Below are 143,514 nucleotides of genomic sequence, written 5' to 3'. Positions count from 1 at the left end.
CTAGTGCTCATCAAGCCTTTCATCCCCTGGGGTCGGTAAATTGGTACCAGACTTGTCTGGGAGGATAAAAAAACACTGACTTGACACATCGGCTAGCCATCGCAAGTCATTGTGTGGGCCAGTAATACGTTCGTGAACCTCAAACGATTCCGAATTGTAGTAAACGTGGGTGCGCATCCCAAGCGGATGGATTAACGCCAGAAACTGCATCCTTTATCATTTATCTTTCATCGGTTTTTGTTCTTCTTTTCATGTCATTAAAGTGCTTGTAAAGATGACAAAAGCTTCCTTTTTTGCGATTAATCGAGCTGGTAAGGCCATTGAAGCTGCTTGTAAGTTTGTGTTCTTACATGAAGAGAAGCAAGAGGAAAAGAAACAAATAAAAACATGGAGAAAATATCAATAGTTAGCATCGAGAGACTACTGGTCGATGGGGGAAATTGTTGAAAATGATGGAAAGTGCACGAGCGAAGAGTATGTTGTTAATCAATTTCACCATCACCCGCGAGAATTGAGTCGACCCGGGGGGTAGTTTGCTTTCCAGGTGAAAATTCTCAATTCCGAAGCTCAAAGACGAACAGCGAGCGTTATTTTCAACCATTTCTCCTTCTCCATAAACGTCAGCATTCTCTGCTTCTGCAGCTCTATCATCTCGATCAAATGCAAAAAACAAATGGCGTTGAAAATGCCCGTTTTGCCCACTTGAGAATACGCATTAATGATCTAAGAAAACAAGAATCGACAAAATCTAAAGCTCATTAGTATGCTGTCCTTGTACACAGTAGGAAATTCTTTTTCGAATAGATCGTGAGCATTCCAGGAACACTTTTTAATTCTTTATATATGTCCACTTTGAAAAAGAGTATGTGTAGCGCAGTCGGTAAGTGGTTCGCAGGATCGATCGATGGTTTGAAACTCCGTAAGTTAGGGAGTCCAACCCTCTGAGGTCTCCCTCTGGGTCTGGTACCAGACTTCTCTTGGAGCACAAAAAGACTGATTTGACACATTGTCCTAATCCCGCTAGTCATTTCACAAGCTAGACACGCGTTTGGAAACCTCAAAAGATTCTGGAGATTGATTACATCAGACACTCTATTCCTTACTTCTACTCAAAAAATTTCTTTTAAAAAGTTTTTTATCCCTCATCCCAGCAACTTGAAGAGAAAATTGTCACCTTGAATCTCGAACAGTTTCAGAAATATTTCCTAAACTATTTTCCATAGGCTTGTGCCAAATTTCACAATGTTTTATATTTAATAAAAAAAATATCCATATTTTAATGTCACATATCAGTGTTAGGCTCACTAGCGGGACCCTCTTCTTCTTTTTTTATGAAGGCGATCTCAGTATCCTATCTTCGTTTTTTATTTCCCATTTCCTGCACTTGGAATTTGTTTCGCTGGAAGACAAATTGAGAAATTTTCATATTTCGAGGAGATCGTTTACGTTTGGCAAACACGTCTAATCTGTGTTCCCACAGTTTTAGTAGATATTGATCGAGCGGTCGACCTTCGGAGCATCTAATGCATTCGACTCCCTGTTCGGAGCGCTTTTTGTCGAAAACAGCTGTTGTTTGTGGGGAAACCTCTACGCCCACCTATTCTCCAAGCCGTTTTAGTAGATTACTTCAATGACAGTCACTCAAGCGTTGCGAATAACCGTTGGAGCCAAAAGTAGGAATCAAGAAGGGAGACCTGGATTGACATTTAATGTATCGTTGTTGCTGTATGTTCGAGATCCGTTCGTAGTAGAAAGTTCGTTGATCGAGAAGACAATCCAAACCCATTCAACCATCAAACTCTTGCTTTTTTCCATGAAAGCCACGAAGATTATTACTCCTACACATCATGTGTAAGTAGATCTTGTCCAGCCGCATCATGTTCTTTTAAAACTTCTCGTAACCACAGTGAAATATTAGCTTTTCTCAGCGTATCCGCAGTACCCGAGGAAATCCGTTTTTATAGGAAAAAAACAGGAAATAAATTTTTTTTAGAAAAATCACAAGGAGGGTTTTTGTTCATTACATTCAAAGTCATCGACAAATACTCTCTTTTTCCAGAACTCATTTTTATCAAAGCACTCACCGTTGTCTCTGAGGTTCTGTTTAAGTTTGAACTTAGCAGTTATGTCTTTTAATTTAATCTAACCTAGAAAAAGAGGAGATGTATTAATGGTTGAAAAAGTTAGCAGGAAACGAGTGGATGTAATTGTTTTTTTTCTCGCATAAACCCGCAATATTGTGAACAATTAAACCAATCTTCAAATTTCTGAGTAAATTGTGGGTCCCGATTTTGTCTTCCACTCCTACTCCACCTCCTCTTCCACGCTCTCTCCCCGCCTCCCCGTTTTTCTCTTATTAGGTTTCTTCTGATCTCTCTCACCGAAGCATAACAGTGCGAACAACTGTCCGAAACCACCTTCTTGACAATCAAGCTCTACACCCTTCCTGAGTCGACAAAATCGTGCCAGACTTGAGCAGGAAGGTAGAAAGAATGGCTTGCACATCGAGTCTCTCCACATGTCGTTGTAGTGCTGCGCACACATTCATAAACCTCGAACGATTCTGAAATGAAGTCGAACGCGTAGGCTCATCTCGAGAGAATTGACCGACGCTGTGCACTCTATCGTTAATCCTTTTGTCGACCCATACCTCCTTTCCCCAATCTTCGCCTAAATCTTAGCGGTTCTTCGTGTCTGATTTCTTACTTGTAGTGCCCTTATAGTTCCTACTGCTACTGTAACCACTTTAACATTTTGCGGAAGAACGAAAAAACCGGACTCATGTTTTTTTCGCTTTTCTCTGTAGCTTAGTTAATTCTGCTCTACATTATCATTACGTTAATCATTACATATGGACATCAGTCAGTTCGCAATGTTGAGATGATATCTATCTAGTTTATACCATTCCTGAAAACCTTTTGCTTCTGAATTCTAGAAATTAGTGGTCCAGACTCAGAGGTAACTGCGCGTTGAAGATGTATGACAATTGATGCGAACAAAATGAGAAAAAGTGAAGTGATAATGAGATATTTTTATTTAAAACTTTTTATTTATTTGAACTTCCAGTGCTCAATATAAATTAGTTAGACCTCATCATCGCACATCGACTGATGTCCACATTTAATGATCTGGAACAAAAATGAACCAAATTACAAAGGAAAAAGGAGGAAAATGCGCTTGCACGCTAAGAATTACTGTGGCTACTTGACTCAATTTAATGAAGTTATATTCTGATTTCTTTCTGCCAACCTCTTTCTCTTCCTCTCTCTTTCTCGTTATGTTTTGTTTGTATTATGTGCTGGTGTTATAAGCGCCTGTATTGTTATAATTGCATTATGTAATCATCTTCTGATCTGAGCGTTGAGCTTTGTTGTTTTTGTCAACGTTATTTAATTCGTTTCTTATTTCTTGTTTCCTGACCGTCCTGTATCTTATCCTTTTATAGAAACCACATGTTTCTAGTATAACCTCATAGTAAAGAAAACCTCATGACGGTGACCGCAAACGCCAAATAATCAACATTTCTTCACGAAAAAGTAATTTCATAGATCTCATCCGGTTAGAGCGCAAGCTGGCGGAAGGCTGGCTTGTGCTGACTTCATCTATTCGCCGATGACTCTTTACTGGAGTTCATTTCATTTGTTGTAGCGATGACTGCTCACAGTATTCGTTTCTTCATTGAGGGCGAGTAGCAGGGTTTGCAATTTGCAAAATTTGCAAAAATTTGGTTTGCAAAATTTAAAATTGATTGAAAATTAAAACAGTTCGCAAATCAACCACAGTAGAAAGAGTCGTGTAGAAATCAGAAAAATAAAAATAAAAATGATTGGAGTCATATTTTTTGCTTATGTTAACTTTTAAACAGTTGGAACTTCCATTTATTTCTCAAGTAGGTCCCTCAATGGACATCTTAGATTAGTCGATCTAAGATCACCATCCAGAACAAAGTCGTTTTGAATCAATCATTTCCTTAGTACTCACTCCACACTCCACTTATCTTTGCCGAATGGTAAATTTTGCAATTTTGTTTATTTTTATCGGTTCATCTTGCAGCTTCCAGTGTATGGGTGCCACTCAATCCACAAATAAAGCTGCGAAATTCAGTGGAGCACGTAGAAGCATTCGTACCTGTCACAGTGGTATCACTTCAGTCGTAAAAGCTCACGTAACGCTGCAGATGCATTCTGCTAAGCTAGTCTTTTCAGCTCCGCCTACAGCACCCACTGTTCGCCGCCAACTCTCGCAACGAAACACAAACAGAAATGTTAAGGAGTTTTCGAAATTCTGGTCTGGCGGTAGGAATCTCTGAAGTAACTTTCCGCAACGACTCCGCCCAACAGCTTGCTTTCCAGGAGGTTCATTTCGTCCCAAAGGCAATAGTACCCGGCGTTGTGACTCGGTGAAAAGAAGTAGTAGCGTACGTCGACACAGAGCACAATGTAAGTACAGGAAATGCTTGTGTTTGCTTAGTTCCCTTTATCCAAGACATTCTCACACAACTTCGCACCCTTTTAGACCTGCAGTGGTGCATAGTAAACGGAAAGCTTCACTTTTTAGCTACAGAACATTTACGAAGACCGTCAAGAACACCTACACCGTACATATCGCCTCGGTCACCGCATACCTCGTACACGCCCGACATGCTCGCACCTCAACCGATTTCGCAGCGCGGCAGCTATACGCCATCATCGCGGTCACGTTATGAAAATTACGTCGTAGAAGACGTCTTCTTTGATCCTGATCGTGCTCGAGTCTATGAAAGTAGTCCAGAGCATCTCCATGCAGTGCAATTCCCACATGAAACCGCCATTTATTGATTTATTGATTGCTATCGATAGTTTTTTTTTGCTTGATGTGTGGATAGATGCGCTTTGCTGAATGGTTGATGTATTTAGGGATCAACAAGATGTCACGGTATCAATCGATAATTTGTTAGACGATCTGAAGCGCCGCAAAGTGACTATAGCCTTTTTCTTCCAAGCAACGATGAGTTGAAACTCCGCAACAACCTATTTGTCCTCATACCACAAAAGCTCAGATTTATCCAGAATTATCGATTGATATACACATTTGTGGTCATTCCAATCGCAAGCACCGGTCCTTGATCTCTCCGCTACTTCGCTTTGTATCAAAGTGGGCGTGGCTAGGCAAATTCATGAGCGATTACGTCCTTTTTTTGCAGCTTTTTAACCTTTCCAGGTAATGAGCGCAAAGTTGTACATATCATTGAGCATCTCCATATGTTATGCAGCTGCGGCTTAAAAGTGCAGATACTACATTTCTGGTTGATCGATTGATTTTATTGCTACCAATGTAACAAATGAAGCATAACCTTAGCAACCGTGAGATTTCAGTTTTCATTATAATAAATTAATCGCCACCCTAAGCACAACATGAGGGATTTTTCTGATTCTGATTTTTCTTATCTGATGAGGATTTTTGTACGGATGTCGTGAGCACTATTGAGAAATTGCACCTGGACCAGGTGAAGGTGTAAATGTACCTTTACGTCATGATAATTATTTATACTAAAAAAATTTGACATATATGAAATTTATTTGCAAAATGTATAGCAAAGAAAATTCATCACAGAACAGAATACCCGGAAAATCAATCAACTGATCGTGACTAAAAACTAAAAAGCGTAGAGAAATAGGGTCGTTTACAGAGGTGTAACTGGAAGTAACGGAGGCCTGGAATAGGTCACCTTGAAAAGTATCAATGACTCATGTTTCATCAGGTAGCAGATCGACAAACAAATCCTGGAAACGCAGGTCGAAATTCGGGCAACAAATGGACAGAGTATGCAATTACTTAACTAAATAGTGGGGGCACAGCCAAATGTAAGCAGATGGGCAGTTTAAAAAATCTGTGTTGTTTCTTACCGGGCAGCAGAGTACTCGTAATAGATCAACTACGAAGGCAACTAAACGACTAGAATCATTCGACGAGGTGGGTACGGTAGCTGAGCGGCTACCAGGCGAACGAACGATTAATCTGCTGGAAGAACTTCCGATTCTCTGGCTCGAAGAATCGATAGAGTCGTCGTAAGACCTCCGATCGAACGGCCGGATGCTTTCTTCCTTTAGTTTTTCCTAAGCAATGCAGGGTGGCATCCGGACGGCGAACGCAAGGAAACTTCTTAATCGGATCGACACCAAAGTTTTCCGGCTTCACTACTGAAATTATCGGTTCCTGGGATGGAAATGCACAAGAGGATCGAAGTCGCCTACCTGGCACGAGTCCAAGAAATCGTTCCGTTCTGCTGACTTCCAGGGCTGGTTGTGCAACAAGACGTTCTCCATCAACAATGTGGATCTGCTCCAATGGAAAGTTGTCCAGCCATCTTTTCATATGTTTGTGGTAAACTCCTATGCGAATCGCTCCCCATCCCACATTAACTCCGCCCACTTTGGAGGAACAGTTTGTCTTCAACCATGGAGCGCAGTCCCCCACAGCCATGTCCTCGAACGTTGGCATCATTCCCAGTGTTCTCCTCTTTGAAGAGGCTTGCGTATAGTCTGACAAAGAGAATACAGTAGTTCGGGATGGTAGCCTAGCCTGTGAGCTGACACAACAACTAATGATCACCTGATATCGCTCGCATCACTGGATCTCGTACCACTATGACGATTTTCATAGTCGGATTCAGTGCTCTAATTCGTTCGGCTGCAGTTTTACTATGAAAGTAAGCTGGACTTTTCTCGATTGTCAGCTGATTTCGGGTGGTTAACGGCATTTTCTCTCTGAAACATTAATGCTGATTGATATTTGGTGTTAGAGGACGAAAAGTACTAGTTTATGGTAAAATAAAAACGCCATAAACATAAATAGTCGTGACACAGAAAGAGACTTTGTTAGTTTAAAAATGTTGTGCTTGTTTAAAAGCTGATTCAATCACTAGAACATAAGAATAATAGTTTGAGGAAACAGTTTTTTCCTTGTTTATCATTATGAATACTAGTAGTATAACACTGCACGGCAGCTATTGAAAATTCCATGCGCTATAATGAATGTGACAGTCCAATTATCTCCCACGATCCTTGTGATAAGCAGGTAAGTGATACATGATCATAATTTAAAAGGAATATCATGGAAGGAAGTAAGTATAAGCGTTGTAGAGAGCTCAATTTTATTCGCAATGCATAGTTTTCTGTTTAAAACCGAGCAACAAATCTTTTGATTGCATTTGCTTCAACTACCAATGTTAATGATGTTGTATTAAAGTGCTTGGCAACAGCTGGTATCCATGACCCAATTATCTCCTTGGATTGGTACGCGCTTCGTTGAGGTGAAAAATGAGTGGAGAAAAAGGATGAGAAATTCTGACAGATATTAGTTACATCTATCTTTATTTGCTATAAAATAATGGTTTAAAAATAAGAAATACAGGTGCGAACGCAACCAATTTTTCCTCTAAAGCAATTTCGAATTACCATAATCCTCGCATTACACTTCCACTTTTATGGACAAGCATTTGTTTCGTTCATGTTATCCTGGAGCATATTGCCCCATATGGTCACCGTATCCCTTGTTAGCGTAAGAGAAAGAGCCAGTCTCTTCTTCGGACCACGTGTGTTGATACCCGCGGCATTCACACAACGGCCTTTCGCCCGTCTGTGTGCCGCTATCTGAAGGCGACGATGACGTAAACTCATCACGAGGCCGCCAGACCAGACATCATCGCTCAGTTTCTTGATGAACCGACACTCACGAATACAGTATACTTGTGCGTAGCTACTAAGTAAATACTAAACACTATTTAAGGGGTTTCACGTTAAGAATTTGTTTTGTGATTAAAATGTGCTTCCCGACTTGATAGCGGATTTGAAAGCACTTTGATAAGATAAGTATTATTTATAGGTTGTATGAAAGAAACAAAATGAAATTTATGACAAACGAAACAAATTGTTTAGAGCACCTAAAATGACTTCTAAACAAGCAGCTCTTCACAGTTGCCACCTAGCAAGGAGGAAAAGATCTCCTCCAGTGTCATTTACCTCTAACTCATTTCCCCTTCAGTAATTTCCAAGGAAGTTATGAAGTAGTGGTCATTTCGAGTTATAGTCCATCAACGAGTAATTATACCCTAGAAAAAGCCTAATTAAACCACCATTATCTCAGCTAGAGCTGATAAACTCTAATAAACTTTTTTTTTAAATGGAAGTTGTTTTATTTCTCCAATCCCTCTTTTCCTCCTCGTGATAAGGGGGTGCATGATTGCGCTGTGGTGAAGAGGTAAAGAGAAGGGGGTAAGCCTACGGCAATCTAGTTGTAGGTATTGAATTTTACAATTACAATTTACGAAACATAGAAATATTTGGAAAATGACATTGGAAAAAAATCAAATAACAAAGTATATCCACAGCCAGTTGTTTTTTTTCCTTTGACTTTCAAAGAGTTACTTTTTTCTTTCGAACTCGACAACAAAATTCTTTTTTTCATCAGCTTTATTACCAAAAGCAAAAACATCTACAGTAAAGGTTCTACAGTGAATCTACAATTCAACGAAGCAGGTGCTCTCAATTCATGAAACTCAAGAACCTGGGAACTTTTAGCTTCAAAACTCTCTGAACTGGAAATATTTAATATGGTTGAGAGAAAGAAGGTCAACTATAACATTTTGAGGAGTCACGTGACCGCTTATTCCGTTATTGACGTAATAATTTATCCCATTATCGGGTAGGGGTCGTTTTTCCTTCAACGCAGTGACCAAACGTTATTATTAGGGGCCGAAAATTTGCTTCAAAACTATTTATAAACGTTTATAAACGCGCCAATGTGCCTTTCTTCTGTGAATATGAATAGCCGAATCAGAAGATGTTGTTTCAGATTCCAGAGTGGTCATACATTGCATCACGTTTTTTTATGACCAAACACTTTAAAAAAATGATACAGAGCTGGTAGCTGACTGTGTGGACTCATCCTCATTTATCGAAAACTCATCGAGATGTCTTCGATGAACTCAGTGACACCTGATGCTCGTTATGTGAGAGCTTTTGTAGCTAAGCTAGCACCTTGGCGCGTCATAAAAACGTGAATGTAAAGGGAAGCCGACCGACGAGTGTCTGCTGTGTCGCGCGCAGGTGGTACACGAAACAATTTGTCGGCTACTCGACAACTGCTACGAATACAACAGCTTTTGAAGAGCATCTTAGTACGGTAAGCGGTAACATGACGTCATTCAAAGAGTAGTGGTGCATATGTGGAAACTAAAGTTTTCATAACCATATTTGTAAAACCTCAAGTGAACACAGCCGTACTACGGACATATAGGTCTCTTCCAAAAAGTTCCCCTTCTCATCACCGTCGTATGTTCCTTCAAAATTCACATTTACTTCAATTTTACTGGAATCACCGACCCTAAGGACTACAATCCGAGAACTCCAGCTGCCGTGCTTCCCACATCTTCGCACAACTAATCGACTGGAACACGAATCCGTACTGATCTAATAAACACCACAGCCTGGTTGTATGGCTAGGAACAACAACAGCCAAACACAGCCGTAATTATACGGACTCAATCATATTATGGGAACTGCAACGAGCCGTCTGTGGTCGTCCGGCTACTAACCGAAAGTGTGCATTATCATTATGTCATGAACATAAGGCAGTCCATTATTACATTGTAAAACCAAATTAACTTCTTCATAAACAGACATGTTCTAGAAAAAACAATTTTTAGGCCACTTGCGGAGTTCTAGACCAGACTGAACAAAAAGAAGTTACGCGACACTTATCTAATTATTACTCAAACTAAAAAAATCCATACAAGCGGATTTTCAACGCTGGAGAGAGTGTTTATCGTTTTAGTAACACAATGGCTATAGAAATGCATTTTATATAATTGTATTACAACAGATTACAGAGCTTGAGAGAGGAAATTTTGTCATGAGGGTCCAAACTCATCTAATGTAGGCACTTTGGGCCAACCTCAGTCCTCTTTTGCAGACGTTTTGTATGCGCAAAGTTTTTAAGCAAGTTTTTTTTCCGCGTTCCTGAACATGTGCAGGAAGACTTGTCTAAATATCTCATCCAGTGAAAAGAAGTTAAATTCAAGAAATGAGAGTCCATCAAAAAATGAGGATGGGAAGAGTCAGCAAAACATGTTGATTACATAACACAGAAACTCTGAGAAGGATATCTTCGACAACTTCAGAGGCTCTGACCTCTAACATGTTTACCCAGATGCGTTGAAGTTACGCATGGGTGTTTACCAACTACTGGTAATCTACCCCCCTGCTGATATGTTTTCCTTTTACTCAAAGCCCTTAGCCGCTCGACTAATAATCTTCAGAGCAAATATATCGTAGTACTACCACAAGAAAACATAAAGGTGAGCACAGGATCCTTGTAGTCTATCAATGGAATCCATAATGAAGTCGCTTGATTTTGTGATTGACAGATAGGAATCACCTACAAAAAACCTTTGCTTCGAATGATATTCTACGAAAAAAGCTCCCTGTGTCTTTTCCACACCCTTTCTCGTCCTCTTCATCCTCATATAAATCTTTAAAAAGGAAGAATACGTATGAATAATGCAAACAATGTAGAAACTTTCCTCGGAATTACTACATACGTGCAAATAGTGAAATTCAAAAATCCGGTGTAATGTACGTTTATTTTGGAAAAAAAAACTCACTCATGAGCATAAGAACCTTCAAAGCGGCCACTTCTTCAGGCGTAGGTCTGAGTTTTCGTAAGATTTTCTTGGAACCATTATTTTCTATTCTACGAGATTTCAAAACGCAGGGTGGTCAAAAAAAACTAGGCATTTTCTCACGCATTATTGTTAAATATCCACAAATAATCTCTTCTCTGATCATGCGATATGCAGGGATGAAGCTCCAAGCTTCTTCCGACTTAACCTCTACTCTCTACTCCGGCATTAGTGAATGTTCTCTGGAAAAATGTTATACGATATCAGTTTTAATGTATGCTGCTTGCTTGAAAACTGATAATTGAAGGCTTGGATATAGGAATATATATATATATATATATATATAATAGATATATTTTATTATATTTTTTATATTTTTGTTTTTTTTACTTGTAAATATTTCAGCACATTACCAACGGAAAAATTTCTGAGCTTAACAGAACTACATGTAAACAAAATCCCACAATCAATTTATTCAAAGCGAGACTGAAACCAATCAATTAGAGTAACTAAACATATATGTACTAGAGTATATGTACATACTAGATCCCTTTTTTTCGTATAATCTCTTCAATCTCCACGCTAGTTAACATCTAACACCACATTTAGAATATTATACATACATATTAGTTGTACATTTCCGTTATGAGTGTAAGAAAAGTTTTGCTTGAATTCTGACTTTTAAAACTCGCAGAAATTTTCTGCACTTTCTTGAAGAACTTTTCTTTAAAATTATTTCTAGGTAAATTTTATTTGACCGCAATGTCTCAGAACCAATCATGACCTATGGTTCAAATTTTCTACGTGTTAATTTTACAGGAGATAATTAATCCATCATCATTTCTGAAGTAATCACACATATATTTCCAAGGTCATGTTTGAAGCTACAGTTTGACAAGACGGATAGATGGGGTACCCGAAAATTTGTCCAACGTGTCTTCGACATCGAAAGAAGTCTTCAATCTTCACATCCTTCTGGATAAATGCTACTAATATCTAGGAGGTTTGCATCAGTGCCGATGGGACCGCTTCTGCCGCTAAGCTGCTAATCATTGCTGTTTACTCTGTGCTTGATTATCCGGCAAAGAGACGTTTTCGGCTCTTCGGCCGAAAAAGCGTCTCTTTTCCCAGTTACGTCGACCAACAGTTCTTAGCGATCAATATTCCCTGTCACCCTTCCAAGCACCATCTGTTAGTTCTTAAATGAGGGAAATCTGAGAGGAATACAAGCCGCCATGACGTAATTATAATATTGTCGGAGGGGCTTTTTTTCTCAGCTCAGCGGGGTTTCTTTGCCATTCACGTGGGCAGATCATCTGATTTCCGGATGACAATTAAGGCTGTAATGAGAAAAACCCAGATAGAGAGAATGCTAATGAGATGAGGAAACAGGGTTTTTGTAGGGAATCTTGGAGATTCTAGTTTCTTAGAAGGTCATACTGAGACTGTTCAACACGAGCCCTTTCAAATGAAGATTCAAATCGAAAATCAAAATTCAAATTCAAATTCCCTTGCCTTCGAGCAGAAATCCCCAAACTCCGACTGCTTATGACAACCACACCTAATCGCTCATCTCGAATAACGAGCAAGGGCGAAGCCACAAATCCTCCGGAGCTCTAATGAGATACCGATTAGGATCTCAATGCGTCCACAATACTTTTGCCTCCTTCCTAAGCGTTCGCAAGGCGATTTACGAGCGCTGAGGACATTACAGTGCGCGAGCGCACTAACGACCTGCTCGTAAAACCATCACTAACTCATCTATGGGCTGACACGGTGAAAGGAGCCCCGGGGTTGGTGACCTGAATTTGGGCGGTTCTGCATTAAATAGATAGTCGCACTGAATTAATTTACAGCCTATTCTTAGCCTTTTGATATTGTATTTTGCTGTTTCAATGGAATTTTCCGAAGAACTACAACCAAGAATGTCTCGTTCTTTGCTTCCAATTAATGACAGTTGTCCGTTGGCTGTTACTCACTGGCCGCTTTTTAATATTGCCTCAAAGCTAATTATCCTAACAGCGTTGTGTACGGGTATTGTGGAAGATTAACGGTTGGTGCAGTTGGTGCGTATGTGCTGACAAATTGCTCCACCAAGCAAAAGGTCAATTTGCGGCACTTGTTGGCATCGCGCCAAATGTCAGGAGACATTTTGAAATTCGACCACCCTCATAAACCTTACGACCTCAATCTTACCGGTCCACATATATGTTTGCTACTGATGTGTACTATATGTACCTGCATGTTTGATCATACTTGTGAGCATCACCTGCTCATGTGGGTGAACGGCACAGCACCTGCGGCTCACAGGCGAAACACGATCCAAAAATGTTGTGGACGTTGACCACATCATTGGAAATGAGTAAACAAACAATGATATCCAATGCTCACTGACCCAACGTGCTACAAAGTCGTAGAAACAAGTAGTTAAGGCAATGCGTAAAACCGCTTGAATTCTCTAAAATCGTGCTTTTGTGATTTATTGTTAAAGACAACAATTTCTCTGAAACATTGGTATCAGTTCTGATCAATTGAACTTACTTTTCTAATTTTGTTTCCTTGTGTGAACTTCGTTCGGGACAAACTAACCTCAAACTCCCCCTAGATTCCCTCTGTTCGACCGACGATGTGGTAGGGCGTCGCTCCGTCTACCAGGGCGCACTTCCACACCTGTCAGTCTACAGAAACCAATTAATTGCAGGAAAATTCACTTCACGATCGTCGGCAGAAAAACTGCTGAACAATGTGGCGCTTGATGACAGATTTGAACGGATGTCGAGGTCGTGGACCACCCAGGTAGTAGGCACGTGTGAAAAAGGTGGGGAAGGAACTCAGAGCAGTTCATTGTTTTTCTTGTCAAAGCATCAGGAATGTAGCTCTGACACTTTGAGGAACACCAGCAAGTTTTCTCATGGTCGTCCACAACGATGAAAATTCTTCAATTATTAATAGTTATTTATCCCTCATGGCAGCACCTACTAAGATGACTCTCGGTCTCCTCAAAGATGCATGCGCTCAGCTGACTTCCAGGGACATGAGAATCAACATACGGTCACTTGCAAGATAAAGAAGTCATTGGCCTCCGCCCAGAAAAGCCCACTTTTGCGTCAACGGTCGGTTATTTCCACAAAATCACCATCACCAAGAGTAGCACTTTTAGCTCAGCCAGGAAAACCTCGATCAATCTCAATCGGTATGCCAGCGTTACCTAGCTGATTCAAGGCCTTCGAGTAATCACAGCGCTCTCGACGCTGCGTTTATTGTCGTGAATAAATCAGCCGAAGAAAACGAAATTTAATTGAGTTCGAAGAAATGAGTGGAAAATCCCTTGCACTCCTCTCGGCTAAAGGGAAGAAGATGGTTGCGATGAGGTACCTATGGAGGGAAGGAGAATGCCAGAGAAGCAAAATAGGCACAATCAAGAACTGCAATGCTGATTAGATAGCACATTTAGTTGCGAATAGAAAAAATTGGGAAAAAGAAAATCAAAGGAATCCACGAAAACTACACGGCAAAATGTAACGTGCTTGAGATTTTCTCAATATGTCGTCACTACACAGTTCGCTGCAAATTGTGTACTGAACCTTTGGAGAAAGCAGAAGCAGCCAGGACCGAGATGTAACAAGAAAGGTCGTAACTACGTACACGAGAAGGTCCCGAATTCTATTTATTCTCCTTTTGTTGTTCCCACCAGTGTTTTTTCTTCCATATATCCAGAAGAGAATCAATGAGATGGTAATTATTAACAAATTAACCTTATATTACTCATTATAATGGTGATGGATGTAACACACACGCTAGCGTCACTTTAGAAAAAAAAATGTCTTCTTAGATATGATTAGTTTCCGAATAACCACAACAACTGTATTATCTGAGGAAAATAAAATCCAGCAAAGCTACCAGGAAATTATTTGAAATTTTCGGAATGTCTTTGAGCGAGTAAAAATCCTCAAAAAAAAGAGACTCTAAACAAGTTCGCCGGAAAAGTATGAAGACTCTGAGACAAGGTTCCATGTATGTCGGTTTCAATCACTAAACTCAATGAAGACCAAATTTAAGAATAACTACAGAAAACCGCTCCTCCGATCATCAACCTCTTTCGCAAGAGAGAGGAATTAAACTACTGTATCTTTGTAGTACGGTAGTTCGTGGCACTATCTATGGTTCGCAAAACTCATTATCAGTCCTAATTTAACACTGAAACTACTGATGTTGATCTCGCGGACGAAGTGAGGGTACGTCAGATGGTTGAATCAAACCGCTTGCAGACTACTTACAGCGATTGTCATCCGTCAAAGCCTCATCTGGTATTTAAAATTTCTAAAAATGTTAAGAAAACGTTTAGTAAACAGTATATTTTCTAAGTAGCATCAAAATCGAAAAGCATTCCAGAAGGCGCTCCAAAAATGCAGCGTTTTGCATCGGGACGGATACGGATAATGCCTACATATAGCCTACAAAAGTTACTGTAATAAACACCACCAATTAGTGCTACGCCATTGGCAAATGGGCCAGTAATGCTATCAGTTTGATAAGCATCTCATAACTAGCAGCTACAAGAACGACTAATCCTCTTCGAACATGACAACTGATCCAAAATTGTGAGACTTTGCACCCAGAGCTATGACCTTGACAGTGAGTCTGCCAGATAAGCACCTACCACATGGGAAAACTGCACTAGCGCCAAAATTCTCATTCCCAACAATCTCAATATCTGAAAAATACAATTGACGAACCTATACCAGTCCAATCCTTTGTGGTAGTTCTTGTCGAAAAAATGTACTTCTGGTCCCGGTGCTCGAATATTCGGGTTTAATCGCAGGAATTCAAGAAGTGCTCTGGTGCCAGCTTTCTTCACACCGACAATTATTGCCGATGGAAATTTCTTCTTTGGCAGATCCGACGCAGGGGCTGTGAGGGAACATGACGTCATCACCATTATTTGCAAAAGTAATCGTAACAACATTCTGGAAAGAACCGTTTTTACCTGCGACACGCATCACGCACGTGCAACATAACAGACGAAGAATAAATTGGAAAGGAGTTAATGATGAACCACTGAGAAGCGTAGCCAAAATCGAATATAAAGAATCGTGAGGAGGCAGAAGTGCACAGAAAATGCAGAGTACTGAGAAACAAAACTGCTGGTTACTAAAAAAACTGGTTACTAAAAAATACTTTTCTGACATCTAGCACTCCACTTTTAGAAGTGACATTGGACTAAGAGACGTTAGACAGAAGGAAAAATGTAACAATTCGAAAAATCAACACACAGTAACATATTCAAATGTATATTTGCTAATTACGACCTCAAAAACAGATGATTGGCAGAATCTGTTCAATACGATGTGCATAATGACGAAGGTGTAAGCAAACATGTGCAAATCCCCATACCTATCCTAGACTTTTTCTTTACGCAACTTATCTTCCAATCCGAAATCCTAATGAAAAATTGCTTTCCCGGATATTAAAACATTAACAATATGGTAGAGAATGAGTGAGATGAGAAATAATTAAGGAAATATGAGAAAAGAAGAAACAATTATTACGAATCCCTGGTATTTTGGAGTTTTGAAATTCGAGAATATAAAGGATTCATTAGAAGCGTTAATGCGATTTTCATAGCAGTTATAGCGAATTACGAATTGCCACAGTGTGAAAATAAACACGTCAACACGGCCGAAATTTCTTCAAACTACCACTTTTCTACTTAGTAAATAGATGATTATTCCGTACGATTCAAATTTTTCGTTTCCTTGCGATCTATAACTTATCACTTCGGAATCCATAACTTAACAAGCAGCTTCCTATTCGAAAAGATCATTAACAAGTTAATATACTACCAAAATACGTCCCATAAGCACCAGCGATGAAACTGACGATATCCACCAAGAAAGGGCGGAGCAGAGATGGAAAAATGGGCGGAGCAAATGCGGGAGTGGTGGAATCAAAGCAGTTCATCGGTCAGACTGCCTGCCACCTTTGCCACCAAATAAATTTTGGAACGGAAAAACTAGTGGACATTCGAAACAGTTCCAATGGCCACGAAGAAATTGCGAACATGTCAATTTTCCTCTGCGGACTGCGGCAATTTCCCCTGAGGATATGCGGCCGGAATTTGAAACCGCGAAGAAAAAAGATGATGTACTTTTGGAGCAACAAAGCTTTTATGTGAAGAAAAACAACGTAGAGCATGTCAGCGCATGAATTGGTGTAATTTTACGTCGAATTCGATTACAGAGTCATAGAAGACGACGCTACTGCAAGACGAAAGGGCAATCTCTAGCTGCAAAGGACAACGATAGACTTATTAATAGGTTTTTTGTAATGATTACGTGCCGTCTTTCTATGAATATTTTAGGAGTGGCGAACTTGTGCAATTTCGCGTGAAGCATGATCGGAAAGTTACATCGTTATCGATCTGGAGGCCAAGCTTAGGTGCCTCACGCAATTAGAGGAAGCGTTTAGGCGAGAAAGTGCTTATTAGAGGTAAGAGAGCCGGGGTCATACGCTGCTGTTGACAGCTCATCACACCTAACACATCTACACAGCATGTTCCAGTAAGAGCTTCACGGCAATCGAATGACCGAATATTCGAACGCTTGGAGGTTTTACAATATCAGAGGAAATGTAATTTCCAACATTTTGAAAGAAATCGAACTTCAAACAGCATTATTTCTTCTTTAAATACTAATAAATTCTACTTACGTTGAAATTCACTGCAAATTACTTAATCGAATACAAATGCAAGGTCCAAGAGAGCTTTTTCAGCACGGATATTGTGGTTCTGGACAAGAGCAATTTCCAGGTACCACATCTAGCTGAGACTTGTAAAGTAAATGTTTTCGTGGTTTGGAAATTTCGAAAAACGCACCACAAAAAAGCATAGAATGGATATAAATGCAGGAAGAGCTAGTAGTATTGTAAGTGAGATTATGAAGAAAAATTGAAGAATGACGTTGGATGATATTTGGTGTGCACAGTCCCCACTCACTTCTGTGCATAGATATCCAACCTACTATTAACCTCCGGTTTACTGTTAATTGTATGTGTCATTTCTTTCATCTAATAAAGACTTGGAAAATTTTTACAGTAAAAATTCTATTTTTTGTTTTCTTTTCTTCTTCTCATTTTCTCTACACATCGCTTCATTCCTGAGATCCTCTACAAAACTCTAGCGGAGAAAGTAGGATTAAGGAAAATGTAGAATGGACGTAGCATTTAGAAGCTCATTAAGACTACAAATTCATTGCAAAGCAAGAAAAGTTTACTCATTTCCAGACAGAAGACTGTTTTTATAACTACCATTAGTATGGTTATATCACGTAATACATATTTCTATTGCAAAGTGACCGACAAAGTGATAGTTTCTGGAGAAATAATGAAAATGCCTAAATGTCAGAATTTTGTACAGTTGCGTGGATTGAGAATTCAACGACGAAGAGAATGAGAACGGAGAACGCACAAGGATGGACACAATGAATACGGAGCAAAATTGTGAACATCTCTTTAGACACTAAAAAAAGTGTGTGGCGTGATTGCAAACACGATGAACGCAAGGGGCGGCACAGTTTTTCGAACTAACAATGTCAATGAACTCGATTGTAAATAGTGCAAAAATCTCAACATTGCGTTTCATTCTACGGTCTGGTAGAAAAAAGATTATTGAACACAAAAAATGACTGTTTTCTAATTTGGAACAGTATTTTCTCATCCTACATGAGTCCTAAAATGGCAGCAGTGAGGTAGTAAAAGTCAAGTAACCCTATTTAATTGGTAGGATCAACAACGTATTTTCTAGAAATCCCGAACTTCTTAGTAACCTCAAGTTTCATCAGACTACTGGAGGAAGCCGCACGAGAGTTGGCCCAAATCGAGTCCTCTGGCCAGTGGTCGATGCCATTTCCATTAAGTAATGTGGCCTGAAGACAGGAATTGCTTGGAGCATCTCAATTACTTCACCGAGAAGCAGCGACGGGCAAAGCGCTAGCAACGGAGCGATTTGGTAGGGATACCGGAAGGATGCCCGTCCAGCGTTCCGCCCATCATCCTGATCATCCTTCTTTTCCTCTATCGTCACATATGTCCACCACTGTCCAATATGGCGCAGTTTTTTCGTCCAATCTTCTCCAACACTCGAGTACACTTGTGAAACGCGCACAATTTGTGCGCAGCTGGACTCCGTACGGAGAAAAAACTTGAGCAGTTTACCGGAAATTTCTTGGAAACCAACCAAACGAGGACGTACGATGTGTAGCTTGAGAGCATTCGAGTAGTTCCTGAAGGCACTGGAGTGGTACGTACTTTGGTTATTGAAGACCTGAAAGTCTTCTTTTTAAGTACTCCGCTAGGAAATAACAACCATATATGTACGTTTGTTTGTTGGTTTGTTAGTCAGTTCTTCGTGTCAATTGTAGATAAAATTTGTGGAGACCTCCGACATTCGTTGTTTGAGTAAGTCGAGTTTGAGAAACTCAATAGGAATATTAAACGGTGAAGAATGTGTGCATACACAAAGCACGCATACACCACAGAAGGGCGAATATATTCAGGAAAAAACTGTGTAAGTACAAATGAAATTCCGCTAACTACATTTCCTTTCCTCCTACAAATCCGTCCAAGAAATGCACTCTGAATGAATCCATTCCGACTTCCAAGCAAAAACTGTTTCTAGAAAAGAATCTTTCAAACGTTAGCTCACTCGTCAGCGAAAAATCTCTGCATCAGTTAAAATGAACACACTGTGCTTGCTTATGGTCATCATGATGTGTGCACGATGCTATTTTCAATCAAGACTATGACTACGAGTGAAACGCAGATGAAATGAAGAAGTGGCGATACTTGGTCACATTAGTCTTAAATGCAGCATATCGCGAAAGTAAATTTGTTGAGATCTCTCCACGATTAGATAGGGGTAGCCGTGTAGTCCATCATTATGAGCGTGATCGCGCCCAATTCTGCTTAGTACCTCAAGAAAAGACTTGAAAAACAAGCGTGGTTACACCGTTCCACCTTACGATGCAACTTGGAACGCGAACGAAGAGCCCAAGCAATCCCATCGTCATCTAACCTCCACAATCAAACTAATATAACTCAAATTAGCAGCAGGCGCTGTCTCATCTGCACCATCGCAAACGATCTGCGGGTTGGGGTCGTTACCGTAATAAGTTGTATCGTTGGGTACAATTGTGCAACCAAAGTCGTTTCAGGCACCTATTTGGGGCTCAGTAGAGGAAGTGAGCGAAATCACACCCACACTTACGAGCTACACCCCTGCCAACTGCGGTTCGCAAAAGAACAGTAAGTATTTTGTTGCATTTCTAAAGAAGATCAATAGTTTCGAGCAAAGAAGTAGGTGATAACTAGATCGGACCCTTAAAATGAGTTGCTCTGATTCCTGGAAACCACTCTTGTTCCATAACTACACACTTTGCAGAGATTGTAGCGACCATATTACGTCTACTTATGTCATTATTAATTATATTAATGTCAATGAAAAACTAAGAACGTGGTACTAACCCTCGTTTCTTGCAATTTTTATCCAGAGGATTAGTGCATAACGGTTTTGCTGGGATTTTAATCCAAAATGATTACGGTAAATATTTAACAAAAATAAAAAAAACCATACATTTCAGTCAAGCATAAAAGCACCATCCGAACATCGTCATACTGAAAATCCTCATTCTTCTTACTATTCTTTTGTGCCTAGCCAATGGTGAGCTTTTATTTCTGTGCGAGGTCGTCCTTTAAGCAAGTTCTTCTTTGCACCAGCCAATGCGGACCGTGCTGCAAGAAGTAAAGAGCCCATTGAGGCAGGAATGTGCCCAGCGTTGTTCTACAGGTAAATATGTCTTCTAGAAGAAGTAACTGTACAGAAAAAAAATGAGCAGCTACTGCATAGGGGTCCATGTGTAAGTGAAGAGCGTTAACTTTGAAAAGAAACGTTACTGAGAAATGGCCACGAGTCCAAGGGTTCAAGGCAAAGACTACATGGATTGGCTACGCGTTTGTAGTGGAATTCCCTGAATACTGTTTTGATGGCTTACTTCCCACTAGCTCCTATTTCAGAAAGAGTTGTTTGGCAAGAAGTTAATAAGTACAGGTCTGGATCAGATCCTAGTTGGGAAAGGAAGGAGACGGACCCCCTTGAGGTGAAGGGGTCTAGCTCAAGGGGGTGAAGCGCAAATGAGGAGCCGTTCGGCGATCGTCCAAAAGTAAAAGAGGTCGGAGCATCGGCTCCGATCAGCGCATGTATGGGAAGACAATGAAGCGTAGGGAGATTGAGAGCGTAGCGTTGATTTGACATTGACGAGATCAGCAACGTATTCACGACGGAATTCTTTTCGTTGCTTTTGCTTGCTTTATATCACCACAGTGACATATCTAGGGTACTATCCGCACTCCCAATGGTCCAAAACAGCTGAGTAGTTTAGTAGTATTCCAAGACTTCTCAGCAAGCTTTTCGTTTCACGAACTAGGAGAGGCAGTTTGCACATCAGTAAATCACATACATCCCTAAAACAGGTGGGATTCTACCATTTTCTTACCATTTCACTGGACTTGCATATGAAAGACAGTGCGATTTCAATACTAACGTAGACGAGGTACAATGTGATTACGTATGGTGGGGTCAAAAGACCTGAAGCTTGGTGCAGCTGCGTAAGCAGCCGCGCTCGAAGCGGGGCTGTCGAAGCGGTTGGAAGCGAGAGGGGAACATCGCAAACTTGAGCCAAGAATGGTGTCAGTAATGGTCCTCCCACGATCCTGACCGCTACGCTCTACCGCAGCACTTCGAACGCTGCCGCTCACGTAACTGCACCGTATCTCTTATCGTTTATACCCTATTATATGCACTCACATATACAGTTGTAGGCTTACTTGTTTCATGAGAATACTAGTCCTGAAGTTTCTATCACAGGTGATGCTGAGATAATACGAAAAACAGATCTTTAGTGTTTACATATAGAGGAAGTGGCAAGAATGGAAACAACTTCGATACCTTCGAAGACTGCCAAAAACATCGTGGTTGCTAATATTTCCTTAGTTTTCAAGAAGAACCTGTCCGCAAATGTCTTATAGTGAATTTTAAAACTTTGTCTAGAGAAAGAAAACGGAAGGCTCATTCATGATCAATCGCCTAAGACATCCCTCATTTATTCACAGATACAGAAAATTGGGAACAATTGTCTCCCTTCATAGTCCTTTAAAGCAGTGTATAACGAAATTGGAAGGTTAGGATCTCACTGCGAGTAGATAGGAGTAGGATTGTAGTTCACAACTACGAACGTTATAAATGATCGACACTTTTCGTAACTTCCTGCCCCATAGCCATTCCTTGCGGTATTTCTGGTTAGCTCCAAACTCATTCATACCAGTGTCTCCTTCTTGTTGTAATATCCGCAATCCGATTGTAGAACTAGTACTACAATACTAGTACTGTACGGTAAAATAACTCAAATAAGCAGCTTAAAATGTCCCACCTACACAATCGCAGACATATGCGGATTTCCGTCAACTACTCGTAAGAAAATTGCATGGTTGAGGACATCGGTGCAACCAAGACTGTTTCGCTTTTTCTGGATCACAAATGGGAGATCGGAGTTGATCATGCTCATATTCGTGAACAACCCCGCTACTACGCTATCTATTCGCGGTCAGATCTCTACATCGTCTCAATAATGGATTTAAATACACGCGAAAGTTGATATTTAAATGTTGGGACGGCAAACGGGTGAGGTTTTCTGATCATTTTGCTCTTGCTAATTTATTAAAAGGTCTTATTTAATTCAATTTGCATTAAACATCATCACCAGATATTCCAAACAATTTGCATAGAAACCGATTTGCGTATTCTAATTGACTGTTGCGGATCTACGGATTATTTTCTCGCTGTGTTATCCAGCTGAGAGAAGGGCAGGTGGTACGTCTGTAGAACTGATTTGGACAGGGTTGATTAAACTCAAGCAGGCGTGAGATACGATTTGGCCACTCAATTATGGTTTAAAGGGTCGACGAGGATTACTTAGGCAGCAGATTTGAGGCAGCAGCAAAACATATGTGCAATCTATAAGCCATTAGACAAAATTTGGAAGGATATCTGGAGATCCTCGAACACAAAACTAGGAGGAAGGGGTATTCGTTGGAAAAAAAATCTAAGTTAAACTCACAATGGGAAAGTAGGCAGTATATCCCAAAAGGAATCTTAACAGCTAGATAATACTTTTGACATTGTTTCAGTGATGTCGCTAGTAGCCGAACAGACTACTACCGAACAAGAAATAAGAGTAGGTCATTGAGGAACATTGAGAAAACTGTTGGGAGATTCAATCTGAGCTGTTGGTGCTTCCATACATTGTTCTATTGTTGTCATGACTCGTGGGTAAATTACTTTGGGTTAGGCTGGCAGTACCCATGGGTTTTTTAGATAAATCAGTCATCCGCTCAGGATGAACAAAGTTAAGACTATCAATACAGGTACATATATTCCGAGCAACACGTCAAAATTCCAGGGGAACATGGAAAACTGTTCAGAATTTCTGATAAGATTTGCTAAAGTGACAATTGAAGGACGTACGCCTGCACTGTCGACCTCCTACAGTAATGAAAGTTCCTAAAAAAGCCCGGTTCTACTCATATTAATGCACGAGTACACTGGTCTAAAGGTGTCGCAATATCTGCGCCTTCGACTGCGAAAGTGATCGTAAACTCACGCGACGAGATGGTGGTGGAGATGATAGTGATGACGTGTGTGATGACCTCGCTGACTAACGCGACTTATTCCGGATTCTCTTGCCGCGGCCCTTTAATTAACTTTTATGGGACATATCGTCACCATTGCGACAGTGCTCGCATAATGGTGTCATTATCAAGACGAGTTCTCTACTAATCTATCAATCAACAGTCAATGCCTCAATTAGTTTTTTCACTGCGCGGAAAAAAAATCCCGAAGAATAGGGCCAGGACGTGCTGGTGACGCAACTTCTACGGATAAGGACGGCGGCTTGCCCTAAGATCAGAGCACAGGCTTATCCTAGTTCTATGATATCCCAAAGGAGCTGCTGAGCCGCCCAGATCAGGTCTACGTTGACATCATAATTATAGAGAGCCCATATGAGGCCATATGTCATTTTTGAAAGGGTGCACGACTAGAATGACATGACTGTAAATCATGAGGCGACGTAATGAAATGAGCTTTGTGATGTTTAGTTTGAAAAAAAGACGTGAACTGAAAAGCTTCTTTCATTGCACATCGGGGACTGAAGAAGAAGGTAGTTCTTGCATAAATTATGGCTAAACGAAGCTAAGCTAGAAAATTACCACAGTCTTTTGGGGTGAGCTATTCAACAAAAAAAAGTCGAGAAAGCGCTAATGTCGATAACGTCCATACGTAGCCGGAATTTGCAGAACTCTTTCAAGAATTTGTACTCCTACACAATTCATTCCCAGAAGGTACTATCCTCCTCGTAAAAACGACTCAGTTAGAACACACTTTGACTTAAATTACGGTTAATTTGGCAGCGTAGTAGTTGTTGTTGTGTCTTACTGCGCCTGTCATCTAACTATTTGATAGAAAATTATTACTGCAACTGAACACTGTGTCTATGAATAAATAAACAAATACATATAAGAACGCCACTAACAGATTATTTTGAGTACTATTATGCAGGTATATTTGTGGATTTATGAAATGAAATAATTACAAATGTGCTGTACAGGTCCATCGAGCACATCGCGTACAAATTTGGCATCTGTCTGTCATTTCCCTTTATTACATATGTATTGTACTGTCATGCACAGTCATTTCCCTTTATTTTCTCCCTGAGAAAAACAAAGAGAAACAACGACATACATAGAGCAAAATAACTCAAAAAATGCTGCATAAAATAAGGATAGACAGTGATTGCTCGGCAATGGTTATGGATGTGGGTGGAAATATATAGTTTTTATTTAAAAAATAATTCTATTGTTAGCTACTGACAGCAAAGTGCCCTTTTCAGACAGGTTCCCTCCGCCAGAAAATCCGCATTTTCCGACAATCCGGGATTTCGTCCATACGTCAGCATGAAACTCCCAAGAGGACGAGTTTCACTCAACACATGGAGGACAAGCATTAGCCCACAACGAATGTGATTGATCGGGTATGTAGTCCTGGAGTAGCTAAACGAAGCGAAGTCTTTTTTTTGGATTTTGAGAAAGCAGAACTCGTGCAAAACGCGGTCCATGGAGCAAATAGAACTGGATAACCAAGCGTCTCGTATGGAAATAAAATAATAAAAATTGGATACGGAAGCTAGGAGAAAATTCTTATGTAAAGTAGTATGTTTAAGATGTGGAATTGTGAGTTCTCTGAGTGTGGAAGATAGGACACTTCGTTACTGAAGCAAAATTTGTTGCTTTGTATGTTAAACCAGACACAGGTCTTTGCGTGCTTTCGCCATGAATGGTACTATGCGAAAAAAGGAATCATCAAGGCCACATAAGACTCAGCTGCTCAAATCCTGCGGTGTCGTTGTTGCTGTAGATAGCTAATAGCTCCGCTGCATCCTGCTCATTTTAACCGAATTTCTTAATGGATTCGTTAATACACAGTGAGCATAAAACACACAGATCTACTCATAATGTTAGTAGTAGTACAAAAATCCACACCGAAACATTAAAAAAAAAGACGATGGAGAAATTCTACCGAGGATGGATAAAGTCGCAGGCAAGAACGGAGGGAAAAAAACAAAGGGAATGGATAAGGATCGGGACAACAATGTAAGTTGTAATCTAATGGAAGCAATAAAGAGGACTGAAAACAGAATCTGACGCGAAAGATGCGCTAGGAAAGAGGCATGTTGTGAATTGAGCCGCACCACAAACATACTGTATTCGATCCTGACAGAAAATTACGTCGTCAGTGATTTACGATCTGTCTGTCTGCACTTTTTCGACGATAATCTCCTCGTCGCTAGGAAAAAAAACTTGCACGAAAGTTGTTTTCATCGGAAGTACATTTTGAGACGGTGCCAATTCGTTCTTTATCTCCGATACCATCTGCACTTGACTGATTGGGACGTCAGGCGCTGTAATACATAGAACACTTCTCGAAATAATTGTATAAATAATAAAGCCGCCAATAAGAGGACAGGTGAGTCCTGCGACAAAACAACGGACACCATTTGCTCATTCAAAAGGTGCAATAAAGAAAGCAGTTGCTTTTTTGTTGAAAAGGTGACGATTAGAGCTTGTGGCGCGGCAGATTTCTAGCACAGTACCCTATATTTAAGTGTTTTGTGCACACTGCCCTCATTTCCATATTGTATGGATATGTTTGTGGTCAGCGTTGATGAGTTTGATTGAGGGGTTGAGGTCGGGGTTAGTGGAGGTGTGAACAGGTGCTCAGGTCGTTTCCGGAGGACAGCACTGTGCCACCTTTAGACTTCACTGAGGGTCCTAGGGGCAAATTGTTGAGGTAAAGAGAGGATCCAAGGAGATAATGATGACCATAGATTTGTTGTACCCTCGTCCAGATGCCGTGCTCCACTGCGAATTTATTGGGTTGCAAACGAAAAATGTTGGTGGCAGCAATTAAAATAACCGGAGGGTCGTCGACACAACTTTCAGAATTCCATGCAAGAGTGAGTAACAGACGAGTCTTCAAACCACAAGCAAGACCGCAAATGAATAGCGATCACTCACGCCACAATGTCATTAGCCGGTTTTGAGTGACATGGCCGAGTTTTTACACTATGCCGAACTGACGAATTAACATGGGATCCGTAAGTACTCGAGGTTTGAACGGCAGTAGAAGGTGCAGCTGTGGAAAAGGACACTACGACATATTCTAGAACGTGGTATAGAAGACAGATGTACCAGTCTTAGATAGGCTCGTTCAATTAAAAATTGACAACAGAAGCTTTAATAGAGGGGGGCAAAAAAGGTAGAGTGAAAAAAGAGAATCGCAGCGACGAAAAGTGAATTGGACGTCCTATCCATCGTTGGATCTTCTCTAATAATTGGCAAAAAAATAAATTGAAAGCTGAAAATGAAGTCTCAAACTGTTTCTAGAGAAGAAAGCTCGTAAATCATCACAGTTCGTGCGGAAAATAAGGTGCTCTTTGTACCGCACGGAGAACAACTTCCAGTACAGTTTAAATCAGACGTCAATCTCTTCACTGCCTAATGGAAGCCAAATCTTCACTAAGACACTTTATATGAAACGATAATCCTAGCTAGATACACAAACCAGTACCTGTAAAGTTATTTCCTTAGCAATCTCCTGAAAGCATTGCGTTTATAACCGTGCAGAAAATTCCAGCTTAAAGGCAGCATATCAGAGATCGGCGATATTGGGGCTTCTCCACGAATAAGTAGTGTTAGAAGTGTAGATCATGATTATGCACGTGATCACTCTCAATTCCTCCTAGTAACCCAGAAAAACACGTGTAAACAGTTGTGTGGTCCCATGTCCCCAACGATGCAACTTATTACAGGTGTTGGGGCAAGGGCAAAACACATCCTCTCTAGGACTGTGCGCGTGAGGCGACTTCTGCTGCTTCTTTGAGTTATATCCATTGGATGGCGGATGTTGGAAGACGGCGGAGTTGCCTGGGTTCTGTTGCGTAGTAAGTTACATCGTTGTGGAGACAGGATCACGTAAGGTTCCTGATAACTGTAGTGTGATGTCTCCTAAGTCCAAACACCGTCCATTTTGTGATACGCTACATCTGAAATGAGCTGCGACGGAAGAAGACTTCCAATTTTCGAAATAGCCGTCATTCAATTGGGTTAATCCTACAAAAAAAAAACCAAAATGAAATAGCCATAAGCAAATGCAGAAAGGACCTAGAAGTGTCTTCTGGACTTGAACGCACTCAAACTGCTCAGAATTCAACGAAATGCATGTAAAAAAGTTAAGACGTTCTTCACAGATTAGTGAAGCGACAGATTATCGATATGTTAGAGTGGGGAGTTTCCTGAGGATTGACTGGTCGAATTAGCTGCACTTTCTCGGTGTGACTCATCAAGGGACCAGCTTATCAGCTGATATCTGCCTGTTGTTTGAATTTTGCCGTTTTCTTTCAGATGCTCTCGGCTGTTTTCCGAAAGGGCATCATTCGAATTTTTCTATTTTCTTTCTAAAACTGTACTGGAAAGCTACGAGTAGAAAAATCGATTATGTATTTCATGCGGGGGTATATGTACTATTAGTACCCTAATGACACAAATAGACAAGTTGAGAGCGAAGGTGAAAATAGGATGAATTGAGTCATCACGTCATCGTCGACGACAGCGACGATGATGACGCGATGCTATCAGCGCGCGATGTGCCATTCGACGTCTCGTATGGCACACGCGAGATCGTGTTGAAGATAGGGGCGTCTGCGGAGATTTATTCCCAAAGTGAATTTGAGTCAAACACACTAAATACACCTTCACATTCCCAAACGCTCATTCTTCTTCACTTCCTTACTAAATGCCGATCTCCAGTTCAGACTGCTTTCGTGAGATCTTTGTGAATTCTTATGGATTATCCACGAACTCTTGATAACTGCAGTAAATTAAAGAACTTAAAAATGTCAAAAAAGCTCTGTGAACGATCGAATCCTGAAAGGTGCAGTACTTTTTAAGCAGAGGACCAAGAGTGTTACCGATCATTATGCCAGTAGAAGGTTGAACTGGGGATTTCTGAGTAATTTTTATCTCCTTCACATTCAGATGGAATGAAAATCAAAAGCGAGGCGAAGCGTCGCTTAAATTTGATTTTATAACGTTTTGCAGCAAATACTATAATATTCTGCTACAGTACTCCAGTGGTGAGTAGTTACGAAAAAAAATCTGTTTCAGTGCCAGTCCATATATGGAAGATAGGGAGTCTGCGATCTCGGTAGACTTTCGATGAGCTTGGAGTCGTTCGGGTAGGTGTGGTGGGTATCAGAGGTGCTGCTGTTGTGCCGCTGTTGTACCGCCGGGATCCCCCTGCGGCAGCAACCGATCGCGTATAAGATCTGTTAATTTCCCGTGAAAATTAGAGTAGCTTAAGTGACGCCACAGTGCAGAACGTTTCATATTGAAGTGAGCGGCGTATTCACGTCCTTCCAAACGTTAATCCCAAGTGATGGTGTAACTAACGAGGTGCTTGACCGTTCGTTTGTTATGCCGCCGGGCGGTGAAGTGGATTATCCACGACACGCCATTGCCACCCGCTGCGAATACAACGCATGTGACGCGGGTACCGTAATCACGGCTGAGGATGTGCGATGGCGATATGGGGACACGGGGAAGTAACCTTATTGCTGGTAGAACTGAATAGAAGTAAATTATTGAATTCGTTGCTACTCTCCTCCTTACTCCCACGCAACCAGTGTAAGTTTAAATTCTTACAGAACACCTCAATGAATAAACGTTAGGAGTTTAGAGGCATTATAAGTAGTTCAAAAAGGAACCAAGATGAACAATATTCTATCACGAGGTCGGAACAATTTCCAAAAAAAAAAACATTTCTACTGAATTCATTTCAAACCCAAACAGTTAACCTCCAGGGATTTTGGCACTTGCCCTATTCATTCAACATGCGTAACCATTCCTAACCCGCTCCACATCAATCACTTTCACAAATTGAATGTCCTAATGGGAACCGACAATGTGCTGACTGAATCAAAACCCTGGGGAGGCCAAAGAGAACGTAGCGGAGAACTTGAAGGATGCATGTCCTTGTCATTACTAGGTAGTTGTACGAGTTCTCTACAGCTCCACACCACAATTATGATGTCAATAACGACGTGACATGATGGAAAGCAGCTATTTGGGATTATACGTATAGGATTGTAGCAGTTCTTACAGCAGTACATTTCTGGAAGTCATGACTTTTTGCTTATTTGTTCGTTTGATGTTGAACGTTGGGAACTCAGAATCGAATAATATATAACTATTGAAAAAAATTTGGCATAAATAAAATTGGCTCAAGGATATCAAGAAGAACTTGCGCTTTGTGCTGACTTTGCTCCGCACTTTTGCTGTCTTTAAATTTATGACGTTTTCTAACTTTCACTTTCTCTTATTCAAAGTATTTTTGCCTTATTTTTCTGTCCAACATGGAGCTTTTTTATGTGCTGTGTTTATGTCAAGACGCATACTATGTATACTCATTTTTGGCAACGAAAAAACCAATTCTTACTATCGTTCTTAAAAAACAGAAAACCAACACAAATTCCCATTTTCTGACCTGGATTTCTGCACACAGATTCCCACACAATATTCCATTCCTTATTGACTCTTCTGAGTGAAGCACAACACCACGATTTAGATTTTAGCGCGTCATTTTTGGAATTTGCAAAGATAATCTGCTATGTGCTAAGTGGGGGCGGATAAATTTTTCTAAATTCCACTTCATTGTATGCAAGTGCTTTGTTATAATAAAGTTAGCACTCCCGTCATATGATAAGGACCGGAGTCCTTAAATTATGGGGTGCTTAGACGAGGTCATCCACGGGCACTTACCCGGTCCGTATTTACGATCCTATCGGTCTCGCCAAAGTATTATCCGTGGTTTTCAAAGAAAGATACGGTCAATATTCTATGTAGTGGAGGGGGCGAAGTGAACAAAAAAGAATGAATGCATGATTTAAGCTAGAAATTTTCAAGAATTCTTGAGCATTCAGGGATAGGAAAGTGGTGTAGTGGGATACAGGACTAGGCAGAACTGTACACAACAGCCAGGGGACACTACGGAATGAGCCGTTCTCGCCACGTAAATCGCCGTAATCTGCTTGCGTGGAATGAGTAACCAGGCGCTAATCAAACGTATTTGTAACGTGTTGTGGAAGAGGATTCGGCGAATGAGTGGTTCAGATCAGTCACTATGGGACACATCGATGTATACTCTTGTAAACAAGACATGTTACAAAGCAGTAGAGTAGATAAAGAGCATCAAAAATTTTGCATTTCTTTTAAGGAGGTGCAAGGGATTGGAAATATCGTTAGTAAAAATTAGGAGTGGCAGGGGAAGTTCCTACGTATCAGAGAGACTATACATTCATGTATGCAGCTCGGCAACTTCTGATAAGTCGATGTTGTGATGGATAAAACCTTTACGTTCAGTAGCAGCATTTTACAAAATTGACGGTGCAGCCTAGATGAATAGTTGGATATTGACAAAGCTGTACATATGTAAATAATCACATTCAGTTCTCACTGGTACCTTCTCACCTTCTTTTCATGGAGAAAAAGTTCTGAGAAACAGCCTCGGAGGTGTACCTGTGCCTGCAGTTGATAACGAAATAGAACGCAGGCAATTCTGTCGTCGTCCAACGTCCGCAATCTGGCGATAGAACTCAAGTCAGCACTAGGAGCTATGCAAGCTGCTCCTTCGCTAACGCGTTGATATTTTTCTACTAACCCCAATATGTTGCATCGTTAAGGACATCGGTGCAGTTAAGGGCTTATTACATTCTTTTTTCGGGATTGTTAGCTGGAATTTATCACGGTCATATTCGCGAAATATGTATACCACTTCCCTTATCTGAACGTGGTGGGATTCTAGCATCGTCATTTTTCCGGATGCGCTGCCTCTGAGCAATTTCATGTATGTGCCGTGAGTAAAAAGGAGAAAACTTTTCAATTTAATTAGACACTATAACTAGAGAAAAAATATCCTTATTGTTAGAAAGCTGAAGCTCAGAGCAATAAGCGAACAGTCAAGAGTTGGTACGCAATCACGTATTTCTGATTTTACAGTAGCAACCACTACTATTCTATAATAGAATCATATGCCTGTGTGAGTACGACTCGGTCGGTGGCATCTGTACTAAGTCAGATGGTAGGACATCCACTGGGAGGGGAGAGTGTGTGAAGAAGCAGACATTCCCACCTGTTGCTGGCTTTCACAGTTCTATAAGAGAGGTGGATTCTGTAAAAGTAACCATAGCCATTGCCAAAGGTTTATCTGTGTTAGAAGACGTTGAATATAAAATGAAGTGATTATTTTCGGTGAATTTTAAAGAAACAATTATTTGCATAGTAAAAGCTGTAACAAACACTGTATAACATTGTACAATTGTATAACAGCGTTTGCCTTTTTTTCGACGTTTATGCATCCCCGTTTCAAATCAATATCTACTGATGTTATGTGGTATTTCAGGTGGAGTATTCGTATACTGGATCGTAGGTTAAGGAGAGGGAGGTGATTCCGTCCATTTCTTCCTAATTGTCCTTCCGTAAAAAGCGGCCCGGAAGATACGGCTTCGAGCGTTCCGGCGCGCTATTTTCTACAACGAGTTCGGTTGGAGCACGCCAGCCGTGTGCACACGCGACGTCTTCTGGGCCGTTTTTTACGCCAATTAGCAAGAAATGGACCGTACCACCTCGGATTCGTGGGGTGATGCCTTTAAGGTAGTTTTTTAAGGTTACCTGCCAGCACATAGTCTTCCACGTTGCCTAATATGTTTCAAAGACTTGTGTATACTTTTATATAAAAAAAATCGCAAGTAAAGTACACAAATTATTACTATTAAGTGTTACGATAATTCATGAAAGATTAATATCGTATGATTTTGAACACATTTGAACATTACAAAATCTCTGGTACCCTTGTCTTTGACCGGGTAATGGTAATGTAAGATTATTCGCATAATTTAAGTGAAAACGTCCGGTAACCTGCTCCTGTTAGTGTCCATTCTTCGTTTTTTGCGTCTCTCGCCTGCTCCGCCGTAATTCTGTCCCAACGCACAACTCATTGTCTTCGTACCCGTTCTTCCACATTCTTACATCTGTGAGTTTCTCCTATGTGTATTTCTCTGCATTTGTGCATGTCTGTCCTTTTGCATAACTGTCTGTCTGTCCGTCTGCATGTCTCGTATCCTGCCATCCTGTGCATCAACCTAAACATCTGTCCATCTTTCGGAATGCGTGCTCGCTTTCTTCTTGCAACAAGCAGAAATTAGTTCTCTGAGGATTTGGTTTCAATTTACCTCTAAATTTGCTCATGCTGTACTTATGATGCGTTTTCGTTATAAATCAAAAGAAAAGCGCTTAGACGAATAATTAGGAATCAGAGAAATATGGTGGGTATACCGTCATTCATCTGGATCTTGCTCAAATTACCATATACAAAACTGAGACCAGCCTCCACCAACTCCATTAACAATGATGCCTCTTAATTACATGAGATGGTGTGAATAAGAGCTGCCAGTATGTACATATGTTCTCTCGGCCAATATGTCACAGTTTTTGGCACCGAACGGCGGTGATGCTCCCGAAAAGGACGCCAAAACATCGAAGATGGTGTTATCACACCCATGCCGAGACCGTGGGTCATTTCTGGATTCCCAGTATTTGGAGCGTGTGTAAGAAATTGGAAAGAGTATGTGTGAGACGGCGTTTCCCAAGGTGAATGGCGGCAATCATGAAGATCTAAAGTGCCGACTATGAGCTGTCCATGGCTGGGTGAGATTGGCTCGATGGAGCATAGAATAGAAAATTGGAATTGCTGATTACTGCAGTGTTTCAAGCAAGTGCACGTATATAAAGGTAAATCTACATTAATCTCACGTCGAACCCGCAAAAATCCCCTTACCAGCACACCATTTTCATATTCTCGTCTTCGGATGCTATGAGTTAATGAGGTCGACGAGTGCAGTTACGCATGACTTCAGCTTCAGTCGTGTCCATGCACATTTCAATATGTCCATCGGCTAATTGCGCTAAATTGCAGTGAAACAGAGCCTCCAGCAGCCAACTACGAAATATGCTCGAATCGAATATCATCGAAGAGATCCGAATAGAAGAAAAATCAGACACACTAACTTCGAATACTACAACGTTCAGCTATCCTTTTCATTGTGGATAGATGGCTTTTTTTTCGCATTTTTACGACCTACATACATATGTACTCGGAAAAATGCTAAAGCCCAATTCATTTTGAGGCGAACATCGAAAAAAAAGTCACGCTTGCTATGCATTTGCTTTGCAGTAAGTGTTACCTTTTCAATGTTGAAGTGGTCTCATGTACTATTCAACTAAAAAATGTATTTGCAGCACGAAATAACAGTAACAAAAGCACGCAAATTACATTCGAGTGTTATTTTATTAATGAATTGAAAAAATCCTTAGTACGTTACTAAAATTTCTTCCGTTCACTATACATTGACGAAGATACTATAGCGTAAAATTACGTCTAATAACCGTGTAAGTTCAGCCACTTTCCCGAAGAGGAGAGCAACTCTTCTTTTTTCCGCGACATTCACGGTTTGTCGCGAGAAACTGCTTGGTGCAACTGTAAGCAGAAGCAAGGGAAAGACGTGAAGAAGCGAGCACTAGCTCAAAATTTCCTTACTCTCTTATATTCTATAACTTCTGACTAGTTTCGATTCATAGTTTCACCTACTAACCAGGAAATAACATCTCTTCATTAAATCGACTCGTGGAAAATTTTGCGATTATAAGTTCGTTTTTTTTTGTGAGAAATCATTACTGGTTTTTTTTTCTGAAACTGATAGCTCTCAAATAATAGTTTAGCGCGATTGGAAGTAGCTCTGCATTAGCGAAACGCTTCCCACTGCAGCCAGTTCTCCCACGGCGATCTCATTTTCTGCACGGATCATGATGTATTTATCCAGGGGATTGTTTTAATGAAAACCAAACTTCCACGCATTTCATTGTTTTCACTTTGAAACCAATGCCGTTTTATCACTTTAGATTTCTAGGCTAGACGTAAGCGTTCCTCATTTTTATTACAGTTTTCTTTATCGCTTATTTGCAACGGCAAGAAGTTCATGGAAATATTTCGGTTTCAACGGACTTTTTCTTTCTCTGGATTTGTGTAGGTCCCCTTCAATCACTATATTCCTCTAATTAGTAGTGTGTCCAGTCGCTTTTTTCTCAGAAATGCAACCACTACATTTAGCTGAGTGAACTCGAAAAAAATGTTGACCCTAATTAAAACACTATCTCCTGTCCGGCTCCACCGCAACCCTACGACAGGGCCACGCCCACGTTGGACAGCGGGAAGACAGCGGAAGCGCTCACCGGGTGGTCTCTACCCGTTTTCACATTCCTTACTTTCACGAGCTCAAGAGGTTTTTTTCGGTTTCTTGAGTATCGATCGATCTCTGTTTGGTGCATGGTCTACTGTAGGTGTTAGGAGCGCCGTGATCAAGATTTTTATCGCATCTTATTTAACATCTATTATTTAATTTTACTTACCCTTCTCAAAGTCTTCAAACGCTGCTGATTTTAAATTTGTGAATCATTGCTAGCCAGATACGCATGTTGGGCTTCCGTGAAGTTTTGTTCGACAGCATTTGAAAACTCTGGGAAAGCCGTGTATTTTATGACGCCAAACAAATTGCGCCATTCATCGTTTTCATAGCGGAATCACATCATCTGCAACAACAAGGTCATATCTGCAGAAAAAAATCCTTCTTAAACCAATGATCCAGTGATCTAATCCGTGAATATTCAATTTTGTTGGGAGAATAAAACCGTTCCCTTTATTCGTGCCTACTCATGTGATTGTATTTTATTACTTTCAATTTTCTGCACGTAGCTGCTTTCGGGACTCTGACTATGGTCATGTTTCAGATCCGGAATGCTGCGATATTTCCTATCAATCTCAGTGTCTATAGCTTTCGCTCATTCTGCGGTCGATCCACTACAGAAGTTTCCTATAGCGATTATAGTCGGCGTGAAAAAGGCCGGTACAAGGGCTCTATTGGAGTTTCTGAGGTTGAATCCACGAATTCGAGCACCTGGACCAGAAGTGCACTTTTTTGATAAGAACTATCATAAAGGACTGGAATGGTATAGGTAAGTGAGCGACGACTTGAAGAACTTTTCCCACTTTTTTACCTTTCACAAATTGGCGTGATTCGTTGCATTTTCCATGTCGAGTTTTCTCGTCTTTTCTCAGTTGCGCTTCGAGTCTATTAGCTTTTACGCTAATGACATTATGCGTTCGCCATTAGAGTGCTATCATTATACTCAAGGAACCGGAGCTCATTAGGACTCTTTGGATATTCGTCTGCCACTTGGGATCACACGGAATAACATGAAGAAGACACGCAATAAGTAGACAAACAAATCAGCCAGCGTTGGTGTAGAGTACGTAATTGCGTAATATCCGAAAAAAATTCTCATGGAGAACACTAGTTTTCTATTCATCTTTTTTGTCTGTTTTTGTAAAATGTCTAAAAGGCTGAAACTAATTTCTTTGAAGGACTTCAAAAAAGCTTATTCGTCTTCTATTACAGAATTTTCATTTAAAAGTGGTTTATGTTTTGTCGTTGTGGCAATAAGTACGCGAATCTTACCTACGTATTTGTGTTTGTAGGGAAACGATAAGTTTCCGTTTAATCGTGAGCAGTTGTCTTCCAGCTTCAATAATTTTTTGTTAACCAAAAAACCGCAACTAGTCTGAAAAGCCTTTTTGTGAAACATTTAAAAATTTGGGAAATTTTTTTAAATGGTTAATTCAATCCACTACAGATTTTTCATCGAAGAAAACAAGTACTTACAATAAAAACGTAGTTACATAGTTTAGTCAAATTAGTACTATCAAAAAAAGATTAACTAAAAATAAAAATATGAATAAAAAAGAATTCTGATGTTAAAATATAAACTTCTCTAAAAGTATTCTATAACTGTTTTATGCATTCCATTGATGACGTCATTGAAACCAAAAAATTTCTTTTGTTAAATGGCGGATTTGTGCATCCATTCATTGACAATGTCGCATTCATCTCTTAGTCATGTCCGCCTTGAGTGCAAAAATATTGAAAGGGGGGATCCATTCAGAAACCGTCGTCCCTTCTCGAAAATATTCCTGTTGAAAATATCGTTTTAAGAAAGATCAAAGGCTCGAATTGTGGAAACTGCAAGTAGATGACATGGAAATATTTAACATCGCACTGCAAGAACCTTCAGCTAAAGGACATGGAAATGTTCGCGCATAAAACATAAGAAAGGAGTATTGTTTTGGTCACACGTTAGGCTAGGGATTCTAACCAGTTTTTGGAGCACCTGATTCGCTGGGTAGTTGCGAAAAGGAGGAGGAAAAAGGACCTACTAGGGCAACAAAATAAACAAAATGCGGGGGAATAGCTAGATAAAGAATACGTAGAATTGACCAAGCGAAATGTTTTAAAATCTTCATGATGAATTTTTTCTTCATTCTTTCATTTTGAGAATAGAGGACCGTGACTGAGTCACGTATGTATGTGACAGCTTTCTGGCTCATTTGCAAAAAAAAAAAAAAAGTCAAGAAAAAATTTTCGCTTTCTGGGATCACCCCAGGTAACTTTTTGACATTCTCCAGGGTTGTGTTCCCAGTTGCTAAGTGGAGGTGACTAGTACGTTTGGAATTAGTGTTGACTTCCATTAACTCACTCTACGCCAAAATCATAAGGCGTTTCCTGCACGAGCTGTCTTGAAATATCATCCACTCGGCTCTCCTCTATTTATCTTGTGCTGCTGCTGCACTGGTTTCCTCGGATGAACTATAAAGGTAAGTTCACCTCATATGGGTTGACTGACTGCACGGTAAGCGAGTTTTCAGAGCTTAGAGATCATTGTTTGAAATTAATCTTCAAGTTTGTATATGGAATCGTTGGCGTTGCAAAGTAGCGGACCTGCAATTCTTTTGTTTTTTGACGAAGAATTACTGCGGTTCTGCACAGATCATCAAAAGGAACTTCATCATATCATGACGAGGTTTATCGAACTTTTAGTGTTATACTTTCAAGGCGGAGGGTTCGTCATTTCAATGGAGGACTCATATTTCGTGACCTCATGGGGTGCAGCTGCATGCAAAAGCGTTAAACGATCCTCAGCTTGACGATATTTCGCACGCTCCATCACGAACACATAGCATGCATAGTTGAGTAGGATCCTCATCGTAAAAGGTTATAGCAGTGCAGTGGGCCATCGGAAATGTTGCCATTCCCGATCGATATGTATCTTTTGCGTGTGCATGGTAGTTTGGGATTCACCGTTTTAACGACTACTGTTGGTTCGTGAATTTTAAGCATAGAATCAAGGGGACGTTTCTCTTCTTTCGCTCTGCTCTCTTCGTTATCCTCAACAGTCCTATTCATCCCGGATCTGAAACGTCTTTGTGCGAGCGCGCGACGCGTTTATTTAATCCTATGAGAAGGAGGTCTGAAACGCACAAAGGAGTAGTAGTAGGTGGCCGTCTGGCAAAATCCCCTAACGCTTAGCGCCTGGGGAAACGGGGAATGAAGAGAAATTCTGGAAAAAGAACTGGCATTCTCCTCCTTAGTAGTACGATCTCAACTGTCACAACAAATAGCGATGTTGGTGTCAGGTCGGATCGATTGCAATTGACAGCAACCTTGATGGCGGCTACTAGTGAATGTTTATCAGTAATTGGCAATAGATTCAGAGTTCTAAGTGATTCCGAGAGGTTCTCGTAGCAAACGGTGAGGTCTTCTTGACACACAAACACATAACCATATATATACATGCGGCAATGAAGGATGCTATGTACGTTCGACGCGCATCCAGAATATCTGGAAAAATCGCCATCGAGTTAGATTTAACAGCGATAAAGTTAAATATGGTAAAATCAGAGTGGCCAAATCCGTATTTTCCTCTTATTGGAAGTCTGACCAAAGTTTAAATTATGGTTAGCCAGTGTCTACGGTCAGTTACTACATATGTGCTGAAAGAAGTTGTTGCTGATTGGTCGACAGTAACAGTAGGCATGTCACGGACATCGCGGCCATATTTCCTTAAAGTTACCTAATTCCCTAAAAAGTTGCCCAATCAACAGATTGGCACTGTTCAGTGGCAGCGCACTGAACAACTGTTCCCTCAGCCACTGTAAATGAATGATGATATGTTTGCTATTACGGTAGCCTAGGGTCTGGTGACCAGTGTAAATAAGTTGAGCAACCCATTAGTCATCGAGACCAGGGAACGTATCCAAAAGGTCTATCCTTGAGAGGATGAATACGATGGTAACGAAACCATCAGGGATTTCGGAACGGTTCACGAAAATTCTGAACCGTTCTGAATTTTTGTTGGGGGCGGATGTAGCGCAATTGGTAAGAGGTCCGCTGCGGTTACACGGTCGGTGTTTCAAAACCGTCCTGGTGGCAACCAAGTCCTTTCTCCCTTCGCGGTCGATAAATTGGTAGTAGACTTATTCTTTTTTTTTGAAGGGTTCCAGCGCTAAACCAATTAGAAATATATTTCCACTGCGTTTGGCGTTTGTCCTCGGACAGACTTTTATTGGATGGCTGATAATCAAACCAACGCATGTTTCTTTAGTTGGGGCTTCCGCTTTACCGTTTATCCAGCTGGAAGAAATTTATTGGATACAGGCTTTTTGTTTCGATTTTTTATCCGAGGTTCAGGCTAATGCATTGAAACAGGAAAAATTATTGGGTTGTCACCATGGTAGCAGTACATCCAGACGGGTGATTGTCATTTGTCACACGTCATCCGCCGGCCGGATCGAAAACAAGATCAAATGCAAATGCAGCCGGTCATTTGCCGGCTGCAGATTAGAGCGTTGATTAGATGTGGCACACGGCGGTCACGCGGGCAAACCGTTGCCTTGCAGGACTCGACAGTAATTAAGAAGTCGATTTAGCATATATCTTATTAGACGTGAAATGAGTGGAGCTGACAATTTCTCTTAAGCCATGTCTCATCTAAGAGCTGTTCGGAAGTGCCTAACTGGTGGTACGGTCAAATTCTATGGTACCGAAGCGCGCTGTTTGTCTAAGAACAGAGCCACGTTCATTTTGAATGCAATCTTCTATTTCATTCTGTTCATGAAGCAGTTTGACTCATTGAGCAACTTTTTCAATTGCGCTCCAATTCTACTTCTAGGTTTCTTGTCAAAATTTTGAAAATTTTATCACTCTATCAAATTTTAAGGAATGTGATCCGTTCCAGGGATTCACTTTCATCAAAACATGTTACAGCAAAAAATGCTTTGTGAAGTTTAAGAAAGAACCCCTGAGTAGAATCAGTGAAATTGTAAAATTACAATGTTCAATACAGTCTACGGCGTCGTCTGACGTCTGGTGCAAAAACGTGGAAGAAAGTGGAATAAATTTTATGAGACAGACCGGTACAATAAAATTAAACGCCATTTTCTTTATGGGGCACGTTTTGTTAGCATCGCTAGAAACCTACATATATTAAGTTTTTCTAGACTGCTAACCTTTTTTTTCTCTCGACAGTTTACCAGGACATAGTCGTGATTTCTCAACGTCTTTGTCAAATTTCTCCTCATCTACTTTGAATGTATTGCGGACAGGTCAATGTACAAAGTGGGATTTGTTCTCCTTTGAAGGCATCACTCCACGAATCTGGGGTGGTGCGGGTTCCAGGTGAGTTATGCCTATACGGGGTTGTAGATCATGGGGAAGAGGGTAATTCGGTCCATTTCTTCCTAATTGCCGTGAAAAACGGCCCGGGAGAAGTGGCTTCGAGCGTACCGGGGCGCTCTTTTCTAATTTAAGTTCTGTTGGAGCGCGCCAGCATTGTGCACGCGTCGCACCTTTCGGGCCGTTTTTCTACTGTAATCAGAAAGAAATGGACGGAATCACCCTTCTCTCCATAATCTACGACCCTGTAACCCACCTGGAACCCGCACCACCCCAGATTCGCGTGGTGGTGTCTTTAAGTTTTGAGGAAATCACTTGACGAGGGTGTACGTACCTAAGGAGTTCCTCTGTCAAAGATTTCGGATCTGAGTAAGATTTCTTTCGCTCATTTGGCCTGAAGGAAAAATTTCTCCGATGGTTTTCTAACTATTCAATTAGTGTGGATTAGCATTGGCATCAGAAAATCTAAGATGGCAGTTGTGTTGCCACCGGACCGAAAGTGACGTGTTATCGAACTTTGAGAGTAAGTAGTTTTACCAGTGAAAATGTATGCGGTAGGGAGAAATTTCTACAGGATGTACTGCAATAAACCATATTAACGAAAGCACAAGCATATACAACTTATAAATGATGAATAGCAGAAATTGGATAAACACGAAATGTAGTAACTCGTTAGCGCTTGCGTTGGTCTGAAAACTTTTACATTGCTTTTTTTTCCTCGACTCCCCATTCCCGATCTTTTCTTTAAAATTTAATTTCCTTCCACACATCACACGCCTAATAAAAGTATGGTGCTCATATGACTTGGCAATGGTAAGTCACCCCATTCGTCGCGATGGTGAATCAGATGTAGGAGTTCGTCCAGCTACGTCTACACGTCCATACCTCAGCACATACGTCGTTAGAATTTTTGTTCAACAAGGTTTGCATGTACTCGTTAATATAAAACAGACAATGGATTATTTTGCCATGCCTCATGAGGTTGAGAACTTGGAAATTGTTTCTGGAATTCTTGTATATGTATTATAGAATACACGTGATCGTTGAAAAAGCAAACACAGGAAATGAGTCTACAAGTCATTTTTATGTCCGCTGTTTTGTTTTCCAGACATTTTTAAGAAGAAACTTAACACTAAAAAAACTTAACCATATTTAAACTTCGTAGACTTTGCGACCAGGAATTTGTTTTTTTTTTCAGAGAGAAAATGCCCTTCACGTTCGATGATCAGTTGACGATCGAGAAAAGCCCTGCATATTTTCACAGTAAAGCTGCTGCCGAACGAATCCGCGCGCTCAATCCAGCCATGAAAATCATCATAGTGGTGCGAGATCCGGTAATGAGAGCGATATCTGGTACGCTTAGGTTTCTGAGGTCACATTGTTGAGGCATTTTTCTCTTTTTGTCAGACTACACGCAAGCTTCTTCAAAGAGGAGAACACTGGGAATGATGCCAACGTTCGAAGACATGGCTGTGGGGGACTGCGCTCCATGGTTGAAGACAAACTGTTCCTCCAAAGTGGGCGGAGTTAATGTGGGATGGGGAGCGATTCGCATAGGAGTTTACCACAAACATATGAAAAGATGGCTGGACAATTTTCCATTGGACCAGATCCACATTGTTGATGGAGAACGTCTTGTTGCACAACCAGCCCTGGAAGTCAGCAGAACGGAACGATTTCTTGGACTCGTGCCAGGTAAGAGCGGAATTAATTTCCCATGTTCACTTAAGGGAAGAGAGATGATTGCAGTGGTCAAACCTGACAATTTCGGCGTCGACCCGGCTAAAAAGTTTCCGTGCGTTCGCCGTTCTGGCGGCAGTTTGCGCTGTCTCGGGAAGACCAAAGGAAGAAAACATCCAGTGGTTCGTGCAGAAGTGCTACAACAATTGCGACAATTTTATAAACCAGAAAATTTCAAGTTCTTCCGAATGATCAATCGATCATTCGAATGGTAGTTGTGTAGCTATTTTGCTAGTTTAATTGCTTGGTTACTTCTTTATCAGTTGTGGTCCCATGGTTGCCTTACTCACCGGTGAATGCGTACGTGTAACTTTTTTCCCTGTTGGTGTCCTACAATGCTGTTACCTACCATACCTCCCATTTCTCATCTTGCCGATGATCTCAGCTCTATACTGTGATTTCAGGAATATTTTTTAGTATTCAGGGAAGTCTTGCCCTTAATACACACATCGTCATAAGAATAAACTATCTTTTCCAAAAAAAAAAAACAGATCTTAAAAGATATGCTCCAGAAAATCTGCACCTGAGTGCATTTCAGAGAGTCCGAATTACCATCATCTCGTTATCGGATCCATGTCCACAAGAACTCTGGAACTTAAACTCGAGGTTTCACGGAAACTCTTAAAATGGTTCTCAATCATTCAAGTTCTAGAATAGTCCTATGTCACTAATTGCCAATAAGCTATACCTGCTACTTAATCACAGGCTCTGTTTCCACCAAACAAAAATTTTGTTTTCGGATGAAAGGTGTTGGTTGATATTCCAGAGAAAACGACAGTAATGAACAGTTTTGTAGATTCGACAAATACTAAAGCGGTCATCTCACAGAATGAACTGCTCGGGATAAAATAAGAATCTAGGCATGTGTAATTTACCAGATACGGTACATGCAACGTAATACACGTAAGTATATCCAAGAATATTAAAGGTCTACTTATACAAATAAACCTGTGAAAACGAAACTCACATCAAGAAAGATGGCAGTAGCGGACCTCACCTCTCCTGATGTTCTGTCATCTACTCACTTTGCTAACCTTCTTAAATATGGAATTTTAGTTAGCCAGAGCAACTAGAGATAAATATTGGCGTATTGACTGAAAAGACCTTTTCATTTATTTTCATTTGTGCCTGTTTTGAAAACTCCCCAGACAATTAATGTATGATCAGTTGCGAGTAATTGCGCCACTGATGTCTGCACACCATGCGAGGAGCAGGGCTTTTCAACTCAATGCAGCAAAGCGCAATGTGGCCGTTCCAACTCAATTCCAATTTTCTGTCCCATTTCTTTCATTTTATTAGAGAATAAAAAAAAGTTGGTCCGACATACCGTGGATTGAAGGAAACGGGCAGTCAAACGAAGTAAATAAAAGAGAGAAAAAGTGGCAGTGATTTGAGGTCCAGTTGTTATCCATTAGATTTAATATTATGTTTGGCAGTGACATATTTCTGCTACAGTAGTCTCTGAATTTCCGGACAATACTGTTCCTATTGTAATACGACAACCGCAGGAAAAGAAAAAATTACTTTTCAGCAGCCAGGATATAGCGTACCCACGGATGACACATGGAAAACATCAAAATTGACAGGCGGCCACAATACACCCTACAGTAGAATTGCTAATTCTTCGAAAGAAGAAAAGACGCGGATCCGCGTCTTTTTCGTCTCTTTTCATAACACACCCCATTTTGATTTCTATTATAGAATCTATACATGATTAGATTTGTGAGCACGGGCTCTATCGACTGTATATAATTAGAGCTCTTGAAACTTATCACTAAAATACCTTTTGAAAGAATTACCTGCGGCTACACATTAACAAAGCTAAGTCCGAGACAACTGCGCCGCAAGGATATATGATTTTTGGCATGAATATATTTCTCGAAAAGTAATATGAAGTTACATATTCGTGATCTACTTACTATTGCGAACAATTTGATATTGCTCACAGCTTTAATATCATAACTTTAAAAATGTTGAAAAATTGAGTAAAGTCACATGTTTCAACTTCAGAAATGTTCGATATTAGTAGCTTAGAAATTATTCTTTTACAAAATCTGCAAGGAAACTATTTGCTGTAAGATGCACTTTTATCTCTAGCTCAACGCAGCTCTAGAGTTTTCAGTTTTTTTTTCCGCAGCTAAGGCTTTAACAACTGTGTTTTACATTATTTATTGTGATTTCTGGCCGTTCGTAATTCGCTAATAAGTGAAGTTTGCCTTCTGGCACAATACAATAAAGAACACTATTTGTCCTATTAACTGTTTCAATTTCTTCCATAATATTTCTCAGCTGCGGTCAATTTTAAACCTGAAAGATGAAAACTTTTCACGTCATTTTGCAAATAACTCATTTTACAGCGATTTATCGGAGAATCTTTAAAATATAAAGTGTATGCAATATATACGTTTTGTCAGGAGGAAGAGATCTATTGAACGATGTTGATTTCAAAAAAAATTCTGTGTCATTCAAATTTTCATCACATTCTCCTTCCGCATCTATGGGGGATTATTGGCATCCAGGGACGCCGGTGCACCAGATACCTTAGGTCTGCTTTATTTTTTTAAAGTCTTAAAGATCCTTGGAAATAGTTGAAAGTGGAAATTCTGATGATGAATGTGAGGCTTTACATTACTAAGCTGCCGTTCCTTGACTTAATTCTAAATCCATATTTTGGTAGTTCTATTCAGATTTATACTTCAAGGATTCTTCATTTTCCTACATCAATTGTTTGCTCCATTCCAGAAATTCTAGAAGAATCAATTAATCATAATTATTTCTCTGACTTGATGACTTTACCTTAATTTCGAAAAGAGAAGATTGGAGAAAAAACACAGACCCAAAAAAGACAATAAGAAATAAGCAGACAGTTCTGAAGAATTGCTCTGTAGTTATTCTACTCTTTTCAAATGTAGTAATCAATGTGGTAAGGGATCCATAGCTCGATGTGTGGCCTAAGGTACCTGGTGGATCGCGGTGCCTAGATTTTCTGAACTGCGGAGGAAAAGTTGAGAAGTATTAACTTTAAAAATTGGTCGCCTCTGTAGAAAATGGTGACCACCACCATCAAGATATTTTGATCCTTCTTGAACACCATGCACTGAGGTTTCTTGTCTTGAACTCATTAAAAATTAACTCACGCATCATTAGAAACTTTGGCTTGTCTCATTTCATGCTTTTCAAGCATATTCTGTCTATTTGGAATACATTCTCCCATTTTCGCCCTTAGGAAACTTCTGCCTCCCACCTGCATGTTTAGCATGAAGTATAAACTCTCCAACTGCGAGTACTAACCAACTCAATCGGTGAAGTCAGTGGCTCCTGATAAAAAAAAAAAACGAAGAGCTCAATGGATCAAACTATCTGTTTGCTTCTTGTTTTTAGGAAACTAGGGGACTTTAGGAGAACAAATGGCGTTTAATCCTTGACGAAATCATTCCAATCAGTTGATTGTTAGCGACCTATCGAAGCAGTGAGACCTCACTGTTGCAAGCCACAAAAAGAGAATGCGTGTAGTTGGCACAAGTGGATTTCACATACAACTAGAATTTAAAAAAAATAACGTGCGCGGTTTTTGCTTGGTCCAGATAAGCTTGAGTATGCGTCCCTAACATTCGCACGCTAAAACGCAGCCTTTTTATGAACAATTCTCGGACAGTACTAGTACAGGACATTAGATCATGTAAATAAGTGAAAAAGGTCATAAGGCGATAGAGAGAATCACGTACATAACGAAATTTGATGCACAAGAACTGGTCTTGGCCGCCAACCATGCTAGTTTTTTTCTTTTCATGTGGTTACCAGGTTATTATTTTTGAAAAAAACATAATCTAAAACCTAACAGACTGCTGTTGTAGCAATCTCTCATTCGTGAACACAGTACTTCATCTCACAGATCTACAATTTTATATGCACATCGAATAACTGCATCTTTTTTCTCTCTCTACTCTATTTTTCGTTTGAGCATCAGCTTTCTTCAATCCACAGTAGTAATCAATTGTCGGACGAAACTTTTTCTTCGCTTTCTTATAAAATATGAGGAGTGGGTGAGGGGAATGACAAACATTTTGTTCTTTGCTGCTTTCAGTTGAGAAGCCGTGGACTTCACGAGGTAGACAGATATTAGTTACACAATTAGTCGCAACTGATTATACATTAGTTGCCTGCGGAATTTTCAAAACAGAGGCTGATGAAAGATGAAAATGAATGAAATGGTTTATTTACACAACACACTAATATATACCATCTGGATTGAAGTTTTCTAATATTGTTGCGCAGAAATGACATCTGTTTCATCGGTGGCTCTGACGGTGAGTTCGGTCATCATCTCAGCTTGTACGTAAGTACGAAGAGTACGTAGTAGTATGTGCGCATCTCAAGGTGTGTCGCACTAGCGGAGAAACGTATTCTCTTTTTTTCTTCCAGATCCTGAGCTTGCTTTCCATAGCAGCGTTGATATGTGGCGGAGAAACCCTGCCATCAGCTTGCCCAGACAGCAAACTTGACGCGAAGGTCCGCCGGCGCATCACTGAAGAGGTTCACAAGCGGATGCGCGACGGGGTTTGTCATATAGGGACTGCTCTAATTGACTGAATATTTTAACGATAGAGTTCTACTGAATGAGATTATGCGCGTCTATTCTTTCGTTATCTACTGGTTAGCCTGATTCAGCCGCACTTAACCGTTTTTCATTTCTAGCAATACGATTGTGAATTGGAAAAATTGGCTTTGAAGTACTTCGACAATAAAGGACACCGGAACACACTTTTCCATGGCAGAAATATCACAAAAAGGTCGTTTAGAAGGTAACGTGGCACTAGCGATGCGCAATGTTCGACTTAAATGATAGCTATGATAAGCTTTTAAGTAAGCATACAAATAGATTTCCATATCTAAGGGAAAAATCTTTCCCTTAGATATGGAAATCTATTTGTATGCTTACTTCCTGAGCAAAAAAAACCTAATAAAATTCAAAGAGTTCACTCTAGGGACTTGAAGAGTTACAACAGAGCCCTCTGGTTCTTCCAAGATGCTGCAGGCGAATGGTGGAAAGAATTTCCGGAAGTAAGCGTTAGTTGGACGATTTTCTTGTGATGTCTGATTTTAAGAGAGAATCCATCTTCGTTTTTTGAAATAACGTTGAAATTTAGTGGTACCACAGAGACAACTACGGTTGCTATTTTGTCAAGAGGGACACCGTAATCAAAGTTGTTTGTCTTTTTGCTTAAACTTTCCAGTTAAACTTCGTTAAGGCATAAATGTCATCAATTGGTTGTTCTTGTATATTTGACGGGAAAAACACAGAATGTCCCACCGGTTCCTCTCAAAATTCAAGTTCAGAGGAAGGACGAGCTCTGGAGTTTCGCTAAGCCTATTTACAGATGGGTTGCTTGTCTAGTGGTCATTGCCTCACGCAATGCCGGTTATTCATACGATAGACAATTAATGACCAATAAATAGAGAACCAGGTACTTATACTCAATGAACTTAGAAGCTCTGGTAATATTTTGAAAAAAAAAATTCCTCGCTTTTATTAAAATTAGAGGAAAAAGGGGCTATCAAAATCGCACTTTTATTCCTTCGAAATAAAAAAAAGTAACCTTCATTCGCACTGTTCGAAAAATGTTCTGGCTCTCATTTAAAGCAGAAAACAATGCATGTAGAAACGCAATACTCTTTCTACTACACTAAATTAACCTTCACAGCTGAAATGGAAAGTGTTCACAAGCGCGCATACTCGTTAAATGTCTTCGTGATGCACGTTATTGTGAAGTTGGAATCATAACGACCAAGAGTTCTTTGTAAACACTCTTAGCACTAGCATCCATACCCAAAGAACACATGGCACACATTCACAGCATCGCTTTCAATATAGAGGAATTCTCGAAATGAAAAAAGACAACTGTCAACCTCCTTGGTAACCACTCCATTAGGTTTCCCGGCGGAGACGAATGGATGGATCCTGTGTATGCTCTTGCTGTAGACCAAGAAGGTTGGGCAGAGTTGTGATTAGGATACGCCTCGACGAAGAGACGAAGACAAAGAACCTCGACCCCAATGATCGCTGATCCAGGTCCTCGTGTATACCTCTCAGCAATGCCTTAGGCTGTCATGACCAGGAGCTCCTCCTTCGCTGACCCGTCATCAGTGTTTCAGCGTAAATTTTGTTTGAAAGTAGCTTACTTTGCTTCAATATCATGTATTGTCGAGCAGCTGTATAAAAATTGCTTCGTAATATGGGCAGATCGCATTAAAAAGTTGTTTTGGTCTGCCATTCCATCTGATAAAATGAGGCCTATACCTAATTTTCAGAAGAATTCTCTTCTACATTATTTGGTGTGGTTTTTGGAGGTTCCAAAATAGTTGACAAAAGAGACGTGCCTTCTCCCGGCACAATGTTTTATGGAGCAGTTCGCAGACTTTGAATTGGGTCGAATTTTTTCATATCATATCCCAGCTGTGCTAAATTTTGAACACGATTTATTGGACATTTTCAATTAAAAAGTGGGTTTTTCAGGAGCAAGAGAGCTGTTGAATAATGTATTTTCCGATAAATTCAAATTTTCATCATGGACTTCGTCAATCTTTCTCTAGAAGGCTCTTATCGGCTATGCATGCTAGGCCCCCACATACATTGAGATGTGCATTGCTTGGCACCGCACAGTTTAGTGTATCTGAAAAGAACACAGTAAGTATAGAGAGGGTTGCTAAATTTGTACAGCAGTATTCTTCGGTAAGATTTTTTTCCAAAATAGGATAGCCATTTTTTCCTAGAAATTGAAACTCTTGAAATTTTCATTGTATGCAGCGACGTAAAGACTGGCAACAATATTTTTGGGAATAAGAATTTTATGTGGTGTTGGCCAAAATGTATAGTTAGGCTTTTCTAGTTATTGGTAAATGATCATTGCGGATTAAAGTCGCAGCGAAGCACTAATTCTCTAGAAAAAGAATTGCAGAGAACGAGACCAGGTATTGCGTTTTTTCTTTGTTTTTCATTGACAATCGTAATATGACCAATGCCCACTACGGTCGCTAGAAGGTAGTTAATTTCAAAAAAAGTTGTTTACATGGATAAATAGAAGTTTCGTGGTTTTCAAAAATAAAAGCATCCACTTTAGAACTCTAATCTGGTTTTTAAAGAATGGTTTTCTATTTCCAAACTAAAGTGGAACTTGCGCCGCTTTGATGACAAAAGTCGAAATTGTTTTCAGATGTTTAAAATCAGTTAGCTAACCTTTCTAAGAAATGGTTCGAAATATACAATTAACATATTGGATAACATTGGATAATACAATACTATACATACCGACAATATTGGATAATACGCATTATTGCTTCTTCACTTACGAGCATTTGTAGAACTAAAAATTTGAATCTTTAGCCTCAAATAATTTCTGATCAGTTTTGACATGTTTGACGTTGAGCAACCTTTAAACTCCAATGTATATTCTACAGCACTCAGAGTACGCCGTGTGACTTTCTCCCTTTTTTTCATGGGAACTTTGGGAGAAAAAACTTATGCATCAATTTGAAAGTTACATTAATGTGGGCACCTGAGAGCGGATTTCAAACCGTTCTCGAAAAAAAAAAGAGAGATCAATGTAAAAAAAAAAGCGATTGTCTGCACGAATAACTATATAGCTAACTATTCAACCCTCCAGAAATGGGACTATCAGTGATCAGCAACTAGTATCTGATGTAAAAGTTAATGGCTCAGTGGAACACTGTGAGCAGCGACCATAGAGCAATTTAATGACCGCGATGGACATGATTTGCATTAGAGCGGTTTTGAACCATCGATCGACCGCGAAGCCGCAGTCGAACCTCTTACGGCCTGCCCCCACCCACATACATATATAATGATCTGCAAAAATTTCCAGCTTAGAGTGATTTTTTATTCTGAGCAGATCCTACTTTGGTTTAGAAAAACAAAAAAAACAGTCGTTGAAGACTGGATCAGACCTGTAAAGTGGATCACGTAATTCCAGGTTGCAAGACTGTTGAAAACTACTTCCATAGGAACTGTAGGTAGTGACACTGGTGCACTACGAATATCAAAGAAAAACAGATAGTCGGCATTAACCACTGTTCTCTACAATTTTCTCTTGGTGAATCAGAGCATGACGGCTTTGCGGAGATTTCGCAATAATTGCGGTAATCCCTTAGTATGTATTAATAAAAAAAGCTCACATAGAATGTGAGTCAAGCCTGCATAAAAGCGTTTTCGAAAATATCACTATCGGTACACCACCGCATAGAATGAGATCCATAATTCTTCTTACTATATGTTTGGCCCTACTCTCTGGTGAACTTTTTTTTCTATGCAAGCTCTTCCTTTGAGAAAACGTTTCATTGCAGACGCCATCACGAATAACCCTGCTGCAATATGCAATGAACCCATCAAGAAAGGACACTGTAAAGCGAAAATTACCAAGTAAATAGAGTTAGCTTCTCGAAGTGATTGTTCTAGAAGTCAGTAACTTCTGCATAGGAGGGCATGCAGAAAGTGAGCTGAACCTGCTCCCACTTCTGTATTGGGCGGTTCTCAGAGTTTTTTTTTTCGTTTGAAAGACACTAAAGAGATTGTATCAGAAGCAGTTCTAGTCAGTGAATTACATGAATGGGTAACAGGGATAAAGTAAACTTTTTACGGTGATTTCTAATTGCATCCAAAAATTACGTGTTATGAAAGACTAGCGCAAAAAATTTCCTATCCAGTCACGTGTTTGCATTAACTGTTGGATTTTTGTAATATTTTTTTCACCCTTGAAAAAACAGCTTTTTTAGTCTGAGTACAAATCTATGATCAACAATTTAATCTGTTCTCTGATTACCCTTCAACAGTCTTCAGAACAGAACACCTTGCGAATTCTAGAATGAGAAAAATCAAAAGTGGGAGTAAAAGATATGCACAGACTCAATAATATACATCTACTTAGTGCTAATAAATAGATCCTAAATTTTGCTTTCACAGATATGGTTTTGACAGTAGCAAGCAAAGGTGTGTGCGGTTTTTCTATGGAGGATGCGGCGGGAACAAAAACAACTTCGAGAGCTTGGAGAAATGCATGCGTGCGTGCAAATAACAATGTGATTGTTGGTATTCTTTTAGAATAAACTCCGCGCAGATGTGTTAATTGTGAGCATTCAAAACTTGAAGGAAAAGTCTGAAGGAGAAGAGAAATGGATAGAACGTTCTCGCTTCCTTTAACTCAGGCTTTTGACTTGAAAAAAGAAGGTAGTCTGATTTACTACGGATCTTCCTCACCAGAGGGATCACAGCCAGTTAGACGCGAGGCTACGTGGCGCGTCCCCTGGTGGCGGATAGGGGGCTAATCGAGGACCAAAAAAGACCTTGGAACTGCCCTGAGCGGTTTGGAGTCGCCTCAACAAATAAGCTCCACATGTCCACTTCGGGAGAATGCAACGTTGTCCCAAAATCTCATGGGACCAGGTGCTTGCAACCTGCCCATGGGCATGAAATTTTACCCATGTCTCAGCAATAGACAAGAGTCTCCTGACTCCGGAGAAAAGTTTGGTACGGTAGCGCCAGGAAAGACGCAGTTGCAGGAGTCACATAGGTTACTGAAACGGAAGAGGACTAGGATGACGGTCGGTACTTGTAACGCATGTACGTTTGCATCAGAAGCGGCCATAGAAGATCTGATGATGCAAGAAAAGAAGATTAAGTACGACGTCATCGGAATGACCGAGACGAGACGACGTCACCCTCTCAACGCCGTATATGAAACTGGAGAAGAATTGTTCTTAGGAACATGTGACAGAAGTGGGGTTGGTGGAGTTGGCGTCCTCGTTATCACGAGTATGGTAAAGAACATCGACGCTTTCGAACGACTAGACCCGAATCGGATGTCTGCGGATGGGAAGATGTGGTCCAACTCTAGCTTTGACTACTTCTTCGCTTACGCCATAAGGATAGCACCAAGTTAAATTGACATTAAATTGGGTGCCAGTTTTTGTAAAATTTCCTACAAAATATGATTCTTTCTTCCTTTTTTTTCTTGGTGCACCGTGGGTGTATGTGATCAATTCAAATAAATGAATAATATATAAAATAAATATAGGTTTGCAGAAGTCTGGTGCACAACGAATCTCAGTGTTGTTCGAGCATTTCTTTCATACAGCTTACTTGTTCTTGATTTGGCATTATCATTAGACGATATTTTTCGCACCTTCATCCGTGTGTACTGCTCCAAAAAAGGCTCAACTCAACTTTCCCAATCTACACCGAGACTTCGCACGGAATCCATCCATTCGCCCGCTGTTCCATTTTCTTTGAGATGTGGAGTTCACCTGAACTGCTACCAATGTCGACACTGTTTTTCCCACTTTTCAGCGTAAGAAAGCCTAAAGTTTTCGCCAAAAATTCTGCGTTTCTCCTAGGCACCTAGAGTACACACTCGAACGCTGATTGCGTTTAGTTTGGTCATGGCCACCGCAGGCAAGTAGCGGCCGAAAATAGGCACAGAAAATCTGAAATTTTATGAAAATTTCGTAAAACTGTGCTCTGGAAAACGTTCCTTTCAATATAACACTTCTTTAAACGATATGTTGAAAGAGTGGGCTCAAAGTGAGGTGCTGCAGAAGCTCTTAAATCTCTACAAGTACTAGTGAAATTTTCTACTGAGAAGTGCAAGCATAGAAGTATTTATTTGGTATTATACTTCTAACGTGTTGGAATTTGCAAACGAGCCGATCTTTCCTGTCTTTTTCCTTTACGTAACAACCCAGGTACGTTACGGGTTTTATCTGAATATGTATTGCTTTCCCAACATAAATGTAATTCAAGATTGAAGCTAAGTAAAGGGTTGCACAATTATATGCATGACAGAATTTCGACTATTTCCAACCTTTTGAACGGTCAACTCAATAGTCTTTACGCCCCTCCAGGGCTTCAAAAACGAAGGGCTGGCTGTACAATGAACACCACCTTGAATAGGACGATCTAATAATTAAGAGTTCAAATGTTAATAAACAAATTTTTTTCTTTCATTTCTTTCATAATACATAAATGTGAGTATATCTAGTAAAGGCCTTTCGTATTGGTTCCAGATGAAATTGTCAAAGTCGTCATGGATATCATATCGTGTTCGACTTGGCATCTAATAATAACGAGGGAGAGTTAAGTGCTCCATATTGTTCCGGTGTAATATTTTTCAGAGAAGGCGCAAGTTATTTAGAAACTTTTGTGTTTGAGAAAGTTTTAGAATTCTTAAGATAACAGTAAGATAGCTAATTCTTCATAACTATCTTAGAATTAGCTATCTTAATTTTCTTCATAACTCGCTTCATTTTGATCTTTATTACAAGAACTATACACCAATGAATTCGTGAGCGCAAGCTCTACCCACCGAATGTAATTTGAACTTTCAAAACCTATCAAGGAACCACTTAATGGAAAAATTACCTGCGGCTACACATTAACAAGGCTAATTCCGAGATAATTGCGCCCCAAGGATATATGATTTTTGATGTGAACATAGTTTTTGAAACGTGAAATGATATTTACATATTCGTAATCTACATAATATTGCGAACAATTTGACGTGTCTCACAGCTATAAGCCCACGACTCTGAAGATTTTCTAGATTTGACTAAAGCGACATCTTTCAACTCCAGGAACGACCGACGTTACCAGCTTATAAATTGTTTTCTTACAAAATCTGCAAGAAAACTATTTGTTGTGGGATGACAAGACAAGTTACAACTTCGGCATTTTGCATTTCTTACCCTAATTTTTGGCAGTTCGTAAATCGCTAAAAAAGGTTAGGTTTGCCACCTGTCGGCACAACACAATAGAAAACAGTCTTTGTCCTATGATTTGTTTTGATTTTTTCTATAATATGTCTCGGCTGCGGTCAGTTTTGAACCTGCAAAGATATAAAACTTCTCATGTATTTTTACTCAAAGCTTATTTTTTGCGATTTATTTGAAGTTTCTTCAAATATCAAGTGGATATGTTTCTTCAAGAGGAGGAGATGTGTTGAATGGTGTCGATTTTAAGAAATTCAATATCTTTCAAAATTTCATCACAAACTACTTCAGCCTCTATGGAAGGTTATTGTCATCTAGGCACGCCGACCCACCAGATACCATGCTTCAGAATTGTCTGTTTTATTCCTTTTTTATCCACTTTATTTTTTGTTCTACCTGCATTTTTTGCTCTTTAAAATTAAGGTAAAGTCGTCTCGTCAAAGGAGCAATTATGCTTAAACGAATCCTTCTACGATTACTGGAATGGAGCAACGAATGACGAAGAAAAACGAAGAATCGCTGGAGTACAAATCTAAATAGAAGTACCAAAGCGTGGATTCAGAATTAAGTCAAGGATAAGCAGCTCAGTAAAACGGCCCATGTTCATTACCAGAATCTCCAATTTCAAGGATTTGCAAGGATTTTTCTACAATTTCCGGGAATAAAGCAGACTATCTCGAAAAATTTCGTTTTGTAAAAAGAACATTCTTCTCTGTAGTCATTCTATTCTTTTCAAATGTAGTAATCAGTGCGGTAACACAGCCGTAGCTCGATGTCCTAAGGTATCTGGTGGCTCGGCGTGCCTAGTGACAGTAACCTTCCACACAGGCTGAAATAGTTCGTGATGAAAATTGGAAAGATAGAGAATTTTGAAATCGACACCATTCAACAAATCTCGTCCTGTTGAAAAAACGATGATTTACATTACTTACTGTGATTTTTTGGCACTTCGTAATTCGCTAATAAATTAAGTTTGCCTTCTCGCACAACACAATATAGAACAGTGTTTGTCCTATTAACTGTTTCGATTTTTTTTCCATATTATTAGTCAGCTGCGGTCAATTTTGGACCTGTAAAGATGAAAACTTTTCATATGATGTTAGCAGAACCCTTTAACAATTTCACATTCCTTGCAGATAACCTTCCTTATTTTGCTGACAACGCCAGTCTCGGGAGATACTCGAAATGAACGCAGTTGTATCTTCCCAAATGTTCTCGGTAATGATCTGCGAGAGGCTTAATTCTACGGCCTTTTTTTCCAGAAACGCTGGGAAAAGGATCCGGTTTGTTGTTCTAAAACGTTTTCAAACACAAAAGTTTCTAGTCAACTTGCGCCTTCTCTGAAAAATGTTACATAGAAACAATGTGGAGCACTTAACTCTTCCTTGCTATTATTAGAAATACACATGCCAAGTCGAACAGGATATCAACGACAGTTTCGACAAATTCGACTGGAACCAATTTGAAGGGAATGCACTGAGTATACTCACATTTATGTATCATGAAAAGAATTCGTAAGTCTTTGTAATAACATTTGAACTCTTTACCATTAGATCGTCATGCTCAGAATGCTTTTCGTAAGCTAGCCAAATGTAACGTAGACCGTAGGAAATTTGTAAGTAAAAAATTATGTGGTTGCGTGTACAACTCCGTCATTACAGTACAGAGAACACGGAAAGAGGAACTTTGTCTTCGAAACCCTGAAGGAGCGGAAAGACTACATTGAAAAGGTTGGAAATAATCAAAATTCTGTCATGTATTTGTGCATACAAAACATCGATGCTTGCAGTCTTCGGAATAAACTTTCACTAGTACTTGTAGAGATTTAGCAGTTTCTACTCACCTCACTTCAAATTCACTCTCTGAACATAGCGTCTAAATTAATGACGTGTTGACAAGATCGTTCCTCAGAATGTGTTTTTTTTCTGGAATTTATGGGTATTTGAGATTTTCTGTTACAACTTTTCCATAAGGATTAGATTTTCCAATTTTCGGAATTTGTTGCGCTCTTGTTTTCAAAATTTCTGAAAGAATCTGGGTAGAAAGATCCAGTAATCATAGTCGATATTTTTAAAAAGCCTGATGAGGATCCTAATGAAAACATGTTATAAAATCAATAAATGAACCGATGAAGGAAATTTGACCGTGTTTGGTGAGCCAGACGGTTGCCAGGTGTTCATGATCATAGTAAACGCAGTCTGACCTTCGAGTGTACGCTCTGGATGCCTAGCAGAAACGCAAAATTTTCGGCGATAACGTTAGGCTTCACTACGCTGTTATGTCGGACAAACATTGTCGACCAGAGCACATTTACTGTTGATAGAGTTCAGGCGAGAACTCACATCTCATAGGCTAAATGATTTGAATTTCGTACGAACTTTCGCTGTGGACCGAAACGATTAAAAAGAGCTGTTTTCAATGACAGCGCATCCCGACGAAGATGTAGGAGATTTTCTCAGGTGTTCATGTAAAATCGAGTCAAATGAGTTATATCAAAGAAATCCGTGAACAACATCAACGTGTCTGCGTTCCTTCCTCTATTCCACTTCTGCAAAGTATCATGAAAGGAAGCGAAGTTAAGAAGTTCTTATGATTTGAGGCTTAACAACAACAACAACAACAAGTATATAATGTCATGATGCACAAAAAGAAAGCTTTTTTTAGTGTTGTGTTAATGAGGGCGGGTTTAGTGTTGCGCTTAGAGGTTTCGCTACCTGCACGATCTATTGGAGGTTCGAATCCGCCCTAGTGCTCGCCAAGCCTTTCACCCCTCCGGGATCGGTAATTTGGTACCAGACTTGTCTGGGCGGATAAAAACACTGACTTGACACATCAACTAGCCACAGCAAGTCATTGCATAGGCAAGTTACACGTTCGTTAACCTCAAACGTTTCTGAATTGAATTGCGCACATCTTAAGCGGGTTGATTAACGCCAGACACTTTATCTTTTATCCTCTATCGTGGTAAGTGGGAAGCAATAGCAGCAAGTGAGTTGCTAGGCGATTCTATCTTTTTCAAAGCAGAGGAGGAAATATTGAAAGCCTACTTTCTGGAAGGAAAAAAGAGACACCCACAATTTTTTCTACCCCACTCTGTCCTCATGGATAGGGTGCTCGGGGTTATAATACTCTCGTGACAGACGCATTTACTGACTAAAGCCGTTTCAGGAGTTACTGACAATTACATTCAACTTGTTTCTGATAAAGTTGTTCAATCAAACGATAGTGTTTGTTCACAGCTAATCAAATAATGCTTCTTCCGCCCATTCCAAGAAACTAGGTACCCAAACTGTTCGTCGACATTCGTCATCGCTTACTTTTGTCAAGAAAGATTTTTCAACTGAAATAGGCTTTTTTCTCGAAAAAAAAACTATTATTTCTTTTCTTCTCAGTTCTGTGCACTAGCTCAAGTTGCCCTTACGTTTAACGTTCTGATTGGAACAGTTCTGTTTGAGACGATTCTTTGAAAGATAGCGGAAGGCAAGACGTAGACATTTCCTGGCAGTGCAAGATCTTTCAATCACAGTTTGAATTCTGTACAATACATATAAAAAACAAAACAAACTTAAAACGAATTGGAATGAGTAATTGATCACGCCTTTTCTAAACATAATAGATCTTTTAAGAGTGTTTGAGGTATGCGATAGACCTCATTCTTACTTGGTCCATACACAATGCTAGATTCTACTCAGTTCAGTTCGGTAGTGCTACACCTTGTGCGTCTATCTGTTATAGATACAAAAATTGAGTAAAGTACGTCACTGTTAGGCAGACACAATTCCTTTGCCTTAAATGGCAGTACTTGTTTCCGCTGTGCTTCCTTTTTCCATCGATGTGCTCGAGCAGGCACTAGTAATACTTCCATTTGTCCGATCGCGCGCAAAGGTCCCTCAATGGCTTCTGTTTTTGAGATTCACCCGAAGAGCATCACATCTTTTGAAGAACTTCATAAAGAGGTCTGACTATCGGGTGCAGAGGACTTCCTACGGTGCGTTTGATGTCGCTCGGTATCAAGTCGCTTACGACTCTGGTTCAGTGATGGTCGTTGAAACAAATCACATGTCCGAGCCACTTAATTTTACTTTCCTTTTCATATGCGAGAGCGTCTGTAATCATGGATCGGTGACGTGAGAGTGAACTTCGAATTCTTTCTTTGACTCGCAGTTTGAAGGGTGATACTAGGAGTGTTCCGATAAGCGAAATACTCCTACCATCATTCTTCAAATTGTTCTATGACGCTGATCCCATTTTCCTCCTGATTCCGAAGCAATTACGTTTCTGAATCAAATCGTGTTGTCCAAGTTCAGCCGAAGAACGTTTTATACGTTTCTTCAAAATCGACCTGCATTCGTTCCAAATACTTAACGTTATCAGAACGATGTCATCAACGAGGATAGCGGAGAAGAAACACTCATCAACTTTCACTCTAATCTTATCCCATACCAATCCTTGGATCGCATGCTTTAGAGTGGCAGTGGATATTCTGGGTAGAATTCACCCCGACGAACCCCTCTCTTCACCTCGATTGTGACATTATCGTAGAATGGGGAGATTTCGTTGTAAATTTTCTATATAACTTAAGAAGTAACTTTATGAATGGAGTAGGGAAGCTTTGATTGTCCTAGGCTTCCATGACTGCTTCAGTCTCAATCGGATCGAATCTTCTTCATGTGAATGAAAATGGAACACAGCAGTATTTTGTACTCTCGCGACAGTTCTATGAGTTTTGAAATGTAAACGGATCGTATGTAGTAAATCGTACTGAATCATTCTCAAAACCTTTGTTGCTCTTATGGCCGTCCTTCAGCTAATGCTTCTTTTATCTATTTTGGGATCACTCTTGTGAAGAGTTAGTATTATAGATGACAGAGAGTAGACAGATTCGGCAATGGTTGCCGATGTTATGTGGGTCTCCATTGTTATACAACAACCCCGTCTTGCTGGCTTTCCACTGCTTAAGAACCTTGCATAGCAACAGGTAACAAGTAAAAAGCCCAGTGTGCCGACAAGGACTGACGGCAGCCTCATCAGATGTTCTGACTTGATTCTGTCGGGAACGGGTGATTTTTCGCCGACATAATTGCAGGTCGGGCTTTAGAAGGGAGTGACTTTGGGATGACATGTCCATCTCCCCTCAGATGGTGAAGAGATAAGGGAACGAGGCTGTCAAGAAAATCAAAGTAAAAGTCGTACAATTAATTTTAGCTCTTTGTGAAAAGAAAATCTTCTTCAAAGGAGGCGCTAATCCGATCCCGTATGGAACTTTGGTACAACAGCGATACCCGTCAGGTAAAACTCTTTACTGACGATCGTTCTTTGAAATACAGATCGTCATCCTAGTTCTTTTTCGTTTCGATAGCCTTCATGACCCCTGCAACCCCATTGTTACTGACCCCGTGTACTAAACTTTCCTCCGTAATAAGGAGATTCTTTCCTATCACTGTGTTTTGGATATAATTTTAAAGCCCATCTCGCTGGCATCTAGTCCCATGAGCTTTCGGAGAACCCTGCTCCCTGTGAAGACAAGTGAAGCTTATTCGTTAGAGGGGACTCCAAACCGCCTCTCTTGCACCCTCCAGTCACTTGGCAGAACTTTTGGTGGATCGATGTGCGGAATATAGGAGTATTAGGAGCCATTGCTGGTACAGCAAAAGCAGAAAGTTCATCTCCTGAATCGTCATGCGATTCAAGACAGGGCAAGATAGCTTTTTATCGCGATTAGCCTGCTATCAGCAATCTGGGAACGTGTCGTGTAGCCTCGTGACTGATCGGCTGCGATCCCTCTAATAAAGGAGATCTGTGGGACCGTAGTACAAACAACAAAAATTTCTGAAGTCTAGAACCAAATTCGCAAAAGAAAAGTAAGATTTACATCCTAAATAAAAACGTTAAGGAGCGGCAGCTATGTTGACATTGGAGGATTGTTTATAGTTGTTTCAGCGTAAAGCTAAGTTTGAATCCGATCATTCACCTAAGTTCCTCTGGCATTTTAAAACACGACATTCCGGGTTTTCCGTAATTCAGCTCTTTTAAAAAGTCCTATTTTAGATGGAGTTATGCTCTGGACGGTGGTATTTGTTCTGAAGCGGACAAGACCAGTACATTTACGCTCACTCTTCCTCTCCGACTACAAATCTACTTTCGCCGTACTATGGCTCAACATTGTTCGATTAGCTGTCGACTGTCGAAATCGACGCATTATACAGCAACGTCATCTGTGCATTATCATAATGTTGAGCCATTTTTGAAAAGTTTGTGATGGGTGGAGGTGAATACCATATCAGCTGCAGCGAAAGTACCACTTCTCAAAATGAACTAATTAAATCATATTCGTGAAGGCCAACAGGTGAACAGCGACTGAAACATAAATTTTATAGAAATTGAAAATTTAGCGCAATTGACCCCCAAATCAATAGAAACAACGTTCAGTTTCACGGTGAGTTGATCTAATGACTGAGATCTGATTTCTTTGCTTTTTCCGGTTTCGCAGAAATGCGATCTGCACAAATCTGAAAAAAAGAAAACATTCGAAATTTGGTTAAGGAAGAAATGAGAAATGCTGAAAAGAACCTCTCACATTCTTGACGATGATATCTTGACTAAACGCATTGAGAATAAGGAGTAATGTCAGAAAATAAAGAAGCATAAGCGAGAAAAACAATACGATCTAATTTCAACGGTGTATATTGAGGAATTTAAACCATATCAATGCATGGTAACACGACCTGTGCAAATAATTAGCAAGTCTTTTTCTAACTTATTGATATTCGAATACATTTTTCATAATCATCAGATTGGATTTCTCTTTGTGTCGCAATGGCTGAAATTTTCCTGAGATCTTCGTACGTTGTAGTTCATATCGCTCTTCACTGACAACAGATGATTGTATTGTAAGAGAAAGTTCGTGACAGCGCCTTGATATCATAGAGACCACGCGACTTACGAGGTCGATTTTTGAACACGCCAAATGCATGTTCTGTCCTGCTATAATTTTCACTTGACCAACTGGTGCTATTACGGCTGCAGCAATCGTTTAATTTTTCATCATTTGCTGGTGTATTTTCCTCTGCATACCATTAGTGACTGAACAAAGAAAGAAAAGCTTACAGCAAGAATTGTGCGGATCTAGTTGTGGATTCTTTCCTATTGGCTCTTCTTCACGCTTTAAAACCTCAGAAGACCGCAGAGTAGCGATGGTATGGCTGCATCACCGGCTAGGATATAATTCACGAGCTGCTGAAGTGTTCTATAGGATTAGGCGCATCCACTGGAATTTTGTGATGTGAGGTGATCTCAAATTTGTAACCGTACCAGAAACAAAAGAAATCCTCACGTAAAGTGAGAAAGAAAGGTGCAACTAATAGCTCTAAATTACGTACGTGGAAGTTTTCGTTAAAACAGAACATTCCAACTTTCAAAAGTAAGGGCAACTGAGGATTATCGTTAACTTGTAAGTCTAAGCTTTTTTGTAGCCCAACTTATTTCTCCGAACAAAGGGACATTCTGTACCTCTGACTTCTTGGAAGAAAAGGTGTTCATTCGATGAGATTTATGGACTTCCTGAAAGTAAGATCTAGACACAACTTGCTCCGTCTTCTTATTAAATACCACACAAGATGACATGATGAACTTTTAACTACATTGTTCTTTAATTTATTCGGTAATTCCGACCACCCCCCTCACACCGTTCTTCTTTACATATTTCCTTATAGCTGTGTAGCTCTTTGTGTCTCTATGACCGGAAAAGCATCTAAGACTCTTGACGTCTCCAGAAAATATGACCTCGTTCAGGTATGTTCGGGTAACCCCCGGCATATCTGGACAGGCAATGTCTAGTGTCGCAGAATCCGCCGAGACCTTCTTCACTGTTCCTCTTGCTCCGCAGGGTCAAACTGTCAAAAGTGTTTAAAACTAACCCGTTTGAAGGTGGGAAGCGTGCTGCAAGCTGTACAGAAATTGTACATTTATCCATGAAATGTACGTGTCGTAAAGACCACTAGAATTTTGCGAACCCAAATCTGCAATGTTTACCAGGCGCAAGAGATATCCTCACACAACATTATGTGCACGGACTAAAAGTATCCTAATCGTGTATTACATCAAATTTGATGCTTGATTGCGGAGTTCAACAGTGAAGCAAGGTTGGAAGAGAAGAGCGGAAGAGAAGAGGGAGAGAGAAAGATCCTCGGTTTGATTCAGTCTCACCGTCGTCGCGTCCAAATTGGAATATTCCGCCTCATGTGGCGAAAATTCCATACATCTTTCACCTTTTTATATGCCTTCAATAGAGATGGGTGGTAGGTGGCACAAGAAATGGCAACAACAACATTATTCCAGAGACAATAGAAACTGATCAGTTGCCAATAATTTCGAGTGTATCTTTGTGAAAACTTTTCTATACTTGACAACTCATCATTAAATGTGAAATTCCTCGCATGTGTATTCATGTTTTCTTGTTAAACCCTATTATTGGGCTTATGTATCGACAAGTTCATCTTTATCAAAGGCCTGAGAATGGTTGGAGGTCTTTGATGCTATGCATATCCTATCGATCTTCTCTTGTCTCCTAACCAAGCCTAAATTCCGGAAAACTAATGTTCATCTTATTCTTTGTGCATGAGAAAGATAGCTAACACATTCAACTCGAAGTATCCGAAATTCAAAGTCTTAAATGTTTTCGGAGAAGAGGATGATATTGGTTCTACAGACCTCGGAAATGTCCGAATTTGACTTTTTAAAGTTCGAACGGTGATATGAAAAACATTGAGACTTTCCCGTTGTTTATTCGAATACCGATTTTAGTATGCGCAATATTGATTATTTGAAGGTAGATCAAATGCAGAGCCTGACGAGCACTCGTCTTTGTGAGCAAACGAATGAAGAAGGCACTCAAACTGTCGACTATTCCAAGAGTCAGATCCTTTCAAATATTTGTTTGAAGATTGACTGACATTCTCTGTAAAGTCAAAGAATAATAGAGGGTAAAAAAAGTGTGAGGAAAGATTGACACTCGCTTGAACAAACGATAGGAGTTTTGTGTTGTGTGTTTGTGTTTGTGTTTTGTGCTGTTGAACCGGTTATCATAATCAGTCCTACCTTTCCTTGATTTTTGAGTTCTTACATAAATTAGAACAATAATTGCATCACTATGAGAGCACTGACTATTTTGACCCTCTCCTTAGGTTTACGATAACGATATGTGGCATATTTGAGATAATTCTTGTTCATCTTAGTAGCAAAGAAGAAGGAACAGTTCAAGCCCTACACAGACGATTTATCGGTGCCCTCTGTGTGAAAAATCTGTGTGCTGGACGGATTGAAGTACTCCGCCTGGCACTTGTGTATCAGGATGACCTTCGGAGTACTGGCAGCAAAATGGGATGGAACAAGTGATGAGTGCTCTGTTGGAAATCTACAACTTCGCATGTTTTGTGTGCTAATGTTTCTTGTTCGCAGGTTATTCCGCGACTCTGCACATTGCACCTGCTAGAAATGCGGTGGTTCCGTCACATCCGAATTCCACATGGTAGTACTTATATCTTCTACTGCAGATAAATATTTTCCATCCAATAAAAATACAAGTAAGCAAATGTTGGATATATTGTTACATTGTTTGATACGAAACAGTGTTTTAAATAAGAAAACGGTTTTATTTTGGAAAGTAGATGACATGGATATAGGTATCCTAACAAACATAGCTTCAATGATTGAAAAATTTACATTTATTTAGTTATAGTTCATTTATCCCGTTATCCATATCTTTTTTTTCCATATCTTTGCTTCGCCTCTCATTTCGAAATTATTAGATTACCAGTGTGAGCGTCCGGCTAAAGCCGGACTTCAGACTTTCTGTGGTGTTTGCTTCGCTCGCCTTCACTGATCAAAGAAAATTATTATTAGTCTTATTAGTTCTATGAAATTGGACTTGTGTATCTCCAACAATCTTTCTTTCTTTTTTATATTATATTTAAAAGCAGAAGATTTCATAGTCTTCTTTCTGACCGCGCCAGTTCTACATTTGGAGATTATTCAAGCTTCAGCTTCAAACACTCTTTATCAATATGTTATAGACAAAATTTGGAAGTATCGCGCGAAGTATGGGTTTTCCTGCTGTTTTCTATAGACAGTTATCAAAGAATTACGTTTTGGCATAAAATGACGTGAAAGACATCATCCTACTGATAAAGATAATGTTCCACGTCAGATCACGTAAACAACTTGCTACTATTTAAGCAGCCGTTTGCATGCGTGTTTCCACTTTCTGAGAACGGCATACTACAAACTTGAGGCGAACGAAGAAGGAAATAGATACGCGGAGGAGTCATAAAGGTGAAGAGCAAAGCGCCCTGTAGTCACGGCTATAAAACAGCTGCAACCATTTATCCTTTACGTCATGCACACAGAGTTATTGCGCACCAATGACCGGGTCCACCGACGCCGGTGGATCCGTCGCACCCCCTTTCATAGATATCTGGTGCCGGCGCACCAATCTGACGCCGGTGGACCCGTCGCACCCGCTTCTATAGGTATCTGGTGCCGATGGACCCGTCCCACCCCCTTTCATAGGTATCTGGCGCCGGTGGACCCGTCGCACCTCCTTCTACAGGTATCTGGCGCCAGCGCACCAATCTGGCGCCGGTGGACCCGTCGCACCCCCTTCTATAGGTGTCTGGCGCCGGTGGACCCGTCGCACCCCCTTCTATAGGTATCTGGCGTCGAGGCACTAACTTGACGCCGGTGGACCCGTCGCACCCCCCTTTTTGAATTTCGCGACTGACACACACACATACACAAACAGACACACGTGACAGAATAAGCCCGTTATTATATACCAGTCTGAGCGTCCGGCTAAAGCCGGACTTCAGACTTTCTGTGTTGTTTGCTTCGCTCGCCTTCACTAATCAACGAAAATTAATATTAGTGTTATTAGTTCTATGAAATTGGACTCCAGCAATCTTTCTTCCTTTTTTCTATTACAACTATAAGCGAAATATTTCATAGTCTTCTTTCTAAACGCGTCAGTTCTACATTTGTAGTACATTCGAACTTCAGCTTCAAACACTCCTTATCAATATATTATAGACAAAATTTAAAAGTATCACGCGAAATATGGGTTTTTCTCCTGTTCTCTATAAACAGTTATCAAAGAATGATGTTTGGGCATAAAATGACATGAAGGACATCATCTTACTGATAAAGATAACGTTCCACGTCCGACCACATAAACATCTTGCTACTATTTAAGCACCCGTTCGCATGCGTGATTCCACTTTCTGAGAGCGGCATGCTACCAACTTGAGGCGAACGAAGAAGGAAATGAACACACGGAGGAGTCATATAGGGTGTAAAGCAAAGCGCCCGTGGCCACGGCTTTGAAACGGCTGCAACCATCTATCTTTTGCGTCATGCACACGATTCGGCTGAAAACCGTAGCATGCTCAGCATTCGTTTCGCTTGGCTGTTGGTGAATGTTATCAGAACGATATAATCTCAAAAGAGCAGATGATGTATTCGCCGATCTCCTATGATCCGGCCTTCACTCCCATGCGGTCCCATTGCAACTTTCACATTGTTTTCTTGAAAGTGGCCGTGAATTTTTTTAGGTTGAATTGTCCCACCCTACCAGACTCGTTTCTTTACGTCGAATATGATTTTCTTGTAGAAGTTATTGCGCACTATTTCGACGCCGGTGGACCTGTCGCACCTCCTTCCATAGGTGTCTGGCGCCGGCGCGCCAGTGTAACCCTGTGGACTGGATCCGTCGCACTCCTTCTACAGGTATCCGGCGCCGGTGGACCCGTCGCACCCCTTCTATGGGTATCTGGCGCGGTGGACCCATCGCACCCCATATTATGGCTATCTGGTGCCGGTGGACCCGTCGCACCCCCTTCCATAGGTATCTGCCGCCGGTGGACCCGTCGCACTCCTTCTACAGGTATCTGGCGCCGGTGGACCCGTCGCACCCCTTCTATGGGTATCTGGCGCCGGTGGACCCGTCGCACCCCATATTATGGCTATCTGGTGCCGGTGGACCCGTCGCACCCCCTTCCATAGGTATCTGCCGCCGGTGGACCCGTCGCACCCCTTCTACAGGTATCTGGCGCGGTGGACCCGTCGCACCCCTTCTACAGGTATCTGGCGCCGGTGGACCCGTCGCACCCCTTCTTACAGGTATCCGGCGCCGGTGGACCCGTCGCACCCCTTCTATGGGTATCTGGCGCGGTGGACCCGTCGCACCCCATATTATGGCTATCTGGTGCCGGTGGACCCGTCGCACCCCCTTCCATAGGTATCTGCCGCCGGCGCACCAATCCGACATCGCAGGACCCGTCGCAACCCATTTTATAGCTATATGACCATAGCGCACCAATCCGACGCCGGGTGAACCCGTCGCAGCCCCTTTTTCGAATTTCGTGACACACAAACACACACACAAACACACACACACACACACACACACACACACACACACACACACACACACACACACACACACACACACACACACACACACACACACACACACACACGGACTAAGCTCGTTATTATAGATCATGATATCATGGTCATGATTTTATCATAAATGAGAAAGTACTTACTCATTTTTCTTAGATGGGTGGTTGTAACGCAGTCAGTAAGAGATTCCGCTGTGTGTGCAAATCTTCGAAAATCATGAAAGAATTGCTGGAAAGAAGAAGGACTCTGGGGCTTATTTCGAATGCATCACCGAGCATTTAGTGACAAACACCAGCTGCAGAAAAGCCTTGCAGGAGGATCTGTGAACTACAGGCAAAACAAAATTTGTGCAGTTGAATTACCTTGATTACCTTGACTCCTGTTGTTCTTCGAACTAGCCGACCCGGAGCCGATAATTTTTCCACATGTTCCCATCGCGTGCCAGACTCGCCCAGTGGTTCCTCCTTTTGCATGGGGCACAAGGAGCATCGAAATTTTCTTTGAAGTAGTTCGAAAAGTTCCCATCAGGTCGGCAGTGTTCCTGTGGTGCACCTTATATTGCGCGGAACCCAGTCGTCTGGTCCAACGGTTGTGGTTGAAACGAATTACACTCCGAACCATCTTATTTTGAATTCCTTAGGAAACGCGGGGCTTCTAATCTTCGATCACGACGACACAATGACGTAGGAGAGAACTTCGAATCGTCTCTCAATTGTGTGCAGCGGGATACTCCTGTCATCACTCTTTCAACTGCGCATTCAGTGACACTCACCGCATTTTCTTCCTGCTTGCTAAGTGCCCAGGTTTCTGAAGCATATGTCAAAGCGGGAAGTACGGTGATGTTAAAGAAGTGAGCACGCAGCTGGGTGTTCCTGATCTTCTCCACTACATCCTCGATGCTCTTGTGCGCTCCCCATGCCGCTCGTCTCTTTCTGCCCAGCTTGGGGGTCAGGTCGTGCATCATGCTCATTTCCGTAGCAAGTACAATCGGATATTCCGTTGAGCGTAAATGGAGCATCCGAGATCCATCCGTTTCGCATGAACATCGTCTTTTCAGATTCGGCTGAAAACCGTAGCATGCTCAGCATTCGTTTCGCTTGGCTGTTGGTGAATGTTATCAGAACGATGTAATCTCAAAAGAGCAGATGATGTAGTCGCCGATCTCCTATGCGACCTTCACTCCCATGCGGTCCCATTGCAACTTTCACATTGTGTTCTTGAAAGTGGCCGTGAATTTTTTTAGGTTGAATTGTCCCACCCTACCAGACTCGTTTCTTTACGTCGAATATGATTTTCTTGTAGAATGGCAAAATTCTGGTCGAGAAGTTACTGTACAACTCTCGAAGTACCTCTATGTACTGTATAGGGACCGCCTAGCTGTCCAAGGCTTAATGACTCAACTGAGTCAAAGGCCTTCTCCGAGACGATGAAGGTGATGCACAGCGGCATCTTGTAACTCTCGCGATACCTCGATGAGTTTCGAAACAGTATTTGAATATTTACAAATATTCGTCCCAAAAACTGGTCATAGAGCCGAATTAGGTATTTAGATGGAATTCTACACATTTTTTCAATATACGAGCCCAGTTCAGTTTTCTACGCTCACCACCTAATCATAGCTCGTAAGTAAATTCGTAAGTGTAAAACTTTGCAGAGAAACGTACAATCGTATAGTATTTGTTTTATATGTCCCAAAAAAGTCCGCAATTAACTTTTTAAATCCTTGAACATTTAGAATATTCGAGGAGTCAAACGATTTCCGCTGTTTTGTCGATTCTGCTACCCACAGTGGTGACGTACTAAAGATAAATTAATGCAGATCCAGTCGAACATTGGACTACGAATATATTCCGAGGAAGACGGCCACAAATAGAGATTTAATCAAAGAGTCGGATCTTTTTGAATGTTTACTAAAATTTTCTACTCTACATAGAATCTCATTGTTCGAATAAATATTCTAACTGTTATTCTGATATTCTGTGTGAAGTAAGAGAAAAGTAAAGAGTGTAAAAGTGTGAAGTAAAAATGCGATACTGCTTTGAACAAACTACAGTAGTTTATCTGGCATCACTTGAAGTTTGCTCATTTCGTTTCTCGTTTTTGCTGCAATTCGTAGTCGTTGAAGTATTTTGGAACGCTTGTTGGCCTATGCAATGACTTGCGGAGCAATGACAGCCGATGTATCAAGTCACCTCGACCTAATCTGTTATTACCTACATAAATCATTTTATTGCGGTTGCTGTGTTTAAAGATGACGGTCGTATCTCTTTGTACAAATTTCTTTAAGCAAGATTTGAAAGGAAGAGAAATGTTTTGGACGAAAGGCAGGTTAAATGATGTCAACAACAAAGTGTTGAAGACATTCTATAACATATTAGATCGAAATATTTCCAACACTTCTAGTATACCAGTCTTAGCTATAACCACGGATTTTTTCTTTCGAACCGTTTCGTCAACGATAAAGTGACACGTTATCTGAGATGAGTTCGCCGCAATCCACTTTTTCATCGGCGTTCCCTCGCTCTGCAACGAAATTCGTCGCAATTCTCACTGCCATAATTTCAAGTTTATGGTTCCATTATGTGTACATTTTAGGTAATTTTCCTAAGTGAATAAAAATGTTTTCAGTTCCCTATTTTTTATAGATGCTGCCACCAATTTTTATCAAGTATCCTTTACTGTTACTTTACAGCTACATAGCCTGGGTGGGATTTCTTGGAAAATTTAAAAAAAAACGTCTTTAGTATGTGAGAAAGAAATTCATAGTTCTCAAAGACTGAATATTTCTGGAAGTGGTGATGTACATTGTTTTCTGTGTAAAGGACAAAAAATAGTGCCTGGTCAATCCGCTTCCACATGGTTGCCCCCACTCGTTCGACTGCGATACGCTCGCACAGAAAAACATAAAGTAAAGTAAAGTGTGTGTCTGGCGTTGATCAATCCGCTTGGGATGCGCCCCCACGTTCACTTCAATTCAGAATCGTTTGAGGTTTACGAACGTGTAACTGGCCTATACATTGACTTGCGGTGGATAGCCGATGTGTCAAGACAGTGTTTTCATCCTCCCAGAGAAGTCTGGCACCAATTTGTCGAATCGACCTCGGAGGTCGATGAAAGGCTTGGTGAGCACTAGTGCGGACTCGAACCTCCGATCGATCGTGCAGGAAGCGGAACCTCTAACCGCTACACTACACCCGCCCCTTTCAGAAAAACATAGGAGGAAATAATTCGGAACCAATTTTTTTCCTGGTGAATAGTAGCTGTAATGCTTTCATATATATACTTCGAGCTTACATGGTGTTGTTTACGATATAATCCTATTTGGAGCTTGCGTATGGATGCATGAGAAATAATTTTGAATTAGAGAAGAAATCTAGAGCACTCTCGAACCACAGTGCACAACTACAACCACTACCAAATAGAAGAACTGCAGAAAGGGATTCTTGTCCTCTGTCCTGCTATGTGCAATAGCACCAGCGCTCTGTTATATGGCAGTCGTAGACTTTTCGACGAAAACCTTCGTATTTTCTTGTCTCTCTAATTTTATGTTTCACTTCAGTTAGTCTCAATAAAAAAAGAAAGGATAAAGTGCACAGCGTTGGTGTACTTCCATGGGTTGCGCCTTCACGTCCACTTCAATTCAGAATCGTTTGAGGTTTATGAACCGCGTGCGCAGCGTTACAATGAGTTGCGGAGGTTAGCCGATGTGTCAGGGCAGTGTTTTTTTTTACCTCGCAAGTCTGATAGCAACTCATTGACTCCTGTCCCAGCCAAGCCTGGCTGGAATTAGAGCAGTTTCGAACGAGTGATAGTTCGTGCAGTCAAATCAGAATCTCTCACTGACTGCGCTAAACCTGCACAATATATAGGTATTTTCTCTACCTTATGCATACATATTGGTCATTTTTCATCAGAAACTTACCTTAGCGCACGAAAATCGGGAAGCAAAACTTCTATAGGAAACAATCATACTTCACATAGATGTTTTGTATTTTCATTTCCAACGTGGAAAACATTCACCAAAACCACTGTTATTTACTGTACATTAGCAGTACAACATTAAAAGAACGTGCCTTATTCCAGTTCACCAAAAAGCCATAAACGTCCGTGTGCGTCCTGTCTTATATTTCTAGATCCCGGGGCAGGTTCTTGTGTATGTGTGTTTGCGTTGAAATTCAAGCGCTTCGAGCATACTCTTACAAAACGGCGTTTTTTCTCGGCGTTAACGAGCAAGAGCTTTCCTAGTTATCCATTGGAGAATGCCTTTTCACAACACATTTGCTGCTCGTGCAGCCAATTCTTCTACAAAACAAATGTTTCTTCCTTATCTTACGAATTTCTGTAGAAGCGTTTATGTTTTTTATTCATGGTGAAATTGAACGCCGTGTTCAAACAGATGTAGTGATCGCAATGAAATTCAGATATCAAGATTCCGGAAGTTGTCGTTTCAGAGTGAATCCTCCACTTTTTTAGGCTGCTTTATCTATAGCTTAGTTTTCTTTGAACATCTTTTTACCAAATCGGCGCCGCTACCGATTGATGACTTTAATTCCGCCCATAGGATATGATCTATGACACCTTTTGTGCTTAATAATTCACGTGTGCTTCCAAGAGCTTTTCCGTTTGCCCTATAAATAAATGTGTAGCGTCTTTTCTTGATGAAAATCTCTATCAACGGCATTGAGTCCACGGTACAGCTCATGAATGACTAAGTAGTGCTTTTTCCAATTATTTCCCACGTTTTTTTCTTTGACGCCTTAGCAACGTTGAAGTCAACAGTATAAATTCAACAATGGCAACAGTATGTGCAGAAGTAAACGAGCAATTGAGACAGAACTTGCTCTTTCGAATTCGAAGTTCAGCAAGTTGTTAGACGAGTTCAACCTCTAAACACACTGAGAGAGTCTCGGAAAAAGTTGAACTCAAACAAACGGTTTTTCTAAAATAGATCCCCTGCAAAGCAGGATGAGTGTGCCTGAGGCTTTTGTTACAGATGCGAGTCCCAGCTCGATCGATTCCTCTCCCTAATATTGGGCAAGAAAGCAAGTGGATATAGCTGAAAAATGATGCTTGGCAGCCTTTTTAGTGAATTACTTCATCAGTAAATTGCCAGCCACACAAGGATACACTGCGCCTTTCAATAACGTTTTTCCATACTAGACTCGAAAGCCATGGAGTGCTTGCTTGCACGCTTTGCAAATGAGCCACCAACGAAGGTGCTGTTAAGCATACGGAATAGATTATAACTGCTGTTTTTAGGCTGTATAGTAGTTAGTTCTTGCCGCAAAAGATTGTAAGAGGATCGGCGTCTCTGGTTAGATATTCAAAACTAGTGACTACTCGAAGATTCTAGCTGAAAGACACCATGCCCCAAATCTGTCATGGTGAGGGAACTCGCGGGAAAAGCCAGATATGCAGTTGCAAATTGCGAACTTGGTTCTGCTCAATTCTCCCTGATTATCGTAACATACACTGCGCCGTAAATAAAACGACGTGAGAAGCGCTTTATTTGATAGGATTCATAAGATAAGCTTTTCTATGCACACGTTCGCTTCCCTTCAGCACCCTATTCAGTGGTTTCACTTGAATAGGCTGGTGAGAAGACATCATTGATCTTCAACCGCTCGCACTTTGATGCGCCACGTGCACAACGGTGAAACGCTGCAACTGAAATCGTCGTGGAAGCGTTCTCTTCAACGCTTCCCTCACCACGTCAGATTCGTGATACGCTGCCATTAAACTGGTTTTTATAGCATTGAAGTCATAATAGATGAATTCACTTGCGAGCAGATTACCAGTACGCAATTCCTACAGAGCATTCCATTCCTAAAAAGCAGAATTCCACGAAACTGTTGGTATTCCTTCACGAGATGATAGGATTAGGGTGATCACGAGTGTCTGCGCGATTTCGCTCAATTCCTAACTATTCATAATCCTTGTGAAAATATGGCCAAGGAAATCGCCTTTTCGATCGTGTTTTCATACAAAGCGTCTAACAACACGTTACGTACGCGGTGCGGCACAACATCTCCGAGCAAGCGAACAATCACTGAACTGTTGACAATGCTCCTCCTATTCGCTTGGAAACGCGGCGCGTGTGGCTTCACTCGCATTTGCGAAACGTTGTTAGGTGCCTCACAGGAAATTTAGATCGACAAGGCGGTTTTTGAGGAAAGTTATAGGGAATTGGGGGAAAGCGCGCCATATTTATTTATTGAAAACACTTTATATTCGTGATCTACACTCCTAATCTTATCTTTTCGTTCAGAGACGAGGTGTCAACATAGTCAATTTCTTGGAAGCCTTTAAGAGTAGCAATTAGTTCAAGCAGAAGGAATGACTAGCTTTGCGAAATCCAAGTCAGGGTTTGGAACACGCTGCGACTATCCTAGAATTTTAGGCGTCTCGTCTTCTTTTCTAAATTTGAAGTCCAGGTCCCAAGAAAAACAACTGAAAACAATGGGATCCAATCACCCGGCAATTACGTTGGAAGAAGAAGGAAAACAAGAAAACTATGTTAAACTCGCATTTTAGATGAAATTCTAAGCTGTTTAATATTTGGCTACAAAAGTAGGGACTCGACATTTCTTTAAAAAAGAAAAAGAGAAGATTTAGCAACGCGGGACGTTGGAAAATATTGCGCTGCGGTGATCTATTGTGCCTGCTGTGGTCGATTTTAACGGTACAAGTGTTCCTTTTTCTGTGAATAGCCGTCCCTCAACTGTGAACGTCTTTAGCCTTGGCCTTCTTTTATTTGCATGAGCGAACAACAAAAAGTAATTGTTCATGCATTTGAATTCACAATAAGCTTACAAATTTCATTTCAGTGACTCTCGGATACCTTGAGCAAAGCTTCGCTCGCCACAGCCCTTCATTCAGTTTTTATAGAACTTTCCTAATTTTTTTTTTCTATAAACTCCAATGAATGGAGAGTATAGTAGCTCACATCTTCGAATTCATCCCGGATATTGGGTTGAAGAGCTGCGGCGGTACTTCTCTCTGACTCAGCCCCATTCTTCTCGTTCACGTCAGCTGCATAGTGTTTGCTTAGAGACCCCCACCCAGTCATTCCTTCTGAAGAATTTCAACGACACAGTCAACATCCACCGCTTTTTACGTCGCACTGAAGAACGAGCATCGATTTTTTGAGACAGTTTGTCAGAGTGTTGATCCATTGTGATCCAATGGTGCTCTATCAGTATACTTCAAAAGCTCCGGTCCTTCCATTCTTTTTGTCTTCAATTCCGCTTCTCTGATATGAAATGTTTCCCTTGGATTTTGAAGAAACTTCCTCCTCTTTTTAATTATCACTTTTCGGAAAGTCTTAAAAACTGTTCAAGTTAATGAGTTGGAAGTAACCGGGCTTTACAGTCTTCTGTTCCTTCTTTGCCCATACACGCCCAATGTTTGAAGGGAAAGGAATTAACGATAAATGAGTTTCAAATAAGGATAATCATTGAAGTGAAGGAAAATACTAATGAATGTGTCTTTTACGGTTAAATTTTACTCTAAGCAACATTCACTTATAAATGGGCAGGAAAGAAACCTTTGGAAGTCACTTTTGTAGAAAGCCATGAGCTAAAAAAAAATAAAAGATTATTTTTGTTTCACACTATTACTGGTTAATTTTCTTGTTTTTACTAATTTATTCGTTTATTCATTTATGTATACATAGCTTTCTCAATTAATTCGCTTATGCCGCTATCTTTGTATCAATACTATCTTGTCAAAACACCAAGCTATTTTCTGGTTTGTTATCCTAAAAGTTGACATTAACTAAGCAATAAAGCAAACCTTATTCCTTTAATGGTTCATAAACTGATGCGATAATAGTCCGAAAGAATTGCTTGCGAGGATATGAGTCAGACAGAAGGTGATCATCGAAGAAATATGATTTTAGCACTTTCCGAAAGCAGCACTAATCAAACTGAGAGTATGGATTTCCTTTTTCAAAGTAAACGAGCAAGAATTTCCTCAAAGTAACGAAAGCAAATTGGAGACGCCTAACAGTATAATTTTGGTTGCGGGATTCTTAAAAGCAATGTGAAGAGAAAGGAAAGAACTTTTAAAGAGAAATGGTGTGAAAATACAGTTATTTTTGGAGAGGAAAAGAGTAGACGGCGTTTGGGTCTGTGCTTGGATAGTGCGTGGAAAGAATGAGCAGCGAGAAATTTTGAAAGCAATAACGTGCGCTGGATGGCTTGAAAAGCACTGATGTCAGTGTTTAGCTTTTCCCCTCATCTGACAGAACACCGCTAGCAACTAATTAGCAAGATGTGTGATCACTTTTGTACCAGAAAACACTTCGAAATTTTTCCCTATCATTTTTCGAATGTATTTACCAAAGACCAACAACCTTGCAGAATTGTCTTACTCTCGTCGTTTTAGTGGATCTAAGATAGAAAAGAAAAGAAAAAAGGAAAAAAAAGAAAGGTGGGTCTTGATTCTTATCTCTTTCCAATTATTGTAACTAAGGTACTTGTAGATTAAGTAATTTCTTTTCTTAGTGTGTAGTGACTTGAACAAAAAAAGGAGCAACCCTGAAAATGGAAAACCTCTAACAGTATAAATTCTGAGTTTTCCATTTCCACTTACTCTTTCCACAGCAACCGTTGCACTCATTGTGAGAAAATCCGGAAATTTCATTGTCAGCACATTTTTCTTCTTTTGCGGGCTTACCACTCATCTTGTTGTCCTTTACGCATAACTATTGGGAATGTGGTTCTAAGTTAGATCTTCTAGCTGCAATTTGCGTAAATCTGACACTTTTAATATTTGTTGAGTATTTTATGTGAGATTCTCTATCTCTTTAGGTCCTAGTTACTTCTTAAAGTCATTATTGAAAAATACGTCAAGGAATATGCCGCTCTCTGGTTGGAAGTATGTGCGTTCATTTATAGTGGCGGTCACATCTGTTTCTGTCGCCAAGTGAGCAATGAAGCTGTCGATAAGACCATCTCAGAAACGACACCGACATCTGGGTTTTGTTCCCTTCAGTCCCAATATTTTAGCCATTCAAAACTAATTTTGCTGTCGTTAAGTGTTTGGTTCCTTGAAATCTCACATTCTATGGGTATTTTCGTGTATTTTTTGTTTCACTGTTGTTTCTATCAAGAAATGCGCTGGAGAAGAGAGTATTCCTTGCTTTGAATCATTGTAGGAGAGAAATGGGTGACGGTCAGTCCATCTGATGGGACAGTACTACAAAAAGTAGAACATCAAACAAACACTTACATAATCACAGAAAATATCACTAGGAATTTAAAGATATCATAATCCTTGCAAATATTGAGATTGTAGAAATATTTTTCGAATAGGAAAAGGTTATTTGGAACACGTTAGCAGTTTTTCGCAGCTTTTAAACAGTAGAGATCCCAAGGGCGAAGCATCTTGACAGAAGCTTCGCATTCCGTAGTGAAAGGCTTTTTGTCGCCTTTCTCTTTATTTTCTATTTGTTTGGAAGAATTTTCCTCATCGTAGCGGCTGTCAAGGCAGCAATCATTGCCAATACACACCCTAACTTAAAAAGAATTCGTACCCGTTTTTATATGATCAGTTTTCAGTACCATTTGTTAAAAGATATCTAGAAGGAATGTGGTTGTTTTGTGTCTTAGAATTTAGGCGCAAATATTTTTCAATATTTTATCTTCTTACTTTGCCTACTATGCTTGTAGAAGGTGGTTGATTAGGAGAATTTCAGTCTTACAAAACCTTTTGAGTAGACAAAAATTATTGAAATCGTCTTAAGTATAGTCGCCCTCCCCAGCTGTGCATCGCTAGACGCAGATTTTATGACACATTCGTGATGGATTCGAATGCTGATTTGATCATAAGCGGGGAAAAGTGAAAGGTGATTCAAAAATTAAACCTCGGCTCCATCGATCCGAGCGGAAAAAATTCCGCACTCTTCTGATCGACTGGCAATCTTTAGTGTCCTTTATCCAAAGCAATGAGATCTCTAGATCCTAACATTGTCACACCTTTTGTGATTTATTTTGAGTTTTTATATAGGCCAGAGTTGGGTTGCATAGAAGGATCAAAAAAACATGGTTGAACGTTACTTCGGAAAGTCCCGCGGAACTACAGGAGTATCAAGCTCGGGTCATAACAGGACTTTTGGCTCTTTATCCAACAACTTTGTGTAATAAAGGGAGCAAAATTAAAGAAAAGACGCTAAAATATCTGAACAACGTGTAAAAGGAAATAACACAGTATCGTTTAGGAGATGGCGTGATTGCAGTTGACTTCGATGTACATATTCTACCATTTAAAAGAATATTAATTATTGCTGTTGTTGTAAAATCTGACTATCCTCTTCTTATTCTGCTCAAATATTATTTTTAAACTGTAATCTCCTTCTTATTCTTTCTTCATAACTATATAAAATCCTTTCATTTCCACTCTGTCATCCTCTAATTCCATCAGTTATGCGCTTCCACCATGCAACTCGAACATTTCACTGCATTCTTTAATGAGTCACGGGAGCCTTCCCGTTATGGTTTCCGATAATTAGCCGCAAAATTTCCACCACTTCAATGTGTTGTGCTTCTCTGCACTGAAATGATGGAGGTAGGCAGCTAAAAACTACTGGAAGGCAGGTGCCTTCGAATGGTGCTGACCACAATTACTGGCAATGTGCAAGCGGCTAATTTCGCATTCTTCACTTTTCTTGCTGCGCCGGCTTTGTGCGCACTTTTCAAGAGCCTCTCACTTTTGTTTCTTTCCTGAGTAGTCGACGATAAGCGGAGTGCTACATTCACTTTTTTCTGTTCTTCCAGCTCTTTCGGGACTTTTGTATCAACTCATTGGATTCGATTTTTTCGGAAGTTCATTAGATTCCTGAGAGGAGTACACTTTTTCTTTTTTTCTTTTTTTTCGAGGGAAAATTGTATCACACTATGCCCTTCTAAACCACCGTTAATTTCTCCGTATTCCAATTCTCATCGCATCAGGAGAATAAAAAAAAGGAGAATTTCTTCTTTATGAGAGAATCACAGAATTTCATTCTCTTTTCATCTTTCGCTGACGTAATTTTAGACCCCAATTACCATTACATACATTCAAAATTTACTATCCTCGAGACTCTCCTAGGCTGATGAGGAGAATGTGGCACAGAATCACAAAATCAGCTTTGTTCTTCATGCGAAAAGCAAACACAACACAATTTTCTGCGAATGGATGTTTAAATAGTAAAATTACAGATGACATTACATCACGAGCTACTGCCGGATTTCGTGAAAGCTATTCAAATTCATCCAGAAGTCTACGAGAACTACAACGCGAAAGAAGCTGAGAAGGCTTGGGAAGTTATAGCGGATCTATTTGAGATGACAGGTATTTAAATTCCGCCTATTGAAGCTGCGTATTTGCAATGAAGAAAATATTTTCAGTATCTGACGCTAAGAAGCAATGGCTCGAGTTGGTCCGAATACACCGACATATGTATTTAGATTTACCTGATGAAGCTTTCAAGGTGTTTCTCATTCTAAAGGGTTTTAATCATTATCATATGAGATATCTTTTGATAGATAAGACATCTATGGATAGATAAGACATCTATGCGTAATGTAGGCATATGTACTTTGTTAAGGCAGCAGACCACGAATCTGGTATGAATTTCCCATGGAAAACTTCCACAATAAATGGGAGATTGCAGAACCTTCACAACCGTTTACCGCCTCATAGTGGCGTGGAGGTGACTCTGGGCATCGAACTACGATTCACAGCGGAGATTTGTCCTCGCTTCCGAGCTGAGACGGAGTTCGACACCTCAGACTTCTCGGAATCTCGGAAGCCTAGCTAAGAGTAAACCACTGCTAAGATTCACCACCGTCTTAACAAAATGTCGTAAGGTGGCTCTCTGATCCATATAGGTTGGGCGACGACCTGTCGTCAAAGCTAAGCTCGCCATGTTAGAGCTGCTTAGTTTGGGAAAAAGTCTTTTTGTCACTGCAGCACTGCCTCAGTACCGTGTACACTGAGTCCTGCCGCCGCAAACGTCAGATGATATGGCTATCGGTGAGAAGAGATCAAATCTCAGGTTGCTGAGGACGTCTTTGATTCTGAACCAAAGCGACACATGCACGATTCACCAAGGAGACTGTCTCAGACTGTGTACTTACAACGCGAGAACAGTGTCCACAGACGCTGAGCTGCGTGCCGTTCTCGGATCTTCAGAGCATATCAAATTTCACGTCATTGCTCCGCAGTAGACTGAGTGCAGAAGGAGCGACGTACGACAGATCAATGACGGTACACTCATAGTTCGTGGAGAGAAGGTTCCGTCGCGAAATGTAGGCGGTTGGTTTTGTTGTGCCATCTCTCGTTCATTTTGTCGATTCTCACGTGATCACGTCACCTCGTCTAGCCGTTCTTGCCCTTCGTCCTCGGAGCGAAAACCTATTAGCAACAGCAAGTGCTACTCGCCAACATCAACAGCTGACGAGCCCAAATTGGACGCGTACCATGAAGAGCTTAAGGAAGTGATCCGCAAAGAAAAGTCCTTCTACAAATTATCGTTGTATGGAAATTCAACGCAAAAGTAAGAAACGATGCAGAAGAGGAATCAGGATTGAAAGATTTGGACTAGGGGACCGGAATGAAAACGACAATCGTCTCGCCGGACTGTTGTCCGCCACTCGCCTCTTTCATGAGAATCTTCTTGTTAGGAAGAAAGATCATCGTCGGTGGAAATCTCAATGTCTCCTTCACTACTCGTGCGGAGATCGACCACATACTCACCAACCGGAGGTGGTGTCTACTTGATGTCTCAGTAGTACCATTCTTTTGTAGTGGTTCTGATCACCGTCTCCTTCGTGCGAAAATACGACTTATCCACACGATGGAAAAAAAAACGTCTGCTATCTGCGACGAAAGAGAAAAGAAGTCGTATACGACGATTGCATACTCGACTCCTTGTCCTGAGGTGACTGGCACATTGAGGAGGACCAAAACGTAGACTATGAGCTGCTGTTCAAAGCACTGCGAGCCTGTGCTAAACCTTCCTCGAAGCCGCGCACGACAAACTTGGATCGAATTTCAAAGTCCACCAAGGGAATGCTGGGAAGAAGAGGGACTTTGGGGCTCGGTCCGAATGCACATAGAGCGGTCAGTAGCAAACACTAGCTGCAGAAAAGAGTTGCAGGAGGATCTTTTGAAGTACAGGCAGAAGAAGATTCTGGAAGCAGCACAAAGAAGAACAAGTCTAAAGAAGTGCTGCAGGGATCTCCGTGAATATAATATTTCGCTAGCAGCTTTGCTGAGCGAAGACGGGACTCGCATGTCCTCTCGTGGTGAGATGGAAATCATTACGGAGAGGCTCTACTCGAATATTTTCCCTCCATTAAAGGCATCACCCAATGAATCTGTGGTGGTACGGATTTCAGGTGGAGTATTCGTATACGGGATAGTAGATTATGGAGAGAAGGGTGACTCCATCAATTTCTTCCTAATTGCCGTAAAAAACGGCCCGGAAGATATGGCTTAGAGCGTTCCGGCGCGCTACTTTCTACAACGAGTTCGAATGGAGCGCGCCAGCCTTGTGCACGCGCCGCATCTTTCGGACCGTTTTTTACGGCAATCAGCAAGAGATGGACGGAATCACCCCCTCTCCATAATCTACTATGCCGTACATGAATACTCCACCTGAAATCCGTACCACCTCAGATTGGTGGGGTGATGCCTTCAACTCCTGTGTCAAACCCGATCAACCTCACTGGTGAAGCTCCACCACGGATCCTTCCTTCAGGAAGTACGAGTTGCTATCAAGAGCATGAAACCTGGCACAGCCCCGAACCTGACTTTATGTCAGCTGACTTTTTTCGTGCTAGTGGCCATCCACTTCACGTAATCTTAGCGGCGCACAAGACGTCCTAAATTCAAGAAGAGAGGACCCCAGTCCAGTAGAAGACCTCGCGATCCGTTCTTATCCATAAGAAAGGTGACCGAGAGGACCTTCGAAATAAATATGCTTGCTGAGAGTGTTATACAAAGTATTCACCAGGATCATCTTCACGCGCATATCTACGACGCTGGACGGAGCCCAGCCTCAAGAATAAGCTGGATTCATTTAGAGGTTTAGCCGCTTGGATCACATCCAGACTGCGTCGATAGAGATTTGCTGGGAACACCGCCTGCCCCTGGTTCTAGTCTCTGTTTTGTATTTTCTGGGAAGAAGGTTCATACGTGTTGATGGAAGATTCCTCTCCGATCTTCGTTTTGCGGACGACATCGTTCCCTTCCTGAGGATGGAGAAATACAACTTGAAATCTCTGAAATTGTGGAAACGTTGTCATGCGTATACCTAGGACGTTCTATGAATATGGAAAACGACTTGAAAGAAGAACTGAATGGAAGGATGAGAGCAGCGTGAGCAGCATGCGCATCCGTCGAGGAAGATACACGCCAACTGAGGACCAAGATTTTCGTGCTCATCTGTTTGACTCGACTTCTTTCAGCGCCCTCTTACGAAGCGGAGACGTGGGCAGGCACCGTTGCCATGTTTATAAAGGTGTTTACTACCCAAAGAGCCTTTGAGAGATGTCTTCTAAAGTTTAGCCGTCGCACACAACATCTAGCTGGTCCTCGCAGCTCCGACTTACGAGCAATGTCTCGTCTTCGCGACCCAACGGAACATATATCGAAAGCAAAGCATAGATGATCCGATCACACTATGAGAAGAAGCGACGATAGATGGACTAAAAGAACACTAGAGTGATCCCAAGAGAACGCCAGTCACGAGACTTGAGATTATCTTGGATGACAATGGCGAGGAAACGAAACGCGTGGAAGAGATGCTGAGGCCCGCACGTCCAGTGAAGACGGTCCATCTAAGTATCTAAGCAAGATAGCAGAAAACCACTGGTGGTTCCGCTCATCTCTCCGAAGTCGCTGTAAAAAAACGTCTCGGAAACCACCGTTTTTTACGACGCCCTGCACTGCAACGCGCCACCCTTCTGCACGCGGAGCATCAACGAGCGAGCATTCGAGGACTAGTAAGGTTTCCTCACCAGCCTATTCAAGTTAAACTAATGAACTAACTGCTGAGAGGAAAAGAATGTGCACATAGAGGCGCGTTTTAATGCAACTCGTAGGAGCTAAAGCGATTCCCATGCCATTTCTTACGACGTTCGCGGAGAGGCGAGCGGAACCATGTGGTTTTCCGCAATCTACGACTCCGTTTCCATGAGAAATTCATGCCACGTCAGATTCATGGTACACAACCTTTAAATTACTCACATTGGAAGTGTAAAGATCTGTTTTCTGTGTTTTACATAATTTATCACAAGAAGTTTTGTCTCTTGCATACGTATTACATTATTACGCATTATTACGTATTATTACGATTTCACAGTGCTTATCTGTATAGATCCTTAACGTATATAGAAAAAGTCTGATGTCTGAGATTTCGTAGAATGAACTAAAATTGGGACCCCTAATCGATTGTTTTCTTTTTATGGTGCAAAAGGCGACAAAATATAAGACTTTCCATGCAGTCGAGAGTAAGCTAACTTCCTTATCCCACCTTTTGGCGACGACACAGAAAAAAGTATGAGAAAAAACAACAAAACGCGACTAAAATTCTGCAGAACACCGTAAAGATAAGAAAACATCTCCTCCGATATTGTAAAATTAGCACATGTAACTTCGATCATAATGATCTACAATCACGACGTAAAAATCAGCAAATCTAGCGATAAAAACAAGAGGATCCTTCTGCTAAAAAGCAACAGCGCATTCGCATTGTTCTTTGCCGTAGCGAATTGAGTAGAATGCGGAAAAACCGCCTTCTCCACAAAAGATGCAGTCTCCATCAGACGGTAAAAGTATGACCTGTTTGTTTATGCTTTAGCTGGGTTGAGAAGAACACACAAACACTTCGAAACTTCTTGATAGTAATGTGTTTCCTTTGTGATTCGTGGCTGTTAAATGTTCTGTAAGCACGCATGCTTTCTCAGTTATTCATGAGCACTTATGTTAAATTTCAGTGCGGAATTAATAATTATATTCAAGTCAACGCGAGAGACCGGATTGTTGATGTAAATATTGATTTCACGTATTTATTCTGCGGTTCCGTCACCACCAGTTTTTGTCTTAGTGGTTCAATTACTATGAGGGACTCAAGCGGGACTCACCAACTTTTGGTACTCTTCAACAATTAACCATCACCGTCTAGTAGAAAATAAAGACCAATAATAAGGAATCTGTAAAATCTCAAATCAGGTCTGTACAATGGCTCAAAAAGGTGGAATTCCAGCGAACTACATAGTGTTCTTCTTCACACACGATACAGATTCTTTTTTTCATTCATGTTGTAAAAATACTATCCATGGATATCTCTCCCGCCAAAATTCGTTGCTATTATTAGCATATCCTATTATTCTGCTTTTATTTTAAAAACAGCATCGTATGATGCTACGTAAAGTATTGGTAGAAAAACACCATGTGTTGTTTTTTTATTAATTTTCAATCACTTCTTCGATTTATCGAGCAAAGGATTAACTGTAGTGTAGTGCAATTATTGACTTTTCCTCGCAATCTTCGAGTATTGTGCTGCCATTTTCTGCGGAATAAAGTTCATTTCTCAATATCAAATAGCTTAAAATTTAAAAAAAATTTCCGGACATGAAGTAAAGTGAAGGAAATGTGGACACAGAAGAATGAATACCATAATTTAATCAATAATGTGAGGTTATGGTCATAGTAAGGGTTTTTGACCAATTATTATTTTCGCTTCCTTTCTTCCGTTTTCTTACTAATATTCCACTAAATTGGTTATTATCCATGCTATCGTATTGAATTTCAGGTGATCGCTCCTAGAGAAGATCCTCGATGGTACGCTGCCACTCGGCAAACTGCCATTACACTAGCTCATTTTCTGCAGAACGATTTGAAATTTTTATTCAAAAATAACGTAGTCATATAAATCGTGGAACTGTCGAATTTAATGTGAATAAAGCAACCTATTTTAATTGTTAATCGTTATTCGACTGGAAATTTCTTTCAAAAGAAGAATATTACCATTTCAGAGTTTTGTTTTTCTTTTTTCCCACATTTTATGTTCATGAGTCGTTTCTTCTGCATGCGTGTGGTTGACGGCGTTTTGAATTGAATTCTGAATGGCTCCATTATGGTTCCAATAAAATACGTTGGAATGCAGGGTTATTCGGAAGAAATACTAATAGTTGTTCTATTGATAGAAAATCCCCCAGTATTAGCGTTCCAAAACGGCAATAATCATTTTTATGTCTTTTTTATGTCGGACGCAATTCGGCTTTTCAACGGAGGAACGCAGTTCTGAAGCTAAATATGTTTCGCGTAGCAGCAGGGATTCCCATCCGGCCCGGCCCTTGCCCCGGCGACCCGGCTGCATACGTCTCACGTTGTACACGAGTCATCAGTCGTCCCGACGGATCCGCACACACACAAACACATACATCTTGACCAAGATTCGACGCGCGCGTTAAATTTAAACACTTCGCGCCCATTCTCACCGTGATATTAATCACAATGGGACTGAGTGTGAGTGACGAAGATCCACAGCATAGCAATTATTTATTTGTTTGATCAACGGCATAATGGAGAATTCTATTCCTTTCAAAAATGTCAACAGAAATTCAAGAAATATCCAAAAGATTCCGATAAATATTAGACATGAGAAATTGTGGAAGAAAAAGTATAATCCTTCAAATTTCTTTACCAGGAAAACTCTATGATAAAAGAGGAAGCAAAAATGCCGCTGAAACTTAGTGAAAGAAAATAAGACTTCTGTTGTCTTAGGTTAGGGCTTAATGAAATTTACTGGAAAGGTTTGATCTATAAAATTATAAAGATATGTTGAATAGGTCACAACGTTTCACATACTTGGTGCACTAAATCAAAAGACAAAGAATGTGTGACCTAGGGAAGTATAATTTTCAGCTGCGACGAGGTTCAGAAGCACTAAATGAAGATTTCAAGTTTAAATATGTCTAAAATCTTGAATTATTTCGAATTGAGAATTGCAGCAGAGTAGAACCGTTACTTTATTCTGCTCACAGAGTCTCGTTCTATACACTAAGGAGCAATATGGTACCGCCGTTTCTTCCTTTCTTGGTAGTCGATTCCTTAATCAGTTAGTGTAAACAGTAGTGGGCAAATAATTTTGAAGAAAGATAAAAAACGAATTAGGAAAGTGCAATCTCTCGCGAAATAATAATGTCCTAAATATTTTTCTTTGAAGTTTTCGCTGGAAACCAAGTAACAGAATCGCTGCGAAAAGAATGTAACTGACATGACTTCATTTCTCAAAAGATGGTTCATCCAAATTTAACTACTCACAAGGACCATAAGTGCCTATGAAATCTTGCGATAAGTTACCTACTGTAGTCAGGAGTTAGGGAATTGATGAGGACCTTGTGCATATCGACCGAGCCGAAACACTCACAAGAACTTCAAAACATTTTTGGAGGCCGAAGAGGAGAAGGTGGACATTAAGCGTTGTATCTACTACCAAAAAAAAAACAGAAACTTCTCAAAGAACAAGAAATACATCTTCAAGAAGAAACACTCCACATATTTCTCCTTACGTTCCAACGTTCTTTTTATCATTCGCTCCTCTAATTCTGTTCGATTTACCTAAACTTGTTGAAGAAAAATTGTATGCCAGAATAAATTTCTTTTCTCGAGCACAAGACAGAAGGTTGTATGGAGTTCAGCACACTCCAAATGATTAGAACATCATAACCGAGCTTAAAAGGGAGAGAGCTAGAGAAACAGCGTAATTTATCATTTGTTGTTCGCTCACTCGCAAGCGCAACGCGTACATCTGCACTAGCATACGTGACACGTTGTTGGGTGCCTCGTAGCGAAGATAGATCGGCAAAGCAGCCCCCAGAGTCAGCTTTCGGATGATTAAGGAATAGGGCGAGAGGGCGCTAATATTCGTGATTTTCACCCCTATCCCTATCTTCTATTAGTCAGACAGACATCGTCAATTCATAGTATTCTAAATTTAAGAAAAGTGTCCGAATTGACTAGATACATAGAAAGTGCGCAGTAATGACGAAGAGAACTCAACGACAACTGAAAATTTCCAAATCATCACATTTTTGTGGTTTTTTATACTCTATTGTGGGACCAAGCTATGGAACCTTTTTGTTCCGTTTCTGTTTTAAAAGAACGAGCTAACCCCGAGCAAATATTTGTTTATCACCTCGAAGAATCTCTGACTAAACGAGACCTATGGTCTCAGAAGAGATATATTATGAATACCTTCGGGTCTATCAGCCCTCCTCCTCGTCACGAGTGAAACCTCGCTACAACGCCGCAACAGTTGCGAATCATTAAAGGGCGAAACATTTATCAGAAGCACCAAATAGCCACGCCCACTAAGTACAACAGCACCACATAAAAGCGCGATGAACGTGTGGCGGGAGCCTTTCGAAACTTCTCTTCGGTTCCTTAAACCTCTCTTTTTCGTTGAACCTAGACTTGTGCTTGCTCATCGTTTTCTTTAGCTGGAAATTTTCCCTTCTTCGGGCTGAGGAGATGAGAAAACCGATAACAGATGCAAGCACATCTAGGGTGCGTCAGATAGATACGAATGACTGAAACGAACGGTGAACGTTCCTCACCTTTTCGTATCTCTTCTTACTGTATCACGCTATCAAAAATATTTGAGCAAATACATGGAAATTCCCAATTCTGAGATTCTGAGGTTGAGGTCTATAGAGGCTGGAATGAAGACGCACTAAATTCTTAGAAATTGTGGATAGTTGAATTTCAGTTCGTCAGTTAATTATGTGGATAGTTAATGACCAATTCGTATGTTTTTTTCACCCGTCCACGCATTCACCCTTAAATTCAGTTCTACAGTCATCTCCTCATTTTCAGATGAAGGGCATTCTAATCTGCGCTCTACTGAGCATATGTGCACTTTCCGTATCTGCTAAACTTCAAAATGTTACTGTGAAAGGAGTAGCAGTCTGTCAGAAGAGGAGGTTAGCTAATCAACGCGTACAGCTTTATGACAGGGATACTTGTAAGTGAAATAAATTCTACTATGTATTTTCAAAAAACTGGTCACTCTAAAAAAGCTATTGCTATTTTAGTGGATCCTAATGATCTTCTGGCTGAGGTCCACACTAACAAGGAAGGTGAATTCGAATTGTACGGTGAGGAAGATGAGGTAAGCTGAAAGAAAAGAAAAAGGAACTAGACACACATTTTGTTTCATTTCTTACTACACGCATGGAGAAAGGATTTCTGCCTCGAATTCAATTTTCTCGTGCATACATGCCTGCAACCGAAAATGCACACATTGGGCAAGACATTCTTTACATCCTGGAAATTGAAGGATTCTGTTTCTAGGTCGGCAGCATCGAGCCCTTCATTCGCATTCACCACAACTGCAATGCAAAGCCTGTGAGTTGGCACTTTTCTGAAGATGGTAATGTGAAAGCGTTCGCGGAGAGAAAAACGGAGAATACGTGTGAAATTAAAAGGATATGATCGTGGTCCGGGTGAACTGATAATTGCTGCGCTATTAGTGACTAAGTGCTGCACTCACTTTGCAAATCATTTTCAGGACAGAATACAGTAAGTTGGTAAAATACAGTAAGTTGGAGAAAATCGAAAGAGATTTTGGAGTTGAAAAGGGAATTTCTAAAACTACGCAGTCGAAAGAGTGTGAAGAAAATCAAACAAAACTACTACTAGTCGATAGACAGATGATCAAAATAGAAATTTCTTCAAAAACATCCTCATTTCCCCAACAAAATAAAATGAAACGGAAGAAACGTCCCATAAGTAACCATTTAGCATAGGTTCTGACGTAAAAATTTCAAAGCAAAAACTCGTTCTCCAAAATATTCAAGAAATTGTGCTACAAATCAGAGATCTGAAAGCGTAACAACTCAAAATTATTCTTAAGGACTTTTTTGACCGAAAATTCAGAATTAAACGACTAAAAATTCAAGCAAAAGCAACACTGCGGAAACGTTTTTGATCCCAACTCCTCTCCGCAAAATAATTCATTCAAAAGAAATGTGCAATGTACTTTCCGGACATTTGCGGGTGCTTCAATCAATCTTTGATTGCATTAAATTGGGTGATTCATGGTTGTAGGCGTTCATCATTAAGCTCACCGGGCCTCCCACTAAAAACAGCAACACAGCAACAGTTGGCGGTCATTAGTCAAATTCAAGTCGCATCAAGCCGGAGTGCACAGCTTTCTAGCCATGAGAACTTGGGAATATTTCGGGGAATCGTTTCGAAAAAGACGATCTTTTGCCAATTTCAACACGAGAAACTTATAGGATTTTTTTTTCAGGGGTGTACTCGAATCGGCGACTACAATGTACCTCATGACAAGATCGGAGGCGTCTACGACATGACCTATGTCACACTGGATATCGTTATCCATGGTGAAAAGGAGAAGTGCTGATCAAACAGTTGGTCGATGTGTTCATTTCCCGAGAAATTCTCCCCCTTATGCTCATATCAAAGCTCAGAATACTTTAAAGTTCGGCGGATCATATGCAAATGATGTAAATATTTTCCGAATAAATGTTTCATTCAAACCATTAAATTGATATAAATAAGATGTTAATCTCAGGATTTAATAATTATTCGGGAATTCAGAGAAGCGCTTTCTCTGGGGAAGTAGTTATGCACGCAGAAATCTGCAACATGTTGAGGAGAGAAGGCAAGGAGATTATCTGATCAAACTGAAGACCTAGAACAGAAAAAAATTTAAATATGGACAATAGGGTAAATAATTGGCTGTCAACAAATACGTATGAAGAAGTAACTAATGGAACTAACGAGAATTGCCGAAGAATTATAAAGTTAAAGCCCGAGGAACGACCAGGCAGGTTAAAAATTAGCCAAACAGCTTTGAGGTACGTGCATGACTGGAAAACACTGAAGTAGATAACCTGAGCTGTCGTCATTAAGATATGGGTTGAACTGTACACCAAGACCCATCGTCACATTGAGCGCACATTCTTCCTATGATCAGTTTCGGCCCGTTTTTGATTTTTCTAATACAGTTTGTATGCACATCATATGCTAAGACTACATGAACTATGCACCACGACAAGCGATTCAATTGCACCCCTTCCTACAAGGACAAAAATCCAGGAACTGAAACTGGAAACACTCTACAGTAGGGTCAAAACGACATGAAGCACGGTGCAGTTGCGTAAGCGGTTGCGCTGGAAGCGGCGCGGTGGAGATAGCGGTTGGGATCGAGGTGGGAACTGTAGCAATGAACTGCGGTAGCAGGGGTCGATCTACCCGTCTATCTCGTAGCGGTGCGGAGCGTAGCGGTAACCGGTCGTAACCGCCACGCTCCGCCGAACCGCTACGAGCGCAACCGCTTACGCGACTCCACCGTGCTTCACTCTTCTGTCGTTTTGACTCTACTATACTCCCACACTCAAGATGCGTAAAAAGACGAGTTTATCAACAGTACAACCTTTTTCTTAAAAACTCTGATAAATCCATGATATATCAATTGGTTCCTTTTTCTGAGAACTTTCTTTCAGAGTACAGGTCTCTGATTTCTCCATCAGAATCTTTACTCAATTTCTCATAAAACTTATGTAGAGAGCATCAAACGAGGTACAACTAGACTTCAGTGTCCAACCAACCAATCCAACCTCACGGCAGTGTTCTCCTCTTGTTTTATGGACTAAGGACTGCAGGCATGAAGCGACTACGACTGTATTTAAGATTTGCCAATGCAGAATAACCGAGTGCCCATGATGGAACGCATGGAACAAAGGGAGAACGCCTCAAAATTGACGATGTCGGGATCTCTCCACAAAAAGATAGAGTTAGAGATCCAGATCGCGAGCATGAGCGGACTACATCCAATCGAACCTAACCGTCCTCTGGAAATGCATATGAAACGTCTCTGTCGACCACCAAATTTTCCTACGAAACAGCTTACGACGTCTTAAGGATGTACGAGCAGGCATGGGCGCCGTGTCTGCGAGCGAACAGTCAGTTGGCTGCTGACAGTGTCTCTCCAGTCGTTTGCCTCTTTACGATCAATACGTATTGAAAACAAGGTCGCAATCGTCAACTGCTCTCCTTTTCGTTGCGAGCAAACTGTTCCTTCGAGCCAAGGCCTTCGACTTCTCCAATAATACGCAAACGATTGAAAGCGATCGATCGTAAATCCACCACGTCCTAGCTCATACACAGCGGTTGGGATCGAGGTGGGAGCACGGTCGATCCTAACCGCTAAGTCCCTCCGCACCTCTACGAGGGCAGCCGCCCACGCAACTATGCAGAGCTTCATTTTGTTCTGGTCCGGTTGTGCTTGCCAGTAATTGGTGGGAACAGTCTATAAAATGCTTTCTCAAGTGAATTATTTGCCAGTTTTCAATCTTCATCCGAAGTGATAAGTGATAAAGGTAATGCGAATAATTCGCTTGTGAGGAAGATTTGCACAACGACTGCCTCAAATGTCACTGACGCGTGGCTCGACATCGCTAGAGCTGAGACAATTGGAGTTAATCAAACGTAGGAGAAAAGCACTAGAAATGATAGCCAATCAAGCACAACCATGGAGAAAAACCTACATATCCATAGTTCAGAAGCTATAGAACACTAATGGTTCAATATTTCCAACAAATTCAGAAATATAGTGCATGGGAAGGCAGTATGTGTGGTTTGATACAAAAATTTTAATTTACGATATGCTGCAGTGCGGATATTACTGTTATTACATGTTCAGTTGCACGATTTCCGAATATGGCAGACGAGCCTTGACGTAGAGATGGAGAGCTGTCATCCGGTCGCCAAAGTCTTCGTCAGCATAAGATGTGCGAATGAGATCTTTCTAATAGGAGATTTTTCACCTTCGGTAGCAGGAGAATGAACTGACAACCCACCACAGGAACACGCAAAAAACGGCAAACTTTTTGTGTAGCTCAATCGGGATCATAATGAGCTCTTTTCTTTCTTGTTCTTGTTTACGCCATATTTAGAGATGTTTTCAAACAAGTAGATAAATAAGCACTGATCATGTGCGAGGAGCGGAAAACAGCCGATTAAAACAGCTCTCGTCTGGGAAACGCGGATCTGTACGGTAACTTCGTCTTGAAAAAAAAAACTACATGACAATTACAACAGAATGCAAAACGGCAGTTGAACATCTTCCATCCGAAAGTGTTTAGTTGGGCCAGAAATTAGGAACCTACAGAATCAGGGGACAAATGTGCGATTGTTTCGAGTTTAAAAGACATCGCTATCGATTGAAAACAACAGCGCTTTATACGTTCTAACCATGGATTTTTATGGTTCCTCCACTAGACCTTGAGTTTTCTTTCATGATCTACGTTAACCATCGATTTGTCATTGTAAAACACGTACAACCGTAACCGTAGGGATTGTAGACTGGTCTGGTTGTGCTCCACAACGGTCCTATGATTGATAATTCGGCGGAGCTTCAACCTTCTCTTAAGCTTCCTTCATTTTTAGCTCTCAGACATTATCCACCAGAGTAGGACTTCAGCACCTCTAACATTTGAAAATGCGGCGCAATAGCGCTGTTGCGTTGCATCCTGATTTTTCTCTGTAATATTTAAAAAAAAAGACGTAATCCATAAATCATAGGTTTGAGTAGTAGAAAAAACTCCTTGAAAAATTACTAAAAAGGTGTTGACAGTTCTATGCGTTTACTCAATACGAAAGGTCTTGGATTTTTTTTCAGTGGAAAAAATCTACTCCAATTCACAGCTATCAAACGTAGAGGACATACCGGATACCATTTTCCACCCATATTACCTCAATATCGTGGTTGTGGTAGCTGGTAACAATTATCGGCGGTTCCGGTCTTTGCCTGTCCTATAGAGAATGCATAGGATTTATCTAACAATTATGTATTCACTCCTCAAATGGATGAACTGTGGACCTAAATTTCTTTTTTAAATTTCATCCAACAAAACTTTTGACCTCTCTGAACAAATGGACCTTCTGTTAAGAATATGTGTGTGTTTACATTGCCTAACAATTGATTGCGGTATCTGGTTGAAACTGATCGTTGAGTGTCTGCAAAAAGCGTGAGATCGATGGCGATGTTTTGACCATTTGCCCCGACACACAGCTGCTGCCGTCCGATGCACACGTACGTATAAAAAGCCTCCATGCCACTTCATTCGCGAGGATTCGCCGGTGAACTTTGCTCCTGTGTGGTTCCGCTCAGAATCTCTGCCTAGTTTGTTAAAAATTCTTACATACTCAGTGATTTTAGCAGATTTCAAGTGCTATGAATCCACGACTTTTGCTCGTGAGAGCTTTCAGAGAACGATCCTGATTTTCTTTCGCTGCTTGCAGCAACTTCCGTGAGGTAAGTTACGCCTGTCGCTAAATATTGTGTCGCTTAGGTGATGCGCTCTCTGGCACTTCTTGTCGCCTTCGTGCTTTGTTCGGTCTCGGTAATGGCCAAAATGCAGAACGTCACCGTAAAAGGTGTGGCCGTCTGCAACAAAAAGCGTTTGGCCAACGTCCATGTGGAACTTTATGATAAGGACACTTGTGAGTACGAATACTTATTTAATCCAAAAAACCAACGAATTCGTATTGATCGTTATTGATCGTTCGTTCCAGTGGACCCCAACGACCTTCTGGCCGAAATGCACACCAACTCTGAGGGAGAGTTCGAGTTGTTCGGACAGGAAGACGAGGTACAACTCTAGCTTTTTCAAACGGAATGTCCTAACCTTAAGTTCTAGGAATTTTAGGTCGGCAGCATTGAGCCATTCATTCGCCTCACCCACAACTGCATGGTTTCGAAACCGGTTAGTTCTTTTAACATACTGTAGCTCAGATACAGCGAGAGTTACTGTACATTCGCACGAATATTTAATACACATAGCCGATGATTGTCATTTTGAAGCTGGTCACAATAGTCGAAGCCATTGAAGCCATGAAAACAGCGTAGGTTGTTGTGAATCACTCCACTAATGCAAGCGCATTTATTATGTTACACTAGAATTGGCGAGCATAAGCGGCGAGTGAGATCAGCACGAATACATTGTTTAGCAAACCGCTCATGGAATGGGTCAGAGAAATGTAAAGAACGTTGCTTGTAACGTGAGCGGCTGCGAATTCGCACGGAGATGTGGTTTTTGTGCTTTTATTAGTCGCTGAAAATCACAAAAGAGTTTTTTTTTGGAGGAAAAATTGCCTTGTTTCACGAGAAAAATTGAACAATATACAACGAAAAACCAACGTACGAGAAAAAAGGATGCGAAAAAAACATGTGAGGCATAAAAGAGGCTTTAGATAGGGAGAAAGTCCTAATTTGCTTGGTAACATTCAATATTTCTTCATTTCTTGGTGAATTCTGGTCTCCTCACCTAGGTTTTAAACAATCCATCTTAGACAATTTGGTTCAGATGAGGTTCTCTCAATGTATGGGCTAGCATCACCGCTATACCTCACATACTTACTGGATAGGATCTACATGTGTAGATAACAAACGTTTAACGTGATCCGCGCTTGTCCTATCCGCTCCAAAACTGCGCGCTTGATCATCATGTTTTTAAGAGTCCTTTAAGTACAGAAGTCTATAGTAGTCAGAAAAAATCAGATAAGGAGTTATTAGCTTGACAGCTGCCTCTAAATAACTTATAAGCATCGGTTTCCATTTCACTAATTTGCAGTCTCTCCAAAACTTAAAGCTACTAAGGAGAAGAAAAACTGAGTCAAACAACCAGTTTCTAAGTAATCAAAATATTTTGAAGATGATGAGAAAGGTAGGTCGTAGGCATATAGTGGAAAAAAGCAATCAAGATAATTGCAGGGAAAAATCTATTTAGGTTGAAAGATTGGCTTTACGCTAAGAGATTTTTTGCAACTTGGTTGGAATTAGACCACGCTACTAGAGGCACCCGAATTTTGCTAACCGAATCCTGGACGACCTGGTCGTCTAATGAAATCGATATTTGAAAAACATCAAGTTTCCTTCTCTCTCTACACATAAAATATATTTCTGAATAATGTGGTTGTAGCACGCTAGCACCCTTTTAATTACAGTAGTTAATAGTGCGAGAAGTGCCTAACTGATGTCTAGCCAACAAAAACGACACTTAAAGACACTTACTACAAACATTTAGCTCCGACATATTGAATGACAGAGAAACTACGTGGTCCGATTCACAAAGAAAAATTAGCTGAAGTGAAATAAATGAGCGGCTGTAGTTTGTTCATCACAAACGAGACATTATAAAGACTAATTTTTAAATTCATTTATGGATATATTTTTTGATTCGAAACGTCGGGTCGTGAATTTCATCCTTTATCCTTTTGAACAAGCATATTTTTATTTTAGGGATGCATGCGCATCGGAGACTATGTTGTGCCACATGACAAGATCGGTGGCGTCTACGATATGACCTATGTAACCCTCGACATCAATGTCCATGGCGAGAAGGAAAAGTGCTAGAGAGTGATGCGGATCACCAAATGGATTTTAATTTCTATATGACACCAATTTACAATGTTTTCCTCTAAGAACTGTAAAATAAATTCATTGCTCGTAGTGCTCGAGTCCGCAAATTCCGTCACAACCGTAGTTTCTGTGCGCCAATCGAATTAAGCTCGACAAGCAGAAACCCATATGTGAGGATATGCTCGACGCATGTGCTATTCGGGAAAGAAAAAACAATTAAAGATACATAAATGTCTTTGACGATGGTGCATTATAGACATACTGCGCCGCTTCTCATTCCAGAATATTCTAAAGAGTCTATTCCATAAGCTCAACTATTTTTGGCACTTTTATCTTCAAAAAAATTGTATAGCGATGTGCTGCAAGCGGTTCCAAACAACATCAGCTTTAAGTAATTCTTAAAGCAGTTTTTGGAATAGCTAGTCGCAGTATTTTCGACTACCGACTTTAATACGATATTAACGAACTCTTATTTTTCCATTGGACTATTATATTGGGTTGAGTCATAACTAACTTCCGTTTTGTTTTCATAAATTTCTCTAGGTGGATGCAAAGAGTGGATTATGAGGTATTGGGCTTCTCTGCTAACTCCCTTATTGTTTGGCGTGGATTTTGTTCCAGTTTCGACTACAAAATATCGTCATCGATGTCTGGAGAGTGACCCCCTCCTTTAGTCGACTTCCAGGGTCACATCTCCAGAACGGAATTTGACAAACCAATGCCTAACCGCTCAATCGGTTATCACTCCTTTACCATACTCATTGCATATTTTGTGAGCTGTGACCGCAGGACTAATACTATACTTATTTTGATTCCCATCACACGGCGTAACTTTATTTTTTTTTGATACTACATTTTCAAGGTGACCAAAAAAGTTAATTGGAACGTGCGCAACACTAGACCGCTGTCTAAGGACTAACCGACGTTATGGCTGCGTAGTGATAGCAAAAATGCCTTGTTTTGGTAACCTACTGTATGCGTAAACTATAACAACAGATACCATGTAGCTAGACGGAAGTTATTTACCTAAAATCTACTCGGCGAACGCAACTCGCAACTTATTTTTTTTTTCAAAGCATGCCTCTGATACTAAAAAAATGTACTCAAATCGCATATTTTTGCTACAAAAATTGCACGCTTCGCTCTTGCATGTATGTATACTACTAGCTGCAAGAACTTTGAATGGTAGTGATTTGATGCAAACTCCATTTCCTCCATTACCTAATCACTTTAAAATTATCACGCATAAGTATGCAGTCCTATTTTTTAAGTAATGACGCTTTAGCGAATGTTCGTTTTATCTGAATATATCACTCAATATAACTCTGAAATTTACATACATAGAATCTGATTTAATTATTCATTTTTCTTATCCTTTTCATCCAACCTACGTATGTATTCATCGAAACGTCCTTCTCTTCTCGAAATTAGCTGAAAAGAGCGAAATTTGCACAATTGTGCAGATGATTATTATTTTCCAAGAAGTGATTTAGTTGAAAACATGTCATTTTCAAATAAATAGAGGCTGTGGTCGTTGAGCAAGTTCGTTGAGAAAAACCCAAATGAGCGAGGAGTGTCTTTGCACATTCGTAACACAAGTTCTGCCTCTGTCCCTCCTAAGGATCATTGCAGGTTAGGAACAAAGCGTTAAATAATTGAGAGTTGTTTTATTCTGCTTTCGGAATAGTTATTAATTTTCATCTCAACTTTACCTCCTGAAGTGGCTAGTTAATCCACTGCTGCCCTCCTATTTTCCTATTCCATTCTTCATCTTCATTAATTCTATTCCTTGCTAATTTGCTAATTCTTGTTAAAGTAAATCAGTGGAAATTTCAATCAATTCTTAGAAAAATTGTAAACCTAAAGTTCTCGGACCAAAAAGTGACCATAAACTGAATTTTTACTCTAGATGGTTTCGGAAACTTTTCAAAACACGCATATAGACAATTAAAATGATGAGATGGAATCTGCATAGTTTCTCCACCTCTCTTACACAAGCTAAATTCCCGCTTTCGTTGTAAACAATATGGATACAGTTGGCAAGTGACAAGTTTTGAGTCCTTCCTGGGATTCCACAGATTCTTTCGGATTATCCTCTGCCTTCAAAGACCCCGAAGTCCCTTTTTTTTGAAAGGAAGACTAGGTCTTCTCACCATCGTTAGGTCCAATGTATCGTTAGGTCCTCTCCGAAGAAAATGCAGTGTAACAAAACAGACTGAAACAACTCTGACTGCACTGGTGCTTTATCGAGGAAACATTTAAGTTGTCATCACAACATAAACAGCCGCAACAATGTTGTGCCAGAAATTCGTGCCCTTCTTCTTAGAAAATCTCAGAAAAGCGAGCGAGATTGCGAGACGATGAATTATACTTTGAGGTGGTTCAGGAAGTGATTACCTGGTTGTTGGGGCTATTTCATAATAGACTTCCAAAAAGTAAGGTATCCTTGCATTGGACTAGACCGAATTAGACCGCAAAAGAACTAAAGGTCGGATATGTTGAGAGTTGAAGGATAAAGTGTCTGGCGTTAATCAATCCGTTTGGGATGCGCCTCCACCTTCACTCCAATTCAGAACCGTTTGAGGTTCACGAACGTGTAACTGGCCCACACAATGACTTGCGGTGGCTAGCCGATGTGTCAAGTCAGTGTTTTTATCCTCTCAGACAAGTCTGATGCCAATTTATCGACCCTGGTGGGATGAAAGGCTTGGTGAGCATCAGGGCGGATTCGAACTACGGATCGATCGTGAGGGCAGCGGTCAGAGGTTCGAATCCGATAGTTAGTTCCTTTAGTTCCTTCCTTTTGCTCTCAACTCGACGTTGAGTGTAAAAAGAGAAAGATACATTTTGAGAAAATAGAAAGTGGGAAAATAGAAAGTGGGATACGTACGGTGATATTCGCAAAGACAATTTTGGTTTTTGAAATATGCGACGTAAGAAAAGTAAAAAAAAAGAAGGTGAAGATGCGCAGTACTAGTTCCGATTGATAGCATATAGATGGACTGCTGCCTCATTCAAATCTTGCGGGTTGTTCTAGTGTTATTGAAAATCAAATACGTGAAAGTCACGCAAAACGTGAACCTTTTTAAAGGCATAGTATCATGAAATTGACGATAAAGGTGTGATACACGACTGCCTCATAATCCAGAACGATTCGACCGATGCAAATCAAATAAGCAACACGCAGTCTGCATAGTGGCAGACGCGTTGCAGATTGTCATCGTTCTAATACCTGTACTATGCTGCATCGTTCAGGACACCCATTCAACCTGGTTCGTTTCACACGCCACTTTCTGGATTACAATTCGGAATTGAGCGTCTTATTTGATTTAAATTCTTTTAAAGAGTAAACTTTTGAAGAATTGCAATTGGGAATTTTCAAAGAAAGTTCCCCAGTGTCCGGCAGATTCCAGCTCTAATTTTCGAACACATTAAGGGAGTAGAAGATATAAGGAACTGATGTTCTCCTGTTCTTACTGGTATTTCAAATTCTATATCGTAACAAGCAGTAATTGCTACTTACATATTTCACTATTTAATTGTTACTATTGTTTATTTTGGACCAAACGGCTATAAAAGATCCAATCCACGTGCACTCATTTCACCATTTGTCTTGCCTCCTATCAATCTTTAGCTCTATTTCTCCTTTTTGTTCACATCATTCGATGTCATAGATCTATGTAATGGACCCCATTTCTTTTAATGGTTTAGCTGTAACAGCTTCATGAAATTTTCCAACTGCTTAAAATAAAACTACTATCCTTTTCACAATTCCGAGAAGACACAGTTATTACACGGGTATTTAGCAAATTAATTCGTTGCATCTTTTTCATTGAATTATGTTACTTTAAAGGAAAAAAAAACTCGAACGTTCAAAATTCAGCTTTAGTTGTTTGGATAAGATTCGTGCATAGAGAATAATATCGTGATTTGCGCAAGAAAAATTAGCTCTAAATATGTAAGCTCTAAATAATAATCATAATGCCGACAGAGTTAGCAGAAATTTGTTTATTTGAAAGCATTTAAGTTCGCTGTTAACATGAACTGTCTTTCCGATCCTTCACCAATAATTAGTTAATTCATTGATTAATCTTGAACAACTACCCAGCTATCGTTGCAGGTGATGTTTGCTCCTCAAATTAATCGTTATTTTTTTTGCGTAATATGCACTACTGTGAAAAAAATCTTCTTGCAGTTGGTGGAATGAATAGTTTATCTTTTTTTTAAACATCGGAAGATCCTGTTTCATGTAATTCTAAACTTCGGCGTTTTCTCGGTTTTACAATCTTCTTTTTAACAAGAAAAAGCGTTCTGCGAGATAAAGGCGTTAGAATAATTCATGCCTGAGCTTAGACCACTGAGTTCGGAAGTCAGAATACTGGCCAGTTAGTGTTTCGTTAATAAAAGAAAATGTGCGTCATGATGTAGATGTGGCGTACATTTACGCAAATACCGTAATAGAGAGGCTTTGCTGTGAAAAACCCTCCTCTTCAATCCCATTGTATCCAGTAGCCGCTAACGTGACGTTCCCGTTCCTTTATTTCAGTGGTTTCTTATCATTAATTTATTACAGCCTGTCTAATAATAGCTTTATAGCTTTTCCATAACTTTTTTCTACATCACGCTCAACTTAATCTCTGATTTACCCATTTCTGATGTTTGGTTGAGTTTTGATTCCATTAAGCCATCATCTCATTTTTCATGAGATAACTTAATTCAACGGCATAAATATCCCATAATATACTGATCGCTAAGATCTTTCGCTCCCTTTCACCATTTGCAAAAATTTTTCTCTCATTCCGCTTCGAATCCATCATACCTTATTGAACATCTGATGAAAAGACAAGAAATGAGCGCATAATTTGACGAATAGAGAATTGCTTTGCACAAACAATCAACGGAGTAACAAAATGGCGAGAAATAAGCAATGTCGACATTTAACACCTAAGAACGCAGATCAACTACGTTTGTTGTTGTTGTTTATAAGCTACACTTGTTTTCAGTAAATGAAGAGTAAGACGGAGTAATGAATCCGATAACGATGATCAATACCATTATTATTACATTATCTGGCATGCATGATACATCGTGGGAGGAGAGGCTTAGGACAATCATTCCAATCATTTTTCTTCTTTTCTTGACTTTCTTTACTGAACTATACGTAGTGATCGATTATGAACAACCTGCACATTTGCTTGTGTCCGCGAAGACAAGTATTAAACTATTACTTTAATTAAATTTAATTATTAATTTTAATGAATATTATATTAGACGTTAACAAACAAATAAATATCTTGCATATTTGTTTGGGAAAACTCGGTGTTAGGTTTGATGTCCCATTTCCAAATTGAATGTGCTGGTGATTTTATTGAATAGAGTAACGGAATACTCAATAGAATAATTGAATAATGGATCCTTATTCTTGTTTTTAGCACATCTATTTTTCCAAACAAAGAAATATATAAGTACTAGAATGGCATGCAGTACCTAAATAACAGCAATACAAAAAGAGTTGTACGTGTCATATGGTAATTTTTTTTAATTTTTAAAATTTTAATTTATTTTTATATTTGCGGTTAGTTGGTATTCTGTCCCGCATGAATGGTCAACCGCAAATCCCATAAGTATACGAACAACTTCATTGAATAAGTAGGTAGGTCAAACCCAAATAACCAGTAACAGTTTCAGAAATAGAAGTTTATCCACATCAAGATAACTAGGATTAGCAATGAGCAGAGTTACGTGGGGATTTTGGACGAATATCGAAAAATATTCATTGATTATAGGGCAAAAACTTCTGATGCGTTCATACTTCTATGTAAGGAAGGAACTAGAAGCTTTTGGACGGGACAAAAATTTTGTCGCCAGATTACAGAAATTATTCGTGACACGGACCCAGGATTATGACAAGTTTTCACGGCTCTCCCATTTTTTACTACTACATATTTATAGTTTGCGACTATTGTTACCTTTATAAACATCATACTTTCGTCAACTAGATTTTATATGGCTTTATTCCCAATGCAAAATTGTTTGCAGTTTTCTGGATGTTTCTCATGACTGCTTCTAATTTTGTTCAATAAAACAACGAGCAATTAAAAATGGAAAGCATTCCAATAAAAGCAAGTTTTAACGCAAATAAATTGCAGAGATATAAAAGTACAAAAAAGCTCTTTTGTATCTCTGATGAGACATTAATCATTTAATTTTTCATTTAATCAGACATATCATTAAATTTTTTTTTCTGACACTTTTCAGAAAATCATTAAGCTTCTAATTGCAAACTGTGAATACCATTATTGCTGAGATTGATTGCTTTTGCAAAGGCGAGCTCTGCAAATTTTGGGTAAAGAGATGGTTCTCTAGACGAAAAAAAAGGAGTCCTGCAGAGATGGATATGCTTAATAATACCCTTTCCAGGGGCCCAGATCATTCCCAAGTTGGTCAGGAATATGTAACAGCAAGGATTTTAAGTCCTGTCACCTTTTCATATTACTTTTTTCATAATAGTTATACCACAAGTGAAAAAGAGAACCATCAAATTGGGGAATAAATTTATGAACGTTGTGAATTAATTGAACAATTCTAGCTCATTTTAGTCAGCAGTCACTTGCTAGCTTATTATGTCATGGTAAGTCCAAACAAGGAAGGACGCATTGGGTATCGAAAACTTGAGCTCTGAGCTCCCATTTCTTTTTACTGTTCATAAGTTCTGCTATCGTTTCTGCTCTGGCTTATATAACCAAAAAGGGCGCAGTGACAGTTTTCTTGCCACTGTATATTGCAAGGATCAAAATATGCATACAGAGAACATTCTTCTCTCGGTTGACGAGAACTCAACAAATCTCTGGGCTTAGCACTATTATCGCAAAGTAGACTCCGCCCACCTTTCGGCCGACTTCGAACTGACCGGCGAGTCTCAATGAAATCGAGAAATCCGCTCTCATTTTGGTTGTTCTTTGTGAAATGCTGTGACATGAACACTTCTATTGATATTTCTCCTCCTCCTGTAGTAGAAGATCTTTACCTTCCTTAAATACATTGATGCTGATGATTGATGCTTAAAATTCGAATATTCAAGTGTTTGTTCGATGTTGTTCGGTCGGCCTAACTTTTAGTCGAAGCAAACCACTACGCGAGCGCTCTAAAATATGATTTTCAAGTATTCAAGCTTCTGAATAATTGTGCTTGAATAATACTGATTTGACTTACTTACAAGACTTAATCGGCGGCCTGATGTCATCGCCTGACGCGAATACCCGCATCTTTGACGAGGTGTTTCGTCATACCTCTGCCCAACCTTCTCCATCTTCTGCGAGAACTTGCACAGAATCAATCATCAGAATAATACCAATACATAATAATAACAACGTATGAATAATAGTACACACTTATTTGCTTCCAAATGTAATTTATGCCCAAATTATCCGAACATTCGAGAGTGTTTTACTATTTAACATTTTCGGATATTTAATTAAGAGAATTGTCGTATGGCATCAACTGAGTCTAAGGAACTGTATAAGAGTTGTTGCATGCGCCGCACAAATTCACATGTATGTGGTCTGCATACTAATGTAACACTTTCTTAAGAATCGTGAGTTAGGAGCGAAGGCCTTATTTGAAATTGTACTCCTGCCTTTGTATGAAACACAACATACATTACATACGCAAATGCAAACATAGACGCATAAACCTAGACAATTAACAGTACATTGTACGCAATTCCTATTTCTTCAAATCTTTAGTTTTTGCTCAAAATACTGAGTTATTCGTAAGAACAATACGAATTTTCTCCCATTAAAATAGTTTGCGCCACCGTTCTCGCACGTTACTTCACATGGCAAAGTCTCCCAAGTAGAAAGAGGAATGCAGGGTCGAAGATTTGGATCGAAGGGCCGAAATGAAAACGGTAATCGTGCTGTTGTCCGCCACTCTTCTTTTTCATGGGATTTTTTTTGAGGAAAGATCATAGTCGGTGGACATGGGAATTCACGAACGCACGACTCGTGCGGAGATCGATCATGCACTCACCAACCTGAAGTGGTGTCTTCTTAACGTCTCGGTAGTACCATCTTTTTGTAGTGGTTCAGATCAGCATCTGCTTAAGGCGTAAATACGACTTATCCACACGATGGAAAAAAACGTCTGCTATCCGCGACGAAAGAGAAAAGAAGTCGTATACGACAATTGCGTACTCGACTCCTTGTCCTGAGGTGACTGGCACATCGAGGAGGACCAAAACGTAGACTATGAGCTGCTGCTCAAAGCACTGCGAGCCTGTGCTAAACCTTCCTCAAAGCCCGAAGCAACTAGATGGATAAAGTGATAAAGGATAAAATGTCTGGCGTTAATCAATCCGCTTGGGATGCCACGTTCACTTCAATTCAGAATCGTTTGAGGTTTGCGAACGTGTAACTGGCCTATACAATGACTTGCGGTAGCTAGCCGATGTGTCAAGTCAGTGTTTTTCCCAGACAATTCTGGTACTAATTCATCGACCCCGAGGGGATGAAAGGCTTGGTGAGCATTAGAGCGGATTCGAACCTCCGATCGATCGTGCACGAAGCGGAACCTCTAACTGCAACACTACACCCGCCCGCAAGTAGATGGAAAATAAGATTTTTAACGGCAAGTAGTCGGGAAGCGTATGGAACAATTGTACACTCAAGGAATCCTTGTTCTGACCCGACTAATTTATCTAGGAGGACCCAAAAGTGAACTACAAACTACTTCTTAAGGGTTACAAAAACCGCCTCTGCCGACCGGCTTCGAAGTCGCGCGCGAAAAAATTTGGACCGGAGCCACCCACCGATTCCTTGAAAGAAAATAGACTTTGTTGACTGATTCAAATGGATCGCGCATTGCGCTTTGAGGGACAAACACCACTGCAGAAAAGCTTTGCAGGAGGATCATTTGGAATGCAGGCAGTAGAAAATTCTAGTAGCAGTTCAAGGAAGGAAAAGTCTTAAAAAGTGCTCCAAAGACCTCTGAAAATATAGTATTCTCTGAACCGTTTCCATACATCGACTCCTATGTGCAAGAAGAGGAACCTCTAACTACTCAGGCCCAATCACCTCGTTGATGGAACTCTACCATGGATTCTTTTTTCGATAATGCGAGTCGCAATTAAGAACAATGAACCTGGCACAGCCTTCAGGGAGAAGGGGATCAAGACCATTGAAAGACTTCTCCAACTGTTCTTCTTCATGGGAAAGGCGACCGGGAGGACCTTCAAAACTATGCTCTGTATTCTGTGTGGTGTTCGTGAGTCGAGAGTCTCATACAAAGTGTTTTCTAAGATCATCCTCATGCACGTATGTGGAATGTTTGGATAAACTTCAACCTCAAGCGCGACCTGGATTCCGTAAGGGTTTTAGCTTCATGCGCCACATTGTTGACGATCATAGAGGCTCGCCCGGAATACCGCCCACCTCTTCTCCTAACCTTCGCTGACTACGCCTTCGTCAGCGAACGTCCGCTTAAAAACGCTGTAAAAATACTGTCAATGCTGGCGGTTAAGGTGTGAACGCATATCATGTGAGAACATAAGCCAGTTCCACCGATCGCTGCACCATACCAACATAGTTTTTCCACTACCCCCTCAAGATACCTTTTAGAAGAGGATGAAGTACCGTACTGCCGAAGCCGTTTATGGTCGCATCGCATAATGAAACCTACGTGAAAAGAAAAGGGCATGTGTGTTCATGGAAGATTCCTCTCAACCTTCGTTCTATGGACGACGCCGTTCCCTTTTTGAAAAAAAAAACCAATGAAGCACAGTTGATGTTGATTGAGTTGATGGAATAAAACGGAGCAGGAAAGAGGATAGGATTGCGAATAAACAGGAAGAAGCCTGAGTTCATAAAGAATGTCTACTGCGAGGACGGAGGAATGCAAGTTGGAGGCTCCCAAATCGGTGAAACTTCGTCGTACGTATACTCTGGACGTTTTACGAATGATAAGAGCAATTTGAAGGAAGAACTGAATAAAAGGATGAGAGGAACGTGGATAGCATTGGAGGAAACTACGAATCAGTTGATGGGCCAAGAACTGCATGCCCATTACTTCGAATCGACAGTCTCTCCATCGCTCTGCCCGTGACAGACACCATTGTCACATCTAAGAAGCTATTAACTACTCTCATATTCCTTGAGTGTTGTGTTCTAAAGTCTGTTCCGAGCACTGTACAAATAACCGAAGTTCAAGCTACGACTTAATAGCAGTGTCACCTCTTGTTCTGTGGAATATATATCGAAAGGAAAGCATAGGTGGTCCGGCCATATTACGAGTAGAATCGGTGATAGATGGAGTAGAACGACTCAGTTGACAATGACGAAGGAAAGGAACGACTGGAATAAATGCTGCACCCCGCACGTTAAGTGAAGAATAGCTATCTAAGAAGAGTGAGTGAACGAATGCCTGACTCTTCTTTACGTTTCCCTGGTTAAAATGAAATAGGAAGAAAATAAAAAAATAAAAAAATAGTAACGAAGGAGAAGTTTGATTTAATGGACGTCCTACACTAATCATTTTTAGCTTTTTCAAGAAAGCGTAGGTTTGTTGCAAGAGATTTGAACTGAAGAGTAAATAAATTTTTATTTTTTGTGGTAATCATCGTCAAAAATAGAACATGGAAGCGTGTGGATCCGCGTAAACCTTGAGAATATATTGTCAAAAACGTCTCGCGAAATCATGCATACTGAATTCGGGCCTCAAAGTGATTCTATGTAGTTTAAACACCCGTGAGATGAATATCAACTTAAAAATGAAAACTACTTCTGTATTTCATTAGTTCAAATCAGCTTTACGTTTGGAGGGCACATAATAAAAATTATCCTACAATCTCGGCAGTCTCATCATTTATTGTTACCACTTCAAAGACAATGCATTATTACGGCAGGGCGCGGTGCCGGCGCTCTTTCAACTCCTGCTTAGTAAAACGAACAAAATCACTAGAACTAGTCAGTCCAACTTCTCGATGACTTTTTTTCCACTAACAGTTATTCATAAACAATGACGACTACCTCTTTACAGGAAAATGTTTACTTGAAAACAATGGCAATCTCTAGAACCAAATAGCCGTAAAAAACCTCAAAACCTGAACAGGTAGGTCACATATTCGTCAACATGATATGCGACCATGTTTTAGAGGAACACATGATATGCGACCATGTTTTAGAGGAACTAGTCTTCCAGCCGACATAAAACGATGATGATTCATCATTCGAATGAGTTTTTCGGATAGTCTCTTGTGCAACTGGCGCGTATTGTGCAACTATGCTAAAATCTGCAATTTGAACCGCATATAGAAGTCATTCATTCACCATTCTACCAACCTGCAAAAGCCAATAGTTTCAAAGCGAAAAGCCTCCTGCATAGCCACTGCTGTGTTATCTCCGATCTTTGGTTATTTCTCTCCATATCGTGCCTACAAGAATAAAGGGAGAAAAAAAACTAAAAAGAGAAAATTGAGAAATTCCCATTATTAGTTGGATGAGGTCTCGATGATCCGTCTTTATGACACACTGCGTGTTACAATCACTAGCAATCTTCTATTATTTTTAGAACATGAAGATGGCTGATTATCTTCGTTTTTATTATGAATTATGCTAACGAAGTCGAGCACCTTGCATACTAATGACGGCTAAAGCCGTTGCAGTGACAAACATTTTGCGATTTTTGTGCAGTGTGTTCTTCGCTCTAGGAATACTAAAACATATAGATGCTCTTAATCGCACTATATCGCACTATTGCTTCACATTAAATGCACCTTGTTGCCGTGAGGTACTTCAAACTGCCATTCCCCTTAATCATACGCATATGTTTATCCGTTGGGAAAATTAAACGATCACCGAGTTATTTTAGTTGAAATTATCAGAATTGTGTTTAAAGTCGAAAGATGGTGGCACTTACGTAGTACAAGGACGTACAACGGGGTATAAGAGCCTTCCTAAAGGAAAGGAAAAAAAAACAAAACTTATAAAAACCTGTGTATGTTCTAGCCACTACTATGTAAGACCAAATGCATCACTATTGCGTCAATATTTCGCACTATTTCATATTTTGGATTGTTTTATAGGAAATAGCAGCAAGTTTTACAAGAGAAGGGAGCATCTAAATAGGATATTGACGACAAACGCTGTCGTGATCGATGTGTTTCAGTAAATAGCGTCAATTTTCTAAACTGTGTTTGGTCTGCAGATGTGCTAAATACATAAATTAGCATTATTGTGCATTTAGCATCTATGCACAGTTCCGGTAGGAGTTATCGCTTGGAAGAAAGCGCGTGTAACGTTTATCAAGGGGATCAGATGCATTCTTTTGTATATATAGTCGATACGAGTAGGGAGATCTGTTAGATGGTAACTTTAACGGCCTTAATATTTTTTGCTCTGCTCTTGTTCGTCAAAAGTTCGCGTACTCTTTGTTCGATTGATTGACTTTTACTCGTACATTATTTACATAGTGTGCATACCTTATTCTCTCTTAGTTACAGTTTTCATTTTCGTGTCTTCGCTTAATCGCTCATTTGTGCTACATCATTCATTCCTGACCTTAAATGTATAGCTTTAACTTTCTTCATCCTTTATGTTTAGTAGTAGTTTAGTTAGTGTATATAAAGGCTTGATTACCCAGTATAAAGACTCTTCTTGTTGGCCAACTCGCGTGCCAACTAGTTTTGGTTTAGGCAAGTAACCTATCGCGTAGAAAAGTCTGGTCAAAAAGTCTAGTCATCACTGATCCAAAGGGGGTGGTCGAGGCAAAGCTATTAAAGCTCGAATCAGATCAAGAAAAATAGCAATTAGCTTGAATTCGTTCCTGCATCACTGCTTTGCGTAAACACTTAGAACTACAGTCTTTATTCCTACTGAGCTTTGGTGCAGCAAAAAATCAATTGTGCTGTATCGCAGCTGGATCTTGCCTTTTATCGTGCACCTTCTTTATCTATTTAGCGAACTCATGGAAACATTCGATTGAATAGATGGCTGCTCAACTTTCCTCGTACGAACGCTTGTTGACTCAAAATTGCAACAGACTAGAAGCTATCATTCGCGTTTCATGAATGAAAAAAATTGAAATATTAAGAGCAGAAGGGATTCTTGCTACAGCGACGGATTGTGCAGTAATCTTTACGGGTTCTCGGAGACAGACCCAGTACAGTACCCGTTGAGGAGTGATGTGAGGAGAAAGAAGCCCAAGTGGAAGAAGATTCGGCACCCGAATCTATAAGTACCTTTCTGTGGCAGTACTTATAAATACGGGTGCTGAATAATTCTTTCTCGATAGTGGTTTAACAGACGTAACAGACAGACTGAGCTCACCGACGTTAAGTGATGTGATATCAGTAACAGTAACAGATGTGTTAAGAGGTAATGACGACTTGCAGGAGTGCCAAAAGTCCTGGAGATCGAGTCCAAAGTTCTTCTATAGAAAACTCCGAGGAACAGCTGCATGAAAGAGCACTGTGGGAACAGTATTGGGCCAAGGAAAACGATGGAGCAGAAGAATTCACCAGTTTGGAAGTCGTCATGGGAGGCGTATAGATAAAAAGGTTTAGGAAAACTTTATGGAGACAGTTGAAAAGAAGGACGACGGTTACAATGTTCGCTCACCTCAAAAACGGCTTTAGGACAACCGACCAGTCGCGTTGAAATGTCCTGTGAGTGTAGAGAATTCTTTCCAGAAAGACGAAGAACTTCTAGGGAAACACAACTACAAATTCCGAGAACATCAGCGCTTATAAATCATTGAGGAAGTAACATATTAGAAGGGGTCGGTTTCTTACTGAGACCAGCTTTCAGAAAGCGCGTGTAAGAGTAATCTGCTGTCATCATCCAGTTTGGAATAGGAAGCGTGCTCAAATTTACGCACCCAGGGCACACGCTTATAACCTCATAGGTCGAAGGAAGCACAGAGGAAGTGCGGAAATTCAGTAGTCGAATTTTTTTTTCCATATTGTGGACGTTTTTCTTACAGTGATACAAAACTAAACTCTCAGCCGCAAGGAACTCTAGCCTTAATGCTAATAGTCACGTGTACGCTCCTTACTACCTGCCGCGGTCGACTATTCTGGAGCACCTTTAACGTGTTTTTACGTCTTTGTTGCCTGCTTTTTCGCGCAGGCTCCAATCATACTCGGATTTTCAGTAGGCGGATAGGCACTTTGCACCAAAAGTTGCTCTAATTACAGGTTCACCTTCATTATCTTCATATTATTGAAAGTACAAGCAGAAATAAATCATGCATGGAATACAGCACGCACGCTACACCTTCGTACACTCAATTTCACACGACAAGTTTCAAAACTTTACCTGCTCGACGAGTGCTAAACAAATAAACGAGCTGTTCCTCAGGACCTTCGACGGAAATGAAAGAGAAATCTGCAGAGTTCCAAAAAGGAAGTGGAGCAGCAAGCTCAGCAGCTAGAACAAGACAATCATGAAGACCACTCAAAGAGAGAGAACAACGCGAGTAACTACGTCGAGCAGTAATGCACATGATAGTATGACAAAAGTATGGAATTTTGTGGGCGCAGTGACGCTAAATATCGTCATGATCGATGTGCCTTTTTTAATAGTATCAATGTTCTAAATTTGGTTTGGTTCATCAATAATCAGGACTGTGTAACGCATACTCAGTGCTGATCGGAATCATGGCTTGGAGGGAAGCAGGTGCAAATTCTTTCAAGGCCATCAGATGCATTGATTCGTATAAATAGTTGATGCGAGTAGGGAAAATCTGTTAGATAGTTACTTTCACTGTCCCGATCTCTCGTATATTATACACATAGTCTGCATCGCTTATTCTGGCTTAGTTGCAGTTTTCCGTCTTGTGCCACCTGTGATAATCTTAGCTTAATCGCTCATTCGCGTTATTATGTCACATATGTGAAATTATATATGACGTCCGGCAGAACCCATTTTTCGAAATTTCCAGAACTTTCCACTTTTGGGCGGAACCCATATTGCACCATGTTGTTGTTGTGGAACATTATCGAGGCTTCTCCACAATAGGTATATACAGCCAGGGGCTTTGCTTAGCTTTAGTTACGATGTCAGTTACGCAAGAGCAACTTCGAGCTATCATCTTCTATGAATGGCGTGGCAGCATTGGAGCAACGGCAGCAGCCCACGACAGCAGATTGGACAAGGGTACTACTCCCATCAAAACTGTCAAGCGCTGGTTTGTTTGCTTTGCAAGAGGAAGATACAACAAGAAAGAAAGAGCTCAAACATTTTTGACGGCAACTCACCTGGGGAAGATTTGAATAAGTCGCGTTCGGTCGTAACATTGCTGACCCATTCGTTGCGCTCTTCTATTTTGGTTACCTTCACGATCGCAGCGCGACAACTTCATTTTCGAGGGGAGGGAGACAATCGGCATGTTTTGACACAACAGTTTACTATTTTTTCCTGTTTTGGGTTTTTTTTTTATGGGAATATATATACTTGGCTTAGCCAATAAAAAAATATAAAAAAAAAAAAAGAAAAAAATATTTTTTTTTTGGTTTGTTTTTTTTTTTTTTTTTTTTTTTTTTTTTTTATTTACCTTTTAAATAAAATATAATTTATAAAAGGGTTTTTTTAATTTTTTTAATTTTTTTTTTTTGTGTGAAGGAAGTTTAATTTTTTTTTTTTTTGAAGATTAGATTGTTTTGGGGGGTGGGGTGGGTGGGGTAAAAATCAAATTTTCAAACCAAAAAAAAAATTTTTTTTAATTTTTTTTTTTTTTAAAAAATAGGGGGGTTTTTTTTTTTTTTTTTTTTTGTTTTTTTTTGTAAATTATTTTTCCTATTTTTGTTGGGGGATTGGTTTTCCCGGCGAAAAAAAAAATTTTTGGGATTTTTTTTTTTTTTTTCCTTTGGTTTTTTGGAAAAGGGAACCTTTTTTTTCGCTTTTATCTAATTCTAAATCTAATTATAGTCTCAAAAAAAACACTTCATTATTAATATCAACTATTTGAGGTCACGTATGCGAGAGTGATTGTCATCTGCTAGCAGTGGGCCTGTTTGCAATGAATATCTATGTCAGGCATCTGATTGCAAGCTGTAGGGACGTACGAGCTATATAACTTGAGCAACTTACGTGGCGAAAGTTATCCAGAAATTGCAAAAAGGTGCTGCTGTCTGACACATTTGCAAAGTGCAAACCAAATATGCCTAGAGGGAGAATGAAATCTTTGGAAACATTTACCGAATTCGTTAAACTGAACTGCCATTGTCGACGCTTATGTCACTCGCTGTTGATGGCAGTTCATGCGTGACGCCAAGACTCGCAGACTCACATTGACGAATGGATGGATTTTGTGCGAGCTCTTGCTGAAGATCGAGAAGGTTGGGCAGGGTTGTGCTCAAACGGGACTCGCCTCGGCGAAGATACACGCGACGGCGCCAGGCGGTAATACTACCACGATCAAGTAAGTCATTATCAGTTGTGACTCTGAAATGCAGTAATTGTTCAGATTCATCCTCTTCTTCCGTGTGTTTTCCCGCATGTTTCCAAAATATGTAGATATACATGCATGTACGCTACACTTCCATAAAATGCTACTGTACTTACTTTTAGTTGTGAAAGTAGTGGTAGTAAACGCTTGCTTCCAAGTTTCGTAGAAACTTCTTGAGTTTTGAAAAGTTTTTTTCATGCTTCTTTTTCAAAGTTCTTAGATTATTTCGAGAGTGGGTACGAATAAGATTTCAACTTTTCCGTGTTCGGCTTTGAATAAAACTCGGGATAATGTTGATTAAGTATTAGTTTTTTGCGTTCAGCCGTACACATGGTTCTTACAAACATTCATCCTTGACTGATGTTTCGGCGAGTTCACTTTTTCCAGAGTTCAAAAAAGTGAAACCGAAGGTAATTTATGCATAAAAGTGTCCCATCTGTCCAACAAGGGAAATTTGGCAAAAAAAAAAAGCAAAACAAAGGCAACTTCTAAGTCTAAGAGCTACATGTGGAAATGTAGATCGCTCTTTAGCATGAGAGAGGACCTTCGCGCCTTTGACGGATATCCGTGATGAGGTGACATGCGCATTCAAAAAACCATAAATAGGAGGTGAGCACCAGGGTAATGGAGAGGCATCTTTCTCTGCGATTCATTCTTGTTTCTAAATTCGCTGATTACACGTTTTGTAATTTAGTTAAAGAAGAGATTCTGCGGCGGTCGTATAGCATTTCCTTTTAATCTTAGGCGAAATCTCATGCGCAATTGCCTATTTTTCTTTACTTGCACTGTACCAAAGTCCAAGATTTCTCAGGTTCTCAAAGAAAGTGCTTGTATGAGTTTATGTGTTATTTATCTGCAGTAAATGCGGCAACTTACTCTTACTCTGGAGAGGTACGGCTAGACCCTGCATATTTGAGTGAAGAAACAGCTGAATGGCAGAAGAAAATCGCATGACTCTACGGCAGTGGTAGCCATGAGGTGATGTTACAAAGAAGTCATCGTGAAGTTAGGTCGCGATCTTGACCGAGAGCGTTTTGGATGCACGCCAACTGCTGGAAAATGGATCACAAAGAGGAGTGCCTCTTCATTAAGCGAAACTCCATCCCCATATTGGTTATTTGATCGCTCAAGCCACACTTCCACTTGTAACTCTGAGATCCAAGACTTGGAATTTTCTTTGTTGGAGAGATAAAGCGTTTGACCGAACAAATCACTTTCACTCTTTCACAAACTGAAGAAAGTGGACTTCATTAGACTGGATATTGAATGTCAAGCATATGTGCACGCACGTTTTTCTTCTAGCAGCCACTTCTCACAAATTCTTTTCAATGACTGTGTTTTAGGAGCTACGGTCTTAATATTTCTTGGAATTTTGTTGAATATTCATATTGAATATCAGACTGCAGATTTCTATTTTACCGAAGAAAGTTCAGATAAACTCCTTTCACGCTTCCTAATCTCGTGCTAGGCCAAGTAGTAACGTGCTTTAGCATTATTCTGCTTCTATTCTTGCCGTATTGAAGTCAATTAAGAAAAGTTTCCTCAGAAACTGAGACCGTCGCGGTTACACGTCAATCGTAAGGGTTACATGTCGGTAACTACAAGAATTTGTAAAAAATATCTCCCAGCTGTATTATTCAACTAGCCTCACACACCTTGTATTGTTACTTATGTGTACAGTAGGGTTAAAGTTACCTACGTGTACAGTAGGGTTAAAACGACATGAAACACGTACGCAATTGCGTACGCGGCTTTTCTCGAGGCGGTGCGGCGAAGCGTGGTAGTTAGGAGAGTAGTGGAACTCTCACTGGTATCACCCATCGCTGCAGTTCGCTACAGTCCCAACTCGGTTCCACTGTCGTTTTGACCCGACTACACAATAGAGAGCAGAGGCTACGGGTTCAATACTTTTTTCCCGTTCCTCGAATAATCCGAGAATTCCTTTGTAAATTCCTTTACTCAGACTAATTGTTTGCATTCTTCTTCGTGAAATTTATATTCTTCTCGCATACGGCTTAAGCACTTCAGTCGTACACAGCGACATTTCTCGCTTCATAAAACATTTGGTAAGAAATTCGGAGTCCTCCAAAGCATGCTATATATTTTAATTAATAATTATTAATAATTTATGTGAATAAGAACTACGGGTTCAATACTTTTTTCCCGTTCCTCGAATAATCCAAGAATTCCTTTGTAAATTCCTTTACTCAGACTAATCGTTTCCTTGGACAGTAACTGAAGTTTTTCTTCTTTCTAGTCCTCAGAAAAATGTGCTCTTTACCTTTTTCTAGCTGTTACTAGCGCAACCTTGTGGTTTTTCTCAGGCACATGAGCCTTCATTACAGAAAAAAACGTTGACAGGTTGCCACTGTCATATGGTGTTGTTTATTCATAGTTTGTATTCCTTCTTTTATTCCTTCATTGTTTCGAATATCAAACAGAAGCGGAAATGGCTATTAGGAACATTAACAGAAAATTCGAAAAATTATTTGAATTTTACAGAAAAACGATTCCCTCAAGCTTTCCAGACGTTGTACGTTTCATGCTTCTCAGGATAATCATATCCTGGAGCTATCCTGGGACAACTTAATTTAATCATCACTATAAGCATCATCATTGGTCTCAGCTCTTTAGGCGCTACTATTCACATTGAAATTTGCTTCTGAACAAATCTTTTTTCGTTAGAGGATAACAAAATATATCACACAAACACTGAGGGCTAACTATCCTAGAAAGACTCACGAAATCTATTGCAATAAGTCTTCTCGCATTTATTGCACTCATTGCGATGTTAAATTTTCAAAGATCAAGTGTAGTCGTGAGAAATACGTGGAGAAACAGAAAGTGATGAATAGTTTGTCTCCCATTTTCACTAGCCCCGCATATGGCGTCATGTCTTCGGAAAAAAAAAGATTCTAAAGCAGTGAGAGAACTCACAAAGAGTTTCCGAAATTTCAATACTGAGGCGAAGTAAAAGATTTACGTTCGCGCGTATATTCACTTGAATAAATATTTTGAGCGTTATGTCCATGAATAAAAATACCATAATAAAAAGACAGCCTAAAACACTTTTGACAACCTACACTGAGATCTGTGTCAGCGAATATAGGGTTCGAAATATTGAAAGTGCCAAAATCAAACCCAACTTTATTGATGTGGTTGCATAAACAATATTCTACTCAAAATTCTGGGTTCAGAGTAATTTGCACTACGACTATGTTCTACAAGAGTGGAAGCTTTTCATCAGCTTCCAACAACTAGATAATGAACGCTATTCGCAGGATAGAAAGTCATCGCTTGTAGGCTCCTCATTCGCACATAATGCCGATATCTTTACTCACAAGGGACAGCAGAAAAACACAAATACTCGAAAGTTTCGAAAAATACAGGCATCATTTTGCAGACGGCATTCTTCTATTATTTTAGTAGAGCGAAGGTGCGGTCAAAATCTCCTCAAAATCTTTCTGAATCACTTCTACTTCTTCTTCTTCTTAAATAAATTGTTTTCTATTCTATCCCAGGACCGAGATTGTGTGAGAAAGCGAAGATATCAAGCTCTTGGGTTAAGCCCAACCTTAGGAACATGAAGGATTCTGTAGGAGTTTTAGCTGGGTAGACCGCTTCGAGGGTCGTAGAGGTTCCCCGGAAACATTTCCGTTGTCTTTCGTCCTAACCTTCGTTGACTATGGATGAGAAACGACTGCGATAGCCAGTGTTGGACGATCAAGGTGTGAACGCGTCATATCTGAGGACGTTAGCCAAGTGCTGCGACCTACGCACCACTACGATACAGCTTTTCCACTACCCCTCCGCTATAGCCATTGGAAAGTACGAAGAAAGGGGTATACTTGTTGCTGGAAGATTCTTTGGTTTTTCGACAACTTCGTTTTCTTTTTAACAAGTGCTGAAGAAGCAGAGACAATACTCAGGAAGTTAAATGGAGCAAGGAAGAGAATAGGATTGCGAATAAACAGGAAGGAAACACAGTTCACGAAGAAAGTCTACTGCGAGGACGGAGGAAAACCATTTGAAATTGTGAGAACTTTGTCACACACGTGTACTTCGGACACTCGCGAATGTGCAGCATAACTTGAAAGGAGAACTGAATAGAAGTGTGAGAGCAGCGTGGGCAGCATTCGCACCCGTCATGGAAGCTAAGAACCAATTGACGGGTCAAGAGCTCTGTTCCAATGTTTTTGCACCCCTACGCAACGAAGATGTGGGCATACATCACTATCACGGCTACATTTCGACTCATAGAGGTCTTGAGGTATTTCTTCTCAAGTTTAACCGGCGCACACAAAACTTAGCCAGTCTGCGATTTAAGAAAAGTGTCCTGTCTTCGCGACACGCCGAATATATATTGAAAAAAAGCGTAGACGATCCGGTCACATTGTGAGAGCAGTCGACAAAAGATGGACTAAGGAAACGTTGGAGTAGATCCCACAATACTCTGAACAACTCAAGGGACCGCCAATGAAATTAGCTCATGTATTCGCAACCACGGATGAACCTGCTGAGTATTCCTAAGATATGACTCGTTCGCAAATTGTTCTAAACTTGAAAAATAGACTGGTCATTTTTGTTAGGTCTCAGTTTTCTGGTGATAAAAACTGCACATCACATCCTCATAAACTCACCAAATTAGCTGATTTTGAAGCTCTCGTGCTATTTATCACTTTTTCTCTACTTGTACGCAAAAAAACAGCTGTACGGACAATGAACTTTACCACAACTCATTAATCAGAACAGATTTCTCAAAGCACTTTGTCATTCGTTCTATTTCAACGGAAGAGCATTGAATTTAATTTATGACCCTTAATAAAGCGTTATTTGAGCGAACCTTATGCGTGAAGCCAAATTCTGGTCTGAATCTCGCAAAACGCGGATTTGGAAGATAGGTGGTGGAAAGATGAGGGTTGATTGTAAACAATGAAGAAGAGTACATCAAAAAACAGAGGAATCGTAGATTAGATTATTTAAGAGATGACCCAATTCATAGTGTTAATGCTGAAACGAGATTAAATTTTTGCGGCCATTCGCTGCTTAACAGTCGCACTCATTCATAACTTTCCACTACTTCCTAGTCTTTACTCTGAGGTTTAGTTGAGGCGGTAATCAAGGTGCTCTCCACTTCTAGGAACACGTATACCTACAAATGCATAATCATTTAGCCTTCTGAAAGAAAGCACACATCTCAGTTCTTTTCAGCTTCCATTCCTTGTAATTAGATTCTCGGCTGCTTTGGATACACACCAAAAAAAAGTTGGGTTAAAGGATGAAGTGTCTGGCATTAGCAAAACCGTTTGGGATGCCCTACCACGTTCCCTACCACTACTGAGGCCTACACTTGCGGGGGCCAGCCGATGAATTAAGTCAGCGTTTTCAAACTCCTAGACAAAACTGTTAGCAATTTATTGATCACGGAGGGATGAGGCTTCGTTGGGACTTTGGGAGTTTCAAATCATTCATCGATCGTGCAGACACTGCGGAACCTCTTACTGATTGCGCTACACCCATCTTTTTTCACCTGTTCCTGTGTCACCTATGCTCCCGTTGTTCATCTGCTTTGCTCGAGCGGGCACCAGTAATGCTTTCACTTGTACTGCTCACGCGCTAGTCTTGCCCAGTGGGATCTCTTCTCGCAAGGGACTCGAAGGGCGTCGTATTTTTCTTTGAAGGACTTTGTGAAAAGGTCTGACCATCAGGTCGCCCGTCTTCCTGCGGTACGTTTGACGTCGTGTGTATCCAGTCGCTCACGGCTCTGGTCCAGCGACTGTCGCTGAAACGCATCACGTTCCGGCCCACCTAATCTTGCTTTCCTTGGCATAAGCGGTAGCGTCTCTGATTTTCCATCGGTGACGTAGAAGTGAACTTCGAATCCCTTCTTTCAATTGCATAACGCAGGTTACTCCTAGCATCACGCATTCAATTCCGCGTTCTATGACGCTGATCACATTTTCCTCCTGCTTGCGAAGCGCCCACGTTTCTGAAGCTTAGACCAAATGCTCCACATGCTGCTCGTTTCCTTCGGCCCAGCTCGGAGGTCAGCTGTTCATGATGTTGATTCCAGGACTTATATATACATAGCTGGAACGTTCTAATATATATGTTTCGTTATTATTTTTCAGCGTGAATGGGCATCAGAAACCTATCCGTTCCCCATAAATATTGTCGTATCTAGGTTCAGCTAAACAGTAATCTTTTTAAACGTTTCATCAAATTCGGCCACCACCCGTTCCGCCTGGTTGATGCTTGGTGCAATTAGAACGATGTCATCAGCGAAACGAAGATGGTGTAAATCACGGCCGCCAATTTTCGTTACCATGCTATCCCATTTCAGTCCTCGCGTTCTCGACAGTGAAACTGAATATTTTGGGTCACCATGACAGACCCCTCTCTACCCTCTCTACACGTCGATTATGGCATTATACATAAATGGGGAAATTTCGGACGTGAAGCTGTTATATAACTCACGAATTATTTTTATGTATGGAATAGGGATGCCTTGGTTGTTCAAAGCCTCCATGACCGCTTCCGTCCCAAGTGTATTGAAGGCTTTTTTCACATCGGTGAAAATGAGACACAGCGGCATCTTGTATCCCCGCGATACTTCTGTGAGTTTTGAAACGCTGTGTGATCAAACGTACTAAACCCTTTTCAAAACCCTGCTTGCTTGCATGACTGTGCGTCATCTAATGTTTTTTCTATCCTGTTTAGGATCACTCTTGTGAAGAACTTGTAGATTGCAGATAGTAAGCGGATTGGGCGATAGCTACCAATGTCCTGCGTGTCATCTTTCTTGTACAATATCACGATTCTGCTGGTTTTCCATTCTTTAGGAGCCTTGCAGTCCAACGGAAAACGAGTGAAAAGCCTCACAAGCATGTTGATAAGGACTGGCGGTAGGCACTTCACATGTTCGAGGTTGATTCTCTCGGGACCGGATACAGTACGATTCTTCAGTGACATGATGGCATGTCGGACTTCGGAAATGAGGACCTCTGGAATGACATGTCCATCTTCCCTTAGATAGTGAGGAGGCAAGTGGACGTGGGTGTCGAAGAGATTTGACTAGAAGACTAGAAGACCATCTCTATAACCCTTCTTGATGCTGCAATTGTTTCACCTGGGTTCCGGGTAGCAGTCAGTTTTGTTTTACGATTGGCGATGTTCCGACGAGCGTAGCGAATGTTCTTTACTGCCTCTGCAGCAAACAGTTCCTCTTTTCTCTCGTCGAGGTCTTCTTTTATTGTTGCAAAGCTTTGCGAGCCCGGACGTGAGTTCCAGGTTGTATGGGGAACGTATTACTCCACGCTGGCGTATCAACTCAAGAGTCTCAAGAGACAGGCGTCTTTTGGTGGTTTTGAAACTCTTAGCTTTCCTCGTACAGCCGTGAAGGTATTCTACAAAACGTTCATTGTTGTCGTTGATGTTGTCTGTCGCAGTATCTTCCCAAAAGTCAACGAACGAAGCGGAGAGCTCCCAGTCGATGATTCTCTGGGAGTTCCCTTTGTGAGCTTCCCGTCTTTTTCTCCTAGCAATGTGAAAGGAAATCTTCCTTAAAGAAAGCGATAGTCCGATCCGTACTAAAGTTCGGCGCAACAGAGACATCCGTCAGGCAAATCTTTTACTGACAATGACGTGCTCCATTTCATAATGACACCCTCCATCGGGTAACTCCCAGGTCCAGCATAGAGAGGAAGATTTCTAAAATTGCAAGTCCCTATGGATGGTCTTGGTCGTCATGATAAACTCGGAAAGTCTCCCCTGCTCATTCGATTGAAGGCCGTGGGTTCCGATGTGAACTTCTTCACACGTTTTTCTCGGATCAATTTTGGAAATGAAATTGCCAATTATGACCTTGTGGAAGGTATGGTCTTCTCTGTAAAACTTCTTCAGGCCCATATAAAAAGCTTCGACTTTTTCTTCTTCGTACCTTGATGTTGGAATGTAAGCGACTAAGATTGTCAAAGCTGACAATCTTCGTCGCTTACGATCCACATCTTCTCATCGTAAGTCTTTCGAAAGAGTCGATTTTCAGTGTCATATTCGTGTGGACGAAGACACCAACTTCATCAACTCCTAGGAACAGTTCTTTCCCAGTGTCATAGACGCCGCTAACATACAAATAAATATAATATTTCTAACATACATCATCAGACCTTCAATGATGCAGCGTCTGATGCAAGCGTAATGGCGATATAAGTAGAGATCGTCATCCTAGCTCTTTTCCGTTTCGGTGGCCTACATGACTCATGCAAGTCGGTGTTTCCTGGTACTACTGTACCAGGCTTCCCTCCAGAATCAGGAGACTCTTTTCTAATTTTGTGTCTTGCATATAAATTCAAACCCCTTGGACAGCTTGGCAGCTCTCTAGTCCCATGAGTTTTGGGTGAGCGTCGCGTCCTACCGTAGTGAGCAAGTGAAGCTTATTTGTTGAAGGCGGCTCCCATGCATCTTCCCAGTCACTTGATTGCAGACTTTTCTTCGCAACGATGTGTGGATACAAGGGTTTAAGGAGTAAATAGTTGATCAGTAGACCCGATGATCAAGTCAGTGTTTTTATCATCCCAAACAAGTATAGTACCAGTTTATCGATGACAAGCTTGGTTTGCACTAGGGCGGTTTCCAACCCTCTACCGTGTGGGTACATCGGACCTCTAAGCGACTGCGTCACACACGTCCCATAAGTAGTGTTCCGGTTAGAGGTTCCGCTACCTGCACGACCGATCGGAGGTTTGAATCCGCCCTAGTGCTCAACAAGCTTTCCATCCCTCCGGGGTCGATAAATTGGTACCAGACTTGTCTGGGAGAATAAAAACACTGACTTGGCAAAAAGCACTTGATATGAGCATTATACTTTTATCGAAATCCATCTAATTTGCAAAAGACTAGACAAAAACAAAGAAAAATATGAGCACAGACGAAAATCCATTAGCTAACGTGTAATTCCAATCGGGTTTTTGTTGCAACTTTTTTCTGCTATAATATCGAATTGCATCTGATTGCCTGTTGTCTTCATTTATACAGCTGCTGATGATTGTGTTGAACTGGAAAACACTAGAACCTTTGCGCACCAGAAAAGTTCTTAATGTATTTGTATTTTGTTCTGTGTACTGTTAGGAATTGCAAACTTTGAGACCACCAGCTAATATTTTGAGACTATGAACTAATTATGTAAACTCCAACCTTTTCCAGTTAGTTGATATTCTAATTACTGTAATTTCAATTAATTATAGCTTCATGCTCAATCATGCTGCTGCTCATTGGGTTATGTTAGGGGCGCTATACGTAAGGGTTTTGTTTCTCCTACGCGTATAGTAAAAGTTGAAGTAAGCATTAATCTGTGAAGATTTCGCATGAAGCAACGATTACGAGCTGGCTTTTTTCTGAATTTGAAATATACTCTATTAATCATGAAATTAATTATTAGTCACTTCTATTTCTGATTATGTAGTCTTAATTAGGAACGATGTCATATTAGCAATCATTTATTCAGGCAATCTTTTTGGTTTTGTACACGTTGGCAACTTTAGTGTATCTCTTGAATAAATACATAGAGAAGTAAGTAAATAAAGAGTAAACCTGCTTCATCACTTTTTTGGTATAACTAGAGAGAAATCAAAAACTTGTATTTGTTGCTTTTTTTGTGTACCTGATGTTCTGTGACGCTTCATAAAATTTTACTTGCAGTTAGCACTTTCCTATTTTCTATTCTATTTTTATCGTCCTCTTACTCGGAATCAGTACTAGCATCTTCGTCTATTGCATTCATTACTTATTCTCTACTAAAGCACTCACCACTTGTTTTGTTTACCATATGTTCCCAGTAATTCTGATTAGTAAACCAAAGAAAATGCGTCTTTAGTATTCTGCAGTTACGTTTGTTTTTGTTTATCGTATCTTCTCCTATTTTTAGAAAGCCCTACTGCATTCACCGGGAACATCTTATCGATCAATGCAAGCGTTAAAGGGAACATCCACTGCTTTGGAGAAGCGGTTTTTTGCGGACAGTTATGGGAATAACGAATGCTACAAATGCCACAGAATTAGCGACGATTGTACTGCTAGCAATCAATTTACGTTTGCATTCCGTTCTTTTGGAATTTTCCATAGAATCACGGCAAGGAAAATCTAAAATTGAGTACGAAGAATAGACCGCTAACTAACGGTATATCCGAATCAATGACGATCAGCTGTCATCTGTTCATATTCATAATTCATACTCGTAGATCGAAAATTTTACTAGAAACTCTAGAATACAATTACGTTGCATAACTCATAAAAAACACCTATTGCGAGACGGAGAAATCTCTGAAATCGTAGAAACTTTGTCATACGTCTACCCAGGACGTTCTATAGATATAGAAAATGACTTGAAAGAAGAACTGAATAGAAAGATGAAAGCAGTGTGGGCAGCATACACAAACGAGGAAGATACGCGCCAACTAAGGACCAAGATTTCCGTGCTCATCTGTTTGACTCGACTTCTTTCAGCGCTCTCTTACGAGGCGGAGACGTGGGCAGACACCGCTGCCATGTCTATGAAGGTGTTCACCACCCGCAGAGCCCTTGAGAGATGTATTTTGAAGTTTAACCGTCGCACACAACATCTACCTGGTCCTCGCAGCTCCGACTTACGAGCAATGTCCCGTCTTCGCGATCCAACGGAACATATATCGAAAGCAAAGCATAAATGACCCGGTCAAATCATGAGAAGGAGCGACGATAGATTGACTAAAAGAACGCTAGAGTGATCCCAAGAGATGATAAACGCCCTCGAGGGAGATCGCCAACGAGATGGGGTGACGTGTTCGCTCCACGGATGGACCAGCTGAGAGCTCAGCTGGATACGGCTCAATGACCTCGTCAACGTCATTCACGAAACTTGAGCACATCTTGGATGACAATGGCGAGGGAACGAAACGAGTGGAAGAGATGCTGGGGCCCGCACGTCCGGTGAAGACGGACCATCTAGGTATTAAGTATCGAAATAAGTAAATATTGTTGATTGCCCTCTTGAAAGTCGCTCGTTCTCTTCAGCATGCCCCTCCCTTTTTCTACCCGTCTTACTTCAAGAAAAATTTGTGGCCGTTGCTCAGTAGATGTCGTTGCTTGACCTTTAACGCACGAAACTCGATATAGATCACATTAGCCATTGGGGATAATTTTAGCGATCGAGCGTACTATATTAAGGCGAACCTACTAAGGTTCTTTTGCTACTTGAAATCCCCTGCGCAGCTCAGGGAAGAACGAGAAAAATTCTTTTGCCGATATTTCGTGAGCAAGTTTGAACTGAACTAATGTTTTTTGATTAGATCCATTCATAGATCACTTCCTCGCTTAGCCCATTTCCCGAAGAGCATTTGCATGTTCTTGATGTTTTCTCTTCTGAACATAGGTTTTTTAAAATGAAGACTGTGTTTCTCAATCGCCTCCTTAGAAGTCCAAGACCAGAATTGTGAATGCACCTGACTCCTTCTATTTTTTTGTTTCATCGAATGAAAATTCCTCTTCTTCTTTTTCATCACTGCACACTAAGTACTGCATGGTCCATGCTTCGAAAAGAAAAAAATATTGAAAACAAAACAAATAAGAGAGCTTTTAAAGCTTGAAACCTTAAAAACGCTAATCACACACTAATCCAACGTTAAAGGCCTCACCCCATGAATCTGAGGTGGTGCAGATTTTAGGTGGAGTATTCGTATACGGGATGGGAAACTTCGGAGAGGGGGGTGATTCCGTCCATTTCTTCCTAATTGCCGTAAAAAACGGCCCGGAAGATACGGCTTCAGGCGTTTTGGCGCACTATTTTGTACAAGGAGTTCGACTGGAGCGCGCCAGCCTTGTGCGGCGCCGCATCTTCTGGGCCGTTTTTTACGGCAATTAGGAAGAAATGGACGGAATCACCCCCCTCTACGTAGTTTTCCATCCCGTATACGAATACTCCACCCAAAATCTGCACCACCTCAGATTCGTGGATGATGCCTTTAAATAAAATAAGTTAAATAAAATATGCTCATCAATTCTGAAGTTTCACTACAAACTCAACTCTTTCTAGACCCAAAACCTGAAGATAAAATGATTTGTAGTTCGAGAAAAAAATATCGTAAGAGTAAAAGAAAAGGATAAGTTGCACACCGTTGATCGATCCTAATGGATATGAGCCTGGGTGTGACTTCAACTCAGAATCGTTTGAGGTTCACGAGCGCGCCTCTAGCCTATATACAATGACCTCCGGGGCTATCCGATGTGACATGTCAGTGTTTTCATCCGCCCAGACAAGTTCGGAAACCAAGTAATCCACTGCAGAAGAATAAAAGAGGCGTGGTTGGCTCTGGGTGTGATTTCAAATCCTGAATGAGTGCACAACTAGTCGAACTCTCATCGGCCGCGATACGCTCTTCTTTTCGTGAAAAGTAGCTTACGATTCAGGCCAACTGCAGTCAAAAAGAGAAAACTTTGTCACCAAAACACTTCAGTTCACGCTATTCGGAAGATGAACTATAGGGAATCAAATCGTCAAACGAACTCTTTTTTTGTATTTTAGAGTGCAAAAACCAATACATAGACACCCCTATAAATTTCATACGCACATGTGTTCAATTACTTCAATTTTGCACTTTGTTCGGGTCTTGTGTACTTTTTTTGTCCAAAGTAGCCAAGTTTCTAGTGATCACTTTTTATTCCTGCCACCGTGTCGTATCACAGACTCCCCAGCATATTCTATAAAAGCGTTGCTTTTTTGCTCTTTTACCTTGTTTTCTAAAGACATGGTGTCTGTGGTGCAATTAAACTGTCAAAGCTGATCGATTTGCTAGATGTAAATGGAAGCCTTGGGAAGAGAAGACCGCAAGGGGATGAAATGCTAGAGGTTCTTGAAGGGAAAGTGCACGCATTCGCTTAAAGGCATCACCCCATGAATCTGAGGTGGTGCAGATCTCAGGTGGAGTATTCGTATACGGGATGGGAGACTACGGAGAGGAGGGTGATTTCGTCCATTTCTTCCTAATTGCCGTAAAAAACGGCCCGGAAGATGCGGCGCCGCACAAGGCTGGCGCGCTCCAGTCGAACTCCTTGTAGAAAATACTGCGCCAGAACGCCTAAAGCCGTATCTTCCGGGCCGTTTTTTACGGCAGTTAGAAAGAAATGGACGGAATCACGCTCCTCTCCATAGTCTCCCATCCCGTATATGAATACTCCAACTGAAATCTGCACCACCTCAGATTCGTGGGGTGATGCTTTTAAGCCAACAAAGTCAGCCCTCAATCCGTCTCGAGCAAATCGTTCCGACCTGTTCTCCTTCCCTTCTCTACTCTTTTCCTATCCTTCCTCTGTTCCGTTCCTTTTCTTTTACCGCAGCGTCATTTCGAGTTCTACTCCATAGATTTTGACCTTCCTTATTTTCATCGTTACTCTATTCCGTAACAGCTATATGATACGACTTTGTATCTTTCTTCCTTTCCATCCTCATTCCTCTCAGCTTTCTGTATTATTCTCTTTTTATCCCCTTCTTTTTTTATGACATTTACTTTCTTCATTTCTTCCGCTATTCACTTTCTCCAGCATATTTTTGTTTGTAAAATATTTTTCATATTTTGTAAAATATTTGAAATATTTAATAATAAAATATTTTCTCCCTTTTTTAGCTAAACACGTCCTGATAATGCGAACTTTACCATCAATTCCTGGCAATAATCCTTTTGTTCCCATTTTTTATTCTTCGTTACTTTCTCTGTAGCATTTGAAGTGCTTTTTTTCAAATTCTATTCTTCCTTCATGGTGTATTTCGTTTTTATCTCAACAATGAAAGGGTTTACCATTTCTTTTGTTGACATCGTCGTCAACATTTTTTCCATACGGTACTAAACACGTGTCTTCCTCCCTTTTTCGTAGTTACGCTGATACCTTGATGGAAATCTTGCGGGAAGCATCTTCCAATTTTTCTAATTTCAACCATTCTCACCTTCTTACTATTTCTAGACTATTTGAATGTTATTTATTATTATTTATTAGTATTAGTTCTTTGAATTTGACCTCTAATTGTATTCGCATTTGGAATTCACCGTATTATTTTTAAAAACTTGTTTATGATGTGTGTTTTTTCGTTTATTTTATTTAATGCTCCAATATTCATTCGTATTGTGTTCCGTTACCACAAACCAAACCAAACTCCAAAAGAATGATTTCAGTTACGTATTCCATTAGCAATTTGTTGAATATTTACAAACAATTCTTTATTAACCTTTTGGTAAACAAACTTGAGAATGATTGAGTTTAGTTGTCAAGTTGCTTTCCAGGGATTTCCCTATTATTAGTCAGAATCAACGTTTAAATCAGATCAGATGATAAGGTGTGCAGAATAAATTGGAGGTTGCAATAGTACGAAGCGGCTAGAAAATGGGCCAGGTCACAAATTAGAACTATTAAAAGCACCTAAAGGCAGGTATCACCATTTTAACGTAGTGCAGAATTCACAGTTTTATTAGTAGATTGCGAAACCCAGCGTGGTTCCCCTACTCGTCTTTTAAAAGGCGTGGGGAACTCTTTAGTTCCTTTGAGGAATGTTAGCACGCTCCTCTATGCTGCACGGTTCCACTTGTACGGAAGGTGAAGAGATCTTTTATTCGCCGGCCGCTCGCACTTGGATGCGGCGCACGCACAAAGGTGGCGCGTTGCAACTAAAATCGTGGTTAAAAAAAGGCGTCTCCCACTCCCCGGACAGAGCGGAACCACTGTGGATCCTACAATCTACTAAACCTTCCCTAGCGTTTCCCGCTGATACCCTCACCACCTCAGATTCGAAGTATGCTGCCTTTAATTAAAGAGGTGACTATTGCTTTATTTCTGAGGTAAAAAATCCACTATTTTTGAAAATATTATAATCTCACCGAATCGTTGGAACTGACGACTTCTCTAAAATTCTCACTTTTCTTTGAAGGTTTATAGTCATTTTTAATTACTTAATTTCTTTTTTGCAGTGGCTCGTGGCTTTACCAAAATCGTTTCGCGTCACTACATACATATACTTTCGATTCCACCCTAAAATTGTGTTGAGAAGAGAACTACACTGGAATTTCCACTCTTTCCTACGTGATCAAAACTTATTATGTTAAATACTACATACTTAGGATGACAAGAGAGATTATACAAAGGTATTTTATAGAATAAAATGACAAGAATATCTGACAAAAGGGTGAGTGCATCAAAATTCTCGAGAACTGCCTAATATTGCCCATTGGACGTGGGAAATAAAAACTGACATGCACGTCACGGTATTGAAACTTACAGCACTTCTAAACATTTAATTTTAAAATGATGGGAAGGTAAATGTTGTAACAAGATTTAGAACGACTTCCTCATAGCCGCTACTTTAGCGCCTGAACATAAATTTAACGCGTAATTAGACACCTTCTAGATATATCGAACTCTTGAGTGTTGCACTAAATAGAAGATTTTTTAGATGTACACGAAAGCACGAGATATTCGAGACATTTTTTTAGATGTACCACATAAGACCACCGGGATGTACGAGAAAATGTCCAACTAAAAAACTAAAACCTATGTGAGTGTTCCATATGGATCCAAAACCTTGCCAAAGCCTTTCGTGTGAGTCAAATTAAGAATACATATTAGAAAACAAAGAGGTTGGAACCAAAAATAAGTTTGAGGAGACAAAAAAAAACAACCAGCCTTAATGGTAGGTAGCCTTATCGTACAATACCGTTAGCCCCAGTCTTGCAAGCAGATTCCCAGACCTTAAGCCCCCACTGTCTGCCTACTAGCAAGTTGCTGTTGTTTCTCTGTTAATGTCGGCTAATTTGCATACTTACGCAAATGTCGTATTCCCACTAGTTGTGCAATTTCGGTCACAGTTCCTTATCTGATCGCAGAGCAGCGCGTTCTGTCAGGACTTCACTAACCTCTTTCGAGAAAAATAGATAATCATGGTTTCCATTTGATCTTATTCTCTCACACTGCTTTTGTTCCTTCAATTCTTTTATGAGAATCGCTTTTTTTCTTTATGTTTTCTAATGGTAGGAAGTAAGAAAGATAGTACAGTTCTACCACTAAGCTACAGATGTAAATTCCCTATGGTCGTGACATTAAACAAGTAGTTACAGCCTACGTATGCATGTCTAGAATTTAGGAAATTTACAAGACTTAATTTTCGTTTGCTTTCAGATCAGGTTTGCTAGTCTCGTTTTTTTGCTTCTGTATATTCAATAAGCTTACTTGTCCTGTTTTAAATGCCCTGGTCGATAAACACATCTCATTTTATTTTAATTTTCAAATGACAAGTAAGACTGGTTCCAGTGTCCTTCTAGCGCCGACAAGACAAGTGCATGCGTCTCGCAATTCAGACGAGAATTGGCGAGTACGTTTAAAGGCGGTTTCGGGATTTCCCCATCAAAAGCAAGGTTTTGGGTTTAGACATGAGCGCGACCGCGATCAATTCCCCGTAATTGTCCCAGAAAAGGCGTGGGGAAAGGGCTCTGTTAAAACGCATAACACCTTTTCACGCCGGTTCCCTCAGCAGCCTGCACAAGGAGTGTTAAAAGATACCTCGTAGGGAAATTCGATCACAAAGACCATTCCTCACGCTATTCTTCGATGCAGCTAGGGAGAATTGCACTAGATTGCGCTCATAATTCGTGATCTCAACCATCCTATCTATGCGTGGACAGATCCCATTTTCGTCAATTTCGTGGTATGCTATCTTTACTAGCGTTGATAGCTGCATCACGTTATTTGCGAAAGTCGCTCTATTCGTAACCTTCTACCCCTTTAATGGAGACATCCCAACATTGTCAATTTAGTGGTACACTTCATTTGAATTCAATTTTTAAAGAAATGGTAACTCATTCTTTGTCGACTGCTGAATGCTTGAATTAAATGGATCGATTCCCGCACAATGTTATTCAATTAGGTCCTTTTTTTTACCTTTTTTAACTCCTGCATTCTTATTCTCTCTGCTGCACCTAAAATAAGCACCAGGCACCTAATTAATCAAGTTTCTTTCCAACACGTTCTCTTTTTTTCGAAGAGAGGATTGAGTTCCACAATGTCGGTTTTGATTGGCAACAATCAGGTGACACAGCGGATTATGCGATTGATCAGCCAGAGATGTTTCTTCACCGCCTGTCAGATGAGACCCTTGCCGCTGTCGTGAACATAGTAAGTCTACAGATTCCAAAGAAGAGAAGACGTTAGCCGAGATGAAGGGCATCAGCCTTTTTGACCGTGTTTTCGGACCGTAGGTTTTGTAGTTAAGAAAAATAAATACTACGAAACATACTACTTTTGGTGTCAAGATTAGAGGAAAGTAGGAATTAGAGTCTTTTGGCGTTCTTTTTTGTTTGTTTTTGTGATTTGTGTTGTTCTTAGCATATGTGAACATTTCTTCGTGTTTATTCCTTATATTTCTTTATGTGCATCTCCCAAACACATTTTATTCTACATATGTAGAAACGGCGGGTGTGGTGTAGCAGTTAGAGGCTCCGCTTCCTGCACGATCGATCGGAGGTTCGAATTCGCCCTAGTGCTCACCAAGCCTTTCATCCCTTTAGGGGTCGATAAATTGGTACCAGACTCGTCTGGGAGGATAAAAACACTGACTTGGCACATCGGCTAGCCACCGCCAGTCATTGTATAGGCCAGTTACACGTTTGGGAGGATAATCGATTCTGAATTGAAATGAACCTCGGGACGCATCCCAAGCGGATTGATTAACGCCAGACACCTTATCCTTTATCCTTTATATGTAGAAACAAAGATCTTTCCATTTACAGTGCTCGAAAATTTTTAATGGCCATAAAAACAAACATCTCTGACTTTAGAATGTTCCAAAAACGCTGGTTTCAAATTTTGATACCGTTAGTTACGTTACGATAACTGTAGATTTAATTTCACAAAGCCTTCAGAGGGCAGTTTAGGATACGTTCCACCAACTTTATCACTCTCTTATACAAGAGTTGCTTCCTTCGCAAAGTTCAAGATATATCGAACATGTTGAGTCACACTGGCACGGAATGAATTTGAATCGACCAGGATTTGGAAAGAACTGATTGCCCGCTAGATGTGGCACGTACTGTCCTGTTCTGATTCCGTTTTCCATGATAATCGTTCACAGTTAGGATTTTCTTTACTCCCTAGTAGAGTGATTTGCTGGCTTTCTGCACTGGTGGAAGTATTTTTAAACTAGAGAAACTTTTCAAGTCGTGAGAAAGGGTGCTACTAATGCGTTCTAGCAAAACGTATAACAACCAAACAATAGTGGAATTACATAAATTGTTGGAAAGTTGAGAAATCTGAATAGATGGTGGCATTTTTAAGGCATCATTTTCAAGGCAAGCACTCACTGATCGAATTTCCTTCTTGTATTACTCGCTGGAGAAAAGTGTCACGCAAAATTGCAACCTTTCAATAAGTTTTGCAATAAAGATCGGTCTAAGTGCTCAGAAATGTGCGTTCAAGAGGTAATTATTTTACCAATGCAAGACAACATCCAGGAAAAAAAAACTAGTTTAGCTGCCGTTTTTATTCGAACATCGACATCACTGATTCTATTGCTGACGGAACACGACCGCCAGTAAAAGAAGTAATAGCGTTGATGTTTGTTTGAAGTTCCGAACAAACTAATGAAGACTTTAATTTATGTGCGTATGGGCGAGATCTTCAAATGTTGCGTGTCAGTTTTCGTGTCATTCTAAAATTGGATCCTTTTAGACGTATATCATTGGAGTAAGTACTTAATAGTGATGATCGCGTAGTGTTGCATGTTAGCCATACGGTCCTGGCAAATTGTTGGTTTGCCTGCATTCGATGTTCTATACTCTTTAGATTGGACCCTCTGGTCCAATTGCGAGAAAACAGCAAGACCGGAGGGCCCAATGTATGCATGTATGTCCAATGTCGACTTATACTAAGCGCTCAGTATGGGGTTGTAAAAACAACAAAACTTCGGGTATTTCTTTATTTTTTCAACTTCTTAATTGGGTCAGAATCTCCGCTATCGATCTCGTAAACATATGAGGAACGTGAGTTACTGTTGAGTATTTCTTACTACTACTTAATCATAAAATCTATCACCAAATTACAGCCGTCATAGGGATGCGTGTTCGAATAGGATTGCTACCTATTCGTGGTGGCTCCGCTTATACTTAGAAGGGAACTGGAATCTTCAGTTACAACTCTTCCATCACTGAACTACTTGCTGAACTGCCGGACATTGCCGAGCTGAGTTACTTGGATCATTCGGCGTCGGTTCGTGCGAGACACCAGGTCTACCAGGACTTGAAATGGTGACGAATGGATGGATTCACTTTTTGCTGTAGATTGAGAAGGTTCGATAGAGCTGTGTTCAAGAACGACATGCTTCGGCAAAGAGCCGACAATAACAGCCCGCCGATTTAGTCAAGTAATTCAAGTCACCGTCATAATACCTGAGTAAGATACTTGAAATCACAACTTTTCAAACTCTGATGCACTCATCTTCACAAGAAAATGCTTCCAAAAACTACAATGAAGGTTTCTCAATCTTCTTCACCTTCCCTGGCACAACCCTGTGGAATCCCCTCGCCACAGCCTCAACGCGGAACACCGTTGCGGCTGTTAAAGAGGCTCAGTTACTTCGAATACACAGAGTCCGGTAACGATAATTTCTGATTGTTTTCAAAAAAGTTATCTTATCACAACAGTATCAGGATTTATAATAAAGCACTACTTTTCGATGTATTTTTTGAATTATTTCTTTAATTAATTAATCTGCTAACATAAAATATCCAATTATAAATTCACATGCAGTATGAAACTAATGTTTCCTAATGGAGAAGGATGTCGGTCGCGTGTGCATCACAAATCTATCCAGAGTGAGCAGAGGTGTAAATGTCCACCATAAAGGTAGTGCAGGTAGCGAAATTGGTAGTATACGAAATTGGCAATGTTGACGTCTCTTTAATAGATAAATGGGTGTAAAGGTTTTGTTCACAGGTATGAGCCTGACCACAGTCAATTCTTCCTAATCCCAAGAAAGGTTGATGAGGTCAGACAGGGCATTCGATAAGAGGCTTGCGTGTAACTGCACGATTAGTGGTTCTCTAGTGGCAACGGAGCGTTTCATGCGTCCCTGGTCGATGAATTGGTACGAGATTGTCCGGAAGGTAGAAACACTGACTTTATTCATCGCCTCACTCCCGTCAGTCAATATATGGCTGCACGCGTGTTCATGAATCCCAAACGAATTTTAAATTGAAGTCGAACGCGTAGGCACATCTCCATAGGGATCGATCAACGTCGTGTAATGTAATTGTAATTGTAAATGTGTAATTAATCCTTTTAATCTGAGAAAAGTCCATTACGGGTAAAAAAGCGCCTACGATTGCGGAGGGGGAGCAATTTATTTGAGTTATATCACTTGGATACTGGACGTCGAACGACGTCGTGGTTGCTCGCGTTCTATCGCAGAGTGTGTGGGATAATTGGAAAGACGGTATCACACGGGGGAGTAATAGGAGTTTTTCGGATAATTGGGGGTAACCGGGCATGAGTACGGTCATGTTTGCAACACCTTACCTTACCTACGCCACACCTTACTCTTCTGTTCAACAACCGCGCAGCATTAAATAGCCAGTTCACGTGATGAATTCTGAAGATGACTCTATCGTTCCGCAAGTCTCACGATCGTGTCTCATATATTATAAAGCATCTGGATAACAATTCCTCATAACATCCACCTGATTAGTATTCCTCACGAAAATATGACACAGAGGAAGCAAAAACCAGCGCATCCTCCTCTTCTCCAGATAATGAGTTTTTCCTACAATTCTTTTGCTATTTTTTCACCGATGCCATTGTGCATATGTACACACAAGGATCCAACACTCCTTGCTACAAATTTTCAGCAATTTTCTACTTCTTTTAAGTGTTCACTTATTCGAATTATGTTGTTGTTGTTTATATTATTGTGTTCTTTAATATATTATTTATAAGCAAACCATGGTGGCCCTCCTATCCTGCGATTTCGCACTCATTTATGTTCATACTGTTTTCTTAAAGGAACAAAAAGCATCAAAATTTTCTTTCAAAAATAAGGAGGTTGCAAATTCACAACATTCTCGATCAATAAACCGTCTATCAACATATTACTAGCAATTTTTTCGGATTATTTTGTTGTTTTAAAACTTTCGAGACCTTTGTGGCCAACATGAGGCTAAGATGATTTCGTACCGGGTTATTCTGCTTCGTTCCCTTCATTTTTCTTCGGTAGTATTCTAGTGCTTCACTTCGTTGGAGGGAAGGGATCCAATCTATAGTATTTAGAAGCGAGAAGTGTTTTCGGATTCATAGAGCATATCAATAATCACGCACAGGAATTCGAATCTGAGATATATTCGTCTTGCAAGAATCTAAGATCGTAGTTTGCATTTCTATTCGCCTCCGCACATTCCTGTTTGTCTAATCGCAGCGATTTATTAGATGCGATTTATGAGCTATGGGACAAAATTCCGATGCACATAAGTCCAGTTGTTTGTCTTGTTGTTTAAATACCAACCTTTTAATGTTCTCTTTTGACTCTTCAGTTAATCTTTAATTATTAATTTTTAACTTTCTAGCCTTTTCATGTGGGGGTCATTTGGACATCGGCTAATCTCAGAAGTGATTAATAATATTTTTACCATTTAGTATTTCTTTTCTGCTCAGCACTGAGTCACAGAAGCTCAAAATTGCAACGGATGAGAGTTTTACAATCACGATTTTTCTGATATCTAATTAACAGTTTAATTTCTTAATATCTGCGATATTCAAGTAATGACACTATCGCGCATTCGAATGCTTGAGTAGCATATGACGTAATTAGCTTACCTATAAGTAAACAAATATTGTTTGAATAAGTTGAATGCCTACTACACACTGAGACTGAGGTGAGAGTTCTCTCTGCGAAAGCGCTTTCCTATTCTTGAGAGTATCTACTTCAATAAATTTAGGTTACATAGAAAAAAACAAGTGGAAAGAAATAATGAATTTCTTATAATTCCATTTTTGCCGATCTTCTAAAAAAGTGCGTGCATACCAAGATAGAGAGGCAAACAATAGAAATCGCAACTAAGCCACATCCATCCATTTTAGCGCATCTCTTTCGCAAAAACAGACTTCGCTGGTCAAAATTTTCCACCTCTAGCACTCTAATGTTGAGACGCCACCTTAGAGATGGTATGATACAAAAACAAGCTACAGTACTTTGCAACTGCTGTTGTACCAATCAATACCCAACCTCCCTCATTTACTCTTCTTTAGGTTTCATATGGAAAGAGCAAGAATGGTTCTTTCAATGTACAATCATGCGGGAATCACTCCAAATTTCCGCCCAATTGACTTTAAGTGAGACAACAAATATGGAAATTAGAATGCGTCAACGACTTTCGGGCGATGATTCTCAAATGCCGTTGTAGTCCCTGGATGGCAGTTTTCTGGTCCGCATTCCTTGATCAGCAGCTATGTGCACCGTTCAATTGCTGCTATATGGCAGAATAACAAGGAAAAAACTCATAAAACTTTCCTCCTGGTTTTTATCTCGTCACTCATATGTGGTGTAGAAGTTCCAGGTCATTGCGCTTATTTTTTTGCCTTACTTTCTTTTCGTTTCGGTCACTTCTACTGCTGCTTTTGTCTGTTTCGCTTATCTCAGCTTTATATGAACAACAATTAGTTAAAGAAATTGTGTTTCTCCCTAGTTTGCAAAAAAAGCAGAAATACATTTAACTCACGTGAACGATGAATGTGTACTTTTCCGTCAAGTACACTAATTTCAAATATGCAAAATGCATTGTTTGCAACAATTCAATCAACTCGCTGCGTTTTTTGATTTTTTTAAAAGTCTGCTTCTCCGAATGACAGACTTCTGCGAAATATTTTAGCATCTTTTTCGACAACAAAACAAACTTTTGCACGTATTGCACAAAGAGAACAACGTTGGATCAAATTGAAGACTTGAATCGCCTTAGTAGGAATCTAGTTAATGGAATCTAGGGAGTCTACCGTTACTCAGTCGGCTCGCTACTCGATAGTAAGTGTGTGAAGCGCGTAGTGTTATTACTGATAATTGGGTGGTGTCGACGCATGTCTGCCCCAATATCGTCGTGCTTTAACAAAAGCTTTTGTGGTATTTCTGGAAATGTAACTCCTTCAAACAGTCTACATTCCACAAGGGCAGCTTTCTCAGGATTAGCAGGGTTAGAATGCCTAAAAACAAACTCTTTTAGGCTTTTAGACTTACTCCAAGAAATTAACGAGTGGAAAGAAAGAAAAGTGACAGTATATGCATTCAGTGCAGAAAATTTTTACTACTCTGTTTCCATCTTTTGCTTCTTCACTCAATTTAACTCCTTGTTTTGCTTCTTTGTAATAAAATAAATAGAAAATATAAATGGAATTAAATTTTTTCACCTCACTCGCAATTCTCTCAGATCTACAAGACTGGATTCGTTCTTCGAGAATTACACTAGTAGACGAATCGGATATCTTATTTAAACGCAATATTGGACATATTACGTTGCAGTCGTGAACACTTAGTCCTACGTAACTCATATTGATCAATTACAAGCACTGATAAATCAATAGTGAAGAGGCTAGCCCCAAAAATGTCACCAAAATTTCTCGCTCTATATATCTGCTATCTCATGGTTTCTTTACAGAGAAAACTTTTTATGCAACAGTCAAAAGAGATGAATTTAGAGAGCTGCGAAGGACTACTTAAAACGATTGAACGGTGAAGAATGGGAAACAATTCTTTCGTAGTTTCATTCAGAAAAATTGTAGCCTGTTTTTGTTGTTCGTTAATGATATCCTGTTGGTTGACTTTTTGGAGCTTCCGTAAGATATTTCTGTTAAATACTTTTAGTAACGTTTGAACTGCAGACGTTACTACTTCCTACCACTTACGGGGAATTTGTTCACTTCTCTATTTCGTTTTCGCTTATTTTCTCTTAGCTGTTCAATAACACAAAAAAAAACGATGAAGGTGCTGACTGGTTTACATGTAGCCATTCTTGCAGTAACATCGTCCATAGATACTGTTATTATTTGAACAAAATTTAAACACTTACAGATGTACTCTTTTTCTGTATTGTTGAATTTGTCTGAACTCGAAGCAGTTTTGAAATATAGGTTTTGAAATATGTTTCTATAGGGATTTCAAAGAAAAATTATCGATGATGCTCTGAATGTTTCGTTCCCTCTGAGTCCCTTCGCACTTGAGGTACACCATTCGATCACTCCTTTAACAATACATACAGCGTTGTTTAGTCCAAAAACCTTTTCAGATTTCTTGCGTCCTCTTTGAACGCCCTCATTATTCTTTCTCACATCATTTATAGCTACATTTCACAAATGTTCACTCTCAGATTTCCAACGATATCTGTCTTTTTTTGTTTTTTCACCTCCCTTTTCGTAACCCTGGTTTTTATATTCTGAAAATCCTGCAATGGAAATTTGAGCAACTTTCTACAACAATTCCTTTTTTGAACATTGCTGACAGGACCATTCTGATGTGAATTCATAGAATTCGCTATCTAGATTTACCTTTTTTCCCTATAATTATCCTGAATGAAAACTTTTATTGCTTCCTCGAGTTTCTTCTTTCAGCGATTATGGTATTATTAGCAAAATCTATATAAGTCTTTAGAAATTCAAAAGCATCACCCCACGAATCTGAGGTGGTGCGGATTTCAGGTGGAGTATCGACTTCGAGCGTTTTGGAGTAGTATTTTCTACAACGAGTTCGATTTGAGCGCGCCAGCATTGTGCACGCGCCGCGTCTTTCGGACCGTTTTTTACGCCAATTAGGAAGAAATGGACGAAATCGCCCTTCTCTCCATAATCTACGACGATCTTCTTTTTTCTGGCTAGTTGATATTTAACTCAACTCCTGTTTTCGATTTTTTGCTGTTCCCTTCACTCCTCTTGCTAATGAACTATCTGCTCGTAGAGTGATGGGATGACCTTTCCTCACTATTATTAGGTGAAAGTGAAAGAGGTTTGAATGCAGTTCCCTACGACTACAACTTCTCAACTAAATTGTATTAAAATTGAGTTTCGCGACTACGAAGACTAGTGAAGGGAGGACTACTGTAGGCACAACATCAGTGCCAAGGTACTGTAGCTGGTTTTAATATCATAGCATTTCAAAGATAGTATCTTATAGCATTAAAGGGTGAAAATTGAAAAATATCGACCAGCCATGTCTGTTTTTGCGAACGAAGTGCGCTGAAATGGATGGATATGACATTTGCTGCTTGTTCTCATGACATCCTTTACCATGTCGCACTCCCTGCACACTGTGAGGATGCGAGGTAACCAAAAAAGGCCAACCCGACACTAATGGTTTCCTGAAGTGATGTTCTTCTACCTCCGAATCAAAGCACCACGACAAAGATGGAACATTTATGCTTTGAAAAAAAACTTGGGAGGAGAACGCTATTTCTCTTTCTTAGTATTCAGCTGCACCAAATGATTACTTCTTCTCGAAGATGACGTATGAAAACAACGTCACTAAAGCACTTAGAGCTGGACTTCAAAATTCATACTCATCCGCCCTTTCCGACCTTTTCCTTCGACCATATTTTCTTTAGCCTTTGTGACTATCTCACAGCAGCAAATCTCGGTTAGAAGAATTGCCCAAAAGATGAAGGCATAGACTCACACTGGATCTCCTTCTGAAGACAGCACATACACAGGAACATGGCTGAATCATCGCACTTGATGACGGATGTTCCTATAAGACAACAAGTTTACTAAAGACTAATTGCTAAGATACTGGAAAATGTTCAATTAAATGAAAACCTAACATCGCACCCTGGTAAGTCTTGAAATCAGCAAGAAATAAGACAGTACATGTCCTGTGCTCGGCTTTTCCATATCCACAGTTAAAGAGATATCATTTCGCCATGTTCCAATTCAATTCGTTTTCGTTTGGTTTCTGATGAATTTCCTTTGTCGAACACACTATCATTCTGGTCTCTGGAACAACACAGGACCAATTCACATCATGTTCTCCACGGAACACTGTGAGAACAAATCTCTGGTTATTCAACGGCAACAATAACAGTAACAGTTTATCATCAACAGTATCGGCAACAATAACAGTAACAGTTTATCCCAATTAATGTTTTGAAATCAAACTGTTTGCACATCAGCAAGTAACGACGTGAAGGCGTTATTAGCGTATCCACACAGATTTTGGGTTTCGGTGATGTTTACTTTTCAAATGAACTTTGGAAAAAGCGTGTCATACTCATATTCTCATTGCCTCTCTTTCAACTCTCTCCTAAGTCTCAACCTGTCATGAATGTTGCATGACCCCTGTATTGCTCAGGGAGCTTGAAAGAAAAGAACCAAAAGTAAAAAAAAAAGGATGCACGCAATGTAAACTAAATGGTAGCGACTATAAATTCTTCAGGACAGTTTGAAGCGGAAAAGATTTCTCAGAGCTTATATCGTTATGTATTTCCTTTCTTTGTGGGTTCCACAAGGCATCTACACTAACTTGACATGAGAGAATTTGTGTTAGAGTTTTGATTTTGGTTTGGAGAGAGGAGTGAGTTCGGAAAGATGAGTTTAAAAGTGATTTCCACCAGTTCAGATTTTCACGAGCCGGACTGTTACACTATATCCGCTATTCGATTGCATTATTTTATCTTTATAATCCTTTAACAAGATCGTAAACCGTCCGCAGTCCTCTTAATCCAGCTGCGGCGTTTTTGCCTTTCAAAGCGCGTTCGGTTCTTCTGGTCCTCTAAAAAAATTAATAATAACTTCATAGTTCCCAGCACAGCTGGAGTTGTCTCGTTTGATGTGAGCGAACACTCCATTTCGAGAAAAGCTGGTTCGCTCGCTAACACGTCTTTGAAGGGTCTTCCCGATTATTCAGATTGCTTCCATTATTAGCAAGGAGAGGATGACTAAGCGATATTCATGATTTTAGATCTCAGAAACCTACAGCTTCATTCGTTTAGGCCAGGTCTCTATCCTGAGCAGAATCCCTTCAGTGATAGATATAGCAATATTCTCTTCGTCATAAGCAAAAGACGTGGAAGGCTACCTGTGGTCATAGCTATGTTAAAATTCTTATGCTTCCGCTCTGCTTATGAAATTGTTAATTTCGAGAATGTTGATTTTTTTCAAAACTAATTCTAATTTTAAGAAGATTCTGACGTGTAGTCATACCATTTAAGAGATTCCTTCATTTCCTTGCAGTGTTAATGTCTTTCCTCCCAACTTCATTCCTTACTGTACTACTTTTTTTTGTTCTTCTCTCGTTTCTTTTCCTCTTTCCCTGTAGGACAACAACACTGAACTCTTTCTGTCGTTGACTCCATCAATGTGTCAATGTATAATGTATATATCTAATCAAATTAAAAAAAAACATTTTTCACTTCCGTGAGCAAGCTTCCCTAAATATGCTTTGTAGTAGGGCTTTCACTGTGTCACACTCCTTTCACATTTCACCCATTTGATAATTTCATCTTATTGTTCCTGATTTTTCTGATTTACTTATAGTTAAACTCTTATCTACAGGCTAGCGAGTTTATTTATTCATTCAAACTTCGCTCGCTCTCCTATCACTTCACTTACGCTCTCGTTCACAAAGTCGTTCTAACACTCATTTATACGTCCCTTCGTTCACAAGCTCTATTATAATAATTATTATTATAATAATAAAGCACCGACGAAGACAAAGAAATATCACTTTTTCTTGTACGAAATTACGCTTTGAAGGACCACACTAGGTTAACATTAGACCTTAATCATTTCTCTCACTGACTCTGCCGGCTGCAGCACACTCGATAGGTTTGGGAAAGTAGGTGACAAAAAGGTGAGGGCTAGTCCTGCTTTCTCTCTGCTGATGAGCCACAAGTACCGTTTTTACTCCGCGTGGGCCTGATTGCACATGTCAGTAAACGAAGCAAAAACGCTTAATTATAGTTTGAAGGAACTACAAACCCAACAGAATTCTGTGCTTGTAAGGACTTTTGCTAACTGTTCTGTCCGATTTATTCCCTCCCAGCCTTCCACTCATCAGCTGCCTTCTCCTCGGCAGAGCAGCCAGCTAATAAGTTGAAACAGATTATCATTTTCTATCGCATCCAATCATTCGACATAGATGTGCTAACTCCAATGAAGCCGAGTCCTCCTCCTCCTTCTTCGAAGTTCGTCTCTCCTTCCCTCTCATTTTGGAACTCTAGCACGGGGGCGAGACGCGTCGACTCCTCTTAATTGGAAATCTTTTTCACCTTTCCTATCTTTCGCCCACTAGTACCGTAATTAAGCTCGCAAATCCTTATTTAATTCTCGAAATTAACTTCAAAATTAAAGAAAACATTCTAGAGAAAAAACAAATACGAACAACAAACATGTAAGAAAATATGTGCAATCGTTAGTAGGTGTACTGCTTCATGCAACAGTGTCACCACAACCGTGACGCTGACTTGTCTCTGAGTTCGTCGATGTATGCAGCTACATCGTCGGGCGTGAACAGCTCATGTGACCAACAAGTTTTGCAAGTTATCTATTTTATTCAATATATAGTCGAAAACAGCTTAGCCCCGGTTCCTAGTGATTTTCTGGTGCCACGAATTCTGTGCTCAATCTCGATTTTGGTTATTTCAGACTATAGATCTTTCTCTGAGAATCATTCAGTCCGTTCCTCCTCGCCCTCGTCTGTCGTAACTTTCATCACCATAGGCCCTCTGAAATTATATCAGATTTTATTCGATTATTCCTTTCCCTCCTTCTTCATGCCTCATACTTTTATTTTCGGCCAATTTCAGCCGGAAATTTCTTTTAGGGATCATAGGAAGAGTAATGAGGAAGTCAAGTACACTGTTTATGTGTCAACAGTGGCTCTCAAGTGAAAAGTGCAGGTGAACTCATTTGAATATTGACGAGTCTACCTCAGAACTGTGGTCTTCAGCATTTATTTTGCTAGCTGTCGTTTAACTACGCAACCAGCTGACTTTCTCCTAAAGTCCTCAATCTCACAGCTTTTTGCTTCTATCTAGACTAGTTCGCTCGCTTCAGAATCATGTTCAATTTGCAAATCATCGCTAAACGAGTTTTCAATTTTTGCTCCGTTAGGATATTGATGACACTTCAGTGGAGAACACAACCCGTGGTTCTCCAAATATTTCTCTCAAATATTTCGAACACTTTGTACTTCTCATTAACATATCATGTGAGTTCCTACAGAATCCTTTAAAAGTTGCTTGTTTTGAGCGCAGCCTTTCATAGATCTCCTCTTTCGCAGAAGTAATGTTTTTCTTTCTTTTCTTCGAGAATTCTTTTTCTTATGAGAAATTTTATCGGCTTCATCCCGTCCCTTCAAATTTCAACGACTGTGATAACCAACGTCACTGCAGAGAATAACGTCAGAGGTGCAACAACAAAAAAAAAACCAATGCACAAGTTTTATGAAAAGGAAACTTTCAAAAATCAGTTCTTACTTCTTCTAGCACACACAACAACTGCTCATCAAAGGGTGCTTTGTTCTCATTTTAACGCATTTTATGACTGCTTGAGGTCACGTCTTTCTTCAGCGTAACGATCACCTCGTCTCAGTTCTGATTTATCACCTACAACATATGCTGTATGTTGTACGTCAGAATTTGATGGGATTGAACTCTAGACTGACTACACTCTACATACATTTCTTACACATCACAAGTGAAACCAATAAACAGAAAAAGAGGGACACAGCTTGATTCAAAATACAATTTTTCCAAAAAAATTGGCGGAACCCTCAGAATATTCAGCTGTGCCACTGCCACAAATATAAAGCGAATGCAAAAGTAGACGTAAAGCTACAGGAGTAATTGTAAATTCTTCACTCTATACTACAGAGGGAGAGGAAGGTTTCGAAATAGATTTAAAGGCATCTCCCCACAAATCTGGGGTAGTACGGGTTTCATGTGGGTTATGCTTATACGGGGTCGTAAATTTCGGGGAGGAGGATGATTACATCCATTTCTTCCCAATTGCAGTAAAAAATGGCACGGAAGATGCAGCGCATGCACATGGTTGGCGCGCTACAAATGTACTCGTTGTAGAAAATAGCGGCCCGGAACGTTCGAAGCCGCATTTTCCGGGTCGTTATTTGCGGCGATTAGGAAGAAGTCCCACCCGTTTCTGCAATCTACGATCCCGTATAGTCCTTGACCATCGGAAATCCATATCACGTCAGATTCGTGGGGTGAGGATTTTAAAGTAGATATTCTTGTGGTGACCTAGTAAAATCTGTGTTCTTTTTCGAAATAAAAACTACATTCTTCGTTTGTGTACACCTTTGTGTCTATCACCGTCTTCATACGTGTGTTTTACTACATTCATAACCCTCAAAATAGTTTAAGCCCAACAATCCACTTCTAATCCTTCCCTAAAATCCGAGAATTTTTCTGATACTCTGTTGTAGTGTTCGTCAAATAGGACTGAACATCTCCATCCTCCAATAATTCCTTCAAAATTTGACCTAACTTATTCCTTTTCAAAAGATACTGTTTCATATATAACATATACTGTTTCATATATATTCATAACTTTGACAAATTTCATTTTGCTAACGCAAATCGCTATTGTGCTAAAGCAAAGGCCATTTCCGCATTCAGCTCCTTAACGAAATGCTTATGGTCAACCTCCATCATCAACGAAGTCAAGCGAGTCTCCGCAATTCGCCCTATCACGATGTACGGATCGGAGACATAGGCAGCACCGTCTACGGTGATGGAGAGGCTTGAATTCAGGGAAAGGAAGCTGCTTTGGCGGCTGTTTGGCTACATTTGGCCCAGAGTATGCCACAATGAAGAGCTTTACGCGGAAGTCGATGTGATGTACCGGCGGATGGGTATGCAAGATATCGACATCTTGCACCGCCATTGAAAGTGGCTGCGGAAAAACGTCTTCGCTTTATTGGTCCATCACTCGCCTAAGAGCACCAACTCGCCTTGTTCAACGACTTTTGAAGAGTTTGTCGGGTTCAAACTGGAAGAGGCCACTTGGATATGGGAAAACGACGAATGGATCAATTCACAAGCTCTCGCAGAAGATCGAGAGGGCTGGGCAGAGCTATGTTCAAGGACGACACACCTCGGCGAAGATGCGGATAATCGCGTCAGGCGACATCAGCCATGACATCAGCCGCCGATTAAGGTAAATAAGTCATGGCGCTGGCGCAGCACCTCAGCGCTGTGAAACCCCTCTTTGCTTTTGCGGGGTTAACACACCTATGTGATGCCGTTAGATCGGTCTAAATGCCTTATAGGATTTCCATTTCACACGCAGACCTCGATACACTAACTACAGAATAAGCTCGTTATTATATAACATGATAATATTTACAAAGTGCAATATGCAAAAGGTGATACGATGAAAGGCTGATTTTAATGTAGTTGTTTTCTTAATTCATATATGTTCTCATTCGTAATTTATAATGACTTACCTCACTTTTGAGTTAAAATGTGGGCGGGTGTTATGGGCTAAAGAGACTTATTCTCGGGAGATGAGTCGTTCTTGAACATACTTGAGGCCATCCTGTTCAGTCTTCTGCTAGGGGTCGCACACAATCTATTCATCCGTCACTTTTCCATATTCTGCAAAACTTTACGCGTCGCCTAAACTGCCTGTTAATGCCAAGTTTCTTATGGTTTTCCTTCACCACTTCCGTATTCGCTGTGCTGGCCACATTATAAGGAGACCATCGGATCGAGTTGTCCAGGTTGCCTTGAGGATGACCCCCAAACACACACTGGAGAAGACCACTTGAACCTAAAAGGAAGTTCTGAACAGACTCTACGATCACTTTGGTGAGCTGGGCAAGATGTCGGTGTTTTACTCGCGTTTAAATTTCAAAACAACACGACTTTTTAACAACATTTTATTATTCGACGAAATAATCTCCTTCGACATAGACAACCTTCTGCCAACGTCTCACAAATCCCTTTGCGTAGAAGTCCGGCCACTTGGAGCTAAAGCTCGAAGGTCATTTTCGAGGAGGTCAGGATCATCGTGACGGTTCTCTTCCATGTGATGCTGAAGCGAACAGAAGAGGTGGTAGTTGCTCGGGGCCAGGTCTGGGCTGTACGGCGGGTGCGGTAGAACTTTTCATCCGAGCTCCAGAATTTTCTGGGAAGACTTCTTCGCGATGTGAGGGCACAGGTTACCGTGCAGCAGGCGAACGCTGTCGAGCTTCGGGTGCTCCTTGTGGATCTTGTCGGCCAGTCTTCGCAGTTGAGCGCAGTAGACCTTGGCAGTAACTGTCGTGTTGTCCGGCAGCAATTCGAAACGGAAGATTCCATGAACTCCGCACCAGACGCTCAGCATGACCTTCTTCTCATGGATCTCACCTTTCACATAAGGATCCGGCGATTTCATCGCTAGCGCGCGCACGTTTAAGGGTGTGGTTGACGTAGAGGACCAATTTTTCATTTCCGAAGACAACGGTGTCCAGCCAGTCGAATCTGCGGCTTCTGGAGAGCAGCTGAGTGCAGATTTCCAGGCGTCTTTGGCGGTTGCCATCGCTCAATGCATGTGAGAGTCACTGACCCAGCTTTTTCACCATTCCGAGAGATCGCAGCCCATTGCTCACTGTGGACTTCGAACAGCCAGGACTGGCAGCAAAATACCGCACACCTCCATATAGATGCTGCTCCGCCAGATTCTTTAGTTCGTCGAACGATACTGCAGTCTTTCGACCAGAGCGAAGCTCCTCTTCAAGTTTTTTGTTTCCGGCTTTGAAGCGCTTTAACCAGGCGCGCAAAGACCGCTCTGAAGGGGTTTCAGTACCGAATACTTGACTTAAGTTTTGATGGCCTTCAGCAGTGGGGTGGCCAGATTCGAACTCGTAAAGGAGTACGTGTCGACTATGGGTGGAATGTTCGGCCGTTATAGGATGAAATAGGCAAAGAAGAGGGAGCCAAATATGTTATGTGTATACATGCGGTAGTGTTCTTATATAATATATTTAAAACGGGAACTCCCTGAACTTCTCAAAAAATGTCCCCTACTGCGAAATTTTCGGCAGATACTTCCCGAAAACTACTAAAAAGACACTGGCAGGACACTCATTAACTGTTCATCGCATGATGTTGAAGTTGAGCAAAAAGGATCCCGCTGCGGCCAGTTGTCTTAATCCAATTTCATTTTCAAACGATGTACTTCATTCGGCTGGTATTCGAATCGAAGCAGTTGTTTTTCTATTCATTTCATCAATTAGGCAAACGAAGTTTCTAAGATTACCATCGGTGCAAAATTGCATAACTTTCGAGTGCCGCAGCAGCATTTCAATCACTCTCTTAACAGTGAACGTGTAGTCAATCTTAGATCACCCAAGACGAAACTCGGCTCTTTCATTACAGGTGATTTCCTCACGTTGTTTGATGAGGTGATCCAGGATGATCCGCTAAGACCTTGTACATTTCACGCAGCGAAGATATCCCTCAGAAGTTTTGGGTCCCATGACGGTTGACTTCTTAAGGGAATCATGACAGCGTGTCTTCATGAATCTGGTATCCTTTCGTCAATCCTTATTGAGCGGACGATATCCGTCATCTCACGGAACTAAGAAGGTGGAAGCATTTCTGGGCTAAGTCCGTCGTCTCCGCCAG

General features: G+C 40.4%; 19 protein-coding genes across 25 annotated transcripts; 11 read left to right on the top strand and 8 right to left on the bottom strand.

Annotated features, from left to right (window-relative positions):
• Positions 1 to 4,063: 4,063 nt before the first annotated feature.
• RB195_001270 (uncharacterized protein) lies at positions 4,064 to 4,817 on the top strand (the record flags this gene model as incomplete). The annotated part of the gene is made up of 4 exons (XM_064197966.1): positions 4,064 to 4,139; positions 4,206 to 4,295; positions 4,353 to 4,439; positions 4,558 to 4,817. 4 exons carry the CDS (start codon positions 4,064 to 4,066, stop codon positions 4,815 to 4,817), a joined length of 513 nt encoding a protein of 170 aa, XP_064053847.1.
• Positions 4,818 to 5,973: 1,156 nt separating this feature from the next.
• Positions 5,974 to 15,626, bottom strand: RB195_001269 (uncharacterized protein; the record flags this gene model as incomplete). The annotated part of the gene is made up of 4 exons (XM_013436979.2): positions 5,974 to 6,179; positions 6,234 to 6,521; positions 6,592 to 6,746; positions 15,397 to 15,626. 4 exons carry the CDS (start codon positions 15,624 to 15,626, stop codon positions 5,974 to 5,976), a joined length of 879 nt encoding a protein of 292 aa, XP_013292433.1.
• A 2,868-nt stretch (positions 15,627 to 18,494) lies between these two features.
• Positions 18,495 to 22,275, bottom strand: RB195_001268 (uncharacterized protein; the record flags this gene model as incomplete). The annotated part of the gene is made up of 3 exons (XM_064197965.1): positions 18,495 to 18,980; positions 21,947 to 22,082; positions 22,145 to 22,275. The coding sequence occupies 3 exons, from the start codon at positions 22,273 to 22,275 to the stop codon at positions 18,495 to 18,497; spliced, it is 753 nt and encodes a 250-aa protein (XP_064053846.1).
• On the top strand, positions 22,195 to 23,428 carry RB195_001267 (uncharacterized protein; the record flags this gene model as incomplete). Its single annotated transcript, XM_064197964.1, has 2 exons — positions 22,195 to 22,313; positions 23,323 to 23,428. 2 exons carry the CDS (start codon positions 22,195 to 22,197, stop codon positions 23,426 to 23,428), a joined length of 225 nt encoding a protein of 74 aa, XP_064053845.1.
• An 11,800-nt stretch (positions 23,429 to 35,228) lies between these two features.
• On the top strand, positions 35,229 to 41,954 carry RB195_001266 (uncharacterized protein; the record flags this gene model as incomplete). Of its 2 annotated transcripts, XM_064197962.1 has the most annotated exons (3): positions 35,229 to 35,446; positions 41,198 to 41,352; positions 41,407 to 41,954. In XM_064197962.1, the coding sequence occupies 3 exons, from the start codon at positions 35,229 to 35,231 to the stop codon at positions 41,952 to 41,954; spliced, it is 921 nt and encodes a 306-aa protein (XP_064053843.1). The 2 variants fall into 2 exon arrangements, with proteins under 2 accessions (XP_064053843.1, XP_064053844.1); XM_064197963.1 differs by lacking the exon at positions 35,229 to 35,446 and having other exon boundaries at positions 41,205 to 41,352.
• Positions 41,955 to 46,016: 4,062 nt separating this feature from the next.
• RB195_001265 (uncharacterized protein) lies at positions 46,017 to 46,964 on the top strand (the record flags this gene model as incomplete). Its single annotated transcript, XM_064197961.1, has 5 exons — positions 46,017 to 46,046; positions 46,162 to 46,296; positions 46,435 to 46,541; positions 46,725 to 46,800; positions 46,887 to 46,964. The coding sequence occupies 5 exons, from the start codon at positions 46,017 to 46,019 to the stop codon at positions 46,962 to 46,964; spliced, it is 426 nt and encodes a 141-aa protein (XP_064053842.1).
• Positions 46,965 to 51,210: 4,246 nt separating this feature from the next.
• On the top strand, positions 51,211 to 51,690 carry RB195_001264 (uncharacterized protein; the record flags this gene model as incomplete). 2 transcript variants are annotated; one of them, XM_064197960.1, is made up of 1 exon in its annotated part: positions 51,211 to 51,690. In XM_064197960.1, the coding sequence occupies one exon, from the start codon at positions 51,211 to 51,213 to the stop codon at positions 51,688 to 51,690; it is 480 nt and encodes a 159-aa protein (XP_064053840.1). The 2 variants fall into 2 exon arrangements, with proteins under 2 accessions (XP_064053840.1, XP_064053841.1); XM_064197959.1 differs by having other exon boundaries at positions 51,217 to 51,690.
• A 14,902-nt stretch (positions 51,691 to 66,592) lies between these two features.
• RB195_001263 (uncharacterized protein) lies at positions 66,593 to 66,988 on the bottom strand (the record flags this gene model as incomplete). The annotated part of the gene is made up of 1 exon (XM_064197958.1): positions 66,593 to 66,988. One exon carries the CDS (start codon positions 66,986 to 66,988, stop codon positions 66,593 to 66,595), a length of 396 nt encoding a protein of 131 aa, XP_064053839.1.
• On the bottom strand, positions 66,813 to 67,419 carry RB195_001262 (uncharacterized protein; the record flags this gene model as incomplete). The annotated part of the gene is made up of 2 exons (XM_064197957.1): positions 66,813 to 67,033; positions 67,320 to 67,419. 2 exons carry the CDS (start codon positions 67,417 to 67,419, stop codon positions 66,813 to 66,815), a joined length of 321 nt encoding a protein of 106 aa, XP_064053838.1.
• A 9,752-nt stretch (positions 67,420 to 77,171) lies between these two features.
• Positions 77,172 to 82,894, top strand: RB195_001260 (uncharacterized protein; the record flags this gene model as incomplete). Its single annotated transcript, XM_013444786.2, has 3 exons — positions 77,172 to 77,304; positions 77,361 to 77,443; positions 82,775 to 82,894. 3 exons carry the CDS (start codon positions 77,172 to 77,174, stop codon positions 82,892 to 82,894), a joined length of 336 nt encoding a protein of 111 aa, XP_013300240.2.
• Positions 78,932 to 79,456, top strand: RB195_001261 (uncharacterized protein; the record flags this gene model as incomplete). Its single annotated transcript, XM_064197956.1, has 1 exon — positions 78,932 to 79,456. One exon carries the CDS (start codon positions 78,932 to 78,934, stop codon positions 79,454 to 79,456), a length of 525 nt encoding a protein of 174 aa, XP_064053837.1.
• Positions 82,895 to 83,478: 584 nt separating the features above from the next.
• RB195_001259 (uncharacterized protein) lies at positions 83,479 to 93,412 on the top strand (the record flags this gene model as incomplete). Of its 3 annotated transcripts, XM_064197955.1 has the most annotated exons (12): positions 83,479 to 83,494; positions 84,341 to 84,433; positions 85,736 to 85,773; positions 85,843 to 85,990; positions 86,061 to 86,137; positions 86,320 to 86,373; positions 87,281 to 87,364; positions 91,169 to 91,180; positions 91,350 to 91,500; positions 91,573 to 91,649; positions 91,707 to 91,763; positions 93,299 to 93,412. In XM_064197955.1, the coding sequence occupies 12 exons, from the start codon at positions 83,479 to 83,481 to the stop codon at positions 93,410 to 93,412; spliced, it is 921 nt and encodes a 306-aa protein (XP_064053835.1). The 3 variants fall into 3 exon arrangements, with proteins under 3 accessions (XP_064053835.1, XP_064053836.1, XP_013300242.2); XM_064197954.1 differs by lacking the exons at positions 83,479 to 83,494; positions 84,341 to 84,433; positions 85,736 to 85,773; ... (3 more) ...; positions 91,707 to 91,763; positions 93,299 to 93,412 and having other exon boundaries at positions 87,281 to 87,394; XM_013444788.2 differs by lacking the exons at positions 83,479 to 83,494; positions 84,341 to 84,433; positions 85,736 to 85,773; ... (3 more) ...; positions 87,281 to 87,364; positions 91,169 to 91,180 and having other exon boundaries at positions 91,353 to 91,500.
• An 11,117-nt stretch (positions 93,413 to 104,529) lies between these two features.
• RB195_001258 (uncharacterized protein) lies at positions 104,530 to 108,802 on the bottom strand (the record flags this gene model as incomplete). 2 transcript variants are annotated; one of them, XM_064197952.1, is made up of 3 exons in its annotated part: positions 104,530 to 104,705; positions 104,755 to 104,846; positions 108,672 to 108,802. In XM_064197952.1, the coding sequence occupies 3 exons, from the start codon at positions 108,800 to 108,802 to the stop codon at positions 104,530 to 104,532; spliced, it is 399 nt and encodes a 132-aa protein (XP_064053833.1). The 2 variants fall into 2 exon arrangements, with proteins under 2 accessions (XP_064053833.1, XP_064053834.1); XM_064197953.1 differs by having other exon boundaries at positions 104,694 to 104,698.
• An 817-nt stretch (positions 108,803 to 109,619) lies between these two features.
• RB195_001257 (uncharacterized protein) lies at positions 109,620 to 109,937 on the bottom strand (the record flags this gene model as incomplete). Its single annotated transcript, XM_064197951.1, has 1 exon — positions 109,620 to 109,937. The coding sequence occupies one exon, from the start codon at positions 109,935 to 109,937 to the stop codon at positions 109,620 to 109,622; it is 318 nt and encodes a 105-aa protein (XP_064053832.1).
• Positions 109,620 to 116,833, bottom strand: RB195_001256 (uncharacterized protein; the record flags this gene model as incomplete). Of its 2 annotated transcripts, XM_064197950.1 has the most annotated exons (3): positions 109,620 to 109,857; positions 115,670 to 115,850; positions 116,641 to 116,833. In XM_064197950.1, the coding sequence occupies 3 exons, from the start codon at positions 116,831 to 116,833 to the stop codon at positions 109,620 to 109,622; spliced, it is 612 nt and encodes a 203-aa protein (XP_064053830.1). The 2 variants fall into 2 exon arrangements, with proteins under 2 accessions (XP_064053830.1, XP_064053831.1); XM_064197949.1 differs by lacking the exons at positions 109,620 to 109,857; positions 115,670 to 115,850 and having other exon boundaries at positions 116,522 to 116,833.
• A 756-nt stretch (positions 116,834 to 117,589) lies between these two features.
• On the top strand, positions 117,590 to 120,564 carry RB195_001255 (uncharacterized protein; the record flags this gene model as incomplete). The annotated part of the gene is made up of 2 exons (XM_064197948.1): positions 117,590 to 117,734; positions 120,362 to 120,564. The coding sequence occupies 2 exons, from the start codon at positions 117,590 to 117,592 to the stop codon at positions 120,562 to 120,564; spliced, it is 348 nt and encodes a 115-aa protein (XP_064053828.1).
• On the top strand, positions 120,265 to 120,564 carry RB195_001254 (uncharacterized protein; the record flags this gene model as incomplete). The annotated part of the gene is made up of 1 exon (XM_064197947.1): positions 120,265 to 120,564. One exon carries the CDS (start codon positions 120,265 to 120,267, stop codon positions 120,562 to 120,564), a length of 300 nt encoding a protein of 99 aa, XP_064053829.1.
• Positions 120,565 to 140,635: 20,071 nt separating this feature from the next.
• On the top strand, positions 140,636 to 141,043 carry RB195_001253 (uncharacterized protein; the record flags this gene model as incomplete). The annotated part of the gene is made up of 2 exons (XM_064197946.1): positions 140,636 to 140,756; positions 140,877 to 141,043. The coding sequence occupies 2 exons, from the start codon at positions 140,636 to 140,638 to the stop codon at positions 141,041 to 141,043; spliced, it is 288 nt and encodes a 95-aa protein (XP_064053827.1).
• A 969-nt stretch (positions 141,044 to 142,012) lies between these two features.
• RB195_001252 (uncharacterized protein) lies at positions 142,013 to 142,426 on the bottom strand (the record flags this gene model as incomplete). Its single annotated transcript, XM_064197945.1, has 1 exon — positions 142,013 to 142,426. The coding sequence occupies one exon, from the start codon at positions 142,424 to 142,426 to the stop codon at positions 142,013 to 142,015; it is 414 nt and encodes a 137-aa protein (XP_064053826.1).
• Positions 142,427 to 143,514: the final 1,088 nt, after the last annotated feature.

This window comes from Necator americanus, chromosome IV (assembly GCF_031761385.1).
Source record: "Necator americanus strain Aroian chromosome IV, whole genome shotgun sequence".
Classification (NCBI taxonomy): domain Eukaryota; kingdom Metazoa; phylum Nematoda; class Chromadorea; order Rhabditida; family Ancylostomatidae; genus Necator; species Necator americanus.
This window is presented reverse-complemented; position numbering and strand designations above follow the sequence as displayed.